Here is a 110,584-nt window from a genome sequence, read left to right as displayed (position 1 = left end):
ATAACAGTTGTGTGCTTAATGTCTCTTTTCACATACAACATATTAAAAGTTCAATAACTCTTAAAAAGATTATTCTAGTTAGAATCACAATTTTATCATATTTGGTGAATGAATCAGAAAAGCATTTATTGTTTATTTTAATGAAATTAAATCCAGTCACAAAAGTAAATCCAATTCGCAGTGAATATGATGTCCAGTCACACATTGAATAAAAAAAAATGATGTACATTATTTACAAATAAAACATAAACACACACAAATGAATCCATATTTAACAAATTAAATTGTTTATCATTGGCACGTGGCGTCGCGTCGCTCTACCCGGACATCACGGTGGGAATTCGTCCATCATGCCTACCCACTCATGGTCAACAATGTGGCCTGACCATGGTGGACCCTCCAGGGGCGACTTACCCGCGACTGCCTCGTCTGGGGCGGCAGAGGCGGACCTGATACACAGGCGAAATTGAATCATTTTGAAAAGTTTTCAGGGTGGTTTATGCGAGGTTTATTAGAAAGTTCTTTAAGGTTCCGTCTTCTGTTTTTGAGTTTAGATATGTGTTAAAAAGTTCTTGCTGATATTGGAGTGTTTTTGTCATAGCATCCAGAATTTCATCATTTCTGTCCTTAATCAATGCTTCTTATTTATTGGTAGTTTCCGTAATGGTCTTTTCTAATTTTTGTATTTTTGCGCAACAGCAGCCCTCCACTTTTTCATCTTGCAGAGGTGTATTGGCGCGCCTACGTAAGTTTGGCGGGGCTGGAACACTAGTACACGTAGACAGACTAGTGGATTGACTGGATAAAAGGTATGGCGAGGCCGTGAGTTGACCTCCAGCGTTCCACGTCATGTATGGTAATGCGGATGTATACAATCCAGCGTTATACGGCGAAGTACTTGTAGTAATTGATGTGTCATTTTCTGAGCATATGCTTTCCAGCAAGTTATTTTCATGATGAGAATCGACGTTCTCCGGCGATGGCGATGGCGATATCGGCGTTAGTTCAACTTGAACCTTTACCTTCCGTTTATCTTCTGTGATTGTAGTAGAAGTTAGATTTCCTTGATGGTGTTCCATGTTAAGCTTATCCTCTATGCTGGAAACTATGTCCATACACTCGATGTTTGTTTCACTGGGAGAATTAATTAAATATTTTATTTCTTTTTCAGTAAATTGTGCACTGTTTATTCCAAAATGTTTATTGTGTTGTTCATTGAAGTAATTCCTTCTTTTAATTTTTATGTCAAAACTGGCAGCTACTGCTTGACTTTTATGTCTTTCAGAAAATGAATGTTGAAGAAGTTTCAGTTTTGTTTCAAATTTTACTTTACAAGTTACACAGCAATAAAATCCAAAGAAGTATGGTAAATAAATCAAATAGTGTCTCCTCAACTTTTGTACTGTTCTGAATAATTTTTGACAATTTTTACATTGTTTCATTTCAATAAATCCGACATTATTTTTGTTTTAATTCACAATTTTGTTAAGAAGTTTCTGATAAAGTATACGTATGAGTGCTGTTAGTTAACTGAAGAATGAAAGTCTAATCTTATTCCTTGAATATATACACAAGAGTAAACCTGAAGGTCCATAAAAATATTAGTCATGGTTAATCTTTTATGCATTCTGTTTCTTGACATCAGAAGGAGTCATGGTACTTGAGCAGTAACCTTTGTTCTAGGTTAACCTGATTCCTCGGGTACCTTATGTAATAGGTTATTCCAAGCATTTTTTAATGCACTGTTACAGTTGATAGTAGTTGAATCTTTCTGGAGAAACAATGAACAACCTTTTCCATTAGTGTCATTTCTTCAAGCCCTATAGAATTCTGTCTGTTTTCGATTTCTCACGCCTCTTTTAACAGAACTTCCTAGTATCATCTTCTACCCGTGACTGATTAGTCTTTGGTGTATTGCACTTTTTATTGCTCTGTTGTTTACAGCTACCTAATTGTTGTTTGATAGGTGATGCTGTTCCTTGACCTAATTTCATTTTCATTACAAATGTCCAGTCTGGTATTATATTACTGTTATATGGCTTCAGTCTATCATGATGCACAATTTTTGGTTTCTGCACATTTGACTTGATCTCGAATAATAAGTCCCCAAATTTTCTAGTTATCACTAACGGCCCTTGCCATATTATTGGTTCTAGTTTCTTTGATCGCCCCACTGTTTTAGATTTATCTAAACAGTACACTAAGTCTCCAACTTTATAAGAATTTGTATTTAATCTTGAGTCATAATCCCGTTTTTGTCTTTTAATTGTTGATTTAGTGAATTGTCTTGCTAAAGAATAGCTATTTTCTAGTTTAGCTTTTAAACTTTCCACATATTCAGATTCTTTTTCACAGTTGTGTGATTTCGGGAAACATCCGTATTGAAGTTGAATTGGCAAAGTTACCTCCCTTCCAAACATTAGATAATTTGGACTATAACCTGTTGAACTATGAACACTAGAACGATATGCCGATGTCACAAGAGCTAAGTCTTCGTCCCAGTTGGTTTGATTGTCATCAATATATGTCGTAATCATGTCATATAGGCACGGATTAAACCTTTCAGACATCTCATTTCCAGAAGGATGGTATGAACTAGTTCTCGTTTGATTTATTTCGAGGAGCCTACACATTTCCCTAAATAATTTCGATTGATAATTAGATCCTTGGTCACTGTGAATATCCAAACTAACTCCATATCTACTGAAATATTCATACACAATTTTTCGTGCAACAGTTTCTGCTGTTTGATTTGGAATAGCATAACACTCCACAAATCGTGTAAATTGATCCATCACTACGAGAATAAATCTATTGTTCTGCTGTGTAACAGGAAGTGGACCAATTATATCCGTGCACACTTTGTCTAAAGGAAACGAGACTGAATATTCCTGCAGTCCGTGTCGACCTGGTTTCGTTGGTCTCTTTCTCGCTGCACAAACTGTATAATTGCAAATAAAATCCCTGATATCATCTTTCATTCTGTACCAATAAAAGGATGACTTCACTTTGAAAACTGTCTTATCTATTCCAAGATGAGCTGATAACTTCAAACTGTGACATGATTTCAAAACATCCTTCTTTAGTTATGAAGGTATCACTAAACTGTTCTCTTACTGTCTTATCCTTATATGGGTGTTTTCGAAACAATACACCATTCCTTAAGTGTAATATGTCCCAATTTAGCCACAAATTACGCACTACTGGTGGTTCACCAGCAATACCATCCCTGGTTGGTTTTACACCTTTTTCCAACCAGATGATAATGTAACCCACGTCTGGGTCATTCCTTTGTAATTTCGCGATACTTTCCGGAGAATGGTCAACTAAGAGCGAGGATTTGAACTGGTCACTGACATTGAGGGTAGTATCAATGTCGTAAGATTTCAAATCAAATTGTTCCTCTTCCACCCCTTTCGGAGATACTCCATGTTCACTTCCCTGTTCCCGGTTTCGAATCCTGAGACGAAAAAAAAACTACCAGTAACTTTGTGTAGTGCAATTTTTGTATTACTGATTATTATGGCTAAAAACACAACCAATATATTCCAATAGTAAAGAAATGAACGCACAGCATGAAAACTTGTACTTCCATTATTTATCCTGGAAGCGGAAATGTTCCTGGTAAATAAAGGTATCACATCATCTACCTTTGCAAATTCTGACCACTCATTATGACGCTTTAAGCAGATTTTGCAGCCTTTACACGGTAAATTCTCCAGTATGGAATTCGCGTCATAACAGTCACACTCCTTTGGATCACACGGTATCCTAGATAAGCTATCACAATTCACGTGTTTGGTACCCTTCCGGTGTTCAATTTTAAAATTGAATTGTGCCATAATCTCCATCCATCTCGCCATTTGATCTGTGGGAGATTTGAATGACATAATCCATCGTAACGAAGAATGATCTGTCCTCACTAAGAACTCGCGTCCCAGTAAGTAATGTCTATATTTGTGCATGAAGGTAACCATTCCAAGCAATTCGCGACGAGTAACACAGTATGATCTCTGTGCTTTTGTAAGAGATTTGCTGGCGAAGAATACAGGTTTCTCTATTTCACATCCTGCTTTGTCACAATACTGCATCTGGGACAAGCAACCACCAACCCCAGTATCTATCGCATCAAGATCCAAAATAAACATTCCTTTATCCTTTGGATAAACTAAGATGTCTCCACTTACAAATGCAGACTTTAAATCTTCAAATGACGCCTGTTGCTCCGCATCCCAATGAAATTTCTGACCGGCCCTCATCAGTCCATTCAATGGTGCAGCTCTAGTAGAAAATGACCTGATAAATCTTCTATAATACGAACAAAATTGAACAAAACTTCTAACTTCAGTTAAGTTCTTTGGCACCGGCCAACTTTTAATACATTCAATTTTATCATCATTTGGTTTAACTCCTTCCTTGCAAAACTGTAAATCCAAGAAATATTTAAGAGGTTTGAAACAGTTCACATTTCTCAGGTTTCAGTTTTAATCCAGCGTTCATTAAACGTTGAAACATTTCACGCAAACGTCGTAACTGTTCTGTGAAATCTTTTCCAAAAGTAATAAGGTCATCCAAATATATTAATAAAGACTTCCATTGAATGCCACGGAATAATAATTCCATACAACGCTGAAATGTCGCAGGCGAATTTGACAGTCCCATAGGTAATGTCACATATTCGTAAAGTCCATTTCTACTAGTTCAGAACGCTGTCTTGGCTCTGTCTTTTTCCTCTACCTCTATTTGCCAAAATCCTGAAGCAAGATCACAAGTACTAAAATAAACAGCTCCATCCAAACTGTCCAAACACTGGTCAATTTTGGGTAGCGGGTATGAATCTTTGACTGTAATGGTAATGTTATTTAAAAGTCTATAGTCAATACAAGCACGAGTACCGCCTCCCCGCTTTTTGACAAAACACATTGGGAAAGACCAAGGGCTATTTCTCTCCCGTATAACTCCTGCTTCAAGTTGTTGCTGAATAATCTTTTCTTCCTCGCCTTCAAATGCCTTGGGTACCCGCCGTGGGGGTACTTTAATCGGTCTATGATTTCCAACATTTATGGTATGTTTTACAACACTGGTACGCCCTAAATCACTAGGACCAATTGGAAATATAGGTTTAAATTCATCCAATAGATTCACAAGTAAAATCCTTTAATTATCAGAAAGTTCTGCGCTTGAACGTTAGTACAAATCTTGTAAAGGTTTGCACAACTTGGAAAGAACTTTCTCTATGTCAGAACTGTCACTGCACGCTTGATTTAATCCATGTGAAACATTTTCACTTTGAAGTCGAGAGCTTTCCAAATCACTTTCTTGTAAATCCTCTGCATAACCAAGAGTTGAACCTTCCTTAATGGTGACACTTTCTGGTGATGTATTTATTATCCTAATCGGTATTGGACCACCATTGTTCACTTTTTCGGCATTGAAGACAGTATTTCCAATTAAAAGTCCCTCACTAATGCCTTTATTTGTTAGTGAATTTTTCACAAATTGACCGAATTTTATATCAAATACACCACCATATGATTTAATTCCAGGAATTAAACACTCTGATTCTGCTGGTAAAACAATATCTTTGTTACAGGTTACCCTGACTGCTCTAAGAGGTACATTTTCAATAACAGTGTCATATTTCTTGCCATTTAATTTCAGGCCATGCTTGTTTAAGTTATAATTAAAATTATGCAAGAAATCTAGTCCCAGTAGTCCATCTTCTCTAATATTTGCCACAAAAACGTCCCACTGAAACACGTCTTTACCTATATGAATTTCAACACTAGCAACACCATCTATACTTAAAAGTCCATTATCCGCAACTTCAAGCCTTATGGATGAATCCACGGGTTGTAATTCCGGCCTTAAATTATCAGCAATTTTATTGAAAAGTGCTGTAGAAATTATTGTTGCACAGGCACCTGTGTCAATTACAAAATGACAAGTAATATCACTGAGTAATGTTTTCAGCAAAACGGATGTTCCTAAATTAATCCCTCTGCATTTCACAATTTTATATAGTTGTCGTTCGCTAGGTTGGACCAGTACAGGGCCGTTTGTACCAGTCCTTCCTAGTTTAACTTCTTGTTTCCCAGGTTTCCGCCATTAGTCCGTTTGCAATCGCGTGAAATATGGCCATTTAAGCCACAGTTATAACACACAATATCTTGCGGGGTTCTAGCAAACTCCTTGCGAGGTTGTTGAGAAATAGCCCTCTTATTGGGTTGTTGGTAGGACTGCCGGTTAACAGTCTTAGAAGTTTTCATCTGATTTGCAAGAATATCAATTTTCTTGCAAATTGAAGACTTGATGTCGTTGCCGAAAGCCTGAAGTCTCTCCTCTGTAACATATTCAGCAGAAGCTGGCTTGCTCGATTGCTGCACCTCTCGTACTCGGGCGCTGCCTTTCACTTTATCTTTAAGACTATTGTAGGTCTCAAGAATAGTCCTATCCTCCTCAATGGTCTTTGGATCCTTCATGCCAATATTCAGGGCAGCCTGTTGATCCTGTAAACCCTTAATGAAATAACGAATGTTGATTGTCTCCCTTGTTATTCCATCCGCAGTGGGGTATCCTTTAATCACCAGTCTCCTAATATCAGAGACATATTCCGCTAACTTTTCCTTCGGTTGTAGCTTACGACTTTCCAACTCAGCCAGATAAGAGGAACTGTTACGATGTTCCTTATATCTCGTCTCGAGAGCAAACATCAATTTACTATATGATGCTGTGGTTTCTGATGTCGTCTGGTTGAAGGCAAACTCAGCAGCCTCTCCTCTGAGACTACTTTGAAGACGGAATAAACATTCATCTTCATTCCAAGCGCAAGATTCTTGTAAAGCTCTAAAAGGCTTCACAAAACTTTCCCAGGAAGTCTTCCCATCAAATAAGACTTGTCTTGGCATGGGTATTTCATGCCCCTTCCTCCTTGGAACTCCCCTGTTTTCCCAAACTTCTGCCCTAAACAATTCATTTGCCTTTGACAGAATTCTTATCTCATCATCTTTTTCTGCACTTACTCTATTAATTTCATCTTGATATTTATTTATCACAGAGTTTCTTTCGCGAATGGAATCTTGTAAGTTCCTTTCTCTGGTTTCTTCCGAGATCACCAAGTTCTTTTTTAAGTCAGCAATTTCTTGCCGAAGCATTTCTTCTTCACTATTATCATCGGACATGTTGATTATTTATTATTGATATCGTACTGATATTACACTATCACTATGACACTATTTTACACCAAATGTAAGAGATAATCCAGTTATTTATGGCAAAGCAAACGCTATAATCCCTAGATCCACTTTACTGAATCGTACACTGCTTTCAAATGAGCCATCCGATCCTGGCTTCCAATAGGTGTAAAAAAATAAAAATACACAAACTTATTAAAAACACTATCTGAATAACTTGGTATTGATTTGCACCTTTAAACATAAATTTTATTTTGTGGCGGACACCTCTTGTTAATTTCAGAAAAAGTCACTTTCACTTTGTTATTTTCCATTGATAATTATCAAAATTTAATCAGATTTTGATTGTCCTTCACCACCTTTGGGTGCTACTTTCGTGAGAGCATCTTTAAGTTGACTAATTTCCCTTTTTAAGCCTGTAATTTTATCATTTTTCTGCATAATAATGGACGTAAAACATTTGTAAATTCATCCAATTCTTCCCGAAGATGATCGCACAAGTTTCGAAATTCAAGGCCAATCTGATGTAACGAAGCTTCTCGTTCAGTAAGTTGCTCCATCAATTTTCTGAATTCTAACACAAACGCACGTGTTAAAGTCCATATCCCACCGCTGCCACCAGTGTCGCAAAATTTAGTACTTCGATGGTAGCAATCAAAGTTAAACTTTGCGCAAATTATCTCAACTAAATTTTAATTAAGTCAAGAACCTGTGGTCTTATTTACGGATGCTGCCACCAGTCCATTTGGACAAATTACCATGTAACTTGTACACTTACCGAGCTAGTAGAAATTAAATAAAGTCATTTGTTTCTACAACTACAGTTTATTTACATTATATACACGTATTATTTTAGCATTTTCCAACAAAAGTCAAACATTAGACATTTAAATCACATACGGAATATGTTAAGTTTAGATACATTCCAACAACTCCAGGAAAACATCCCAAAAGCCTCCCTTTCTTCAATATAACTTCAGGTTTATATACTTAAACCCCTACCCGAACTTTCAGGTTAACCTGAATCCTCGGTTAACCTGAATCCTCGGTTAACCTGATAAACAGGTCTGTAACAATTCTTAAACTTTAAGGGTACCTGAAATTGTAATTAATCATAGACCTGAACATTCAATACCGAAGTGTCAGATATCCATTGATAAACAATTATCCCCCATCGATAAGCGATTATCCAGAACTGACCTGATAATGAGAGTTGTAGGTGTACCTGAGTTTACATACATGTTTTATGTAGTAAAATATTGATACCAGTATTAATGAATAATACCTCAAAAGTGAAGAAAATCATTATTGCTATAAAAACAATTTTGATGCAAAATAGTAAAAGAATCACTAATAAAGAAGCAAATGTATGATTTTTAAAAACTGCAACAGTATGCATACATGTAAACTTTGAAACTTTTATTTTCAGAAAATAATGAGTGCATTTAAACGTATGTATTTATCTCAACTATCTACATTTGCGAGTTGATCGAACAGCGCGTTATTACTACGCAATATCATTTTATAAGGATCGCTATATTAAAATTTAAAATTTATCTTGAATACACAAGTATGAGTTTATAGTCAATACATAACGATACTCATTTCGACTTTCACGTTTTGCTGCATTTTTGTAAGTAAGTAAATAAAGTAAGTAATTTTGCTGCATTTTTGCACAATCGACATACGGGCGTGTAGATGTAATCGTTTTAAATTGACCCGTAAACAATTTTGGCACCAATGCTTGTTTATGATTCCCAAAATATGTGATCTACCGGTAATACAGACAGGTAAATTGAATTTAAAAGAACTCCGCAATGCTTTCGTGAGATTCTAGAAGATGTCCCACTATGTTTTCTATTCTCTATTGTATTTTAATGGCTATGACGCATCTACATTCAATTACTCCTAAATAAAAACTATCTTGTATTTTTGTGAGAACCCTACCTGTGAAAATATAAATAGTCCGCTAATTCTCTGATGTAATTGTGGTCTACATCTGTCTGTTGAAACATCTGAACAGGAATATATCATTGTTGTTTCGATAACCAGTTGTAATGTTAGCAATATTTACTCCATAACACGATCAACTTTGACGGAGCTGTTTTCATTATGTTGAACTTAGTGGGGCTTATCTTACGAAAAACAACGATTTTTAAGAATGATGAGAATGACTAATGATCAATAATTTTAAGATTTTTTTTTTAAATAAACATCTTTGAACTTTGATCTTAACAACAAATGTTTGTTATAACGTTATATGCATTTTTATTTGTAGTACATGTATATTCATTTCTCTAAAATACTGTACTTTATTACCAAAATGTTTTTTTAAAAATAACCACATAATTAACCGGCTACTCTATTGTTTTGTTTGAAAGGGGATAAACCCGTAATGCAAATTTCAATTTAACTGTTAATTAAATTTCGATTGAATACACTTCGATCAAACTTGTTTACACATTTTAGGGTGACTTGCTCAAAGCATCAGTTTGCAATACCACCAACACACGTTACTTTTCCTTAGCTCGCAAGTATTGACCTGGCATTGATACCACCAACACACGTTACTTTTCCTTAGCTCGCAAGTATTAACCATCAGTGTGCAATACCACCAACACACGTTACTTTTCCTTAGCTCGCAAGTATTAACCATCAGTGTGCAATACCACCAACACACGTTACTTTTCCTTAGCTCGCAAGTATTAACCATCAGTGTGCAATACCACCAACACACGTTACTTTTCCTTAGCTCGCAAGTATTAACCATCAGTGTGCAATACCACCAACACACGTTACTTTTCCTTAGCTCGCAAGTATTGACCTGGCATTGACCTTTATTCGTGAATATATTAATGTTACGAAACATAAATTGGTGGTCGATTTAAAGCGTCCTCTAGTCTGACGTAAGCTTCTCCATTCTTGAATGCCTATGGGCAGTTAACCATATACATATTAACCATTTATTTAAATTAATCATGCGATACTTAGAAGGGACGACCATTGCATGTGTACGATTGCATAGAACTGCCGCACAATAACCAACTATTGAGAACCAAAGAGCCAAAGTTCTAGATTTGTTGCTTTTTGTTACAAATACAATTTCATTCTAATTTATTTTATTGCATTTTTCAATTACAGACTTGTACCCACTTTTGATATACGTTACATTTATTGCGACTGCTATGTGATCAAATATATATCTTACATAATATATGGTGCCTTAAGTCTGCCGCAATATCTGAAATACGCGTATTTGTTTTTTTTGTTGTTATTGAATACCTTGTTATGTTAATCATTATACAGCATGAGTCATGTTAACTTATGTGCGTCGCATCTTTGGACGTATCTCATTTCGTGAACCGTATATGGTTATTATAAGAGAACTGTTCAGAGATTTTCGTCTTTTTGAAAACTGTCAGTAAATGAATGGAAAAGTTTTGAACGGATGAGCCTGCTCGTGATTTCGAACCAAGTAATAAAAAAGAGTTACACACGTTTTATTATTTTTCTTACTTTCTTTATTGGTAATCAATAAAAGAACGTATATTTCTTAACATTTTCTGAGTAAGATGTTTTGCTTATTTGAATAAAATACATAGGTATATTTTTGTACTCTTTGAATTTTCTTTGAAAATAATCGTTTTGCCAAACTGTGAACCAGTAATATACGCCGTTCTATTCCACCATAAAATTATTTGTGAGCGATTAGGAACAAGACAACGAAATACATGTAATGATAGAGCTATGATGAGCGAATCAATAAACTCAGAAAGTTAAGCTTTATTCATATGCACAACGCCATAATAACGCCCTGCACGGGGAGACACGTACCGGTAAATGACAAGTCTTTGCTACACTTCTGTTTCGCCTTAAAAAACAACAAACTCATGTTTGCAATACCAGACGAGCCGTCTATTGACCGGACACTGTGTAGCCAAGTTCAACATTGAATAAATACATAGCAAGATTTATGCCTACAAACTGTGAACCGACCAGCCAGGAAAAACCAGAGACGATTAACGCTGGTAACATGTGCTCGTTTGCCAATTGTTGGAACACAATACGAATGTCAAGCCTCATTCATGTGTCTGGTTTCATATAAAAGCCAAAACATATACAATCACAACAACAAACAATCCCCCCCCCCCCCCAATAAGCTTCTGGACACTCATACCAAGTTTCAATGAAATCTGCCAAAGCAATTCCAAGATATGGCTTTGGACACACAAAAAAGCATTTTTTTCAAGATACAAAGGGCCATAACTCTGTTATTATCATATGGTGTACAATGCCATTTGGCGTGCATCATCCTATTACCCATATATATACGCATACCAAGTTTCAATAAAATCCGCCAAAGCCCTTCCAAGATATGGCTCCGGACGGACGGTTGGAAGGACGGACGGAATGACGGACGGACGGAAAGACTGACGGACAACGCCAAAACAATATCCCTCCGCCTATGGCGGGATATAAAAACAAAAAACTTTTCTTAGCACATAAAATTAAAATAAAACCGCTCCGCACTGTCCGAAGACGCTTGGTAGAATGAACTCTACACAACATAATCGTATTTTTGAGATCCTCGTGCAAGACAGACCAATAATTTTAAAATGTAAAACAGTCACGTTTCGCGTAAGACAAATATTCCACGCTATACTATCGAAACGCGTGAAATAAAAAGTCGTTTTAAGTATCCATATTTAACATAGGCATGTCGCCAAATAGTGTTACAGCAGAGGATTCGGTTGATGCCAAATCTTTGTTACTGTTATATTAAGTAAAGATCGGAGGAAATACCAGCGTACCTCACTAAGTATACGTGTATGGTCTCATTATATTCGTGCAAAGCGTGCACGAACAAAACCGAATGCGAGTATATGAACACACCAAACGTATAATTTATGCTAATATAGTTCGTGAGGGCCAGGACGATTGTGTCACGCTACATGTATACATTACGTGACCCGTTTACCTACATTAGTGAAGCACTTTCGATATCTGGTTTTAAGGCGTTTTATTTGATATTGATAAACTGGGGTAAACGATTTTTAGATCATTTTATTGCTCAGATAAAATCTACAAACATTTATTGTGCGTTATATATTCTAGTATATTTTATGACTATGACGTCTCTACATCAAATAAAATAAGTTTTATGTGAACGTTAACTCGTATATGTTAGATTTCGACAAGTGGTGATGTAAATTATCCTGCTTTTTTACTTCCGAAATGTTGATGCTATCATGAAATATCAGGCAGAACAACAAAACAGCTTTTCATTTTAGAATCCTGCGTTCGCTTCTAAACTCTCCACGCTCTCCCCCCAGAAGCTATATTAATTCACCATTAACATCAATTCCTCATTAGCTGTTATATGATTTGTCCAGACGTCGAACTCATTTGAAGGAAACATAAATTTTCGTGTGACATTTGCATTTAAACCAGATTATTTTATTGCAGCGATTTTAAAAATGATCGGCAGATTTTGGGCATTTGTTAAAGTTTGAACTAAAATGCCCATTTGTTATAGTGGTAATATAATTTAAAAATATAATTGAAAGGCAATAGTGGTTCCATATAGACTCCAACCAGTGACCTTTCAACTAAAAGACTCTCGCCTTTACCACTCATCAGCCGGTCTTTTACTCTCTTTTTTGTGCGATTGTAACACAGTGTTACGAATACAACCGAAACACTCCAAATAATTCAGTTGTTTCACGTTAGTATCTCTCTCTTTTTCTATACTTTTTTTCGATTTCTGATAATGAATACACTCAAACGAATGGATTTTCCATACTAGGCGATGTCATTGTTGTATTAATAACAATATTTCATTAACATGGCTAACAAGCGGCAAACTGTTCATCATGACCTTTCGTAGAAACAGACCACACACTTGTTCTATACACATTGAAATTGCACGTTAACGTATGAAACCATTTTCGGAATCTCGGTGTTAATGCGTTTGTATTATAGATAAGCAAATTAGATTTGAATGAGTTTGGAGAATGGTCCAACTACGGAATCCGGATAGTGCCATCTATAATCTCGCCCTTCTTTCATCAATGGCGACACTAGAAACACGAAGCGTTACACGATATTTTGCGCGACAGTCGCGGCGACGCACGATATTTTGCGCGCCAGTCGCAGCGACGCACGATATATTTAACAAGATATATCGACCTTGTGTAGGTAGCCCAAAAGGCGACATATCGTGCAATAAATCACGTGCGTCGCCGCGACTGTCGCGCAACATATAGACTTATAGATGGCACTATCCGGATTCCGTATTCAACACTCTGATAGGTGTGGCTTTTTATTTCTATGATTTTGTTTATCAATGTCGTATCTTCTCAATATAAACTGTAAATTTATGTTATCTCGTATTTGTAAGCATTCTCCAAGACATGATGTAAATAACACGTATCATTATTTTCCAAAACGGATGTGGTTATCTCGCACCATCTCTGACTTAACCTAACAGATGAATCATCGCACTATTTCTGGAGGATTCTCGCTGTTGTCTTAATGAGCCGGTTACAGTGTAGTAACATTTACTAAACATTAATTTAGCATTGCATTCACTATGAATTTCCCGTCAGGCATGTCTTTTGCATTAAGTCATTCAAAAGGCATTGGCAGAAAGTTTGTAATGACAAATATGCTTGAAATATGAGTTTTGTCCAAATGTGGCTAATGAAACCCTTGATTAAAACAAAATTGATCATTCTAATTTGCAAGTTGGAGTAACTCATCAAACAAAGTTAAACATCGCACCCTACAAAAAACACACTATGTTTTACATGTTAAATAAGCATTGACGTATTTACATATTATTTAAGGCATACATTCCAATTAACACCTCTACTAGATCCTACCACAACTTGTTGTTGTTCGAGGACTGTTTATTTAAATACTTTAACATGACAGATAAATGAAGAAGGGAAAAAATATTTGTCAGGTACCACACTGACATTAAAATGACATAAAACTGGTCACGATTCTTCTCATTATGTTTGAAAAGGAAGCGTTTGATTAACAGCTGTTTCTATACAGTGTATACAAAACAAAAGTAATACAATTATCTGAATCAAATTTTCCAGTAAATCTTTGTCATACTATAGATAAACATACATGTTTGTAAAACAAATGAAGATCTGGTGAACGCTGTTAAACATAGAACGAACAGGCACTTTTGGATAAATAAAGGGCCACAACTCTGCAGTTGCTCAAGCAATATGGTTGATCATTTTGACTATGACAATACAATTATAATATTAACCTAAAAAATCAACAAATTGGTTTTAGATCAAACAAAAACGGCTCTTCCGACCAATAGGATTATTAAATGCCAGTAACTACATGTATACAGAATTTCTGTTGCGAACCGAACATTGACTATGGCTTAAGTATTGAGCAAAGGCATGACGAAAACAGCTTGACTTTAAGACCGAAAATCGGATAAAATGCAGAATATTCATAGTCCATAGCACGACAACTCTAGGGGCGCGTTGGCTTGCCATTTGGTCCAGATATTATCTTTCATACATTTTCATCAAGCTTCGTGACGATTGGATGCACATTGATGGAAGTAGAGAATGCCATTTACTTATATATTCATTGTCGATAGTCCAATTACCATAACACGATTTTTCGTATCGCGAACTGTCTGGTTATCGATCTTAGAATTGATATGCATATTCGCATGTTATGAAGATTTGTCAATCTAAATTGACTGTATCATGCAGGCTATGTGCATCTTTCGGTTGTTTGTGAACAGACCACTGTGGCGAAACCAACGTTTGATACATGACTGACCTCGTATACTGTATTAAAGGGACCTTTTCGCAGATTTTGGCATGCATTGAAGTTTTTCATTAAATGCTCTATATTGATACATGTAACCATTGGATCTATAAAGCTACAGTAAAAAACAACACAAGAATAACATTGAAGAAAGAAAAAAGTAAGCCTCAACTGGGCTCGACCCACTGACCAATGAAGTAAAAGTGTATCGCGTAGAACACTCGGTCATCTGTGCCTATACAATTATTGATGTATTTTATTCTTTATATAAGTTATCCTCGAAGTATCACAAAATATAACGACAACAATAATACTCACCAAATTTTTAATCGTTTCGCGTTGCAACGCTTATTAATTTTCAGGTTTTGAAATCGTCAAACGATGCATATAATTGATATTTTAGAGCATGCTTAATGTTCAGTGTTACGGTTTCCTCACAAATATAATAGCTACAAACAAATTTTGAGAATGTGAAACTTTTTTTCAATTTAATAGTACTCTTTACACAATTTGTATATATAAAAAACATATACTATCGTTGCCATTCCTAATTGCCAATACAATCTGCATAAACCGAAGCAACCGTCGTTTGAATGTTATTTTAACGCTGTTAAACATAGAGCTAACATTTTTTAGGTAAATAAAGGACCACAACTCTGCAGTTGCTCAAGCAATATGGTCGATCATTTGAATTATGGTAATACAATTATAACATTAACCTCAACCATAATTAAAAAGTTTGTTTTTAGATCAAACAAAGACGGCTCTACCGACACAGAACATTATTAAATGCCAGTTGCAATATACAATATCTGAAGCGAATTGAACATTGACAATGGCTTAAATAATGAGCAAAGGCATGACAAAATCAGATCGACTTTAACACCGAAATCGGACGAAATGAAGAAAATTCAAAGGCCATAGCAAGAGAATACTTGGAGCGAGTTGCTTTGCTATTTGGTCGATATATTATTTTTGCATACATTTTCATCAAGCTTCTCAACGGTTGGATGCACATTGATGGAAGTAGGAAATCTCATTTGCTAATATATCCATTGCCCATAGTTCCATTATCACAACACGATCATTCCTTTCGCGAGTTGTCTGGTATCGAACTTAGAATTGATATGCTTATTCGCATTTTTTTTAAGATTGGTGAAATAAAATGACTGTATCATACAGGCTGTGTACATCTTTCGGTTGTTTGTGAACAGACCACTGTGGGAAAACTCACGTTTGATATGTGAATGGCCTCGTATATTAATAGTACTCTTTTCACAATCACTATTGTTGCCATTCCTAATACAATCTGCATGAGCCGAATCCACCGTATTTTGAATGTTATTTTAACTTGTTGTAGTAATATTCCTCTATGGCATGTACATATATTTCCGTTGCGAACTTGCCATAAACACATATATGCAATTCTGTTAAACACATCTCACGTTGTGTTATCTAATATCATGCAAGAATTTGTGATTAAGATTTTTTTGTTTTGTCCTTTTTTCATTTGCATACCAGTATGTTTAATAAATTATATCAAATCTAAATTAATTTAGGGTTAACAACATTATCTCACTCTTAAAATTCGAATGATTTCCGTTAGTGTAAACACACTTTCATATTTAGTGTGTGTTGCTTGTTAGAAAGATCATTGCACGTGTCTTGGACACTACATTTTCTCTGATTTAACGTACGGCTTATACATTCATAAATGGTTGTTAGTGTGTATCGTATATTCTCAATAATGCAGGTAGGAACATTGTCTATGATGGTTGACATTAAATATGACACAAATCTGCTCATGTAATTTATTTGATTTATTTCGGATCTGTAGTTGTAGTACATTATTATACAAAATTCAATAGTCCATGGTAATACTGAAACATAAACTTTAAAAAAACAATCCAAAGATAATATAATATATGTTTATCTTTTCAGAATAGGCGACTTCATTTTGCAGAAGAACTGGAGAAAGTATTTCATTGTATTGACTTATTTATTGTGTTCGCTTTTTCATTGAAAACTAGTATTCTCAGCAATGTTGTATTTTGTAAAGTTAATCTGAGGCTCCATTCAATTGTGTTTGTAATATCAGGGATTTAAAAACGTGATACATAATCCAAATTGTATACAATGATACAAATTGAAGATTGCAATTTGATAAAATGTGTCTTTTTTTTATTTATCATGTCGACATATTTTATTACATGTTTTATATATTAACAAGGAATTTGTTAATGACACATTAGCGTTTATAGTACAACAGATCTTATAGTTTTAAACGTTGTATAATTTTCTGATATAACTAAATGAGGTGCATTAATCAATAAATAATGATTTTAATAACAATACGTAATAAATCTCCTATCGAAAAACAACAAATATTGTGCTTAAAAGTACAATCGCATGCTGTAAAAATGGAAGCACAATATCCAATGATTATGCATTATTAAACATCACGAGCAATCATTAAACAAGTTAATGAACAGAACAACACACACACACACATTTAAATTACCATACATTTCTTTACTTACATAAACAGAACATGTGCTTTGCATGAGACAATTTCTATAATATAAAATGGACGACCCTAAACATATACGTACCTACACAAACACTTACCTACAACATGTACCTACACATACACGTACCTACATATACACGTACCTACACGTATAGGTACCTACATTGCCTATTCGTCATTTATACACGCACTTAAATGTACAAATAAATTCACACAACTATAACAACTGAACTGTCTACAGCAGCACGACACGACACTTTATGAATGCGATGGATTATGACGCCAGACAATTTTGGTAAAAAATCACTTGTTTGGTAGATATTACCAGTAGAAACATCATAAAGTTCGGAAATTTATAATTTTACACTTTTAATTAGGTTCGTTTTAAAACAATATGGATTATTCAGTTTTGCAATAAATGAAGTATAGAGCCTTATGTCGTCCCATTTATACATGTACATAGTTTATATATTCAATAGCATAGACGTGAATGATTCAATAGTTTTTAATGTTTTACTTATATAAATTTCCATCTAATTTGTTGGTGCAATAATATTTTGGCCTATTTGACAATCAAATCATCCAGTTCGTAGTATCGTTAATCCTGAAAAAAAAAAACACATTTCGTCTGCAGACTACCTACCTGGCACTGATGGCTGATGAATATATGGTAGATCGACGAAGCATGTTTAATGCACAATTCATAACACAAGAAATAAATTCAATATAAGTATTACATAAAGTACCCTTGACGTTTGAAAACGTTTACTTTCCGAAATTGTTATAAAGACATTTGGATCTAGTTAACAACAGTCATTTCAATCTTAAAACAAACTGACCTGCGTTATGCGAAAATAGGCCTCATTTGAGGAGTCTGAGTTGGAGCATATGAAACTACAAAACCTTGCCTAACTTTATATCGGAACTTAGAAGATTGACCAGATTGCGCGTCTTAACACGTCTTAATGCCGAGCTAAGCCTTTATTTGTCAGTCAGCATTCCACTGAAACATGACTGGCATGTATGTGCCCCGACCCGGGATCGAACCCGAGACCTCTGGATTTCAGCAAGCGCCTTATCGACTGAGCTATGGAGGCTATGCTGATAGCATAAGGCATAATACCCATTTTCGCATGACGCGGGTCAACTGATGTAAGTAGACTATGCGGATGTTGTATTTGCATTATTGGTCAATCAAGCTCTCTTCAAAGTATTGGCGTTGATCAAATACTAATTCAAGTTCCCAAGGTGGTAGCCGCAGTTAAAGACGGGGTACCATGGGCACGATTACGGTAAATTTTTATTCAATTGCGTCAGGTAATATCCCCAGTAGATGATGTTGAAGATGGCAAACAGGACCGGAAAGAGAATTCTAGAGCCCACATCGCAATACATGGCGTAGCGCATCCCCATGTTCACCGGCTTCTTCTTCGCTGGCACCTTAGAGACACTTTCGTTGCCAGGCTCGGGGTCTCTACCGTCCTCATATTTCTGAAAGAAGAAACATGCTCATGGTGACAAACAATGTACCGATGTGTAACACAATGCCAATCAGTTTAGTAAATTTGCCATACTAGCTTATATATCGGTCCAACCATATATACTGTTATTTAGATGCTTTATTTACGATGCTATATTCAAAACAAACTACCGGTAGTTTCAACAAACGTAAACAAAAAGACTAGCCGTTCGTGTATGATTTTCTTGCTTTCATAACAATATCTCGACGGGCTACTGTATATTTTGTGGTAGATCTTTCTTCTCTCGTGCTAAAATATGGGGCGTCATATAAAGAATGCAAAACTATTAGTAGTTGACTGAATTAATTGCTGACATATTATTATTCGATGTGACAACAAATACAATGCCTGCATCAAAGTGTTATGTAAATTGAAATGTGTGAAACAGAATATGCGATGAACTTCAAATAATCGCAATTACTCGCTTTTATATTTGTTTATAAATAAAACTATCGGTATGTGCAAATGGTTCAGAACTCACGTTATTTAATGCCGCGCTGTTTGGAATGCTGAAAATGTTTTTCCATTTGAAACCTTTGTTCATATCTTTTCGCATGAGCACATTTGCCACAGCGAACTCGATTAGGGCTAGAAACACAAACATCAAGCACGTGGACATCCATATATCGATAGCCTTCGTGTACGACACATGAGGAAGTGACGCATTCACGCCGGAACTCTGGGTAGTCATGGTGAGCACTGTTAAAACTCCCAGAGAAATTCGTCCCGGTACTGCGTTAACGTTCAACCAAAAGGAAATCCAGGACAACATGACTACCAGGACGCTGGGAATGTACATCTGCACGAGGTAATAACCAATGTTTCGAGCAAGGGTAAACTTCACTTCTAGGCAGCTGTGGTTACCTAAAAAGACAGAGGTCAGTTTCAAACAACATTCCAAGAATAGGAAAAACACCATGTGCATCTTTCATTTGTTTAGCAGCATACCGATCAAGTGGACTTTCTTGATGCGACCTCGCCCCGCTCTTTAGGTAAAATACCTACATGCTGTTTAAAAGAAGGATTTAGATCCTTTTTAAATGTCGTCATCTTATCTATAATCACTGAAAAAATACTTCATGCACAGTTGTTAACTGATTATAACGTTGCTAAATCTGATCAGCGCCTTCGCATGTGTTAATTCAATGCAGCTGACCTCCCAGTTTCATCACAAAACACTTAGGCGTTCTAATTTTTTTGGAAAAATATCTCAAAATATTCTGACAAATCCATGTGATAAATGTGTTATTTCATCACGTATGACGTAGGTTCAGCGAGGTAAACATTTCGTATATCAACTGATCTCATTTCATTCTAATGTTTTTACATAATCGAAAACGAAAATAACATGTTGCCTGGTGGATGTTATCAACGAATTAATTTTATTCTCATCAAAAATATATCATGCAATGTTTATTGATAAAACATAAGTCACATTTTAAATACGTTATACAAAATAATGTTAGAGATGATATAGAAACTATTGTTTGCATTATATTATCTACGTTTGAAATCGGAATTGGAATAAAGCTACTGATAATGTACTATAAACATTTGTAGAAATTGATAGATATTTCTACCGGTTGACGACTACAATCAACTCGTTGATTATTATGTCGTAGTGTGGGTGTTGAAGAAAAGTTGCAGAATAACGATTAAAAGTCCAGAATGTGCAGGTTAAAAACAGAGTTCTTTACAGTTTATATAAAGTGTTTGGCCAATTGAGCTTTGAAGCACTCAATTGACCCTGCAGAAACTATGTCCGGCGGCAGCTTATTCCAATCTCTGATGGTCCTCGGAAAAAATGAGTGGAGTCTGTAGTCATTTTTACATGATGGAATTTGGAATGTTTTTTCATTCATGCCGCGTGTGAGTCTTCTTGGTGGTATTAAACGATGTTCTTTATTGATGGCAACTTTTTCGTTTTCGATTTTGTATAGCATTAAATGTCTGGCTCCCATATAATCGAATTGAGGCCAATTACTTTAGGTGAATTATTTCTCAAAGATTGCTTGAACATTTTTTGCTGCACCCAATCATTTGGGTAAGCACGTTAGTATCAATAGCAACCTTCTCCGGTTCAGAACAATAATGTTAAGTGCACACTGTTTTATTTTGCAGAAAAACAAATAATGTAGAAGGGAACTCAACAATGAAAAACGTATTGAAGCATTTGCATATTGGCTAAAAACGTCATTGTTTGATATTCGTATACAGGGAATTGCAGCTGTTTTCTTTTATACTGCACAACAAAGTGGCATTATGCATTGAAACTGTAAAAACACTTTGTGATAAAATGGTCGGCTTTTAGAACACTAAGTTCATTTTAACCTGATCGAAATGCATTAGCGAAAGTTCCATACAAAATATTTCGTAATAGAATGGAATACAATCTCAAAAGCCAAATAGCGATCAATTAATATGTTTTCATGGAGTAATTCCTTGTTATAATACACCATTTGTTTTCAGAAGCCGCCCCGGGAACCAGACTCTTACTCACAGGTTTTGAAGCTGAAATCTAATTGAGGTAAATGCGTTCTTTGCCGAAAACAATAATTTGTGCAATGGGCAGGCGGGTACACGCTTTATTTAACATGTACAACTTGTCCGGTTCGATATACTTCAACTTTCTCATGTACCAGATACCAATAACACATTACCATTAAAAAGCATGTGCTATTTATATATAAATGCAAACACTGTTGAGTCTGATAATGCGTTTAAAAACATCCGTGTTTACGAGACACACGTAGCCATGATAATGCGTTTAAAAACATCCGTATTTACGAGACATACATGGAGAGTTAATAAGTGTATCCCATCGACTTTCTTAGATTACCCATATGTCTGATTCAGAACTTACAAACGGCTCTCTTAGATCTACTATGGTTTTATCACGCCCACAGTTGGAACAGCCAATTGACATATATAAGACGTGTCGTTTAAATTGATAAATAATGGACAATATACTAAAATCATAAACCCACCATCGTTAAAGACATAAAATGCACCCATACCACGTTTTCGTTGGAATACCATGTTTTTGGAGTACGCCCTTACATATACTCTAAATGCGTACCTAGATCCCCTCTGGGCATAGAGAAGGCGTCCGGTTCCACATGGATGACCTCAAACTGGGGCATGTGGTCGGTGCTCTCATCCAGGAACACGGGGCCGCCATGGGTGCTGTTACTCCACATTAGCTGGATGTTTCCGTCGTTGTACGAGACTGTAATGTACAGAGTTTTGATATATAAGTCACGTCATGCGAAAATGGGTCTAATGCCAGATACATCCGCGCAGTCTGGTCAGGAGCTACCATGCCCTCTATAGAGTAACGCACAGTTTCGTTGTCTCATGAGCGGGCGGGGTAGCTTCTATGACTTTGCGGATGCGCAGGCTGGACTGGCGCTACGCTGGGAAAATATGGTATAATACCTATTTTCGCATGACGTGGGTCACGTACGTACATGTATTTTTAAGTTCCATCTTTCAGCGATGGATTGATAAAAATATACCTCTGTGTTATAGTAGTAATTAGTACGATATTCACCAAAGAAGAAAGAGTTAACGAAAACGATAACATCGCGTGAACGAACAGACTAGAACGAAGTTGAATAATTGATATAATGAAATATGAAAAAACGATCTATCATTTGATAAAATTATTAAGAGTGTTGTTTTTTGTTTGTTTTTCAATAGACATGTCCGCCTAACAACTGCATTTGAAAGTACAATATTCTCCGCAAGTATAGACAAGTGTCGTAAAGTGCTATATATTTCACAATAAAGGCGACCGAAAGCACACTAATGAGGAGCGTCTGTATATATGATTTGTTCAATCAGCAATACGGATTTTTTTTTATCCTAATCAATATCAAGGTCGTTCCTACTTACAGCTCTGCATTTCGATCTTGCAAGTCTGCTTGTCGAATGGGTAATGGCGGAAATCCATTGGGCAACTAAGCGTTATCGACAGTCTAAAATCCAGTATAACTAGTTATATTTTCACGTGGAAAGATATGGTGATATTAATAATATTATAAACTGTAATTGTTGTAATATGATATTAAATTTCATTGTTAGAATTTAGAAACAGGTTTTGAAAAATAAGAAAGGCACATCACTTTATTAACTGAATTCAATAATTATGTGAGCCTTATATAAGGATTAATCTTGTAAAACAAATCCTTCAAAACGTACGTTAACTTACATTAGTCATATAAACGGATACATTACGTTCGGGGTACAACATTAACGCAACATTGATTACACATGTAGAGGTTGAATTCTCCCAAATACCGTACCTTGTCGAGTAAGTAACTTCTCCTCCTTTGTAAATTCGCAACATTTTGTTTGGCATGAGGACGTTGTGGTAGTAGGCCCGTTTCTCGTTCGGGAAGTAGAGGTCCGGTACCCAGAGTTTCTCGAGGTTCTTGGCGTCAATCTCCACGTAGCCCTCCTCCATGTTCTGGATCTGGTACTTGCTGAAGCGGTGGTCATACCAGGTCAGGTGCAGAAGCACCGTCGCCGTGAAATCCTGCAAGACAACACATTGCATATAAACGGTTTACATGTTATAAATTAATCGGTATAATGCACTTGTACATTGTAAGTTATTAATAAATTCATATCACTCGGTTCCCTTCCAGTTTGCATTGTATCAACTTAAGCAGAAAAAGAATTAGCACAACCACCATTTATAAAATATCGTTAAGACACATTTCTGCATAAACGCAACAATCTTGTCTTACCATTACTCCGCAAAGCTTTGATGGCAATTTGACTAATTGTTTTATATATAAAATACCACATAAATAAATAATGTAAAGGAAACGTTATAACGATTGAATATTGGCGGGGAAATCACGCAGTTACACTGGGGTTTTAAATGCTTCAAGAGAAACATCCTGGTAAATATCAAACTATTATTCTATCTGACAGTTTATAAACTTTCTATAAAAAAAGTTACAGCAATTAAGATGTAGTTTACATTCAGTGGTTAGTTCCTAAGTTGTCTTCATCCATTTCTGTACTGTTAAAGGATTAACCATCTTAACACATTCCTCAAACAAAACCTTTTATAATTTAAAACAAAACTAAATAAACTATGATTACTCATCTTACCATGTTCGCCTCGTTGATGGAATCGAAGTTCTCCACGTGCATCTCGCATTTTATCAAGGTTGCATAATCTGTTGCAATAGTAAATTAAATGTTAAGTTCTACCACATAAATTTTCTTTAACAAAAGCAACACACATTTTATTACAAAACTTACGCATAGGTTGAAAGTTTATAAAAACAATAAATTAATAAAGAGATACACTATTTATTATGATAAATATACTAAATAACAATTGGAATCAAAATTTAAAACATAATATGAAGCATATTACATAACAATACATTTATGATACTTATAAACATAAACAGTAAATAACACCAGTGGTTAATTGCAATTGTTTACCACATTGTCATATTTTGAAACAATGCCAACAATTATTATTGAAACCGTTATCATTATTTGATGTTTTGGTGCAATTAACCATGACATTTGCATATTCTGCAACACGTGTAATTAAATTACTACATCATCATGTTATGCATTAATATGCATGTGCTGTTACTCTGGCCATTTTAGAGGTGTATTGAGTTATACTTTTTTATTATAGTTGTGTTTTATTGTACAAGAAGATCTATCAATACATGGGTACTGACAGATCTGTGTTGTAATTTTAACTGATTATTCAATTTCCAGCACGATAATCATGACAATAGTTCACATACCAAATTGCTGTAATAAACAAAATACATTAAAGAAGTCCATTTACTGTACTAATATGTAGAAAAAAATACAAATGTCATTTGTGTTTGCATAAAATGTATTCCGTTATGCTTGATATGTCTTGACTGCCTTTTGTTTTTATATGTAATCTTTTTCATTAGTAAATACTTCATCTATTCATGCTTGGTAAACTCCTTATTTAAAACTCAAATTGACACAGCACGCAGATGACGAAGCATTTAGTCGAATGACCAATTGTCATAATTGTTTACCAACAAATTATAACATGCTCCTGCTTCCGATTGTATTGAACCATAAATCTGCGCTGCGCATATAGATGTTTGCTATATAATCGGGTATTTAACGGTTTTTCCTGACATGCATTACGATGATCTTAAATGTATTCTTGGTGATGCTGTCTTCTGAAATATATCCCGTCTACAAGAAAGTACTAATCTCATAGTGGTATTTATTTCAATTCACCGCGCATCAAAAAGTGTAAACTGTGATGCTCTGTTGAATCTTCAAACATTTCAGGATTAATACCATTACTATTAAATCAAATTTATATTGTCGACTACAAATTTTCTATATGATTTGCAATACAGTGGATTTACATTTATTTAGACATGTATGTTTTGTGAGTAAATCTAGGTTAGGTTCGTCAAGCCTTTTAATCGCTTAGCTTTGACCGTTTTAAGGAGGCGACCCCAGTTATAATATTATTTGTGGTAAACGTTGTGTTGTCTGCATTGTCCTTTAATGAATTGTTAATAAATCACTTGCCTATACATTAAAAATGTACACATAATTTCTTTCCTGTCAATATTTAATTTAATTAATTCTTCCCCGATATAGTCTCTTTTGAAGCAAAAACTGAGTGATACAAATAAAATATACGCCGATGTTAAATGAAATCATTCATGTTTCTTAATTGGTTCTATTTATAGTTTTCGGTATTGATCGTATTTGTTCGCTTACGATTTGATTTGGCGGGAAATTAGCTCCTGCATTGCAAGGTTTCGTGGCGTTATAAAGGTGTATAGAGGCGTTTTTTGTCACTCAAAGGTTTATTGGCAGCAAAGAAAGGTCGTTTGATTTATTTCACTATATCTAATTCAGAAAATGATTTAAAAAATAAAGTTGTGAATGATTTAAATGGCTACTTTGACGACGAATTTGAGGATTTGAAGAGAAGCTTCCCGAAAGAGAAGGACTGGATTGGAGAGAACGTGCGGGAAAAGGTCAGACTATAGTCTAACATTTTGTTTAAATCGGCTGCTAACAGCTCTTGTGTGTTTTCTTACGTAATGACTGTTTAATTGTAAAACGTATTATTATTTTTACTATTACTTACTTTTTTCGTGTTTGTTTTAACTGGTTAGATGTTGACGTCGGTTTAGTACAGCTGATGCAAAATTTCGTCATATGCACACACACACACACATATATATATATATATATATATATATATATATATATATTACTCGTAATACTTTTTATCTACACTCTTTTTTGGTATTACGTTATGGATTTAATGTTTGAGTGATTTGTTTGATTCTTGTTAATGTCCGGGGTGCGTGCGGGGTGCTTTTGATGTTTGTTTGTTATGTTAATTTGCGCAATTAGTTTGATAATGTGTCATTTACACGTTTTTGCTAAAGAATACTTAATTTTATAATACAATAGTAGCTGCTTATTTGTAGATTTCTCCAAAATTAGAGGTTTCGGGAGGTGATGATGGCACCTAGACACCGGTCTTGAGCCATGGGTCCTCATACGTCCCCCTGCCATTAAAAGAAAACATAAAGAAAAAAAATGAGCAGAAGGGTTGCGTATCCCGCTCGCGGTTTTACCTGAATCGTTCATTACTACCGATTATTGTATGGGGTGTACGTGAAGTCATGTACACTTCTCTTGATTGGTGGTGGTGGATGGATCTTGCTAATAGTAGCAGTTTCTTTAAACAAAATTTAATGTTTCCCATTTGTAAATTTATTCTATTTTTAGCAAGTTAACGTGATTGATGGGCGTTGGGGGCGTCCTTTGTGCGCTTTGGGCATCGGCGTGGATCAGTTTATTCAAACCTTAACTCTTGATTTTAGTTTTCGACTTGCCTCTGATTTGTATGAATACATGTATATAAATTTGCACTATTCACTTGCCACACATGTGCATGTTAACTATACATAATGACATGTCCTACATAATTTAATTAGTATCGTTTCAGTTCTTTATACATCTGAACAAGGATGTTACAACGTTTTCAGTCGGCTCGAGGCTAATCAACTGAAGTTATGTGCTCTGCAATTGGGGGAATGCCAAGTTATGTGCTCTGCAATTGGCGGAATGCCAAGTTATGTGCTCTGCATTTGGCGGAATGCCAAGTTATGTGCTCTGCAATTGGCGGAATGCCAAGTTATGTGCTCTGCAATTTGCGGAATGCCAAGTTATGTGCTCTGCAATTGGCGGAATGCCAAGTTATGTGCTCTGCAATCGCCCGATTGCCTAGTTATGTGCTCTGCAATCGGCCGAATGCATAGTTACATGTATGTGCTCTGCAATTGGCAGTATGCCAAGTTATGTGCTCTGCAATCGGCAGAATGCCAAGTTACGTGCGCTGCAATTGGCGGAATGCCGAGTTATGTGCTCTGCAATCGGCCGAATGCCTAGTTATGTGCTCTGCAATTGACCGAATGCATAGTTACATGTATGTGCTCTGCAATTGGCGGAATGCCAAGTTATGTGCTCTGCAATTGGCGGAATGCCAAAGTTATGTGCTCTGCAATTGGCAGAATGCCGAGGTACGTGCTCTGCAGAAGAAGCGCTCATTCTGATGTCGGTTGCTGTAAGAGTATGAGGATAGACCTCTGGCTGTCTAGATGTTTGCAATAGTATTGAATAGAAATAGAATTGCTAAGTATACTTTCTATTTAATTTATTTTAATAACTAAGTTTAAAATTACATTATGTTATATTAATAAAAGAACCTCTCTTTGTTTTACTCGATATTGTGCCAATAACATGCCTTATACCTATCTGTTGTGTTGTTGTTAGTTTTTGTTTTGTGAAGCAATTTAGATTAGGGAATAATTGATTTTCTCACAATGAAATAGTGAGTAATGGTGTTTCTTTGATACCAAGCAGTATACTAAACATAAACACATATATGAACTTATAACATACACGTGTTTCAGATTATAATGAATATATAATATATTAAAGAAAAAACAACCAGGAAGTTGTACATACCATCGTCATAGTCGGGTGGAACATTGTTCTCAAACTTCAGCTCGTTGGTTATGAAGTCCAAGAAATCTTTCCTGAAAAAAGGCATACATAACAATATAAAGAAGTAAAACTCCAGCTGCAAATATGTATTTCTTTTAAATTTAGTTGGTCTACAGTTACAGTCCTGCGTCAAAATATTGACGAAAGTCAGTTTTTATTTTTTATTTTTAACTAAGTGGTCATTTGTAGCACTGGGCATGTAACGTACGCAAAACATTATGTGCTTTATGCTGTTGGTGACCTTAGTGATTCTTGAAAGACTTAATCGTCCATATTGGAATGAATATGCGTTAAACCATCTCCCTCGTATGCCTCTGCCAATTTGTAAACTAATGTTCACCAAAAGGAGAATTTAGTTCGTGTCAATCGCAAAATGAGCTGTAACACATATTGGATAACATAGAAAGAAGCAATCAAATATCCATTTATAATTTCAGCAAGAGATAATCTAAATTCATTTGGCATTGCAGTGAAATGCATCTTGAAAAACTGGCGATGATATAAAGCTTATGGAAAGAACAAATTATACCGTAAGCAAAAGTCATTCATACTGTAACATATCCTGTTTCATTATAAAAAGTATTTGATAACAATTAATTTAGACTTTTAATTAATTTTGAGTCCAAATAGTATAATATTTGTTACCCCGCCTCGAATCATGTCAAACAAAATATATCGTGCCATACAACACACATGTGAACGTAGAGGTATGATACACAATCAGGTTGCTCCCCTATTGTTCTGTAATATCTTAGACTAAGCACAAATAAAACAAAGGCTTGACAAGCCTCGTCCATTTATTTTTTTAAATTTTAAACCTCATCTACTAAATTACACAACGATAGGACAGAATCCTGTTTTATCCTACAGCAAAATGATTTTATAGAACATAATAGGACCCATACTGAAAGATAGGTTTATCCTATACCTATGTTTATCCCTATTGTGTGGAGGAAGGTCATATTATTCGGAATCAACTATAAAGTATTCATTTTTAGTTAAAACGAATCGGATTCAACAAAACAAACAATTTGATACCAAGATTTATTTTATGCTTTCCAGTGGTTTATAGAGAAATATCAGTGAATTAAAACTGCTAATTTCACTGTTTCAAACAGTGACAATTATCAGTAATAATTATCAAGAATTTTCACTGTTTACTGTGAAATGACGTCATTTTTTGACGAAATGACGTCATTATCCCAGCGAAATTCCCCAGTTAAACTCTTTAACAATGTATATAAACTGTGAAAAAAAAGCATAAAATAAAAAGATAATTTGTTGGATTCGGTGGAATATCGATTGTAATTCACTCGTGATCATAGAAAAAATTAAAATCGAGAATCCAAAGAATCCATCAAATATCCTCTATGTAATGTATTTTTAACACAAAATGCAACACGAACAGAAAAAAATATTGCAAATATTAAGCGCGCGTGCTCATGACGTCATTATTAACACGTCAAACGAGGCAAGCCTCGCCATGTAAACCTTTCTTCACTCGTGGGATAAATTTAAAAACACAATCACACTAACATAGTATGCTCTATATTCTCAATGCATTATTCCCGTGACGTCTATTAGTTAGTGTCATCTGTATACAGATGCGTGAGCACACAACCAATTTTTGAGATGTCTACTTACACGGAGACACAGTCCGCAGAAGAATCAAACTATTTATCAACAAGCATAATATATTGCATATTTATATAATGTGATATTTTAACCTGATACCTTTTCCATATATTCATTTCGAATGTTAAAAACAAAGTGCTAATACATGTAACAAAATGCGCATGCTTCTGTTGTCATGAGGTATTATATTTTCACATTTGAATACGTGCATAATTATATACATTTGAAATGGAAACGATTGTTTATTCGTCAAATCTGGTGGATAATTATTTACAATCCATTTCAATAATGCACATAATTAGTTGACAAGCGACACATTTATTTTATATTATAATCAGTGTTTTGTGAGGGTGTGTGAGAATAGTGAAACTTGTTATGTATGATTTACCGTCAACAAATAAAATACAAAACATATAACATTTAATAATTTGAAATTACAATAACTGGTTTTACCTACGATATGCCCCTTAAAAGACTTAATTATAAACATGCGTTAATTATCATGAAATCGATATTTTATCCATTGATGAAATTCTGCAAACATGTCGATGCCTTAACTATACTTGAAATAATATTTTTATTTTTTATTTAAACAAAGTGAAACTCCAGCTGCAAAAGCAGAGAAGTAACCTCTTATTACACCTTATGGTCCTTCATTCATGGCCAATTACACAAATAAATAACCAGTCGAAACACTAAAATTAAAACCTGATTTTGCACTGTGCAGCTGAAAGTATGAAAATATATAGAAAGGTAGTACAGTTTTAGATTTGACATTCATATATGTATATACAAAAATGTTTATTTTGAAGAAACAACATTAACATTGAATAAAAATTTATTCAAAAATAATTGACAGTTACAGGCATGCATGTACAACTACATATATTCGTCCATAATTGTCTTTGACACACCAATAGGCGTCTCGGTCAAAGCGCATTTCCTTTTTAAATCTACATAAGTATAGAAAAAGGAGAGTTGCATCATATATTGATTTCGCTTTTTACATGCTGCTAACCATACAGGCGCCGCTTTTGTATTCTGCAGACTCGGAGCTTATTAAATGAATGTTTTATTACATGCACACAAATCAATTGAAAAACGTCAGGAAACAATCCGCGCTGCACGATGGTATCAGTAGGAAGCGGTTTCCGATATGTTTGAGCAAGATCCCCGAGGGAGCAGTAGTGTGGTAATCTGTTGAACTTGTTTCACAGTTTTTGAAGTTTGAAATACTTAAATTTAATACATTTAGCGATTTACCAAAAAAGCAATGCCACTATAAAGTAAACTTGAACGGATAAAACATGTTGCCGTGTTTTAAGTACATTTGTTCCTTATACCTGATACGTCTCCTAAATAAACAAAAAACACAACGATATAAATTGAAAATACAGATTGTATTTTGGTATCTATCACAGTTTTTGAAGTTTGAAATACTTAAATTAAATACATTTAGTGATTTACCAAAAAAGCAATGCCACTAAAGAGTAAACTTGTATGGATAAAACATGTTGCCGTGTTTTAGGTACATTTGTTCCTTATACCTGATACGTCTCCTAAATAAACAAAAAACACAACGATATAAATTGAAAATACAGCTTGTATTTTGGTATCTATGCGTACGACCAGATGACACATTTATAACGTATGACCATAAACAAATGTGAACAATTCACATTTTCATATAGATTTCATAACTCATACATGAACTAACGCTCATATAAATTACACAAAAAATAACAACATTTTATATTCCTGCAGATAATCATTTTCATGACAAAACTTGTCAGTATTTTATATCCAATAAAATATTAGGAAAATTAACGTGTTCTCTGATTCGTATCGCAAAGCCGAATGGCTATTCCACGAGCATATTAACCCGCCAATACACTGAGCGACCCCTACAGGAGACTTTCTTATGCAAAGGAAAATAATTGTCCTCTAATTCGCTGCGCTCAAACTAGGAAAATTATACATCACGATTTTTAATAATACAACATAGCCTACCGGTATGTGAGATCTTCTACACAACTAAATGTTTATAAAAGGACCATCGTAAGAGAAAAATTGACTACAATACCAATGTTTATACATGAAAAAATCATGCCGTGAACCCAGGCGGCGAGGTAACATGAAAGAAGTTTTAGGAGTTGCAAGTTCCAGCGAGATTATTGCAACTAATCAAGAAGCATTTCTTATATAAGTGAAAACGGGTCCCGACGTTGGTTAATATTCAGAGCGACGTTACAATTCTTAAATGTCATTTCATGTATGCAAATCATTCTGCATATTATTATATTAGTAAAATCTACGTTGAACAGGATTATTAGAGTTTTAAGTAAATTTTATATTTTGGTAATATAAAGAAGTGCAGACCAATGTCTTAACACGCATTCGCCTCCAAAAGATGTGCATTGAGTATTTAAATAGGCCAATTTTAAGTTATATTAATGCAATTATATCATTAAATGTGTATGCATGTGATGTAGTTCGCACTTCTCCAAAATTATATATTTACTTAGAAATCTAGCTGTGTATACAATTTCTGTCATCGGCAGATTCACAGCAGCATTTTTTATACATTAGCATCATAATATCGCTTTTGTTTTAGTTGGATTTTTGCGTGTTAAGCATAAGATCCTTACTTCACGACATTCATTTAAAAAGCGCAGACTTGTCCGTCTTAAGCTGGTTCACGAGCTCTGAATGCACACCCTATGTCAGTAACTCATAACTGCATTTCTTCATTTAGAAATGGATGAACGTTTCAATTTTTTTTTTATTGGAACATCGGCACAATGCCTTTGACTATTTACATACAAGTCAACAAACCATAGTCAAAGTGCATCAGTACATTACAAAAACACATACATAATTATATACATAAATTACTTAAGTAATGTGGACTGTCCATTGATCGAACCTTTAATCCTCTGACGTGTAGCCCAGCTCTCAACTAACTGGGCTATCATCGTCTGTTCCATGTTATAAAAACAATAAGAGCGACAAATGTGTTTACCGATAATATTTATTTTTAAGATTTCTGAATGTTCATTTGAGATTTTATTTGATGGACAATTGATAAAGTTCGATAGCAAAGAACAAAAATCTAAAAATACTACAACGAAAAAATTGTGAGAAAATTTCCAAAATGTGGATGGCTGATAACAAACGTTTTGTTACATGCCATGTTCGTTATTTCAACAAAGGCCATGTGCATATTGTTAAAAAAGAACACATCAAATACTTAAAAAGCTCATCAGTTGCACTGCATACTCTACCTTTTGCGTACAAATCAATGTTCGAGTTAAAAAATACCAAAACCTTTAATATAAATCATGCGGGTCGTTGGCTGCCATGTTACGATACACGTGATAACAGAACAAGATGGTATCCAAGGTGTGGTCCTTTGAAGCTATTGTTTCACTAATGATTTCCTTGCTTGTACCTTACGTTACGTGTATTCCCGAAGATAGCAAAAAAGAAAAATATTTACGTTTCAAATCTATCGCATGAGATAAAATCGTACATTATTCTGGTAAGTGTATGCCTTCTGTGATAAACAAGCCACATCAAAATAAATGTTTGTATTTATTGCTCGCAAATCATGTCACTGCCAGGGTGTTATGACCTCTTATTCGAGCGTGTGAGTGCCAATGTATTAAAAACAAACTCCAATTAATCGAATGTGTGGATATGTTTTGGGTCGATTTTATTGCTACGAATACTTATCCATGGGTTATTAAGGCATGTCGGTATATAATCAGCAAACAATATGTATGGCTTAATGTGTTTGCAACTGAACAACAGAGATAAAGCCCTTATCGAAATAGTAAACTAAATAAGAGCTGCGAAAGTGGGGCTTATGCCATATGCGGGCAGAGTGGCTCCAAACCAGCCTGGTCATCCGCACAGTCTGGTTAGGAGCTACACTGTCCGCTATAAACTCACCCAAGGTTTCATGGTCGCGGTAGTTGACAGTGTAGCTTCCTATCAAACTGTTCGAATAAACGGACCGTTGGGGAGCTTCGATGGTCGCATATGGTATAAGACCCTTTTTCATATAATGCCGGTCATATTGACCTGAGGTAATTATGCTGAAATACGGAATATCCTGTGAAATAAAAAGTCACTCGTTCAAGTGAGATAAAATGTTAGATTAATGGAAAAAAAACAACAACAAAAGTGTAATTGGTTTTGAGGACAGTACCACGTTTGTAACGGCTGCTCAGTACACACACCCAATGGCATTATTTCCAGAGCTCGCACAGAAAAATATTCTGGTTGCACTTAAAACATTTTATATTGACAATAAATAAAATAAGAGTGTTTTTTTTATTTTAATAAGAGTACCGTAATTGTTCGAACTAATGGATAGACAGATATAATGCAATTTTACCTAACAGATTTCTTAAAATGCAATCATTTCGAGCAATAATGAAAGGCGTGGGGTTGTTGCCAGGTGTATGACGTACACAACGATAGACAAGAACAGCAGATAATATAATATGTTTTTCCTAACATAACGCTTGATGCTTTTGGAGCTTGTTCAGACGCGATGTTCAATTATGAAATTTGAAATCTATCGCGTGAGATAAATATGAGCCTACAAAAACGCTGAACACATCCTCGAAGAAGGTACTACCAGCCGGGTCGATTGTGCGGTCGGAACTTGTTAACTTGCAGGAGAAGCTGCATGAACATGAAGAAGCTTTACCACCCGTTTTATCCTTGCCCCCCACCCCTCCCCCCTGAAATCAAAGTGTAGCGGAGATCGCGAAAGAAGATGAGTATTAATTGGCACTTATTCTAGTAACGAGGAAGTTTGCATGATAAGAAATCCTAAGCATATCAAGTCAATGTTATTTATTGCTAGCGAATTATATGTCTTTGAGTCTTGAACGTTTCAGTAAAAACTATTATTCAGGATGAAGTAGGTCCCGTGTGTAGTGTATACAATAATAAAAAATAAAAGAAAACATAATAATAACAATAATATCGCCATCATCATCATCATCATCATCATCATCATCAGATCAGCATCATCATCATCATCATCATCATCATCATATCATCATCATCATCATCATCATCATCATCATCATCATCACATCATCAACATCAAGATGTACTACTACTACTACTACTACTACTACTACTACTACTACTACCTACTACTACTACGACTACTACTACTACTACTACTAACTACTACTACTACTACTTCTACTATTACTACTTCGACTACTACTACGACTACTTCTACTACTACTACTACTACTTCTACTAGTACTACTACTACTACTACTACTACTACTACTACTACTACTTCTACTACTACTACTACTACTACTATACTACTACTACTACTACTACTACTACTACTTACTACTACTACTAACTACCACTGACAGGACTCCACTACAAGACTACTACTACTACTACTACTACTACTACTACTACACTACTACTACTACTACTACTACTACCACTACTACTACTACTACTAACTACTACTACTACTACTACTACTACTACTACTCTACTACTACTACTACTACTACTACTACTACTACTACTACTACTACTACTACTACTACTACTACTACTACTACTACTACTACTACTACTACTACTACTACTACTACTATACTACACTACTAATACTACTACTACACTACTACTACTACTACTACTACTACTACTACTACTACTACTACCTACTACTACTACTACACTACTAATACTACTACTACCACTACTACTACTACTACTACTACTACTAATACTACTACTACTACTACTACTACTACTACTACTACTACCTACTACTACTACTGCTGCTGCTGCTGCTGCTGCTACTACTACTACTACTACTGCTGCTGCTGCTGCTACTACTACTACTACTACTACTACTACTACTACTACTACTACTACTACTACTACTACTACTACTACTACTACTACTACTACTACTACTACTACTACTACTACTACTACTACTACTACTACTACTACTACTACTACTACTACTTCTACAACTACTACTATTACTACTACTGCGACTACTTCTTCTTGTAAAACTTCTACTACTTCAACTAGTAATCCTTCTTTATTACTGCTTATACTACTAATAATAATACTTTATTTGTATAAATTGAACTCCCTGCAACAACTAGCTGAATAAAGTTAAACAATATGTTTATATGTGTTTTGAGATGTGTGTCCCATTACAGTAATGTTTTATTCTTTTACGTAACATTTTCTACACATCATAAATATTATATAATTATACATATACATCTATTTTAAATGGATGATTGGAACTTTACATATTTAGTATATCCAGATGTTACTTTGCATACGGATCTCATTTCGAATGATGCCAATAATGATTACTGTCAGTAGTTCCTATCAGAACTGGAATATTCACCGTTCTTTATTTAATCAGCGGATTAACTACTGACGTTGTTTGAAAGCGCGAAAATATGAGTACAAAATCAACGCAAAAGATAAACATACTAGTAAATGTGAACATATTCAGTGCAATACTGGTGGCAATTATAGTACGCAACGAATAATCCAACCATGTCGATGCCACAAGCAGTGTCGATGAATTATGATTGCAGTTATGACATATGATGCAGTTTAGAAATGATTGATAATGCCACGTTCCGACCAGGTTAATAACGAGATCTATTTTCAAGACTTTCTGATGTTTTTATTACTTATAATTTAAAACATGAAGATAAACGATATGCTCTTAGTTTATTTACAGTAACTTGTTTACAGATTGTCGTATTTTTTGTGTACAAAAACTTATTTGTTGGCTAACAAATCTATAACGTTGTGAATCGTCTTTACTAATAACAATCACATGAAAACAAATCTTTCGGGATTTGAACTGGACGTAAAATATAGTGGGCTACACTGCAGCACGCATGTAGTAGTTTAAAGCCCCTGTTTCACTTCCCTATTTTCGTCTAATCAAATAAATAAATTACCACACTAACTGATAAAATAAAAAAGATAACATAATAAAAACAAGTTCCTTTAACAAGTCACAAAAAGTAAGTAAGATGCTACCGTCATGTTTTTGTGTGTGTTTATTCAGCAAAATATTATTAATAACTCACGTTATCGTGGTAATCGTGTAAAACTACAGTCGTTTTACCAGAAACTAAGGCGACTTTTGGTTGCTGATTTCTGCTAAATCTGTCTGGCGAAAAGAACGACAAATATACCCGCAAGAAGTACAAAAAAGGGTGCCGATATGACAATTTATAACATAGGTTGTCGTTGTTTTTTGTCGTTGTGGTCTGTATATATGTCGTTATTGCGTGTATCGTGGTGGTCAAGTTCCGACCCGCCAACACGAAAGAACGACGCACAAACCGACAAATACGACACTTGTCGTATCAGCCACCCTCAGAACATGATGTATCCCGAACATAAAGCATTGATCGAAGTATAAGCATGTTGGCACGCTCAATCAATTAGTATTAAGTGTCAATATTTACGAGTGGAAACTACAGATAGATCTTTGATAGATCTGCCAGCAGTTGATTCAACGAATTGAGCTACTGAAGCGGATAAGTGCAGTAAAGTTTGCAGTAAAAGTAGATCACTTATGGAGTACCTCTGTTGTGTACAGTTTCAAAAGGCGAAAATGCTCTTGCCTAGTTTTGTCTTAGTTGTAATAACTAACCTTACCATTCACATATGAAAGAAATGTGCATGGCACGAATCTGGCAACGCTGACAAAAGAATCGTTTGAGTATAACACTCGTCTTTGAAGCTGAGAAAATGAACAAACAATTTGCACTTTTTGTAAATCAATATACATGTATTAGATTACTTACATAGAATCTTACATATACAGTTTTCTTCTGAACAAGAGCTGTCACCATAGGATGACTTATGCCACCTATAAACGCTTGAAAGAAGTTATGAGCTTTTTTCGAAACCTAAACGCAGATTTCGAAACCTAAACGCGGACCCTAAGTTCAAGGTCAAAGTCACATGGGTCAAAAATTTGTGGTCGTATGGAAAGGCCTTGTCCAAATACACATGCATACCAAATATGAAGATTATATCTCAAGGGACATAGAAGTTATGAGCATTTTTCGAAACTTAAACGCATATTTCGAAACCTAAACGCGGACCCTAAGTTCAAGGTCACAGGGGTCAATTTTTTGTGCGTATGGAAATGCCTTGTGCATTTACACATGCATACCAAATATGAAGGTTATATCTCAGGGGACATAGAAGTTATGAGCATTTTTCGAAACCTAAACACAGATTTTGAATCCTAAACCCGGACCCTTAGTTCAAGGTCAAGGTCACAGGGGTCAACATTTTTGTGCGGATGGAGAGGCCTTGTCCATAAACATATGAAGGTTATAGCTCAAGGGATATATAAGTTTTGAGCTTTTTTCGTAATCTAAACGCAAAGTGTGACGGACAGACGGACGGACGGACAGTCCGATCACTATATGCCCTCCTTCGGGGGCATAAAAACTACATTTTCATTTAATTAAAAAAATAACACAAACCAAAAACGTACTCACATTCACCACTTGATGTTTTGCCTAAACTAGAAAAAAGAACAAAACACCTATTTAAGATTTAATCTACATTTATATATTTGCTATTATGTCTGGAGTTTCTAGTTTTGGCTGCTTTTTGGACATTAATGGTACAAAATAATCGCCTTAATAATCATTAAACTTTTCTCCGAATATTTATTTGCGAAACGCATTTTTCGAAACCTATAGGACTGAATACGGATGCATATGTCATATTTCTAAGGTGGGCTCCCTTGAGACAAAGAGCGTTTCTGTTCCTGATAGAGGTAGCATGACTTACTACTCTAATTAATCATGCCATGGCATGTTCAGGATAATTTTAGCTTCATCGACCGCTCAAATATAAAATCTTCAAGACATAAATCTATTTTCATCTTAAAAGCTCAATGCTTAGAGGGATGTATATATTTTTGGATCTTTGTAAATAAAACAGATCAACCGTAATGCAACTTCTTTAGAGGTTATATGTGAGATGCAGCGGGCAAATAAATGGAGGCTTAAATGTATGGCGCAACAAAGTTGCCGAAACTTTAACTTCTGCTACAGAAGAAAATATCATGCTCAGTGACCATTTAAATGCTGCTCGACCAGCATTTATTTTTAGATTATGGCATCAGCCAATCAGAATCAGATTACACATAGGCATAAATCTTGTAATGTTGGAGCAATTGATCAACCAAATTTGCCTGTTCCTACAGGCTGAGTTATAGATTTTGAAGCTTAAATATTATTTAACTACGAAACTACGAACAAAACCACAGATTATGAGTTCGTGGCAGTTTTTTTAAAGTTATTGTAAGGTCATTTTCGTTTCCGTAGAGGAAGCTTATGTCGTCCGCTTGTAAGCTCAAATTTGATTGGCTGACGGGTTCAAGGGCTTATTCTAAAAATAAATGTTGGTCGAGCAGGATTTTTCTTCTGCAGCAGAAAAAAATTGTGCTCGGGCAGGAATTTTGCTGGTCGAACAGAATCTAGATAATTTGCTGCTCGAGCAGCATTTTTTCTGCTGCAGCAGAAGTTAAAGTTTCGACCCCTTTGGTGCGCCATACGTTTTTTTTACGTCCTGGGTTGAGCTGTGTCATTGACATTGAGAGGGCGAGACAGACTCCCGACTTTGGCACACCTTCTAAAAGACAAAAACATCTGAGCCAAGTTTCATGAAAATCAATTAGGTCGTAAAAGAGATATTGAGCGAACATACACACAGAGGGTAAAACATATGACATTTATCTGTGACCTTGAAATTGAATGATGTTGATTGATAATTTCATCTTCAAATTGTCTGAATGGGCTAAATATGTTAACCAAGTTTCACGAGAGTCCTTTATAGTGTACACAAACGTGGATTTCACATGAACACGGACGCTCACAACATTTTAGCTTCAATTATGACATCCACCTTAAGTTACAGACTTATGTCTTTTGCATATCATCTCAATGATTAAAAAATATGAGCCGATTGGGATGAAAGTTTGTTTAGACTATATATATAAAATATACTTGAACATTGTCTCAATGTTCAAAAATAAAACAGTAAAGAAGATATGGCGCGGTAATGAAAATGTTACAAGTTGAGCAGACAAAAGGAAGCTGTTAATCCCTTCCTCTCCCACGGGAGCGGGATCCTAAAACATATTAAGCGAAGATTATATCGTTCATTGAATACCCGATTGTGTTGTCATTTTAATGCAAATCGCTATAATAACCATGACAACAGTATTGTGTCATATTTTCTAATTACAGGAAAAATTCGTTGCAAAGGGACACTTATTTCAAACGCATGGTCCAAATAAATATTTCAAACGATGTTAGTGTGTCATAAAATTAACATATTATATTAAAAACACCCACTACAGCCACAAATACATATCTGTTGTATTTTATTTAAATTCTTTTTTTTTCAGATAAAACTTGTCTTTATCACTAAACGTCTAGACAATACTCATTTATAACCAAAAATCTTGACATAACAAGGAAGAAAGATGTTTCCTAAGCACGTTTTATGTATATCTGACTGCATCCTCTAATTGCATAAGACTATCAAAATATCGCCGCTTCAGAATTATATAGGCGCAACACTTTGGAAAGTGATTTTTTATTGCATGGCTTCATACAGCAACGAAATTAAAACAGATCCGGGTAAAAATCTGCGCATTATGAGTATTGCTTAAAGTGGAACTGTTGTTGTTAATATTAAGAGATTTATTTTAATGCAATTGCAACCTATTAACACTGTTGTAGTTAGGGCGTGCGCCAATTTGTTGTTAATATCGCAATATTAAAATCAAAATACGTTTTGTACAGTTTGAAAAACAGTTTCTGTCCGACAAGTGTTCAATTTTACTTTACAGTTCAAAACCTTTAAATATAATTAAATAGTATTTAAATTGCGTATTGAAGTACATAAAGTGGGATTGAACGAACAAAATATATGCTACATACTAAATTGAAGAGTGTGTTTAAATATTGAACATCTATACATTATTTTTTGTAATGAATACAAGATTTAAATGCAAATGAATCTCAGACTTCACTAAAAGGTTCTCGTTTACTTTCATTTAGTAATATATTTTTTAATTATTTCATATGATATGGTTCTAAATTAATACGTCGTCTAAGTTTATAAAGCACATAATTTAAAGGTACACTTTATTTTTATGATGATTTATACCCCAATCAAAGTTCTAATTTCCTCTTAAATTGAACTTATTCATTCCGCAAAATAATATAACGGAACTAAACTTAATAAAATGTCATACTAAAAATACACAAAGAAGAACTGCAAACTAACAATAAAATATGTAAATATGTCTGTGGTTTCTTGTTTCTTTCAGAGTCTGCGACTGTATTGCCAGCGATATAACATGATTGAGTTCTCGCCATTTGACGGTTCACCGCACCAAATTTCAGTCTTGGCACTTCGTCTGGCACTTTCCATCCATATGAATATTATTTGAAATTTCATCTGAGCTGCAACTTATGCACAAAGTTAGCTGAAAAGAGGTGTGGGTGCATTAGAGAAAGGTCATTAAACTCACCGCTAGGCGTACACATCTAAATGAAAAGAAATAGTGAACATACGAGATTAAATTTATGTTGTTTCTTTGAAAGTTTTGGGTTATCTGATTTGCGCCACTTATTTGAAAATCATTTCTGTCATAAAGAAATGGATACACGAATCAGGTGTCAAACGCCTTTGCCAATTGATTATGTAAATCAAAATGTGAAGGGAAGTTTCAATACGAAAATGTTAGTTCGAGAGTGATGATTTTCTTATATTCAAGTTAGAATACTAGCCAACAGCAACGATAGACTTGTATGTAATCAGATCCTCCATATATTGAAATAGTAATTTTCAGCGAAATCAAGTGCACCATATATGTAAGCTTATGTAATCAGCTCCGGTGTATAGATGTTCGAGAATAAGCATACTATAGTTTTATACTTCGAATCAATCATATACGGCACAATGGTGTTTATTTCAGAACGAATTTAAATTGACTGATAATCCCTTATAGATGTATGGTGTGGTTTATTTGTTTAATGCGAAAAAACCCATTTCCAATAACTTTCAGAAAATTATATACATACTAATACAATCAGATGTAACAACCACATCGACCGCAACTGCTACAAAAACGGTATTATCAACTTAACTCCGACTTTTGCCTTTCAATATATGTTTGACAGTTTAATTTAATACTACGTAATATTAAACTATTATCAAACCAGTGTATGTTAAGCATAATACTTAACCCATCTGTCACATGTGTTTGTTGGCTGGAAATAACATTTCCTTTCATATTTACCATATGTTTGTGTAAAAACGATATGTACAAAATGATCTGTAATGTTGATTTGAGGTGTTGTTGTTATCGCTTATTATTTATTCAAGTCGGATCATTTCCGTTATATCTTTTGAAAATTATGGAAATGAGCATCGATAACATTAAACCTCCATGCTCCATGGCTTTGCGCATGAACATAATGTTGTACTTCCTTTAAGCTAGCGTAATTAAGAAGTACAGATAGTTCCGTTAAGAAAGATCTCTGAATACTGCAATTAAATCATGGTTGCCTGCACAAACAGTAAAGACATACATTTTATAAGTAGAGTAAATAATAGTCATTGAAACTGCTTCCCATCAAAATAACATTTCCCCGCACCATTTAATAAACTTGCGACCTATATCTCCAGAAGATACGACGGTAACTATCAATAAATTATGACAGGATATGCATTTTGGAAAGATTAATTATGCTGGATGTAGAGTCATAGATATGTTTGCGAGACGTTGAGATGTTTGTATTATTGATCATTCATTAGGTGTTGATATATGACACCATACATGCTTGCACTGTGGGATCGATGCCAATTTGCGCAAACCACATGCGGGTCGATCATATTATCTCAAAGTCCATTTAATTGAAATATACAAAAAGCCTTTAAATACTTATGATTGTATGGTTTAATTTTCTTTTTTACCGAACAGTTATTGTAAGTTTCAATACTATTATAAGGTCAGAAAGAGATATAAAACCAAAGCAATGTTTATTGGTTATGCAAAACCTATCCGCAAGGCAGCGGAAGACTCTTTAAGGGCGGAGACGTCCTTCTACCCGTACAAATCTCGCAGACCTGCCTACTGTCCACAAAAAGTGTACACATATAAATCAATTAACGAATTGTTGCCTCAAAAAGCATTAATGGATTTACAAAAATATAAAAACATGCAACTTTGTTATATTTGCCAATCGACTCATAAAAGCAATTTCATTTTGCTAACGATTGATCACATTTCATATAAAATGAAACTGTTTCAGAGCTGGGCCTCAAGTTGTGTATGCGTGAATAATTTAATGTATTATATACGATTTTTTTATTATTTATATGTGTTAAATTGTAATAAATGTATATTGATAAAATATGTTACAAAAACACACAATAGGCAAGAAAATGTTTACATCAAAGACGAATTTCATAAAATGCAGCAAACACAAATTAGCGCCCGAGCCGATTGTGACGAACATGTTTTCATAAAATAACCGAAGCATTCGTTTTTAATTAGAATGAACCGTTAAACTAAGTTTAGATTCACATCGTACATGCATGATATACATGCTGACGAATTCGACTCTACAGCCGTTTTCAAAGTTTTTTTTACACATTTATATAAATTCATTTATATTTAACAAAATCGTATAATCTCGCTTTATTCAATGAAAATACAGCTGTTATGTAGGCAAACTATCAAATTAATAGTTAATAAAGCCTAAAAAGTCATAAAAACCAATTGTGTTTATTGTATATTGGTATATGTAAAATAACACGCATTTATAATATAACTTTTTATCAGTATATGTTAACATGGGGTTTGGCTATTGATGTCGAATATAAACGCTTTTAATTGATGGACATTGTTTTAATTACAGGTCTTGAATTGGGGCTTATCTGTTCCTGTATGATAATTGACGACGAAGACCTGATAAGCCACTACCGATTTTTCTACTAATTATTTCACGAGTTTTAAATAGATAGTGGCAAGATACTGAATTGTCAGGATTATCAGAGGTGTTGTGTTTGATACCAGCAACACTTCCGAAGGGAATGAGCCATGTGCAAGATAAATGCCTTATTCCATACCAGTAAAGTGTGTTTTCATAACGCATAGCATTTTTGTTCAGGTAAATACACTATGCGAACGAGAAAACAATGTGCAAAATACTTGTTTAAATTATGTTGTTTGTACAGAAACACAAACAGTTTGAGACAAAATACTATGAGTCCTTTAATTACATAATTTAAGTTTGTGTAAAAGAAAAACAATATTGTTATTTATTGTATTATTTGTTCCAATATTATTTGATTGACTGTTTACTGAAGATATGAAAAATGGATATTTTTCCACGTAACAAACCCGGTTTTTACTGTTCTATTGATCGGAGATTCTTAAGGTCATGTATTCTAAACGACAGGTTTTCTAAAAGTCAGATATGCTAAACGTCATATATTCTAAACTTCAAATAATATTAACTTCATTTATCATTTACCTCAAATAAACAAAATGTATTTAATAATCGATTCAAGGAGCAAATGTTTGTTTAGTCCAAGATGTTTCCCACGTGAAATAATTTTCCATTTAGAATGTTGCGCGTTCGAACCTAAGATATCTATGAACTCAAGCGGAAGACTGATAAAAGAATTTCGGAACGCAAAAAGCCTTTACATAAAAACACATGATCAAACGATCCAAGTAACTCCTCACGCAGTTAATAGCAATATGTAAGTTTGAGTCTGTGTAAATAAAAGTCAATGCTAAACTTAGCTAGCAGGTTGGCAGTTTTTGTCTATAATTCCTATGTGAAATCGCCTTCGTAAATGTGCTTAAAGTTTTGATTTTGAGATAAGCTCGGAGATAAATTCAACAATTCAGCATTGAACAAAGGTGATTGATCGAAACACACGATAAACTGAAACATTGAATAAATCGTCTGAAATGAATCCGTTTTCATCAACGAAATAAATGCATGTATATATGTAGTGCATATCGATACGCATTAAACATAAAACGAAATTAATTATGATGTTCCATCAGGAAGAATAAACATTGTAGGGAGAAACGATTCGCAAGCTGCCTAGTAAGTTTTCAATTCCTTGTTACTGTTACATAGTTTGAAAGAGAGTATGAGAATGTAGTATAGATATTGTTTGTAGTATATAACGCGCAACTTGATTTGCGATTTGCATTCTATGTGTATTCTATGTACCAGTTAACAAAATTTCTTGTACAAATCAACAGGACAGGGTTAATCACTAAAATTTAAGGAACGTTTTACATTTAGGAGCCACGATTTTTGTTGCTTGTCAACATTGCTGTAATTACATCAGTAACTCGTTAAAATTGCATAAATCTGCGCAGAAAGCGTTACTTTAAAAAAAAATTACTTTATTTCATTTTAATATTTTACAATGCGATGTATAGGCAGACACACCTATGTTAGTGCTATAAGTTCAGCGTAACTACATGCCGAGATTTAGGTCAACCGATAAAACGCTTGCATGCAGATGTTAACGAGATTTAAAGCATCTAAACTTATATGTATCCAGTGTTATTTTTTCTTTAACTTTAATGTATGGCATGGTTTACTGAATGATTAGAATAAAATTATTAAATCATACCACTTTATAAATGAGGAAACAAATGTAAAACTATAGAAATGGAGAAGCTTAATGGATGCCATTTTCATTAATTTGAAAAGTATACTTTAATTTGTGCCATTTTCTCTTTACGAAATGTTTAAATACACAATTAGCTTTGCGAATATACTATTTGTGTATAAACTATCGGATTATTTGCAAGTTATCAACAAAATTAATAATATTATACCATTACGCAGTGAAGAAATTACAGATAACAGTTTCGAGGCTGTGTATCTAATAAGATAAATAACGAAAACCGATTCGATCGCTTTGAACGAGGATATTCTGACGCATTCAACAAAAAACGGTCTGCTTACTGCATATATCATCAAGAATGACGACATACGCAGGTGTTAATATAGCATTACGTTGTACATTTTACAGATTATAGTGTTATTCACATATTGAAACAATGACTTCTTGTCAAAGTGTTTTATTGGTTATATAACAACAATGTAACGGGACATACTCACATCTGTTTCATATATGCTTATAAAACAAACAGTGTTGTTACTTGTTTAACAGAGGCAGCAGGCGGTACTGACAACACATTACCTTATCGAAAACATACCGTAATTACTCTATGTTTTCGGACACTTAAACATAATTATTGTTTTTCGTGTTCGAAAACTTAGATACGAAAAATATTCACAAAATACAGGTGTCCGAAATCATAGAGTCGAAAATTGAAGTTTCCGAAAATAGCGTCAATTGTATCAACGACTACCGGTAATAGTATGGCCTTGTAAAATACCATGACGTATAGTATAAATTACAGTTATATATGTTTGCACTGCATTTTCAATAATTTTAAATGCTTAGTTTATTTGACAGAAAGTTACTACAAGGTTGTACTTTGATCAACGAGTTCAAAGATGAGCATGTGATGAACCGATACTCGTTAGAATGAACCTGTAATTAACGCAATAAAAAAGCAAACTATGAATTCTCTGTTTGCTCAATTCCGATAATTGTTGTCTAACACCTTCCATTGTTCGTAAAACTTGCAATAGCGTGCATCACACTTTGAAACGTATAGTATTTGTCACAGTTATTTTACTGAGAAATGGTAGTACCATTGCGGTAGATAATTGAGCTGTTAATTGGCACTACCCCTGGTAATTGTCATTATAATGCTTATTCTATAGGGCGAAACCATTGTTTAATACCGGTTTACAAGGTTATTTACCAAATAACGCAAATGTAATGGACCGTTGCCCTCAGGCATGCACCTGCCATGTTTTATGATGTTAATCTGGTTGTAAAACCCCATGATCGAAGTGTCATTATATATCGAAAACAGGACCAAAATTTGGTAAAATAGCACTGTAAAATATACTGTCCGAAAACTTAGAGGCATTAATTATGGACGAAAACTCGTGTGTCCGAAAATTAAGAGCCACGAAAAATAATTATTTTTCCTTATAAAGGGGTGTCCGAAAACTTAGAGTAATTACGGTATTGTGGTAATGCAATTCTAACGAGTTACTGATGTAATTACAGCAATGTTGACAAGCAACAAAAATCGTGGCTCCTAAATGTAAAACGTTCCTTAAATATATTCAGTGATTAACCCTGTCCTGTTGATTTGTACAAAAATATTGTAAACTGGTAGATAGAATACACATAGAATGCAAATCGCAAATCATGTTGCGCGTTATATAATACAAAGAATATCTATACTACATTCTCATACTCTCTTTCAAACTATGTAACAGTAACAAGGAATTGAAAACTTACTAGGCAGATTGCGAATCGTACACCTTACAATGTTTATTCTTCCTGATTGAACTGCATAATTAATTTCGTCACATGTACTGTGTGTTTTTTTTTTAAATATTTCAGCATTTGTGATTGGCATCATCTTTTTATTTGCTTTAATAAAATGTTCGATGTAAATAAAAACTATATACTCCGGTATATGCACATGGCTTACATCGATATATTCACACATTGACAAGTTTACAATATTGCCAATTCGAAATATGCTATTGCCTTGTTAAGTTGTGGGTAATTGTGGTATAAATCGATAAAATATTTTATTTACTAAAGAGTCTAAATCAATTAAGATTTAATTGTACAATAATATCCCTTTGTCAATCAATTTGGATACTTTTCGCTGTTTTAAACAAATACAAAACTTCTAACTATTTGTTTTGTTTAAATCATGTCAAGCGGCCATCTTGGAATTACGTTCTCTTTGAGTCGTGGATTATGATTGGCTGTTGCATGTAAGCAAATATGTCATGCTGTAAACACACTAATACAATATAAACTGCAGGTTACATTCTTTATTGAATGTAATATGCAAACCAAGTAAGTGTTTTATTGTGTGTGTGTGTTTTTTTATTATAGAATATTAAATAACTCATTTATTTCAAACAATAATCATAAAATTTTATTGAAATACATATGCGTTTTTTTTCTACAACAATACATAATTTAAATGAAAAACAAATTATTTGATCAATAATTAAGAATTAAAACAGCAAAATTATGTTAATAAAGCTAATGCAAAATAAGTCAATAAACATTCATTGCAAAATATCTTCACAATTGATGTTATTGACAAATATGCATAAGTCATTGTTGTGCAACAACTCAATAATTGCTTGTTAGTCACTTACTATTTACACAACAACAAGAACAATTATAAACATAACATACTGATGAAATGAAATTAACTGATCCATAACATTTTAATAAAAATACTACTTAAACAACCTAACAGAATAAGTATCTGTCAATAGATTTAACACTCTCTTTCAGCACAATGCGGACAGAAGAAATCAGATAGCCGGCGCCCTACTCGGATCTGTGAACAAAATCTCAGATGGCACCAATGACCGCATGCTGTGCACTGGGCCCATTTTACGATCACAAGTTCATCACACTGATCAAATCCTGGCGGTGAAAACTTCTTGCATATACAACAGTTGTTAGCTGGATCTTCGTCTTCAATTTCGCTTTCAATGTCAGAGTCCATGATATTTCCTTTGCTTGTGCTTGGTTGGGGTGATTTTTTCAAATTTTTGTTTTGATCTATTTGTTTTTTCTTTTGTGTTTTTTTTCTTCTCTCTGTTGTTGGTATTCTAGCAGCTGAAAGTATGTAGAGTCTTCTGTAATGGCCTTTCCACCCATTTTTTGGTTTCTTCTTTTTGTCCTGTGTCTTATTTGCATTTGCTTTTGGTTTTTCAGGTTTGGCTTTTGGAGCTGTTTCCATTAACTTTTCATCTAGGAGCTCTTTCATGGTCCTAATTGGCAATTCTGGAATGATTTTGGGGAATGATTTAGACGGCACTATCATTTCAGCAGATACTTTTGTCGGATCAAATGGCAATATGCCCGCTTTCAGGAATCCAGACTGGATTGTTGCTGGTGTCATGGATTTTAAGTATGCCTTCCCAGACAAGTCAGCTATGTCATATTTTGTAATGACTCTTCCCTGCTGCTGAGCCATGTATAGATGGCATTCATTGTGGAACATGGACTTGAACGGCCCAAAACATGTAATGTCCAATGGTAGGAGGGCATGAGAACTGTGTGGGGGTAGCACAAACAGTATGACATTATGCTATCTTGCCCAGTTGACTATGTCAATGGAGACATGTGAAGCATGGCCATCATATATGAGCACTATGGGTAGGGAAATGCCACCTGATCCTCGTTGAACAAATTTCAGAAAGTGTTCTTCAAGGTTCTTCATCAATACCTCCCCGTTAACCCATCCAGAATCCGACATGGCATAGTTGGTCCCAACTGCTGAATTATTTAATAGGTCATCGTTTGTCCGTTTTCCCTTGAACACATAGTAAGTGGGTAGTGCTGTTCCGGCCGCATTTACGCACCCTATAATGGTTGTGGTGCCTGTATTCGGAGGGGTGACAGCTTTAGTTTTGCTTGACGAAACTCCTTTGATGACCTTTGATGGTCGATGCTCTGGCTGAATGCCAGTCTCATCCAGATTATATATGAGATGTGGCTTACACTTCAGGGAGTACTTGGTTAGTATAGCATCCAAATCCCTGAAGTAGCTGTCAATATTCTCCTGTGTGACAGCGGCTGCTCTTGTCGACGAAAGGCCCCTTGGTTTAATGACGTTAAGCCTGTGCACCCATCGTTTCAAGAAGGCATAATACCAGTTGTTGCTTAGTTTGGAGTCAGTTAAACGTCTACTCAGTTTCACAGCCAAATCACCTGCAAGAACGTTCAACTGAGAGCGATTAATGCCATACCCAACCTGGGCCAACCCTTTTAGATGGCTAACAAGCAGTTCTTCTTCATCATGGGTGAATAACGCCTGCTAGTAGATGAATACTAATGAATGATGAATTGATGGATCTTACTGAAACCTGATGCACTATAAATGGATTTTGTTGATGGCAATAAATATCAATAGGTCATTAAGCGATGCCGGTTAGTAATAAGCGAACATTGTGTATGGCTGATGTTTGATATGCTTACAGCTACATTGTTTATAAAAACATATCACGTCTTGAATGAGTAAAATCAAGTATGAGTCGCGGCATGCTAAAATATGTATTAAGCCAAATGCATCTATAAATATTTAGCTTGCTACTTTATATAAATATATTATTTTAATTATGCCGATCATGAGTGTTGTGATTAGTTCCTATCAGACCTGGAAAAGTCACCGTTCTGAATTCAATCTGCTTAAATTGTTGGCAAGTTCGAAATACAGAGAACAAAAATATACACGAAACATACACACACCAGTTAATGTGAACATGCAATGTTGGTAATTAAAGTTCTCAGCGAATAATCCAATCATTTCAATGCCAGTAAGCAGTTCCGATGAATTAAGATTGCAGTTACGATATTTGATGCAGTTGAGAAAGATTAATTCTTTCAGGTTTCGACCAGGTTAATACTGAAATCTATTTTCAAGACATTCTGATGTTTGTGTTACTGATAATTAAATACTTTGTGATGCACGAACGAAACACTGTTAGTGTATATAAACGGGACTTGCTCACACAGATTTTTATATGTTTGAAAAATCTCATTTATTATGTTTACTTACACATCTTTTATATTTGGAATAGTCTTTACTAATTGCAATCACAAGAAAAAAGCTTCGGAATCGAACTGGGAAATCTAGAAGCAATGGATAGGGGTCTACACACTAGCACTCATGCTGTAGTCTTAAGTCCCGATTTAAGTTCCTTATTTCCGACTGATCAATGAAATATATACATTAAGAAATCAATTAAAAGGTAAATTTTGTCAAACAAAGACCCTTAAAAACGACACAACTATTATGTTAAATACTAACGGCGGGATATTATATTTATGTACTATTAATGACTCGCGTAATCGTGGTATTCCGCGATTTTTATTTGTTTAATTTGATTTGTATTTTTCAAATTACTATATTTCTTTTAACCAGACACTCTGGTGAGTTATGTTGCTGATTTTTGTCAAATATGGCTGGTATGCACGCGTGTTTGAAGAAGGAAACTACCAGAAAAGAACGACAAATATACCAGCCGGAACGACCGAGAAGCATCGATATAATAATAATTATGACAAATGTTACAAATGTTGCACTCTTTAGCGTTTTGGCGTATATAATTGTCGTTGTGACAGGTTATTGTGTTGGTTATGTACCTGCTAACTCGCCAGCTTCAAAAAACGATATTTATCGAGATATGGGCATGTTGGCACGCACTCAATAAGTATTTAGAGTCAATATACACACAATTTGAATGGACCGAAACTGGTTTATGCGACGCTCGTGACAAATCGTGACATGATAAAAATTATTGCAAAGCGGCGCAAATGAATAAACAAATTGTGCACATTGTTACTCATTATATCGTATTACGTAAAAGAATCACACATACAAATTAAATTTTGTTTTAGAAAATGTTCTATTCGATATGGTAACTCAACAAATAACACTAAACCAAAAACATATGCTCTTATTCTCTACATGTTGTTTTCCTTAGAAGGATAAACATCTACAAAAAATATTTCTGTTTGAATTAACATGTGTACTGTATGCTTGACATTTTACCCTCGGTTTCTCGCTTAATTAAAAATGAAGACACATTAGATATCGCAAAACTAATCTTCCATATTTGTTTACAAAAAAGTTGAATATGAATTCATATTTTCGTGGGTTGGCTCCGATTGAAGCAAGACCATATCTATCTGTTCCTGATTGAGGTAGCATTATTTACTTCTTATATCTATCATGACATATTCCTGTTAATGATAGCTATATCACCTTCTATGACTTAAATCCTCAAGACATATATATATTTTTTCATCTTTAACGTTCAATAAATACCTAGACAACTTTGTTTTCACTGGAGATCAGTCAACGAAAACACCATCCGTTATGAACGTTCTTTAAATAAAAAGAAGATATGGAGAGAACACATCAGTTAGTTGATATCAAACTTGTCTACATATCCCCAAAATCATAATCTCCAGAGGGGGTAATCACGTCATAGTCAAGATGGCGACATACATGCCGAGACAGGTATTTTTCGCCCTTGTCCCTTTTATTCGTATTATTTTTTTAAATAACGCTCACTTTTCAGCCATATCAGCTAAATAGTTAATAGCGTTTATTTCGTACTAATATTTTTCCATATCTTGGCTTTACTCACTACAAAATTTCTTAGCGGGATGACCTAAATACAGCTTCACTAAGAAAATTTGCAGCGAGTTAAGTCGGGATATAAAGCGACGTTTAATACGAAACAAACTTTAATCACTTTTTTACTGATAAGGCTGGAAAGTGAGCGGCATTAAAAAAATAAATACAAATATTAAAAGGTATAAAATGACGAAAAAACCTGCCTCGGCATGGACGTCTATATATTGGATATCACGTGATTGCCCCATGTGATCTCAACAGCACTAGGCAGAACACTAATTGAGAGGCACGGTTCGTAATCACCTGGTTGTATCATCTTTGAGCATAAGGCTTACCGAACAAGGGTCACTTCAAAATTGTGCAAACACGCAAAGCTTTCGAAATCGATGTTTACTGCATCGTAAAATTCAGCCAACTAAACCGAAACTGGTCCGGAAAAAATATGCGCATTTTGAGTATTGCATAAAGTTGAACTGTTGTTATAATTCAGTTGCTATAGTTGTTGTTATGGAGTGTACCATTTTTATATAAAAGGACATTTAAGCAATTAAAAAATATATCATTTACAGTGCCCGGCAAGTTCCTGTAATAGAACTATTCAAATTAACTATACAGTTAAATACTTTTAAAAATTAAAATTCACATGATAGACAAATTAGTGAACTAGTATTTACATATTCAATTTGTAAATGTAAAAAATACGAGTCTATTAAACGGGAAATTAACACATAAGATTTAGAAGGTTCGACCGTTAACACGTATGGCTGTTTAAAGATATTTTAGTTTCAAAGAGTAACTGACATTTAACGTTATGGCTCATTCAAACATCGCACTGATTGAATTTTACTTCTTAAATATATTTATTGCGGGAAATACTCGATGCAATACGGGATACAATAATGAAAATTTACGAATCTGCATCAGCAACGAAGTTTTTTTAATTATTTCATATAACATGGTTCTTAGGTAATACGTTGTCTAAATTTATTATTAACCAGAAGAACATACTATAAATATGTGTAGTTTATGTTCAGGATGATTTACACGCCAACAAAAGTTCTACATTTGGTGCAATGTATGCATTTTTAAAGTAAGATAACGGAAACCAAGTTATAGAAGGTCGTGATTAATGTGAACCAACTAGGAAGAACTATTACAATAACAATAGCATATCTAAAATAAGCAACGGATACGAGTTTGTGGTTTCTTGTTTTCATCAGAGTCAGCAACTATATTGCCATCGACATAACCTGATTGAATTCACGCCGTTTGACGGTTCGAAACACCATTTTTAAGTCTTGGCATTTCGTCTTGGCACTATCCATTCATATGAAATAGGATTTGAAAGAATATCATCCGAGCTGCAGCTTCTGCAAAATTAATTGGAGAGAGCTGTGAGTGTGTAAGAGAATGGTAATCAAACTAATCTCTAAGCATACACATCAAATGGAGAAGAAAAGGTCTTTAAAGTGATTACATCTATACATGTAATTTGCTTGAATTTGTTTTAAGATAGATAGTGGGCCACTTGGTATTAAATAATTTATTATGTAAGGAAATTGAAACGTGAGTCACGTTACACACGTTTTTCCCCCCACTAAATAATATATAGCGGGACATGCAGTTGCACAACTAAAATTGAAGTTCGAAAACGGTGTACTTTCTAATTATCAAGTTGGAAAAAAAACATGGTATACTTATAAGGAAAATACAGTGGTGTTTAAAAACAAAACGTGCCTGTCTCATTACGGTGAATTGGCAGTTTGATGTGATATCCGTTCTACCATGTATCACAATAGCAGTTTCATATTATATGAGTTCCACCATATACCACACTAGCAGTTTGATGTGATATAAGTTCCACGATATACAAGATATCAAGAAGAATATTTGTTACATCATTCGTCACATGTCTCCATGTGCTGTTATTTTTATGCTTTATAGTACGATACAACCTATTAAAATGTGGATTCGATGCTGGAAACGATAACTTATACATGTTTAAGAGACATAGATAACTGGAAACCTCCATGCTCCATGAGCTAGGCGAATGTATCTAGTTTTAAACTGCTTTACAACTAAATAACACATGCCAAAAACCGAAAGAAAAAACAACAACGTTCGACCTATATATACCGAAGATACGGCTAGGACTTTCAATAAATAATGACATGATATGCATTTTTGAAAAATTAATTCTGGTTGATCTTGGATCAAAGATCAGATTGCTAGACGTTATGATGTTTGCTTGGATCATAGATCAGATTGCTAGACGTTATGATGTTTGCTTGGATCATAGATCAGATTGCTAGACGTTATGATGTTTGCTTGGATCATAGATCAGATTGCTAGACGTTATGATGTTTGCTTGGATCATAGATCAGATTGCTAGACGTTATGATGTTTGCTTGGATCATAGATCAGATTGCTAGACGTTATGATGTTTGCTTGGATCATAGATCAGATTGCTAGACGTTATGATGTTTGCTTGGATCATAGATCAGATTGCTAGACGGTATGATGTTTGCTTGGATCATAGATCAGATTGCTAGACGTTATGATGTTTGCTTGGATCATAGATCAGATTGCTAGACGTTATGATGTTTGCTTGGATCATAGATCAGATTGCTAGACGTTATGATGTTTGCTTGGATCATAGATCAGATTGCTAGACGTTATGATGTTTGCTTGGATCATGGATCAGATTGCTAGACGTTATGATGTTTGCTTGGATCATAGATCAGATTGCTAGACGTTATGATGTTTGCTTGGATCATAGATCAGATTGCTAGACGTTATGATGTTTGCTTGGATCATGGATCAGATTGCTAGACGTTATGATGTTTGCTTGGATCATAGATCAGATTGCTAGACGTTATGATGTTTGCTTGGATCATAGATCAGATTGCTAGACGTTATGATGTTTGCATTGGATCATATATCAGATTGCTAGACGTTATGATGTTTGCATTAGTAATCAACTAATAGGTGTTGATATATCACACCATTAATACATGCTTACACAGAGAGATTGATGTCAATTTTGCGAAAACCCCATGTAAGAAGTTATAGTTCCTGTTTGTATCGAACTGTTAAGCAGCAATAATTAATTGATAATGTCGAAAAGAGACGTAAAACCAAAGCAATGTGTCTGTGCATTTGATTTAAACTCACCCATACACAATCACTTGTAAACAACTTTTCAACGCTGTAATAAAGTACATTATAGTATAGTATAGTATAGTATAGTATAGTATAGTATAGATTAGTATAGTAAAGTAAAGTATAGTGTAGTGTAGTGTAGCGCAGCGTAGCATAGCATATCATAGCATAGCATAGCATAGCATAACATAGCATAGCACAGCATAGCATATCATAATCAATTTACCAATAATGCGCATATACATCATATCTATTTGACAACAACTATAGCATATACCATGCCCGCAAGAAGCATTAATGTTAAATTTTGTTTTAATTGCTTAAATGCATTTAAGTTGTGAAGACAATGCCGCTTAAGCCGTAGTTACGCCCCTTTAAATCAATTTACAACAAGCTGTCTCAACAAGCCTGAATGGATTTACAAAACATGTGCATATGTTTAATGTCTGCCAATCGCCAATGAGGTTTGGATTTGAACAGGAATCTAAACGCTTTAAATTTATCAACATTTTTTAAATTACAGGTTTTTCATCAGGGGTTATGTGTATTTTGATAATGCATGATGATTGACGATGAAGGCGTTCAAATTAATAGCCCCAACGGCTTTTGGGTGATCCTACTTATTATTCCAAGAGTTTTGAAGAGATGCTGGTGAAATTGTCAAGATTAGCAAAGGTGTTGTGTTTGATCTGATATGTTTGTTGTAGTAAATACCAGCAACACCCCCGCAGGGAATGGGCCATGTGCAAAAAGTCTTCCTCATTTCATACCACTTAAGTTTTGTTTCATAACGCATAGCGTTCTTGTTGAGGTAACTAAAATTTGCAACTGAGAAATAAATGTGCAAAATACTCCTCTTGTTAATTATTTCGTCTGTAAATCGCAAAAACTAAAACAGTCGACATACTTTAAGTTATGTAATTACATACTAAAAGTTTTGTTAACAGGATTTTAATTTTTTTTTTATTAATTGTTCCAATATTATTTGATTGACTTTTTTTCTGATGCCTCCGAAACACGAATGTTTGCCTCGTTAAAACCCCTATTGCTTTTATGTTCTACATATCAGATATTCTAAACGTCCGGTATTCTAAACGTGAGATTTGTTTACGGCATATATGCTTAACGTCATATATTTAGTACAAACGTCAGATAATATAAACGTCATAAATTCTCTACGTCAAATAAACACAATGTATTTAATCATTGATTCAAACAGCAAAAGTTGGTTTTAGCACCAAATATTTCTCACACCAAATACATTTCAATGAAGCATAATAATCGCTCGAACAAAAGCTATCAATGAAATCTAGCGAACGACTGATTAAAAGAACTGTGGAACGCAAAACGCCTTTTCCTTTACACAAATTATTTAACAATCTTAGTAATTGCTCAAGAGGTTAACAGCAATATCTATTTGTATGTCTGCGTAAATAAAAGTCCATGCTAAACTTAGCCCTCTAGTAGAATACATCTGTCTAGTTCCATATGTGAAAACGCCTTCCTCAATGTTCTTGTACTTTTGATTTGAAATTAGCAAAGCGATGCATAGAACCTAAAGCATGTGCATTTAGCAAACGTGATTGATCCACTCAAACAGTTAATGAATCGTCTGAAATTTATCAGTTTTCATCAACGAAGTAACATACATTTACATATTTAATGTTTATTGGCACATTAACCAATTTTTTAGATTCTAATGGTGAAAACTAAATAAAAATAGTTATCTTGCTTAAAAAGTTTTCTTCTTACATAAAATTTGCCATTTATTTATCTATGCCTTACATCTGATAAAATCTGATAAAATTAACTTCAAGACATTTGAACTTAAAGGCTCCTGGAAAAACACGCTGTTTTATAATACATATGGAGATGAAAACTCAGTAAGTGATACAAGTTGAGCGTAACTATGTTCCGATATTTAGATAAACCGTTGGTACTGGTGCATATGTGAAAGAGATTTCAAGCATTCAAATTTGAATTTATCAATGTTATTTTTCCTGCAGTTTAATGAATGACGTGGTATACAGAACTCTTAAAGTAAAATTATTTAAACATAAAACTTTTAGTAAAGAGGTAAAATCATAAAACAATAAGAATGAGGTAACTAAATGTCATTTTCATTAAACTTTGGCGTTTTTGCTAAAATGTTATATTGGTTTTACAACAAACAAGAAAAAAACGTGTCAGGACATACATTCATCTATGTTATTTATATATTAAGCACACATGTTTGAAGCATGTTAACAGAGGTAACATGCAGTACTTGCAATTCAAAACCATGTAAAAACTCATTGTCCGAGCACGTGGAAATCCATTTAGTATTACACGATTCTATTTACTTCCTGAGAAATTGGATATTGGACCAGTTAATCGCACTGTGGTCCCTATATCTGAAAGTTTCTTATATTCAAATATTATTCCCTCTTTATTTTTAAAATTAATACTAAGCACTCGTATGTAGTATTCACGCGTATATGCAAATCGTTATTTAACTTGCGCATGTATTAAAAACATTTATGTGATGGTTATACTGCATTATTGTTTACTATTTACAATTATGAAAACGATACGTTGATTTCAATACTGCTGGAGAATCAAACCCACCCCACTTAATGTTTGAGTTGAACTGATTGAACTGGCAAATAAAGGTTGTTTAATGTACAGTGTTCAATATTTAAGCTTATTATTGCCAAAGTTTTCGTTATATGCTTTAAAACGTAGGATATATTTAAAAATATACACGTACATGTTTTCAATAGTTCTGATCACACATTGACGGATTAACACTATTTCCGATTTACACATTCAAAAAGCTCTATTGATAAGCATTTCAACACACCGGATATATGAAAATGATAGAACTATTCGTGAAAAAAGTGAAATAATAAATTCAGCTAAACACATAATTAAGTTTTTGTAACGTTAATGAGTGCAATACTTTCAAGCAAATATTTTGTTCTGGTTTAAATTGCTGAATTAACACGAGAGTTGCTTACATAAAAGAAAGTCTGAGGACGGACATATATTTTCAGATGGAATAGGCTGGTGACGTTTAGCATGGTCTTCCATTCCAGAGTTCAAAGGTTCGAATGACAGTGGAAGAAGTCGATTTCAAATATAATTTGATCTTTGTTTTCTCGTTATTATATTTATATAGTTCATTTCCTGTGTCTGTAAAGTTAAGAGAATCATAAGGTTAGAGCAACAAATACAACGTATGTGAGCACGATAACCGCGCACTGTATACACTGTGGTCGGACAACACAAATAGCATCGATGGCATCCTTCTTTTCGACAGTCATATTAATTCTAAATTTGTATTCTTGCCTGGGGGAATGACGAATAGCCTTCGGAAGGTGTCTGGCCAAGATGTCATTAATATGATTCCTGTAATAATATTAATATGGCAGTTCCTGATTGATTCTCAGACTCGCTGTCTTATCATAACCATTTGCCTAAAGAAATAAAATCCAAGAAATTAACGTTACTAGTAAATGCCCGTAAGTATGTGGAAAATAGTAATCCTTGGCTTTTCACATCAAAGCTATGCAATTTGAAACAGAAGTCATTCAATCTGTAACTCCATTGAAGTACCTAATTAGAGCATTTATAAAAAATATATTAATCTTCATATCAACTTTCTTAAGTTTTGGGATTGATGTGTTTCAATATTTATGATAACGTCCACGAAGATCTGCTTTGAATCACTCTTAGAACGGTGCAAAGATGGCATCTAATTCTGGAATGAAGTAATTAAAACCAATGCAATTATTTTTAAGCCGCTGTATGTATGTTTCATTAGCAAATATTTCAAAAGGTCAGTGCATGTAAAGTGTGTGTTATTTTGCATTCCTTAAACATGAGATGTTCCAACAGACAATTAAGGTCAGTTTTTCCAACGACTGTTTGTGGTAGAAAATCAGTATATCATGGGATTTGTATCCATTTGTCAATGAGAAGTTTAATTAACTTGTCGGATGTATGTCTCGTGGTAAACAGAATTTCATTGACCGTGACAAGATATTATATATCATTTTACTGCCTTATGAAGCCGGCGCCACTTGCGATTTTGGATAAATAAATACACCTTTGTTCTGATCATCCATTAAACGTTAATATCAAGGTCGAATAGTACAAAATATCATGTTAAGCAGAAACATTATGGCCAAGTTTTATCAAGGTTGGATGAAAAGTGTGGTATTGAGCTAAGGTTTGATGACACATGACGCACGGCGCATGAAGCCGGACACAGTATAAAGACCGTATTAAATTTACTGACCACAACAGCACACCATGAACTCATAGTGCTCAGGTGAGCTAAAATTGTACACGGAATATTTTGTCTTCATCATGCTGGATGATTGAAACACAATATCCGTTTCTCAATAGTAATGATTCAAATACGCATTTACGTATAACAGTCGATTTGTGCATTTAATTTTAACATACGGTAGGGTAACATGTCCAGTAACACGTTCTACCGAAAAAAATATTTTGTATTTAAATAAACATTTATATTTACAATAATATTCACTATTGTTTGCAGTATTTAGAATACTGAAACGAATAATGCGTTGAAAAAACGTTTAAGGCGATTTGCGGATAAAGGACCATTTGCTTTAACATAACGTTCGGTATAGTAAGATAGGCGATACGCATATAATTAAAAAAAAAACTAACAACTTAAATACGAACCAAGTTTGTAACGGGCACTGCATTTACTTCCTGCGTAAAACTCAATCGACGAGTTTAAAACATATACAAAAACCTTTAAATCAAATCATTTTGGGAGTTACTTCAAATCTTTCTCAATGAGATAAATTGGTACTTATTCTGGATACCATGTGCCTTCTGTGATAAACAACCCAATCATACTAAATGTTTGTATTTATTGCTCGCAAATCATGTCACTGTCAGGGTGTTATGATCAGTTATTCCAGTGTGCATGTGCCAAGATATTTAAAAATACTCCAATAAATTGAATGTGTGCATATGTTTTGTGACATGGGGGGCGAACAACTGACAGGCAGACAAGACTGAGAGTACGACGCACAGACATGCTTACCGACGAAAACACCGACGGACAAAGTGATGTTTAACCCATTTACGCCTAGTTGACTCTCCCATCCTCCAAAATTAGGGATGTCTAGTATACTTATTTCTACCAATGTGGACATATTCAGTCGAACACTGTTGGCTATTATATTAATATACTCACTTAACGACCAATTAACGACCAATTATATTAATATACCCACTTAACGACCAACAGGGCGCAGACATAATGACAATTATGACATATGTTGCCCTTTATGTGGTTCTTGCGGGTATATTTGCCGTTGTTGCATGTTATCGTCTTGGCAATCTTCAAACCCGCCAACAAGCCAACACTGCAGAAAACATATACCGCCAGAATACTAAAAAGGTTGCCAATGCGACCAATATAACATGTGTTGCTCAATTTAACATTCAATCGTATTATAGCGTTATCAAACTTCAAACCCACCAACACGCCATACCGATATGTTAAAATTATGCCACCATCAGAACCAGATATTTGGCGAACAAAATACATTTATTGAGATATAAGCATGTCGGCGTGCCCTGAATTAATTAGAATTAAGCACTCATGTTTACTTGTCAAGACTGTCCATCTTTTCCTGATTGAGGTAATATGATTTGCTTTTCCTATCACGCACGAATATACCATGAAGGTATATTCATGCTAATTTAGCTCCATCATCCGCTCTGAAATACAGCCCTTAAAACATAAAGATCTTTTAATCTTAAATGTTCATTGTTTACCTAGACATAAAACAACTGTGTTATTTGTCTAGGAAACACATAATCCATCATGATTTGTTTAGTATATTAGAGATGAAACGGACACAAAAAATGAATACATAAATATATGGCATTGACCTTGAGTTGGCGTTTGTGACTCACGCCTAATGTATTTTAGCAAAGTTTCATGAAAATCCATGACATAGTAAAAGATATATGAAGCGGACATGGAGGCTCAAACATTTTTTTTTCAGAAATTGACCTAATTAAGCTGGCTAGACTGAATTGTTTTTTTTTAAATATGCTGAATGACCCTAATATTTTAGCCAAATTTAATGAGAATCCAACTCTACCCCATCACACTTTCGAGTCGAGGGATAATAAACATTAACAAAAGATCATATCTTAAGCTGAGTGCACGATGGTGTCCTTTTATTTATTTGCGTTCATAAAAATTATAGCAACAGTGTTATGCCATAAATTTCACCTACATAAGAAAGTCATGGTACGGGACAATATATACCAACTAATACCCAAAGAGATACTTCAAGAGATGCAAGTATGTAATAAAACAACATATAATAAATCCTCTTCTCAACAACACATAGTGTATTTTATTTAAAAAGTGTTAGATCCAAATTGTCAATAAAAAAGTATTAATATCGCTGGGACGAAACATGCATCTTATTTTTATGTCTTTCCGTACCTGTAGGCGATGCGTCGTTATTGTGGAGACGCAATTATTTGGGAATCGATGTTAATTACATTGCTACATGCAGCCAAATTCACTGAAACAGGTCCGGAAAGCAATCTGCACGATTTGAGCAGTGAACGAAATATTTTCGTATGGCCTGTTCATTTAAATGATAACATCTTAAACCTGTTGTTTTCTGGGTTGTGGGTCAGTTTTTTATGTGTAAAAATTGCCATATTTAACATTTTCTTAACACATATTGTACTTTTTCAAAACAGTTTCCTCATACAACTGTTCAATACACTATATAAAACCTTAAAGTATTATTTACACTATTGTTTATTGCGTATTGTCATTCATAAGGTTGTGTTTAATGGAACAATATATAATAAATACTTTTAAGTGAATTGCTGTTAAAATATTAAAGATTCGACATGGAGCACAACTCTTGATATTAAGTACTATATAATATAGTTGAAAGAGAAAGTACATATCTGGTATAATTAATTAATTGCGAATAAAGTGCAGATCAATATTGCATGATCAGATTTCATTTTCAGATATGTATTGCGCCATCGAGTTATTTGCTGTCTTCGTAAAAACTTTTTATGCAAAATGTGTGCAGTAGCTTTAACAAGTTTAAGTTTTTTGAAATGAATTATGCATCTCAGTTTAATTTGACCTATATCAAGTTCAGCTGTTGATAAACCTATGGTATCCAAGAAAACTGTCATGTTAGTTTCAGCCTTACACATTAATCGCACAGAATTTGTTCCTCTAACCTTTATATAACCAAGGCAAATATACCTGCATCAACAATGTAGGTTTGTAGATTATTTGATATAACATGTTTATAAGTTTATACGTTGTATGTAGTTATTAAAAAGAACATACTTAAAAGCTGTATTTTATTTTCAGGATGATTTAAACACCAATAAACGTTCTTAATTTTCTACGTTTTCATGGAACATCTATGTATTTTGTAATGCAAGCTGTTACAAACGTAAATAAATAATGAGGAACTGAACACTTAACAATAAACATGTGTAACAGGTGCGAGTGTTTGTTTTCTTCTGAGTCTGCGACCGTAGTCAATTGATATCACCTGACTGGGGTCATGCGATTTGAAGGTTCACAACGCCGAATTTCCGTCTTGGCACTTTGTCCTGGCACTATCCCCTCATATGAAATATGATTTGAAGTTATATCATCTTATCTTCAACCTCTGCAAAATTAATTGGGGAAAAGCTGCATGTGCGTTAGAGATAAGAGGTAATTTAACTCATCGCCAAGCATACAAATCTAAATTGAAAAGGAGTCAAGATAAGACATTACGTGTAAATTGTTGCTTTGAAAGTTTAGTTTTTATGATATTGCGCCACTTTGATTCTAATACATGTTTATGTAAAAACCAGGAAGTTCTTGTCTCATTTCGGCGCATGAGCAGTTTTGTGTGATATCAGTTCCACCATATTTCAAGAGCAGTGTGGTGTGATATCACTCATACCGTACGTCACGGGAGCAGTTTGCTGTGATATCAGCTCCAATGCTCCAGTATGTATACCTAAATAATATACGTATTCCATGTAATGCAATACGAATAAAATAACTGGAAAAGTACATCTCAAGCAGAATTAGCAGGAGTAATTCTTGTAAATATCCGGTAGTTAAAGCTATGATCAGCCTTGGATCGGTTAATTTTAAGCATTAACCGGTTTTTGACCGTTTTGATGAAAAGTTTAAAGAAAAAACTACAACTTTTGACCTAAATCTCCAGAAGATACGGCTAAGACTTTCAATAAATTATGACAGGATATGCATTTTAGAAAGATTACTTCTGCTTGATCTTGGATCATAGATCAGATTGCAAGACGTTGAGATGTTTGCATTATTGATCATTCATTAGGTGTTGATATATAACACCATTAATGCATGCTTGCACGGAGGGATAGACGGCAAATGCGCACAAACTCCAGGTTGGTTGATCATTTTGTATATAATTTTGTGCAAAGTCTATTATATTGAAATAAAACAAAAAGCATTTAAACACTTGTGAGAATGATGTATATTTCCATTTTTATCGAATAGTTATTTTAAGTAGCAATAATAGATTGATAAGGTCGAAAAGAGATGTAAAACCAAACCAATTTGCCAATGCATGGTCTCATAAGATTTGATCTCTCCCCTATACAAGCAACGTCAACTTTTTAACGCGATAATAGGTGTAGAACAGTATAGTAACGTTATCAACGATGCGAAATCACACCATTTCTACTTAACTACTACTTTAAAATGTTGCGATGCCCACAAGAAGCATCAAGGTTTCATTTTGTTTTAATTAATGAAATGCATTTAAGTTGTGAAAAGACTAAACCGCTTTGGCAACGCCTCTTTGATACAAATAATCATATAAATGTACATTTGTAAACAAATTAATACGTGTAACATATTATTGTCCCAGCAAGCATGCATGGATGAACAACACTTTTGCACTTTTTCTATGTTTTCCAATCGCAGTTAAGATTTGGCTTTCATAAAGAATATTTAAATTACAGGTCTTTCATTGGGGTTAATTATATTTTGCAATGATAATTGACGATGAAGACTTACACATGATTAGCAACAACGGCTAATTGTTGATCCTTTTCATTGTTCTATAAGTTTTAAAGAGATGAGGGTTGCCGGTAAGAGACGAAATTGTCTGGTTAGCATGGATGTTGTATTCGATGTGATATGTTTGTTGTAGTTAATACCAGCAATAACTCCCGCAGGAAATAACCATGGACAGGATTTATGCTTCATTTCATACCAATGAACTTAATTTTTTATAACGTAATGTGTTTTCGTCAAGCTACAAAATTGCATATTACTTTTCTATTATGTCTATGCGTCAGATAAACAAAATATATTGTATAACCGATTTTGTAAATGTTGGTTTACCACCAAATGTTCCTCAAACAAAATAAAGTTCCATAAAGCATAATGCTTGCTCGAACAAAATATATCAATGATTTCAAGCGAAAGACTGATAAAAGGAATAACGAAACGCAAAAGCCTTTACCTTTAAACACATGATTAAAAGATCTAAGTAACTGCTCAAGCGGGTAATAGCAATATCTATTTGTGTGTCTGTGTAAATAAAAGTTCATGCTAAACTTAGCTCTCGGGTGGGATGTTTCTGTCTAGAATTCATATGTGAAAACGCCTTCGTAATGTTCTTGTAGTTTTGATTTGAAATTAGCAAAGTAATGCATTGCATCTAAAACATGAGTATTTAGCAAACGTAGTTGATCCAAACAAATGATTAACTAAAACATTTAATGAATATTCTGAAATTTATCAGTTTTCATCAACGAAGTAACAAACATTTACATATGTAGTGTAAATCAACACACATTAACCATTAAATCTTATTCTGATGTTGAAAACTGCATATAAATAGTTTACGTGCTTCAATAAGTTTCTTAACCGACAAACAATTGCCTTTCATTCATCTATACCTTACATCTGATAAAGTCTGACAAATGAACTTCTCGACATTTGAACTTAAAACCTTCTGCAATATACGAGATGTTTTATAACGCGAAGTTTGTTGAGACGTACCTCATGTAGTGCTCCAAGTACCAAGAAATAGGTGAACCAATGATACTGTTGCAGATGTTAAAGCGACTTTAAGACTTTAAGATTGAATTTATCGAACGATTAAAATAATATTATTTAAACATGACACTTAAGAAATTATATAATATACCTAAAACTACAGAAATGAGGTAATTTAATGTATACCATTATCATTAATTTGAATAATATACTCTAGGTTGTGTCATTCCATTTCTAGAACTATAAAAAATACATATATTCAAGTGCGAGTCTATCATGTTTTATAAACGAATGGAATTTTGACAAGTTATACAATCGATTATTTAATTTATATCAGTACGCAGTGAAACAATTTTGGCCACAAGTTTTAGTTTTTTTCCCTATTTAAAAATGAGCGGAAACCTATTATATCATTGTGTACAAGAATACTCTGACGCACGCAAAAACAAACGTACTGTGAACGCACGTGTTTATCTAGGATAACAGTACACATTTTACAGAAACAGTACTCTTCACATATTGAAACAATGATTTATTATCAACGTGTTAAATTGGTTTTACAACAAAAAACATAACCGAATATTCATACATCTGTTTCATATATGGTTATGAGGCAACAAGTTCTGTTATATAAGAAACACGAGGTATTGACCACACGAGCTAATACAATTCAATTGAGTTCCCGAAATACATAGCAGATGGAGAATCATACGCCCTACAATGTCGGTTCTTTCTGATTGAACTGGCTTGAAGTTTGTTATATGTTATGTCTTTAATAAATCAGCAATTTTGATTGACAAAGTCTTCGTCATTTGCTTTAAAAAAGTTCAATATATTTAAAACTATATTTAAGTATATTTCTTCAAGGGATAAAACATTTGCCAACTTGACAATATTACTGGTTCACACAATTGAAGAATAAGCTACCAATTAGCATTTTGACACACTGGTAATACAAATATAGTATGCAAACTCTATCTAATGAGAAATCATCAATTCAATTTAAACAAATATCAACGCGTTTGTAACATTGAAAGATGGAATAATATCAGATGCTTCTTTTTTAAAAGGCGAATTTAACACGGTAGGTTACAACATGAAATTAAGTCTGCGACCGAACATACATTTACAAATGGCTAGGTATGCGTATTGTTAAGTTGGATTTTCAATTGCAGAGTTAAACACTTGACAGTAGAGGCAGCCATTTTCAATTCTTATTAAATATGTTTGTTTTCTCGTTATTATAATTACATTGCTTATGTCATATGTTTGCAAAAGTTAAGAAAATCAACGACGTACATCAATATGTTCAAAATATGTGAACACGATTACCATACACTGTATGTACACTGTGGTCGGACATTACAATGGCATCGATGGCTTCTTTTTAATAGACAGTCATATTCATTCTTAAGCAGAACGTGAATTTTCCTTTTCACATTGTATCGCCTGTCGTAGAAATTGGAGGACACCTGGCCAATCGATTTCATATAAAATATATATTCAATCATATTATTCTTGCTTGGAGAACCTACAGCCGTTGGGAGCTGTCCGATCAATATTTTATTGATGTGATTGCTGTACTAATCTGAATATGGCAGTTGCTAACTGATGATCAGCCTCGCTGCTTGATCGAAAAACTTGGCCGAGAGCAATCAGATCATAAAATGTACGCTACTGGTAAGTGCACGTTAATATGTGGAAAAAATACTAATCCTTTGCTTTTCACATTACAGCTAATTAGTGTGAAACATATGTCATTCCATGTGCATAACCATTGAAGCCAATAATTAGAACATTAAAGGAAATATATTTATCTTCATATAAGTTTTCTGAAGTTTTTGGATTGATATGTTTCAATAGTAATGATTATGGCCCAGCAATCTGCTTTGGCGCATCAAACTACAGGAACGGTTGCATTTTATTTAATTTTCAAGAAATTAAAATGACATTCTAATCAATGCAAATAATTTTAAAGCTGCTGTATACGTATAATAAGTCATAATTTTAGTGCATTTGCATTGCATGAACACAAAATAAAAGACTTTGAATGAGATTTTAATTTGAAAGTTTGAAAGAAAAAAAACAACACCTCTATGCCACCGTAGATTGTGCATGCCTAAAAACAAAAGATTTTCCAATATACAATGAAGGTCAGTTATTTCGACGCCTTTTGCGGAGCGAATCAGTACATCAATTGGAATTTTAATAAACTTGTCAGACTTATATACCATGGGATACAGCATTGTGTTTTACGTGACAACTCAATATAAATCATCCGAGAAAAACGATGACCGCGTTATGAAGCTGGCACCATTAGACGTTTTGGATGGATAAATACACTTTTGTTCTTATCCAGGATAAATAATGTTATCAAGTACCAACCTTGCAAAATATGATGTCCATCGGCTGTTCTGTTATGAAAATACAACAACATTCGGGCCAAAATGGATCAACATTTAATGATATATGTGGCCTCTAGAGTGGTAACGAGTTTACATTTGACGATACATGACGGTCGGCGCACGACGACGGACACCGGTAAAGACTGGTCACTTTGAACACAATGAGCACATGCACACATTAATTACACTGGTAGTCGTATAGTCATTGACGAATACAGGAGAATATTTTGGTGTCAACCCAATTGTATTACTGAACACCAAAAGGCGTTCGTTGTTTGGTGTTATCTGTTATAAAACCCAAGTGTGTTGCAAATCATGTTATGTAGTAATTATCATCCATATCCAAGCATGATGAAGCGTGCTGATTCGATAATCAGAAAACGATGTTGGTGATGTGGTTTTAATGGTGGTGATGAAAATGGCGGTTGTTGTGTTTATGATGTATATAATGATGGTGATATTGTTATTGTTGTTGTTATTGTTTTTGTTGATGATGATGACGACGACCCGGCGATTATAACTTAGACCTAACTCTTGACGAGACCAGTGATAACAAATTCCAGGATAGTACCAAAAGCTGATAAGCGAAGTATGAATAATTTAGCCGATTCTTAAAGTGATATTATGGGCATTTTTCACTGTTGAATTGAATTAAGAGATCAAAAGAGTTAGTTAAAATGTGGTTACTGACCAATTATCTGCAACTCATCTTGCTACCAGTTGTTTATAAAAATATATTTTATATTCGATATTCTTACATGGCTCACCCAGTCCTCTAAGCCGAAATGATCCGTAAAACAAAATTGTGTCTTTGTGTCAAATGAACGAATCTGCACTAAAACTAAATTTAGGTTCACATCGTGCATGCATGATCAGTTGTCAAACGAAAGTACGGTTGATATTCAAATGCATTATTTTTTTCTTTCCGTGATATTGCTTTAGTATGTTGATGCCACATTCACAAATATAAGTGTATATGAAGTGAAAACACCAAATATAAACAACAGTTGCGATAGACACCTATAAACTGCTAGATGCCCATTATATCACTTTAAAGTTGTATCATTGGTTATTGCGAGATTCTTGTACGATTCGTATTCATTTTGAAAATTGGTAGCGTGTGTGTTTAACGCTTCTGAAACACAATTACAGAAGCATTACCCTTTTTAAGTGAATCGTTTTCGATTCGAATTAAACAACGTTTTTTTTTCGGATAAAACATTGTTTGAAAGACATACATTTCAGCTAAGCTTATTTAGTAATTATTATTATTTAAATGGAAGAATATATCAATACCTATTTAGCAATAGATACTTCACATCTGTTTAAGTTTATCATAAAAATCGCAGTATAAATCGCATTGCGTTCTTGTATTACCCATAACCTGTTTTAGTTGCGTCACAATACATTTAACCATTTAATCTAGTAAGGTTTGCATAGGAACATATGTTTCTAGTTAGAAATCAATGATCAAGAATGTTGGCGCGTTCGAACCATTGATAAATAAGACTAATGATTTCGAGCGGAAGCCTTTCATGAAGATAATCTACATATATCTGCAAACAAAGGAATTTCACACTCTGCCGAGGCTGGTCACACAAGTCCTTTTTGTATGTCTGTATTTTTCAAAATAATTTTAATCACTGCTACATTTATATCATTTTTCATTGTGTCTTACTTTTATTTGAAACACTTTTTCTTTATAAATTATCATATATGTAAATTCTATCAGGCCAAGGACTTAACTCGATGTCACAGCAGACTCAGCGTGGGTGGATGATTTAGACTGAGGTGAAAAGTACGTTCGCGCTACCGGCCCTAAAATGTTTCCATGTTTGACTTTAAACAAAACCTCTTTTATGTGCTGGAATTTAAAAGTCAATGTAAGTATGTAAATTATTGTCTAGCATATTTTACCGTATTACGTCATGTTTGCTAAAGAATGTCGTACATTACAACTTTTCCTATGGGTTTCATATATAAAAAATATGCTATTCAGAGGATCTTCTTGGGCGGAGTTTGGCAATAAAGCTTATTCGGAATGTAATCGAATAACGAGTCGCATATTACAGATTGCGGTGTATGCAACAAAACAAAAGCGAATGAGCCGGAAAGGACGCGGAATGATACCGACGTGTCGACGCTAATCGTGCAGAAATCCTGCAGATAAACTGAAAAACATGTTGACGCTTAACATATCCCGTTTTATTGATAGCAGCGGAAATGTTTTTAAGATACTAAACTACACAATTAATGTATAAGTTTTCATAGATATGTATTTGTCATTTCGGTATTTTCGTAAAGTTTACATGTCAGTTGTTGCTAGTTGTGTGTAAATATAACTCGGTTCAAATAATACAAGATTACATGTTGGGCGAAGTTTATTGTGGTTCTAGAACGGTTAGTAATTGTTAAAATATTCCGCCCACTCTCATTTAAAATCTTTTTTACCGCACCTGGACTGTGATTGTTCGAACAACAAACAATACCAATGTGCTCACATAATCTGTTACTGAAAACATCTTCTTTTATTCTTGTGTTCGTCGTTCGGTTTCATCGGAAACAAATCTGTTTTTATCAACTAGAGATATAAGGAGCATGATTATCTATTTTATCAATCATTGTATGGCAGTTTCTAGTGCAGTTTTAATTATGGTCCGACTTAAGACGCAGAAAATATAACTTGTTAACCAGAGAGAATATCAGAATGGACGCAAGAGCAGTTAACATGTAGTTCATGATCTTGTTGCAGTTTATTGCTGAGAGAAAATAAGAATAACTGTCCGTTCCCTTGGCATGGTTAAAAATGATTCATTCTTAGTTTAATTGAAATTAACAAAAAATAGAATGAAAGCAGATATGTTATGGAGTAATGTACGGTGGTAAAGGGTCACCATGACTCAAACGTGATTCAACATTCATGGATAAGGGCTGCATGATAACTCACTAATATGCAATTGTATTATGTATTATATCTAAATGTTTACAGCAGTGTGGTAATTTCTGGTTAATTTATGAATTGTCAAATATCGTCAAACAATTAAACTAATTAAAATAACGAAAATTATAATAATAGACAATACATCATATATATCGTGTTTTGCGCTGCTTTGATACATATTATTGTAACTTGGCAGCCATTCGTTCGTACACATAATGCACCATTCATTGAACATTAAACAATTACCTTTGGAACTGCTTTCATATAAGTCAGAAAACTGCTCTTTCTTTGTTGTGCACGATATACATTCGTCTGTTTATGTACGATATGTATTTATCTATCCTAAACGATATGCATTCGCCTGTTGTGAACGTTATGTATTCACCTGTTGTGAACATATGCATTCGACGTTTTGTTTACGGTACGCATTCAACGTTTTGTGAACGATATTCATTCATTTGTTATGACAGACGTGCATTCAGCCATTGTGAACGTACTTCATTCACAAGTTATGGACTATATGCAGTCACCTGTTTTGAACGATATGCAGTGCCATCTTGTTAACAATATACACTCATCTGTTGTGAACAATATTCATTCACTTGTTGTGAACGATAAGCGTTCACCTTTCTTTAACGATATGCATTCACCTGTTGTGAACGATATGAATTCGCCTGTCGTGCAAGATATGCATTCACCTGTTGTACACGATATGCATTTGCCTATTGTGCACGATAAGAATGCACCTGTTGTGACCGAAATGCATTTAATTACCTGCTTTGAACGACATGCATTCACTTTCACTTGTTTTGAATGATATGCTTTCACTTGTTTTGAATGATATCACTTTTGACATTATTATTAGCTACGCAAATTAATTTCAGTTACTTGTAATATAAAGGAAAACTTTATTATTTTATAAGCCTTTGCAATACTGAAAGTTAATGAATTTATTTATATCATCTAGTGCTCATTAAAAAAAATAATCGATTAGAGTATATTAAAATAATTTTCTAAATATGATAACTGTTACATTTTTTTTATATCAGTATAAATAATAACTGCTCCGTATTCGATATGGGCTGTTATGTATTGTTATGTATTGTTGTGATATACATGCATAATATATATTATTACATGATAATAAAGTATAAAGATAAATACATCACGTTATTTACATTTATAATTTGTTATTTCACGAAGTGTGTGGAGTTCATACGGTATTTTAGGAAATTTTATCCTTAAACTCAATAGTCCTTTAGAGATTTGGTCATCAGTGCGTTGAGGGGTAAAAGCGCATACTAGACAGACCACAACCATATTAAGTTCTTATCAAAGGCACATCGCCCAAACACAGGTGGCAAAGCGTTCACTACTCTATAATACTATCGGGTAACCACCTATAAACACACAGGTTAATGGACCAGTAAATTGCAATATGGTTCTTTAATGTCAGGTGTTTCGACATAATTATATTCACTAAATATTTCTCATTATTCTCTTTTCTTATTAATCATATACACATATGCTCAAACTATATAAATGAATGCTTGAAGGGTAAATGCATATCTGCCCGATTTATTTGGTATAAAATGCATAATGCTTTATAGTCATCGGTCATGAAAGACTCACTGCCTTTTGGAGCCGTCTGGCCAAGATGTTATTGATATGATTACTGTATTAATCTTGATATGACAGCTTCTGATTGATGGTTCGCAGCCTCAATGTCTGGTCAATTCAAAGAAATCAGATTCAGGAAATCTATGCCATTAGGTATTGCACGCGAATTTTCCACTTATATTCGGGGATTTAGTAATATTTTAATTGAAATCTATTGATTTATCGATCGAGGTGCCCAAGTTGATTATGTAAATCTCCATAACTATTATATTACGTTGAGTAAGTAATTCTTTGCGATATTTCATATTATGATAGTAACATATACTCTGCAATAATTTGATTTACGACACGCTATGAGCTTTATATGGTGAAGTCAAATAAACTATTATGTTCTGTTCTGATATGAAACATCATGCTTTCAAGAATTTTATTTCCGACTAACGTTTTTATATTGGATCGTATTTCTTACGTTAGATTAGTAATAATACCGATAAGACCAGCGTCATGCGGAATAAAAAGAACAACAACATTATTTTATTATATATGTTGGTCACGTTTTATAAGACAAACATATTACAGCTTCCTTTATAAGTGATTAAAACATGTTTACATCATTATCCTTTTCTATTGTAGTGATCGGTGAAAGAAGGTTATTCTGTGCGAGTACACTTTCTTGTAATCAACTAACCAATAAACGATTAAGTTCATCAAAGAAATTAGCCTTTAAATTGTTGAAGATATTATTGGGAATGTGATGAAATAACTTTCCAAAAGTGAATTAAAATTGCATAAAAACTATTTGAGTGTAATCCCACTTTAGAATGTTTGTTTGTGCTCAATATGAAACGCAAGCCCAAGTGTTCCACCGATATATATTAAATATCGCTAGTTTCATTCGAGATATATATACAAAACACATAATCAATTTCGTTTTAAAATACTCACATCCTTGAACTGAATGTGCATTCAATTTTTCAAGAGATTACTTCACTAGGCACGCACGTGCTGTTTTTTTCAGTTAATGTGTAACAAGACCTCAATTAGCTTAGTAAATGCCGCTTTTGATTCTTAAACAGTAAAGTTACTTTTGATTTGTTTTAATGAATACATGTATATCGAAAATAAATTATTTTCTTATTTTTGTATGACTACCGTCAACAATTTTCTAATTTGGTTGAAAAAGTCCGTCAAAGAATGTACATTTGTACATAAATGAATAAACCTTGCCTTTCAAGAGAAGCAATATTTAAACTGATTCCCAAAGTTTAACGTATTAATAATTTATTGGTATGATAATTATGTACATTATAACAATAATAATAATAAAATAATACTAATAATAACATCAACTGTTCACTTAAAATTTAATCGGAAGATCGAAGTTTTTTAAATTGAAATACTATATATTGATATCGTGTGTGTATTTCGGAGTTCATGAGGCGCTTCCGGTTTGATGCTGCATTATGTGTGGATTCGGCTACCTAATTAACTTAATATTAGACTCACGAATGTTGGGCTGAATGTTTTTAATTCATTTCTGCAATTTGTAGTTTGACTCAAAGATGTCCAATGTTCTGAGAAAACCCCACCTTCCCGATATGGAGACCACAATCCAAATTAACATGCTTCCGGGAAAAGGCGTTGAACTCGGTACGCCTAGGTGTGATTAGCGTGAACCAACCACAGCTCTAACCTGACAGCCATAGATTGATAAAACTATGAGGAAAACATAAGTTACTGCTTATGTAATATTGTTTGTGCAACATAAAACGCATATCTGTGTGTGCTTAGGTTTATATAAAAATTAATGTATTCTGGTAGAATAATTTTCTTGTAATAAAAAAGAACCCCGATCGGTACTTTGATTTCCTATGCGGGAAACAATTTACTTGGTTGCATTTTATGTGAAATTCATTAATTGAAGACACATTTCCTTGAAGATGACACAATAACAAATAATAATAAAATCTGAACCAAAAATATCACCCGAACCTTTCGAGATAATTTGCATCTATCGTACATAAAAACTTTAAGCATTGACCGATTTTGGCGAACCTCCTGCAAAATATTATTGTAATTTCCGATCAGAGAGAAAATGCTCTCAATAGTAACAACATTAAAAGCATCGAGTACACCTCAGATTTCCGTTTTGGAAAATTTTCAAAACAATGGCGACGTAATTTCATAGATTAATGAGATGCTGCGTTGTTTTTTCCGCGATATGTCATTATAAAAGTCCAAAATTACATGATTTATATCTGTAAAATTAAAACACACTGCCTTAATTTAAAGCGTCATCACTGTTCACAATCAAGAACACATTGAACTAACACGTGCGAGATGATACATAAACAGTATGTGCAAATATAGTGGTTGAAATAAGCAGAATTTTCTCAAAACATGACTTCTAATTCAATAAGCAAATGAATGTCATCCCCAGTCGAGAACCGACGTCATAACCACAAAGGTTATGATCTGTCATTTATTTCCTCACGTGTGAGTTTAAGAGCTAATTAATTCCGAATAATAACTCCATCGGGCGATGTGGATAAGAGCTGTTATTATAAATGTGTTGATAAAAGGTTTTCAGTATCGCCACTATTTGGGGAAGAAACAAGATAATATAATGCTACAAACAGCGTTGTCCGATTTTATACAGCTTTGCGCTAAAAATAATGGTATTTCATATTTTAAATTTATTATTTAAGTTGGGATATACATGTTATAGCATTAGTTTGTTTAACCTAGTTTTAGTATGTTTGCTTCCACATAAGCTTAATGTCCAGTTAGTTCTACATTAATACACGAAATATGTTGATCTTGATTGGCTTTTGAAAAATGCCCCCTTCAAGCTTCTATGTTTTAACTGTTCGCGATTACAAACATATTCGTAACAAATACGACTGCCTCTAGAAATAGACGGTTCATTAGACATGTTTACATTTAATAAATTAAAAAAGCGAACGAAAGGATGTTGGTTTACAAAACATGTCTTTCTGATACGCTGGAATGTTTCACCTGTTGTTTAGAGATACTTCATAGCTGCATTCTTCTGTCCATAGAACTGTGCAGAGAAGCCTATTTCTAATAAAGTTTTATTTGTGTTTCCCTATGTTTTTTTTCAATAATAAACTGCAAGTCAATAATTTAGTGCACATAAAAAACAGTCTTAAGAAGACAAAACTATACTGTATATTACGTTATAATTTGTATGCGCATAAGGCAAAATCACAGCAGATACTTGCTGATAATGTCTCTCTACGTAATTTGAACAATACGCCTTATCCTACTGGACTTCAAAATTACAACATTGTGTCATTCTCGTCAACAAAATCGTTCAAAAATTGACAAACAAATGATTTGATTGAAATAGGACTATCCCCGTACTTATGAGTTGCATAACATGTATATTGATATGATTTTGTCTTTAAAACACATTAATTCCTATCTACAGCCAGGTTTTCAACAACAGACCATTATCGTTACTCGAACAATACATACACTAGGAGTTCAATTTAAGGATTAAGTACTGGTCTGGTTGCTCGGCAAACATAATTCGGAATCGACGTTGAATGAGTTAATGGCGTCAATATATCACTAATCATTCGAACTCGACGTTGAATTAGTTAATAGCATCAATATGCCACTTTTTATTTGAAATCGACGTTGAAAGTGTTTATGGCGTCAATTTGTCACTAATCATTCGGAATCGACGTTGAATGGAGTTAATGAAGTAAATATGTCACCAGCATTCGGATGTAACGTTGAAGAAAGTAATGGCGTCAACAATGAGCAACATATAATAACATACGTTTCACTTAAACGATAATAGAGAACACAACACTATGGTGAAAGGCAAATGTTGACGCTTATCATGTGTACTCGAGAACATAAGGCTGCGTGACTGTCGGTAATTACGAGCTAGATTTGACACATACCTAACGTACATCCGTAGATACGCGTATGAAAATTATAGTTCAGAACATATATTGGAATAATTTATAGTATTCGACTTTTAAAAAAATGGTTGCAATCCCCAATCAGCATGGAATTGTTTTTTAAATTAAAAAAAAAAATACACATACAACACGTGTGAGCGCAAACATTACTTGCCTTATACACTCTTTTTCTGTGAATATTTCAGTATGTTTCGAAACAATCCAGTTGATACTGGTTCTCAAGCTTGTAAACTAGCCAAAAGCAAACGTACCTAGTTTTGAAGACCCGAAGAATGTGCTTTTCTGGCCTCTGAACAATACCCCCATACCCACTGCATTCGCCGGTTGACAACAACAGTAACCCGAGTATCACTAAGATGTTCATATCCATTGCTGTATTTAACCAGTTTTATACAAAGCGTTAATTTATCTTCAAACCGATGCAGTTCATATATTAATGACTGCTACTTTAAGTGTAACATTTCTTGCACACACACTTCCAGACCTTTCCAGTAAATGTTCATTATGTTACCCGTTGTTCCACTATAATGTACATGGATATTAAGTATTTCAAAATTTTCAATGCTTTGGTCACATTTCAGGTCATGAAGCAATCATTCACATTTAGAGCATTTAGTCCGATGTGAAATGCTGAAATAAAGTCCGCGAAAAAATCCACATTTTGTCTCTACCTATCTTGTAAAAGTTATAATTACATCGTAGTGTGCTCCATTAATATTTTGTTAATACTTGATCTCTCCTCGTGGTTCAATATTTATTGTAGCATACCAGCATGTGCCCAGTAATGTTCATAAATATCTTCCCCTCAAAACACTTTGCAGAACCCAAATGTTCTTGAAATCATTTTTCAAGCCACGCTGGCGTTCATTCTTGACGGATTACCGAAATTTGCCGATATGTTCTTTACACGAAAATAGTATCGGCATCAATCAGGTTAAAACCACGTGGGTGCCTGGCGGATCTATGAGAATGGGATGAATTTCTCCCTGTTAATACGCGCATGTATTGCTATGTTGAATAAAAATGAACGTATATGTATAACACATTCAGTTTCGATCCTCATCCAAATGTATGTGTATTTTTTTCTTTCTTCATTCATGACTATACTATACATGTCTTTATTTTTTGTTTTCGGTTGACTTATACGTAAATGAGAGTTAAAATTAAAACCTGTAAAATTACCGTTGAAGCACTGGAAAATAACACGTGGATACAGTAGATAAAACGGAATTAAATTTGTAAAACGACGCTATGGTTTCAACATCATGTATTAATAATTACCGCAATGCTTGAAAACAAAATGCTTTAGATCCGCACTTTAGGGAAGCCGGACTGATTTATGTGCCTAAAGTGTCGTCCAATAGACCAATGGTATTTTTCGTTCAAATGAAGTCTCTTATGTTAGAATGTTCCGTCTAGGATGCAAGTGTCTGATTAGCCTGTGCGGATACTTTACCCATCTGAGCATTGCTCTGTGAAAAGAGGATATAATGCATGTGCGTAAAGTGTCGTCCCAGATTAGCCTGTGCAGTCCGCACAGGCTATTCAGGGACGACACTTTCCGTCTAAACTGAATTTATGCAAACAAGAGACTTTCTGTAAACGAAAAATATCATAAAAGCGGAAAGTGTCGTCCCAGATTAGCCTGTGCCGAAAGTGTCGTCCCTGATTAGCCTGTGCCAACTGCACAGGCTAATCTGGGACGACACTTTACGCACATGCATTATGCTCCGTATTCCCAGAGCGGGGCTCGTGTTCATGTCTGTATCGGCAATAGCTATATTCATAATAAAAATGGATTGACTTGAAGACACAATTTTCTGATTGCAACGAATTTGAACGTAGTTAACTCGCTATTTTGCTTACACGTGAACATTATTTACATTGTTATTATCTTCATTAAAACGACCATCTTTCTATATTGCATGGAGACCCATCGATTTTTCCACCATAACTTGTGTATATTTTTAACGCCATTTTAAAGCGCTAACCAATGGTGTGGTCCATCGTACATATATGTCGAAACCATAGAAATGATTACTTTGTTAAATGATCAGATAATATTCCCCTGCACAAGTTAAATGGTATATATGTGCATGTTTTTTTTTAGCGAAACGAAGTAAGAGTGCGAATTCCTTTTTCCAAAGACATTTGTGTCACTGCCGCCATCGATAGATTCTCATCTAAATAGTTTCCTTAAACATATTAACCTTGAAGATGTTAAGCAGTTCACCTAAATGAATAATGGTCAAATGTAAAACATTTTGAAATATGTTGTAGGTCATAATGCATGTGCTTGGAATTTTATCTTCGTCATAGATGAGCTTTATTGAATCTATCAGTTCAGCCGCGTTTGTAATAGTCGGAGGATGTTATGATTTCTAAGCGATCCGAAGTGAGATATGGTTTTGCATTAGTACGTAAGATGATCGTTAAAATAACACAACCGTATTACTCAAACATATATAGACGAACTCGTAAATGTAGATATATTTAGGTGACTGGGATCGGTTCTAATTAATGTAATTCAGAAATAAACGACCGTCTAATAATTCAAGATCATGATAAGACTTAGGTATCATAAAATACAGGGCAATTACAATTATAAATGTTTTATTTAATGAATGTTGATATCCTTCAACACACTAATAATCATTAATAACACAACTGAAAATGTATTGTGCCATGACAAACACTACTTTCAGATGCATTTTAGCCCCTTTCTGAGAATTTCCGATGTCATCATTTTTTCGTTTAAAAGAACTCTTTTTTAAACGAAATCCAGTTTAGGCGGAATGTGTCGTCTCTGATTAGCCTGTGCCGAATGTGTCGTCTCTGATTAGCCTGTGCGAACCGCAGAGTCGAATCTGGGAGGACACTTCACGTACATGCAGTAAGCCCCGTTTTCTCAGAGGCGGCTCATTTCGTGTGATTGATAAACGCCGCATGATCCGCACTAACCCGTGTTTTTTATTGTTTAAACAGCTTCTCCTCTGTCTAACGTCCGGTAGCGGTTCTGACCTAGCATCACTTAAGATGCCAATAGCATGTCAACAAACCGTCTTCGCAGGTCTATTTGTTGCTGATTTATGCGAAGGTAAATACATCCCGCTCATTAGCAACGATTGGAGTTGATCGAATGTTTGGTATCATGAGTCACGATGGCTTAGATAGACGCTTTGCTGCAGAAAGTAAACACCGGAGATACACAAAATATTCAACAAACCCTTGTTATTGCAATCACGAAACTACACTGTTTTGAGACAATAATAGATTATAAAACTGCCACTGTATCAGCTAATTATATATGATCTGGGTGATAACTTGAGAAAAAACTAACCGGTCGAAAAACAGGCAGCAAACACTCACACTGACGAATGAAACATATGGTTATAACTCAGAGCATCACCAATGATGGGTCAATAGAACAAGAGATAACTAGCGGTGAAAAGCGATATACACGTTCTCATTTGAATCATCACTGCGGAAAAAAGATAATGCGGGATCTGTATTCACCAACGTATTCTTTAGTCTCAGAAAAAAGTGTATCATTATACGTTGCATTGTACTAAAAGAAATTATATATTGCGTGTAATAGGATCTTAAAAGATCTTATTTCGGGATTTTCCTTTAACACTGAGGTGTACATGACACAACTATTATTCGTTGAATGAATATAATAAATCTGGAAACTCTAAAGAACTTTTATTGACACTCTGTCTGTTCTGTACTATGTCTAAGAATTGGCCACTGGCATTTGACCGAGATCGTGCTTTAAAAGCTTGTCTTGTTTGCTTTGTAACAGTATTTCAAACCCACATAAAATGCCACGATACTTCGGATTTTACAAAAATGAATTATTATTATAAAACTACTACTGATCCTTGTAGCTTCCAACTGAATAATGACTTCAAAATGTACATCATAAACAGTATATGTAAACATCAAATGATCTTACACACATACATCGAATTACAAGTATTTTCTAGCAATTTAGATTGAAATACATTTTTAACAGTGAGAGTGAAAATGTTTACGCAGTAATTATGAGTATAGAATGAACTTCTTTTTCAAGAAAGGACTGTGACATTGGTTCATTACAGTTACAACGTGTAACTCACTGACGTAAGCGTAAGGATAGCATTCGCTATTTCTTTGATGAATAAGTCGGTCTTTGTCAGTCGATCATAGAATGTCTATCCACAAAGAATTGCCTGCTAACATCCAGTGCTTTAAATTGGAAAGATGGATGGCGATGAAGAAAGGTGTCCTGAATTTTAACTCGTCATGGAAGCAAACTAAACTTAGTTATTACACAACTTCGTTGAGTAGAACAATAACCAGTAGATGTTTTACTTTTTTTATGTCAGTAAGTAAAAAGTGTGTAAAAAGAAAAGTTGATAATAGACTAAAATTAACAATATCAGCGGGTATAAATGCTGAATCATGATTCACGTAGGTGTCTACACATTTTGTAAATTTCAAAATGGCAGCCATTTTTGATTTTGGTATTTTACAGTGCTGAAACAAGAATTGTAGTTTGGACAAAACCGTCTGTGTTCTACTTGAGTGTATAACATTTGGAACGCTGATTAAATTTGAATCGAGGCGTATAGCGATATTTTGTCTCGTTACTCTTCTTCGCGTGGCATTCTTAAGGACTATTTTGAGTTCCGTAAATGGTTAAGATCACAATAAATATTACTACGCAATGTTTGATTCCGTTAATTTTTTGTTTTTGCTTTTCTTTTATCAATTAAAGACTACTATTTTGATTGCAGCAGGAATATATTAAATAAAAAAATATTGTAGGATAAACAGAATACTATGTAAGTGTGAGTGTGTACTTAAATTTATCCCACTCGCCCACGAAAGGCTTACAAGGCTCGGAAAGCCTCGCGATGTAAACTTTCTTCACTCGTGGGATGAATTTAACTACACAATCACACTAACATAGTATTCTCTATATCCGTAATTAACGTTTTGTAACTATCATTGTATGTTACAGTGTGGAAAACAATACTTCTTCAAAACAAACGAAATTCAAAATAAAAGGAATATATCTGAAATTCCATCTGGATTGTCATTGTCCGGAATATACTTTCCTCGCGATTTTCGCGATTAATGAAATAACCGTCGCGCGTTGTACATTAACTTCGTCATGTTATTTTGCTAAATGAAGGCTTTGTGATTTGTTTTTGAACGCCTCTTTTGTCAAAATGCCTTACTGCAAATAAAGCATCCGTCATCAATGTGTTTTTTATCATACCACCGCATTGATATCAGCTTGATATAACGTTGCCTGATATTTTTTTTTATATCATGGTCAACAGGTAGTTCGGATATCAGTCATGTGTGGAGGACGGTCATAGTACTCGGAATCATATATAAAATACTCATTTTTATTAAAATTGAATCAGATTTAACAAGACAAACAATTTGATAACAAGATGTAATATCCTTTAAACATAAAATGCAACACAAACAGCAAATAACATTTTTTACAAATATTAAGCGCGCGTGTTCATGACGTCATTATTAACACGTCAAACGACAAAAGTCATAATATTTCCCACTAAAACTGCAGCTTTTTAGCGATTTATTTCATTATTTCTGTAAAATAGGGGACGTAGAGGTATGATAAACAGAAAAACGGGTTACTGCCTGATCTTTTTGTAATATATCAGGCTCGGCACGAATAAAATAACGGCTCGGCAAGCCTCGCCGTTATATTATTCTTAGCCTTGCCTGATATATTACAAAAATATCAGACAGTAACCTGTTATTCTCTATGTAGCAGGCCGACTATTTTTGTGCGAGCCGGAAACTATGCTAATATAAAGATAGATACCTGAGTGAATCGTCCATACGTAGTATTTATAGTACCTGGTGTATTTTCAATTATTTAAGTATCAAGTTTCTTAAGAAAATTTGTGAGTTCCACTGTGTCGCAAAATGGCTAAAAATATGGTAATTATTGTTCGATTTGTTTTAATAAAATATTAAACAATATCAGAGAGGGTAATCACGTGATAGTCAAGATGGCGACGGCCATGCCGAAGCAGGTATTTTTTGCCCTTTTTATACTCTTTATTACTTTAAACATTTTTTAATGCCGCTCACTTTCCAGCCATATCAGCAAGAATGTTATTAGCGTTTGTTTCGTATTAATATTCACTCTCTATCTTGACTACATTGCTGCAAAATTGCTTAGCGGGATGACCTAATTACATCTCAACTAAGAAAACTTGCGGGGATTAAAGTCGAAATAAAAAGCGAATTTTACTACGAAATAAACGCTAATCACCTTTTTACTGATATGGCTGGAAAGTGAGTATCATTAAAAAATAAACACAAGTAACAAAGTATATAAAACGGCGATAAATACCTGTCTCGGCATGGACCTCGCCATATTGACTATCACTTGATTACCCCCTCTGTATATGAATAAGATTAAAACTAACAGATCTTTAGTACAAAACGTATTTAAATCAAGTTGACTTTAAAATGCCTGCATTTCCTGTTTCAAATCGAAAGTTGGAAGTTCGCAAATCAAACATAAGTTGTCCATACCTAGTATATATAGTACCTTGCGTAGTTCCAATCATTTTATCATCGAGTTTTCCGTGAAAGTGTGTGGGTATCAATTGGAGTTAAATAATATTTCACTTATCTTTTTGAATGGCGCTAATATTCTGTTAAGCATAATTTCATGCTTGCATGACATTGATTTGAGTTTTCTTATTTTATATGATCATTATACTAAAATGTATATCATAGAGTTTATCTCATATATGCATTTAAAAAGCTTAAATGATATACTCAATAAATATAAGGTTATTGTTTTGCCTGGAGCATATTTGTATTCATATAATATTATTTTTTATCGTTTGCGCATTTCCAATAAAGCACCACACAACATTTTCTATGAAAGGCCAGTGGCACACAGAACGTTACGTTTAGATTTTAAGAACTTTCACAACTTTCAGAATAAATATCGGGTTCCTTATTCACGTGTTCATTTCAGCTGCAATTAAGTGAAGTTAAAATGGATTGAACAGCTAGACACAAACAACCAAAAAAGCAATAGTTTACGTTTCCGTAGCCTATTGGTAAGCGGATTCGCCTACGAAGCGGGGGGTCGAAGGTTCGAACCCCACCGGACACATTCTGACATGGCCAGATGCCTAAACAGAAGTAAGTTAAATCATTAAAGATAGAGATCGGGAGTAAAGATGTGCATCAGCGAAGGTGTCTCACAAGTCACACTGACTGGCCCTTAATCGCGAGGGAGGACACTTAAATGAATAATAATAAAACAACGCTTCGCTTTAAAATACAGTATCCAATAATGAAATGAAATATATTTATCCATGCAATCATAAATAATTTCACAAATTCATGTTAATATTGCTTCGTGCTTAAAGTTTAGTAGATAGACATTATGATTTTATAAATAACATACACAATATTATTTAAAGGAGCCTATAACGTTTTGATAAATTGACAAAATAAAAAAAAATGTTTCAGATTCGCACATTTTCGTTGTGGTTATGATATTTATGAGGATATAGAAATCTGAACCATGCTCTAAAATATCCACTATATGCATAATTGAACGATAAAAAACAAAGAAAATATAAAGCGTTGCGACGCGAAACGATTGAATACTTTGGAGAGTTCTGTTGTTGTCGTTATATTTTGGGATTCTACGAGGATTGCTTATATCAAGTATAAAATACATCATAAATTGTATCAGCACGGATGGCCGAGTGGTCTTAGCGATTGACATTTACTCCATGGGTCAGTGGTTCGAGCCCCGTTGAGGGTTGCTTTTTTTCTTTCTTTAATTTTATTCTTGTTTTTTTTTTACTTGAGCTTTTTAGATCCAATGTTAACATTTATCACAATAAAGCATTTAATGACAGACTTCAATACATCAAAATCTGTGAAAAGGCCCCTTTAAATAGCAAATCGGTCAAGAATATCTGCTGAAACTACTCCAGTAAATAAAAGCGCAATGAACAGAATGAAGATTCTTTCTGCTATTGGCTTCATCACAACATTTTCGGTGTTTGCATTTCAGTCCAGTTCAGACTTTAAAAACAATCCTCTCAAGGTGAGAATTTCCAGTCAACATACAACATCAGTTCGCTCCACCTTTATGAAATATTAAACCGTTTTACTTATGAAAAAATCGGCAATCAACAGTTATATAATATAATTATATAACTTTCTCGAGTCCATAATTTTTAAGTTATTTGCATGGTGCATAGTTAATGAATAAACGCACTGTATGACGGGATTGATATATATTTAAATTAATCGTTCACCTCATCGTATGAACAGTGTGTCACTCGTATAAGGTATTTGTTGACCAGTTGATGCTAGATCGGGCCAGTCCGTCTGCCTCGTATATGATTGTTTAATGTTAAAGCATCTAAATCAACGTATTAAATTTCATCTATCAATACCAATAACACCCGTTGTTTCAAGCGACAATTATTTCCATCAAAATATCTTTAAAAAGTATTATTGATTTGCCAGTAAATTTAATCGTAACGTTTAACTTAACACTAAGATCATGTTGAAATTTAACTTTTGCAGAGCGAAGATGTAAAGTTAACAAGAACAACTGGGCTTTCCGAAAAAAGGTCAACTGCGATTGTGACCGTCAAAGGAAGTCATTCGGTCATGAAGCAGAGGGAGTGTATAACCAAAAATCAGCTGATGGTGATCAGAATAATTGGTTCTTTTTCGAACATTGATATCGTTTCTGTACAAAATGGTATGTTATTCAAGCCATCCATGCATTTGCATTGACACACGTAATACGTGTACTAGTACTGTGCTAATATGAACAGAATATGCGACAGTAGTAATTTCTGGAACAATTTAAAAATAAACTGCAGTAACATATACAGTAAAGTACGGTCAAATTCGCTGTCTTATAGTGAAAATGATGAAATATAGCAAACAATTAAACTCCAGAAACTGAACAAAAAGAGAAAATCTTGTTCTTATCTTTTACTTTAACGATGATAGACCAATTATAAACTATTCCTTCCCAATTCTAGACCTATATGAGTTCGATGTTTGGTGGTAGGGTAACTAATCAGATATTTTCTACGCTAAACCTGTTTAAAAAAACGTAATGTTCTTTGCCGATGCATCATAATCAGTTACGCAATCATGTGCATATATCGAACAAATACCTCTGAGCTGATAACTAGAGATGAAATTTTCACTTGCGTTGCATGAATTGCAGTTCTTTGTCTATTGCGTGAGTTAATGCATCGAAGAAGGTGTTATTCAATTAAATCGTTGTGTTTTATTTTACCATGTCCGATTCGCCCCACAAGTGCATGAGATAAGATGCATAAATTCATTTATGTTGAGAATTAAAGGATACGCTCAAGATTATGAATAGGGACATTCAGATTAAAGGTACCGTCAACCACGAATGACGAAAATAGAAAAGTTCTAAAATACCGAATTTTTTTCAATAATTAGTTTATATTGATTAAAATATCACTGATTTATTACATTACTCGAAAAAAGTTGTTAAGTTTTCATATTTTCAGTATAGTCGGTAATAAATTTTACTGGATACCGGTACCAGGTAACTACCAGTTTACGCCAGTAGATTGATCATCATCGTCACGTGGTTAATCCAGGAATGCAAATTGTGCATGCGTAGTGAATTGTTAATATTTATATATATAAAATGATCAATCTACTTGCGTTATTTATAGTGTGTATATCATTATGTCACCTATTTGCGCGATGTACTTTCGATTTCACATCGCGAAATTTTATTACCGAATACACTGAAAATATGAACTTTTTTCAAGTAATGTAATGTACCAGTCGTGATTTTTTTTTATCAATATAAACTAATTATTGTAAAAAAATACGGTAGTTTAGAACTTTCCTTTTTTCGTAATTCGTGATTGACGTTACCTTTAAAAGTGAAGGAACTGTCATGGAAATGTCGGCCATGCTGTTTTTTTTTCAAGAGGCTGTCCGATATTTGATAGAAGCCTGTTTAAAAGCTATTAAAACAGAAATACAGTAAGGATGAGAGGTACATACACTGGGTTCTCACCGTGTCGGCGATTTGGGACGATAGTGCGAAGCAGTTCGTGCGAGAAGCATCAATAAAGTACCTTTTTATGATAAATATATTTTGAAATATACTTAACTTATATTAAATATTAGATTTTTCTAATCTTCTCACAAGCTTATTTGATCTATCTTCTAAAATGTTGAATCTCGTTTTGCGGGCCGAAATCCATACTGATAATTTGTCATTGAGCTTGGAACCCGAGGCGACAGCTTTATATTGTCGCTATCATATTCACGACACAGTGAAAGATGCTAATGGGGATGTGATAATTAAGCGATTCGCAGCTGAGGACCTGTATGTGGTGCTAGATAGCCTTTACTCGCTTAACTTAACTAAAATTTTAATAATGTACCGAACGTTATGCAGCTCTGTTTAAACCTGAATTGTACTAACGACCTGAATTGTAATAAACTTTATTACATTGTTACAATTGCGTGAAAACCTGAATTGTAATAACGCCCGAAAGTGTAATAAACTTTTTTCTTGGTTTAATATTGCATCTGATCGCATTTTCAAATACAGATTATTGCAAAATATAATGCATAGATGTATATAAAATGTATCTTAATAGGGCAATCCGACCTATGAATGACAAAAAAGTTGGTCTTATACAACCATAATTGTAATAACGCCAGAAAGTGTAATAAACTTATTTGGTTTAAAATTGCATCTGATCGCATTTAAAAACAAAATTTTTGCAAAATATAGTGTATACATGTATTTAAAATGTTTCTCAAAAAGGTTATATGACTTATGAATGACAAAAACGGTGTTCTCATACAACCTCAATTCTAATAAAGTTATTACATTATTACAATTGCTTGACAACCTTAATTGTAATAATGCACGAAAGTGTTATACACTTATTTCTTGTTTTAAAATTGCATCTGATCGCATCTTCAAACACAGATTATTACAAAATATAATGCATACATGTATTTAAAATCTATATTAATATGGCAATACGACCTATGAATGACTAAAATGTGTTTTCATACAAACTAAAACGGAATAAAGTTATTACATAGTTACAATCACTTGTCGCCCTGAATTTTGATAACCCGAAAGCGTAATAAACTCATTTCTTGGTTTAAAATTGCATCTGAGAACATTTTCAAACACAGATTATTGCAAAATATAATGCATACATGTATATAAAATATATCTTAATAGGGCAATTCGACCTATGAATGAAAAAAAAAGTGTTTTCATACAAAATCAATTGTTATAAAGTTATTACATTATTACAATCGCTTGTCGCCCTGAATTTTGATAACACCCGAAAGAGTAAAACTAACTCATTTCTTGGTTTAAAATTGCATCTGATCGCATTTTCAAACACAGATTATAGCAAATATAATGCATACATGTATATAAAATTTATATTAATATGGCAATACGACCTATGAATGACAACAAATGTGTTTTCATACAAACTAAACTCATATGGAATTTTGATAACACCCGAAAGAGTAAAAATAACTCATTTCTTGGTTTAAAATTGCATCTGATCGCATTTTCAAACACAGATTATAGCAAATATAATGCATACATGTATATAAAATTTATATTAATATGGCAATACGACCTATGAATGACAACAAATGTGTTTTCATACAAACTAAACTCATATAAAATTGCAACTGATCGCATTGATAAACACAGATTATTGCAAAATATAATGCATACATGTATATACAATTTATCTTTATAGGGCAATACGACCTTTGAATGACACAAAGGTGTTATCATACAAACTCAATTGTGATAAAGTTATTACATTATTACAATTGCTTGACAATCTGAATTGTTATAACGCCCGAAAATTTAATAAACATATTTATTGGTTTAAAATTGCATCTGATTGCATTTTCAAACACAAATTATAGCAAAATATAGTGTAAACATGTATATACAATTGTATCTTAAGAAGGTTATACGACCTATGAATGACAAAAAGTTGGTCTCATAAAACCTTAATTGTAATTAAGTTATTACATTATTATAATTGCTTGACAACCTGAATTGTAATAACGCCCGAAAGTGTAATAAACTTATTTCTTGGTTTAAAATTGCATCTGATCGCATTATCAAAAACAAATTATTGCAAAAAATAGAGTAAACGTGAATATAAAAGTGTATCTCAAAAAGGTAATACGACCTATGAATGACAAAAAAGGTGTTCTCATACAACCTCAATTGTTATAAAGTTATTACATTATTACAATTGCTTGACAACCTGAATTCTAATAACGCCCAAAAGTGAAATAAACTTATTTCTTGGTTTAAAATTGCATCTCATCGCATCTTTAAACACAGATTATTACAAAATATAATGCATACATGTATATAAAATCTATATTTATATGGCACTACGACCTATGAATGACAAATGTGTTTTCATACAAACTAAATCGTAATAAAGTTAATAAAGTTATTACATTATTGCAATCGCTTGTGTATACATGTATATAAAATGTTTCTCAAAAAGGTTATACGACTTATGAATGACAAAAACGGTGTTCTCATACAACCTCAATTCTAATAAAGTTATTACATTATTACAATTGCTTGACAACCTTAATTGTAATAATGCACGAAAGTGTAATAAACTCATTTCTTGGTTTAAAATTGCATCTTATCGCATTTTCAACAGCAGATTATTGCAAAATATAATACATACATGTATATTAAATGTGTCTTAATAGGGCAATACGAATAATGAATGACAAAAAATGTGTTCTCATACCACCTCAATTGTGATAAAGTTTTTACATTATTACAATTGCTTGACAACCTGAATTGTAATAATGCACGAAAGTGTAATAAACTTTTTCTTGGTTTAAAATTGCATCTGATCGCATTTTCAAACACAGATTATTGCAAATTATAATTGAATAAATTACCTCCTCTAAGCTCACAAGCATATTAAAAAATACGTATATGGATAAACGTGTTCACTACAAAGCGTGATAATAAACCGCGCGCCCGTGTCACTAGTTCTCTAATTACTAAATAAATAAAGTGCAAACTACCTACAAACATTGCGACACAATACAATCACAGTAAATAGGTTGTCAGCATAAATATACATGTAGGAAATTTGGAACAAAACATAAATAGAGTAATATAACCTGTATCTTGTCGGCCGACTCCGATCCATGGACTTTAGCCACGAGAGGTACCCCCGAGCGGGGCATTGACGACGGGCCGCTTTTACGAGCGTCATTGGCCCTATCGTCCGGGCCATGCCCGGGCTTCATCTAACTGTATTCTACCGGCCTGGTCCGAGCAATGATTCTAAACACGACCTATAGTTACCCCAAAGCAGGGCATAGCCGACGGGCCGCTTCGACGAGCGTCATCGGCCCCTGGGTCTGTGCCCTGAGGGGGCGCCATGGACGTGAGCGGGCTGTCATGTTGCAAATTAAACCTCAGTACAACATCAACAACACATAATGCTAAAACGACGGAAGGGTACTCTTTCCCCAATAAGCAGGTCAATCAGCCTTTTTAACCACTATGGTTTAACCACTATGTATGAGCTTAACACCTCCTTTCAAAACCACTTATCAATAGGGTTAACAGTATCCGGGTTGGCCTTTTTTCTACGATGTACTCAGCAGTCAACAACCGTCGACGTACGCAGGGGCGTGCACACAGACAACTTACTTCCACGCACGAACTCAAAGCACCCCACAGTGCAACCCCTATATGTGTAAATATTGTAGCATTCAAAATTGACCATATATTTTCCATATGTACACTATAAAAATATATTGGGTGTAGCGTGTCGGCTGGGATAGTGGGGCGTACCAAGCCGCCCGCGGCGCTACGGCTCTGTCGACACGACCTTCCCAAGATCACAAAAAAGAAAGGTGATGGTATTTATTTTACTCTTTGTCTTGTAGCCTTTGGAATAACTGATTGCATGCCATTTGTCTAATAACCATTGTATTTGCTACTCCTATTGTACCTATGTGGCCGGCTCTAATGTAATGAACGGTAATGATCATCCAAGTTCACGCGCTTCCCCGGCAAAAATACAATAATACATAGGACTGCTGCCTTTGTCACCATTAATAGTATAAACACAGAAACATGAACATGCGAGCTCTCTCTAATAACAAACTTATACCACCACACGGCCCCGATGGAAAAGAAAGAATGAAGCTCGAACATTGTCTCACCAAGAAGAAAGAATATATCCAGAAATTGCCCCCCCCCCCCCCCCACTATACCTCTAATGAAATAATCATCTTGGTCCAATCACACACACTCAGCCCCTTTGTACTATCATCAAGTACGTGATCTTTCAAAACTCGTCTGACCCTAACAACACATCACAACACCAGACAATACTCGTAAAACAACAGAGAGGCACCATGTCATAATATGATAAGACACAAGGCAGCATAGTAATATTTGTACAAATACTAACATCACGTACTAATCTGTCCTCCGCGAGGGACGTTAAACGGGGTGCAGTGTATCGGTGCTGTACATCAGGCACTTAAAAGAATCAGAAGCGTCTCTGGAATCAATGCGTCTTCTGTTTCCCACTCGAACCCCCACTTATACCTCTCTTGGGGCGGAGAGCAAAAAACCTCACACACAAATCAGAAAACAAGAACAATGCCAATAACGATAATGTCAATCTTTGAGATAACATGACTACGACATAATAATAATAATTATAATAAGAGGGTAAACACTAAAACTAAAAAAAACGTCATCCATACATCATATACTATTATTTCATCACTATAAGACCTATCAATTTATGGCAGTAAATAATAATATTAATTAAGCCTGATGCATGACCTGGATGTTTGGCAGGCGGGTGAGAATGGGCGATGGTGACTCCGGTTGGGATTGTGTGAGACTCCTTGGTAGGCCATGGGCTGATCTGTTGTCGCGCGAAGCGAGAGGGTGGATTAGGGTGCGTTTGTCTCGGGAGGCTTCGGCGGTTGGAGGCTCGGGGCTGGGCCGTATGCGCGTGCGGGCGGCGTGCGGGCGGGGTCTGGCCCGCGCGGCGTGGGAGCCCTTGTTCGGGGACAGCGTAAGCTTCACTCTGGGAACTTTTTTGTCATTCATAGGTCGTATTGTCCTATTAAGATACATTTTATATACATGTATGCATTATATTTTGCAATAATCTGTGTTTGAAAATGCGATCATATGCAATTTTAAACCAAGAAATGAGTTTATTACACTTTCGGGTGTTATCAAAATTCAGGGCGACAAGCGATTGTAATAATGTAATAACTTTATTAAAATTGAGTTTGTATGAAAACACATTTTTGTCATTCATAGGTCGTATTGCCATATTAATATAAATTTTATATATACGTATGCATTATATTTTGCAATAATCTGTGTTTGAAAATGCGATCAGATGCAATTTTAAACCAAGAAATAAGTTTATTTCACTTTTGAACGTTATGACAATTCAGGATGTCAAGCAATTGTAATAATGTAATAACTTTTTAACAATTGAGGTTGTATGAGAACTCATTTTTTGTCATTCATAGGTCGTATCTCCCTATTAAGATACATTTGATATACCACTTTCGGGTGTAAACAAATCTAAGGGCGTCAAGCGATTGTAATAATATAATAACTTTATTACGATTGAGTTTATGAGAAAACCTTTTTTGTCATTCATAGGTCGTATTACCTTTTTGAGATAAACTTTTATATACATGTATACACTATATTTTGCAATAATTTGTGTTTGAAAATGCGATCAGATGCAATTTTAAACCAAGAAAGTTAATTACACACTTTCGGGCGTTATTACAATTCAGGTTGTCACGCAATTGTAATAATGTAATAAAGTTTATTACAATTCAGGTCGTTTTTACAATTCAGGATGTAACACAGCTCTACAAGCTTTTTTTCTTAAGGTGGAACCGTTGACATAACTGTTTTTGAATTTTGTTGCAACGAAAAAACAAAAACAATTGTGCTAAAATATTTGGCAAAAGCAAATGGAGGCGAATAAGTGGAACAAGTATTGACAGGGAATTTGAAAATATGCACCGCGAGGTGTCAACTCCAGAAGTTATGGAAATTATTCTTTACCAATTCAATGAAGATTTTATGGCACTGATGTCAAGTTTTAAGGTAAAAAAACACTACAAACATCCACGCCGACATGAATAATCGGGAAACGTTTACTTCACAAAAGTCCTTTACCGATACGCACAAAGCATTTACAAGAGAGATTTGGAAGAAGTTATCAAGGGCAATGGAGATCAAAATCAAGATCACCGTTGTTAATGTAAAAATGCATATAGAGTCAAAAATAATGAAAGGTTTCCTCAGACCTATAGTCCACCAGATTTCTGGCATCATAAAAAATATAATGTAAATATGCTAAACGGTGTCGATATCAATAAGATACTGATGGTTGGCGGTTTTAGTGAATAAAAAATGCTGCAACAAAAGGTCAAAGAAAAGTTCCCTTTGCACCTGCTGATTGTCCCAGAGAGCGCCGGTCTTTGCGTTTTTAGGGGGCCGTTATAAATGGACACTATCCCGCCATGATCACAGCTCGCGTTTGTTGATTCACATACGACATTAGATCATATGAACACATCGAATCGGCGTTGGATTCACCGAATAAAGTTATTGGCGATCGCGTACCATGCAGGGATCGATTCAGTGTTTACGGCAGAGTAGGGCATGTGTATGAAAAAGATGAAACAGCTGGCGATCGCGTATATGTACCTCGCAACAAGTACCCCACAAGTCTTCTGATCAACGTGTACTCTTCTTCCAAAAGAAATCAACGTTTTGTGGACTCCAAAATAACGAAACATATTGGCGAACTTAAGGTTCCTTTGACCGATTTTACTCCAGGCAACCGCAGGAATTTGGTATTCAGTTTATATTTGGCGATCAGGACTTTGTTGTCGTGGCCATCCACAATGCAATCAGCAAGAAAAAAGAAGCACATATCGATTTTCTGTAGGAAATTGTGGAAATAAAGATGAACAGTTCGTTCGAAATAAAAATGGACTTGAATTCGATTGAATTTTTGTTGGACACAATAATTTTATTGAAAAGAGAAATTAAGGAGCACGTTATCATAGACTATATAAGTGATTAACGCGAATTTATTGTAATTTTATTTGCATTCTTTCATCAACAAAAATCAAAACTAAATTAAGGGTTGTTCGGTTTGTATGTATATTCCGAAGCTTTACCTTGCAAAAAAATGTATAAAAAAGGCAAACACGCAATTCGATTGCCAAATATAATATTAAATAAGAAGAGCAGAGAAAATAATGCTAATGCACTTCATTCATTGTGGCTCTTAATGATTATCATTTAATAGACGATGACATTATCATTTTTATTGACAGATGTTTGCCACATACCTGTGGTTTGCATAACCTGACGATTGGAATCACTTCATAGAACATGATCTTCTTTGAGCTGAATTTTAGATAGTGTTTGGAGAAAACAGTATTCCGTAACCCAAAAAGACCTATCTGATATAACTGCCTAGTATGATAATAAAAAAAGTATACTTTAGAGTTAAAAATATACTTTTAATTATTGACATGTGACTAATACTGAAAAAAACTATATCCCTAAATTAATGGTTGTGAAGATCAAATACAAATAATTATACCCCCGATACACCGACTCCCTTCGAAGTACGTTCTAAAAAATATGACTTCACCGGCTCGAACTGTGTGAGAACGGAGTGATCGTAGTAGCAACGTGTTACGAACTGTCTTCAAACTTTGTGGACGGCCTGGAATGGGGTTGAACGGGAGGGGTTTCAAAACTGAATGGGCGTACTAAGAACGGATAGGTCGTACTAAGGTCGGGTTAGGAACGTGCCAGAACGTAGTGCGATTGGACCAAAATTACCTGTACGATGCCACACAGATCGAGTCCGTTTCTAGTCCGGACAATCCGTTATCAGACAGACCGACCCCGTCCGCACTACGTCTCAAGTACGATCTTGTTTCGTGTAAATAAATATAAACTTAAAGATAAGTTCTTACAACGTTAGCAACACGTTCTATAAGTTCTCAGTAAGTTATCAGTACGTTGTACTCGTTTTAAGGAGTTCGCAGTAGGTTCCAAGTACGTTGTACTCGTTGAATGCAGTTGTTACAACGTTCAACCCGTAAATACAATACGTTCAGACAATGTGCATATAAATAGAAGTCGTTGTCTCAAAATTCATCATTTGTGATATAAGTTGAAACATAGACACTATTGGAGCTGTTTATTTTTTAAATGTTGGCTTTTTATGTTAGAAGCAGAGCAGCAATATAATGTTTTGCTGGACCGAGAAAGAAGGCGGAGACGACACAGAACTTGTTGGGTGAGAAATTGGTGCGTCTGGTCGGCTCAAAGCGTTAAACATAAATGAGAACTGGCAGGAACGTAGTCGGTTTTATAATCGCCGTGCAGAACTTGGCTGCAACTACGTCCTAAACTTAATAAGAACGTAGTAGGACGGAGTGAGAACTGCCTATGAACGAGTTACCACTGCACAACGAATAAAGAAGAACTGCGTACGAACGTGATCGAACTGACTGAGGACGGGCTCGGTCTGACTGGAAACGGTATACCAACGGGGACAATGGGAAAATTGACCAGATTTGAACGGACCCGCAACGGTATTTGACGGAATAGGAACGAGCTGCACGCAGCGCGAACTGTGTATGAACGTCATTCAATCATATTGTAGATTTTTTCTGACCAAAACTACACGTTCAAGCAAGTTCACATCCCATTCTGCATTTTCTTCATGACGTGGTCGAACTGTCTAAGAACGTGCTTGGTGTATGGGCTCCTTTAACAATAGAAAATGTGAAGTTTTTGGAATGTTTTAGAAGATTGCTGTCCAACTTGGATTGCGTTTCTGACAGGAGTCCTTTCATTGCAACTTTAATGTAACAGTTCCTTTCCTAAGACCAATGGAAATCATGAATTATGCATTTATCAATTTTGTTTGTATGTATTTGTTTCCAATTTAAATCCGTAAAAAATCCATAAACGTGTTTCCGCAATGAGATTTCGAAAAAGAAGCATGAAACATGACACTAAAAATAACTTTTGATTGTAAGAAAGAAGCAAACATGACCGTTTGGACTGATGAGACAAGACATAAAAATCACTTTATGTAATGATCATGTAAGTTAAACGCAATTACAATAAATGATTAGTGGTGTTTGTTGTTGGCTGAATTGAATGATATTTTTCTTGACGATTCAATGCCTCGCTTTCATAATACTACTTTTATTGCATACTGCGTACCGGACCTTAGATTACTGCTCAAAGTTTGGTAAAATGGCGATTTTCAAAAGATTGTCATATATTCAAAAAAGAATATATATGCATTATGTTTGAACAAGCAATGTAAACTCCTGACTAAGAGATATCTTAATAGTATCGTTTCATTAATGGATAAGCATCATTCGAAATTGTTTATAATAAAGCGATTAAACGCTTTTCTTCGATTATTTTGACAATTAATGATGTACTCAATTAGCGTTCATAATTCGATATTTCTTTACAAATCCTGCGTGTCGCAGTCGTTGCGCATTAGGTTTTGCTTCCAGAGATCCCGAGTTCGAATATCTAGGAAGGCAGCCTGTTTTATTCAATGGTTTATCATGCCACAAATCTTAGTTAACACTTTTAAAAGCATTATAGATATGTACGTTCATTGGTATTAAAAAACGAAATTCTCTGAACATGCCCCTTTAAACACACCTGAATTCTGCGTAACAAATGGTATGTGGTTACCATCATAATTCAATATTCTTCAGTAATTGTTGTTTTAATATGTCACTAAACAAGTAATAAGTAAAATACTTTTTCAAAATGCAGTAAACCTGTATAGAAATAGCACTGTATGCATTGATACAGTTTGAGGACACATCGGGCACAACAATATAGTACGCAGTATCGAACAACTCACAGTGCTTTCCCTTAAAGTGTTAAGTTTATGTTTTCTAAAGATAAAAGTGCGTTGTGTAAAAACGTCAATATATCTCCTAAAATAGTTGTGTCGGTCTATTATATCTTAACATTTTATAAGTTTTTTCTGTTTAAGGAAACAATTGAAAGTGTTTGGGTGACTTTACGATTGCATCGAAGATGGTATTAAGTAGTGTTTTATGTGAATACCGTATTTAATATGCGAAAAGTGCTTAAATTGATATGTGCATAGTGAAAACGTTTTTTTATAAAATCGAAAGTAGGAATAACCAAAAATGTCATAACAAGTAAAGACAGTCAATTATCATGATAACAGATGTAAACCTGATTCTTGAATATTGCTGAAATGTAAATGGAATATAGATTGTTTTTTAAATCAAAAAGAAATTGCCATTTAGTTAAGAAAGAAATAAGAAAGTTTTCTTCGTGTTTTATTAACTATTGAAAAAGATGGGCCAGTAAGAATGACAGTGGTATATACACACGTCATAGCATCTTTGAGTTTCAGTAGTTGAAACTAGCTCTATTTCTATAACTATTTATGGTAAACATATGTATTAGACAGACGCGATGTTAATTTCTCACAATCAAAAGTAAACGCATACATATATGGAAGGACGACAAATCGTTTATATGTTCCTGTTATTTCATATACAATATCATTATAGATGAAGGCGATCGAAAGAAACAAAACACCTAGTTTACAGACCTAGGAATATGGCTTACATTGTAGATAGTGAAAGAAGCATACTACGTTAATTTACAAAATATATTTGGTTTAGTAATAAAGAGAAGAACAGAAAAGACTTTAAAAGAGAGATAATTGCGTTAAAAAATAAATATAAAAGGTAAATGCGTACTCAGTACTCAAGGCAAAATGTGAAACTTAACGTGTAAAATATTAAGATGTTTGTTATATATATATATATAGTATAATACTTAATAATTTGTACTTCTTCTACATAACGGATCTACAGATGGCCATTAACTTATCACATTAATTACATTTGAAAAAATAACGCTGAATCAATTATATATTTCAAAATTTAAATATTGTTTGTCTTGTTTAAAAGTGTATTCTTAATTTGAGAATTTGCTCATTAATTGTGGCTTGAATAATACGGCTATATTAAAATAAAAACAGGTCTATAAAGATACCCATTCACGTACGGTAAAGCAGCTTCAGGAAGGTTCTTGAAACATGTTTAATTGCTCAGAATATCTTGCCATGTTTGAACCTTGTGGCAATATATACATATATATTTACTGGACCGTCTGTTACTTATGTGTTTTGCTACAAAATAGCACAGATTCAATCGGCACCGGACACACCCGTATCACAGTCAATTAAATTGGATCGAATTCGGTTCTCCTTCAGAAATTTGCGCCGCATCGTATTTGTTTAAGTACCCTTTCTAAGAACCATCGGATTGCTAAGCCCGGATGTATCTGGTAGAACTATAGTTACTTTGGTCATGCTTGGAACATATATATGCACCAAAGCTTGTACTTGACAAGTCCTCTTCATTCTGGTCGTTTTTCGAACACTTAAATATAAAAAATCCTTTATGATGTAGATAATCATATTCCTGACAAGTTTACGCAACATCATGTTTATTTATTTTTTATTCCTTACCACATTTTTATTGATTCGATGTTTGAACTGCCCTGTGAATAAATGTCAACAGTATTCGCCATTTAGTTTTTGCAACAGCAACGGTAATGTAGATGTGGTTACGAAATCTTCAAAATAGTTCTGAAAAAACATGTAAGACGGTTAATATCTGTCATGTAACATTATATACCGGTATTGTACTAAGTATACCTCATTCCCCTTGGGTCAAACTTGGTCAAGACCAACTGTAAGGGGACGAGATGTTTTATATTGACTTGTATAGCGTTATAACCTTAAAAAGTGTTCCCTGAAACCACGAGTTCCAGAGCTCTGATTCTTCCAAGAATATGTTACACAAGTTGACGGCTCTCATACTCTACAAAGATTGTTTACGCCCTTCCTGCGGGATCCAGAATAGTCAAAGCCTATCACAGTATTGCTTTTAAATTAATATGTTTTGATTTGGAACAATCATTATTTTATATATGTTTTTACACGTATGGCAATTAGAAATAATACATGAAGAAAAGAACAAATGCCTTACAAGTACTTATAAGAGCAAACATAGGGAAATAACGATGCTTTTATCTCATTGTACACGAGCATTAACATAGAGTTTATTTGCTCTTTGTAACGAATAAAAGATCGGCATGTCCACTGATAGTAGGTGTTGTATAGTTAAATTGATTTGAAACAAGCAATTACGTTGAATTGATATCCCCCGCCAATATGCTTCTGGACACAAAAGTGTTATTTCTGACACTCAAAAAGGCATTTTTTTCAAGATACAAAGGGCCATAACTCCGTTATTAACAGATGGTGTACAATGTCATTTGGCGTGCATCTTCCTTTTATCCATATATATACTCATACCAAGTTTCAATGAAATCCGCCAAAGCACTTCCAAGATATGGCTCCGGACGGACGGGCGGAAAGACGGACGGACGGACGGACAACGCCAAAACAATATTTATCCGCCTATGGCGGGGGATAATAATCAATGAAACGTAAACGTTTGTGTAGAATTGTATTCAAATCCATACCCAGCCCGACATGAAAATACCCGTCACGAAAAACCATGAACCGACAAAAAATATTTGGTACCCATCGCGTCCCACAAAGACAGCATACAACAAGAATAAAAAGACCCATAGATCCGTTTGCGAGTATGCCATTATATCTATCTATCTATCTATCTATCTATCTATCTATCTATCTATCTATCTATCTATCTATCTATCTATCTATCTATCTATCTATCTATCTATCTATCTATCTATCTATCTATCTATCTATCTATCTATCTATCTATCTATCTATCTATCTATCTATCTTTCTATCTAATATGAGAATAATATTTTTCTATGATCACGAGTGAATTAAAATTGATATTCCACCGAATCCAACAATTTTTTTTTTTCTATTTTATGCTTACAAATGATTATTTTTGTATTTTTACCATTCTTTACAATCTAATTCCCTGTTGGGTGCCCCGAAATGTCATTGCATGTATGTGCAAGGGAAGCTTAACTGTATGTTGTTATAATCATTCAATGCAGAGTAGTCGTCTTTGGTAAAATTGAGTGTCACAATAGGTAAACCAAACATACCTAGAACTAGTTGCGGTTAAACAATGAAAATTATCGATAATTTTCACTGTTAATTTTCTCTGGTTGAAACAGTGAATTTTCAGTTTAATTCACCGATTATTCTCTATAAACCACTGGAAAGAATAAAATAAAATAGCGTTGAACATTACGCTCTTCCTCGATAATTTGGAAAATACGTGCTTAACTAAATTAGCGTTTATAATACGCTAACAATAACAAAATCCCGCGTCGTGCAATGGTTTGGCATTATCTTTTGATTCCAGATATTCCGGGTTCGAATTCAGGGATGGGATTGTTTTATTCACTTGTTTTGTTATTATAATTAGTTTAGACTATTTGCAACTTTAAAGATTTGTTTTGTTTACATATTTTAGGACATTAAAAAAAAATACGAAATGCTGTCCGCAAGTCTCTTTAGCACCCCTGATCATTGTGTAGTTAAAAGAGGGAGGGTGATCTTCATAATTCCTTCATATTTGTAATGTTAAAGTGCTGCTTATATAAGTAAACATTAAAATACTTTTGCAAATGCAGTCAAATTTAGAAGTTGACAATGTTTTTGGATACACTGGGCATACAAAGGAAGTACGCAGCAGTATAAAATAATTCACTGTTTCATCAATTGTTGTGTTCATATTTTGTTTGTACTCTCTAAAAAAACAATCAACTGCATTTATTTTAAGACAAAATTCTCTGCGCACTTGCCATGACTTTATTTTTTAATATTTCTTTTTGCATGTGGTAGGAAAAACACTCTTGTGTACTAAACATGCGCTGTATTGCTTAAAGGTAAGAGACAACATGAGACTTTGACAGTTGGTGGGAAACCCCAATCAACTGTTGAGAAGTCGGTAAACAGATGGCGTAAAAGAGTGACCGTTTATTCGCGTCGAGGTCTTTCTTACATACCACATGACCTATCTTTTGTTTTGTTTAAATCAATTCGACTTTGAATATTCTTAAGAAAACGTATGGGTGTGAGGGTCTCTATTGACTTTATTTTGTGTTAAAGTTTTTGTTTTTATATCGATTTCTAAGGAAATCTTTAAGTATAGTGTGGTTTGAATCACGTTTGTTTTTGGTGTGTGAAGTAATGCAAGGGAGTGCACTATGGACGATCAGCTGCATTATCGAAAATCTCGAACACAGTTGTCGTTCCCGTCGTGCAGCTATTGACATATCGTATCCAAAAATAGATAGCTACGTGAATTTATCGGTCCGTAATAGACTACCGGGTGTATTTCCTAACATTTCATAATCATTTTTTCTGTTTAACAAAACTATTGAAAGTGTTTTGTTTATTTGAATGACTTCACAATGGCAACGAAGCTGGTAATTAAGTTTATTTTCTGTCTGTTCTTATACATAATTTCAATTTAAAAAGTATGTTAAAAGTAAACCGTACTTGGTCAATATGTGCATCATAAAAATCGTATATTTTTCTGAAATCGAAAGTTGGAAGAAAAACAAAAGGTCATGAACATATAATAAATAGGATTTTCATCACAGCAGCCGGGATAATATTTTTTGGGATATTTCATTATGGTAATTTTGTTTTGAAAGTAAAAAGAAATATCCATTAAAAGCAATATGTTAAGAATGGAATCTTCCTTATGTAGAATTCATTATCATGACAGATGAGCCAGTATGGCGGTGTTATATTTTCATATATATTAGGTCATAGCATTTTGACTTATTTTTTGTCTTATTATTTATAAGCTAGATCTCTTTACGAATATATGTTATAGTAAACCTTTTTATCAAATGGAGGCGAAATGTATTTTTCAATACGCATACATGAAATCGAAAGTATACGCATACATAATTCGTATATAGTCACTCCTGTACACACACACTGTACTTGCTGTACTCGATTTCTTAAAGGCATGACTTAAGTCCAATCTGTAACAACAATGAAATGTTTTAGAAAACGACTTTACGTAAATTTTCTTGATATTGAGTATCAAACATCTGTAAAGATAGACGCAAATCGAAAGTAACGCGTAGCATGATATAAATAATCTTTTAGGGTAGGGGTGTCCCGCTGAGATTTCCGAAATGTGACCCATTTTTATACCGGAACTCTGCTAAAGTAGACCCATTTTGATACAAGATTTTTGGAAAAAGCATACCCATTTGTATACATACCATTGAGAAAGTGGACCCATTTCAATACAAGAAGTTTGAAAAACTGGACCCATTTAAATACAAGAATTGGATAAAGTGGACACATTTCATACTAGAATTTTAATCTCTTTCATATCAATACAGTATACTTATTGAATTTGCTGTTATATCTTTCCCGCTACTGAAATTTACTTTTGGATACATATGTATCATACCCATTTTGATACTGATAATTTCAAATCTATATGCATTTATATACACATTTCTGATTTCAATACCCATATCTATACTTAGATGCTCAAAACCATACCCATATCTATAATTATATATAAAAAAACATACCCCATAAAATCGGCACACCCCTATATACCCGTATATAAGAAGTTACTCCCCCCCCCCGGGTTTGAATATATTGCTGATGTAGCGAAAGTAGCTTTAAACGTATATTTTATGTAAGTATGTTACAATAAAAACAAGAAAGGTCTTTTAAGAACGATTAATAGCGTTGAAACAAATAATGAGGTATGAGTTTTTTCCACAAAAATATATGTTGGCCACACATCAGGTAAGTGACTCTCGTACCCCCGATTTCTTATCGCGATAACATAATTCAATTCGGCGTTGCTAATATCAGTTTCCTCGCGATCACAAGGTATACCGGTGGTAAACCTGATAAGTCGTATATTTAAAATTGTATTGGATTGAAACGGTAATGTGATATTGCATACGTGCGTGTAACATAAGGCCAGATCATAACAAGGAATCCCAAAACAGAAGCAATATACGTAAATGCGTAATTTCTGGTATTTATATTTGGCATACTAGTACTCAAGGCTGGATATGAAACTTTGCAAATGAAAGAATAGGATACTCGATCAAAATTGCAATTTTCTATAGTAATTAATTATTGTTTTTTTTTGTATGTTTGATTGCATATACTGATATACACTTGATAAATTTTAGCGTGTTACTTGAAATACATTTTGTGCAGCTTGAGCATCGAAAGTAAAAGTGAAAAAATCGTTGAGCAATCTTTGTACTATAAACATGTGAGATATGTGTGCATTTACCCATTTATGCATAGCGTCTACAAAAAAGGCTTTTGCAACCATCGTAGACCCAGATGAGACGCCGCATGATGCGGCGTCTCATCAGGGTCTTCGCTGTTTGCTTAAAGGTATTTCTGTAAGAAATATTCTAAATATAGAAATAAATATGCTAGACATCCCTAATTTTGGAAATAAATTGATCCAATTTAGAAGGATGGTAGAGTCCACTAGGCATACATGGGTTAAGTAAAGATGAGGTATTGCAAGTGGAATAAAGAAAAATATAAGCACCTTAGTGTTGTCATCTACCCTCAGAATACCAGTCAAAATACTGTCTCTTGTCATAGCTTTTGTTTTAAAACTATTTTCGTAATAACGTTGGAATGAAAATACAAGCTTTGAGCATATTAATTAACGGTGATGTATTAAAGATAGCAAGACAGCTTGAGAAGTTAATACACGTAAAAATAATCTGCTTTACCGTTTGTGAATGGATATTCTCATAGGCATTTTTTAATTTAAAAAGGGCCTCATCATTAAAGACACGACAAAAGAGAAACTAGTAAATTAGGAATAAATATGTAAAATAAACATTTAAAAGTCAACTTAACTTGATTTTTATTGACTTTATGTGCCGTAATATTTCTTAAATTGTGTATAGGAGCCTTGTTTAGAATATGCACTGTCTGCAAAGAAAACTGTTTAATATCAATGGCTATGTATATGTCCTAGTTTTGAAATTTTCATAAGTTACACGCTATTCAAGAGGATTTTTACATTCACCATTGAAGATTGTCTATATATTTTTTATAAAGCAGTTAAATTTTTTAATACATGGATATATATGTATATATATTGTAGAATAAATAAATTATTTATTCTAAAATCATTTATGTGTTGCATGATTGCATCATTCCCGTTGGGAAGTAAAGCGGAATGTACTGGAATCACCACGGACGTCCGTCCGTATGTCGTTCTGTCCGTCAACACAAACTTGGTCGCAAGCTTGTCATTCACTTTCCAACTTGTACCATTCAAACATGCAGGCATTGTCCCGTATAATGCTAGACAACTTGGAAGCTGCATTTCACAAAACGAGTAATTTCCTAAGAAATAACTCTCTTATTGTGAGGTTTAATCACATTATCATTACATACACTACGTTTCGCCAAACGACGCCTTTTCCGTCCACTGTGTAAACATTTGCAAATGGATTCCTCCGGCGTAAAAGGGCACTTAATAGATCTAACCAGGTTAATCACCACATGTTCTTCTTTTTTTATATGATTCTTGTCATAAATCGCATTAAATAGATATTTCATTGAATTAAGGAATGAAAGATCTGCTGGTAGGTTGCCGACCTGTTTACATTATTAATGACTTAATGGCCACAATTTCACATGAAGCACCCTTTGATCCAATTCACAACACGTGCAAATGTGAGAACAAAATGAACAAGTGCGTGGTGGTGTGTGCAATAATATGTGTTAAAACAGTAAATAAATTGTAATGTGTTGTTACAAACTATTAAATATTTCAGATTGGAAACCGTAAGTCTGCTGAAGCAATTCCGGTCAATAAAAGTGCAATGGACAGAAAAGATATAGTTGCAGCAATTGACTTTGGCACGACATTTTCAGGTTGTGCATTCCAGTCTAGAGCAGACTTTGGGAGCAGTCCGCTCAAGGTATTGTTCTATTATAGATATAGGCTTTCGTTGAGAAATAAAAAGTCCCATTAATAATTTGCTGTAGTTGTTAACACTACCAAGGTCCTATTTGTTAATATTGGGCAATCCGTTACTGACGCACCAACACAATTACTAGTTCATTGAAGAATATGCTTTTCAGTTTGCAAGTTATACAAGCCCCAGAGAACTATGTACGACAAATTTACGACAAATTTTGTAGTATATATACATTTTGACCTCCTGCAAGCACACATCTTATTGAGTATTCTAAAGTAAAAAGAATACGTGGCATTTTGAAACAGTATACTGTCATTCTTTAACATTGTGCAAATATTTTAAAATCATATTATTAGATACAAAAAAATAAACATAAAAAACTTAAAATTCTAAGTAATCCGTTTCGTATTTTATATTTACAATGAAGTGTCAAGAATTTTAGTCTTCAATATTATTTCACCGAATCATCGAACGTTCTTTGTAAATATAAAAACGATGTATTGTTATACATGTTGAAACTACTCTTTGGTGTTTTGTTTTTGTAAAAATTTATATGATGAATCAGTGTATTTATATACCCTACAGATCGAGTTGGTCAAATTAGCCGGGTCATCCGGTTTGTCAGAAAAGACATCAACTGCTATTTTGTTCGACAAGCAAAAGAAGTTTGTGGCATTTGGCCATGACGCCGAGGAGTTGTACAACCAAAAGCTTGCAGATGGGAATCAATTCGACTGGTATTTTTATCGACGGTTTAAAATGTTCCTGTACAACAGACTGGTATGTCGAAGAAATGTATAATGTATACAAATCTTTACTGTTTAATACGGAGACGGATTTCACACTGTACTGAATTCTGATCTAGTCTCCTGTATTTGATACAAAATATGCACAAGTGTTTCACTCAAATTATCTTTAGGCATAATAAAATGATATACAATTGCAACTTCACTTTTTAGGTATCGTAAGTTTTTTCTCCTTAGTATCTCATTATGGTACGTTTTTAAGGATTTGGCAAAGAACAACATGATTAAAAGTGTGGGAACTGGAAAAGAAATGTCGGCTATGCTGGTTTTCCAAGAGGCTATCCGCTATCTGAAGGACACAGGCCTTCATGCGATTCAAAAGAAGTATAACAAGGGGATAAATGATATTCACTGGATTCTTACGGTGCCCGCCATATGGGACGATCCTGCAAAGCAGTTCATGAGAGAAGCTGCAATAAACGTAAACAATTCTTCCGTATGAATGTTTCCTTACAACCATCGGATTTGAAATCATAAATTAACAACATTTTTAATGATTTATTGTCAACAGGTAAATGTTTGGAATTAAATTGTACTTCACACTTCGTATAAAAAAGTATTAATTTTAGGCAGGAATTGCGACGGACAATTTGTCCTTGAGTTTGGAACCCGAGGCGGCAGCATTATTCTGTCGATACCTTCCACATGATAGATCCACAGATCTCGACGGAAGTGTTTCAATTAAAAGCTTTCGAATTGGGGATCGTTACCTCGTCCTTGATGTTGGAGGTATTTAGGCAACACGAGCTAGTTGTTTTATCATTTTGGTTTAGATCCACGTTTCTATTAAAACGTCTAATTTGAATTTAACAAGTAAATATAAATTTCATGTATACGACAGACGTACATGAAAATACTGTACATAGTACGATAAACACATGCACATCGTGTATGCTACTTGCTTTAATTTTTACATCGATATTTTGCGTAGGTGGCACAGTCGACATAACAGTTTACGAAGTGTACTGTGATGACCAAACGAAGACAGTTGCGTTGAGAGAGTTGGATAAAGCAAACGGCGGTGAATGGGGAGGAACAAGTGTGGATGGAGAGTTTGAAAGTATGCTCGAAGAGGTGTTAGGTCCTGAGGTTATGGAAATCGTTCGTTCTCAATACAACGAAGATTTTATGTCACTGATGGCCGTATTTGAGGTGAAGAAGCGAAATGTCACGCCAGATTCTATTAGCCGGGAAACATTTGCCTTACCACAGTCTATTACAGATCTTTACAAGCAAATTCAGAAAACAGATCTGGAAGAAGGCATAAAGAGCATTCAGAAATACCGAGGCAAAATATCAGTTAATAAAGATAAAATGAGTATTGAGGCAGAAATGATGAAGGAGTTCCTACGACCCATCGTTGAACAGATATGTGGCATAACGAAGGAGATCGTCAACCAGAAGGAAGACCTCAACATCAACAAAATATTGATGGTTGGAGGATTTAGCGAATCCAAAATGTTACAACAAAAGGTCCGGGAAACATTTTCCACTCAACTGCTGATTGTGCCGGAGAGCGCAGGCCTTTGTGTTTTGAAAGGGGCTGTTATAAACGGCCACAATCCATCCATGATCACAGTACGGGTCTGCAAATACACGTACGGTATAAGGGCGTACGAGCACTTTGAACCGGCGTTGGATCCACGGGAGAAACGCGAAATTATTGGCGATCGCGTGTTATGCAAAGACCGATTTAGCGTTTACGGAAGAGTTGATCAAGCTTTTGAAAAAGGGGAAGCCGTAGGGGATCGCGTGTACGTGCCACGCACAGAAGACGCCACAAGCCTTCAGATCGAAGTTTACACGACTAACGAAAAATACCCACGTTTCGTTAATTCTGAGACCTGTAGAAAGCTGGGACATCTCGAGGTTCCCCTTGGAGATATTGCTCGAGGGCAGCCGCGGGAATTTCGAGTCCAGTTTGTCTTCGGCGATCCGGAGTTGGGCGTCGTCGCTACGCACATTGCAACGGGAAAGAAAATACAAGGAGAGTTTGATTTTCTTTGAACTGTTCATTTGCATCATATGTATTCAATTATGTAACGGATCAATCACTGTGGTAAAATGGTCAAATATTGTATCCAGATAATTATGGGTTGTTTATTGTACTTTTAAAGAAGAATTGCAATTAAGTGTATTATAATTGATATAATAATATTTGAACGAAAATCTTTGTAGAAATGTAGAACTAATAATGGCTACACGAGTGTATGAAAGAAATGCGTGTTGTAAAATGTCGTCAATTTGTTATTGCATAGTTTTATTGTACGTAGATAGGTTATGATTCATTATGACTCTTGTATATGTTTAAAGGTTAAGTACATGTATGTGTATATTTACTTGTATATGTACGGAGAAAAATATAACACAATAAGAAGCACTAATTATGTTCAGTGTTGTTCCAGATCCAGTATAAAATGACACAACCAAAATCTGTATTAAGCAATAACTTGAATTGTATGCTTAGTCCAGTATGCGAATCACAATTTGTATTAATTGTGTTTCTTCAAGACTGATACAGCCAAGATTTATTGTCAGTAATTGAAAATATTGTGATTGTGATTTATTCAACATGTACTTGTTATGCATGTCTGTGATATATTTTATGTTGGCAATATATGAACATGAACTATGACATTATTATTTATCACTATTAGTCCGATATCTCCCGTTGGTTTGTAGATGTTTTAATGTTAATCGGATATCTTTTTTGATTTGCAGATGAACGTTTTTCTAGAATTATATATATATGCTTCTGTTGTCAGCAAGTAATGTCTACATAAAAATTGCAATGTATGGTCTATATGATTATTTTATAATAAATGTATTCGAAATAACGAATATAAGCCAAACCTAAACAGAAGGTTAAATAAAAGTATTTTAATACATATTTATGCAAACGTTATTTGATCGTTATAATAATAATGATAATAATAATAATAATAATAATAATAATAATAATAATAATAATAATAATAATAATAATAATAATGTTTATGTTTTATTTTACGTCAATATGAATAATATGATTAAAGTGAAATACACTTCCTGAAAATAGGAGTAAAATATTCACATGTGTATTTTCTTATGGATCGTATATGTTAGCTGATTATTTAAGACATCTGTTACCTGGTTGTGTCTAATAAAATATAACCGTCTTTTTACAGGACTGTCTGTTATTTATGTGATTTGGTACAAAATAGCAGAGAGTCAATCGGTATCCGGACACACCCGTATTCTCAATTCCATTTAAATTGGCTTGAATTCGGTTTCTCCTTCAGAAATTTGCACCGCATCGTATTTGTTTACACAATCCATTTGAACTTGACAATTTTGTATTACCCTTTCAAAAAACCATCGGATAACTTAGTCCGGATGTATCTGGTAGAACTATAGTTACTTTGATAACGCTTGGCACCAATAATATGCACCAAAGCATAACTTGACATGTCCGCCTTATTTGGTCGTTTTTCGAACAATTTAATAAAAAATCCTATATGCTGTAGATAATCCAATTTTTGACACGTTTACGCAACATGAAGTGTTCAACTTAATTACAAAAGATGTTATTGTATTGAACATAAATTCATGCATGTATATAACAAAGTTAATTATATAATTGTAATACACGTGTCACATCACTGAATGACAGCTCTCAGATGTTTGCATACCGTGAAAAACATTTGATATCGCGAATGAAAAAATATGCTGTTGTTTTTTCATGCAAATCGCTTAGTTTGTCTTTTGTTCTACTTCCTTTCTGTTTTAACTTTATTTAAATAATAATTATGCCGGTTTCTTACTGTAAACTGTTTGTCGATCACCTTTCAACTAATTCTAGATTTGAAAATATACCGAAACAAATGTAGTTCCGTTCAATGACTTATTGTTTTAGATTGTATAAAGGAAAATCAACATATAAAGTTGTTATTAATTATTAACTTTGCAGTTATATAAAAAAGCGACCAATCAATGGGTTAACTACTATTAAAGGACTTTCACTGACTCACAATGAATATATTATTTCGTCTATGAATAATCAGCATTTGAAAGCGACAACATTATAAAGCGATACAAACGCGGAATGATTAAATAATTTCTAATGTTAAAGCTATGTTCGTTAAATTGTGCTTTAACACGTGAATAGGTTATTGAAAGTGCCACGTGCTTTCAAGCACAATCTAGTACAGAGAGCCACGTGGTTAAGGAATCTGTTACGAGTCTCAATAGGACAGACTGTTTTCAGTTTTTACTTTCTTAAATTATATTTTTTTATAACAATAGAGCCTAACATTTCCGATGCTAACAACCAATTTAAGACCATTTACTGACATGCATAACGAGTTATTTTAGTAAATGTAACCTTGATAACACGTTCAAACTGAAATCGTTGCCGATATAGTGTGTTAGTTCTTGTGTCGTGCAATCAATAAAACCTCTTGAAACGGATCTACATATTTTCGAGCGGAACCAAGTCGGAAAAAAAGTGAAAGATAATTTACAAAATATAATGAACTGACATTAGCTGCATTCAGGTAACCCTGGATATTTCCGGAGTAATTCTCTAGGATGATAATTTGGCAATTGATAGGATACAGTATACAAAAGTTGGCTCAATGGCCAGTCTAAGATTGGTAGTTGAGAGATCGAGTTCCACATGCCGCAGCAAGAAAGTGTAGAAAAAATCCCATCAACAACGTCGCATCATCACCGCCAAAAGATACCCACTTCACTTTGCTGTCCCATCAATTTTAATACATTTTAATGGTCTACCGATTGAGCAATCCAATGTTTGTTCATTTCTCATGATTTCAGACTAAATAGGAACATGAGCATGTTATGCCTTGAGAAACATACTTGACATTGTTCAAAAAACGGAAATAAGCTCTTATAATAAGTTAACTCAAAAGGAATAGTAATGACCATTCGAATGTTGACAGAGTGTGCGTTTCAAAATTCCTTGGAGTAACAGTGAACTTGCACATGCTGGTTATAAGTGTCCCATGTGTCCCATGAGAGGTTTTCTAATTGTATGTCTTTAAAACTATGAGTCTCTGTGCAAAATATTATGCTCATGAAATGTTTTTAATAACTTTATGATGAATACATAATACCAGAACGTCGTGTTAAGTTATCACCAACCCCGTTCATGGAAATCATTTAACACATTATAAGAAAATATTTAAAAGGGTTTTATTAAACAACAACAACAAGTTTTAGAGAT

The 110,584-nt window shown here is 34.2% G+C and overlaps 2 protein-coding genes across 6 annotated transcripts; one reads left to right on the top strand and one right to left on the bottom strand.

Moving 5' to 3' along the window:
- Positions 1-16,812: 16,812 nt before the first annotated feature.
- Positions 16,813-77,380, bottom strand: LOC127879661 (glycine receptor subunit alpha-3-like). Its single transcript, XM_052426636.1, has 8 exons — positions 76,611-77,380; positions 28,095-28,165; positions 24,183-24,250; positions 23,363-23,595; positions 22,953-23,035; positions 22,135-22,284; positions 19,537-19,919; positions 16,813-19,026 (listed from the first exon to the last, which is right to left on the bottom strand). Exons 1-8 carry the CDS (start codon positions 76,727-76,729, stop codon positions 18,823-18,825), a joined length of 1,311 nt encoding a protein of 436 aa, XP_052282596.1. The 5' UTR covers positions 76,730-77,380; the 3' UTR covers positions 16,813-18,822.
- Positions 77,381-96,482: 19,102 nt separating this feature from the next.
- LOC127876369 (heat shock 70 kDa protein 12A-like) lies at positions 96,483-107,995 on the top strand. Of its 5 annotated transcripts, XM_052421549.1 has the most exons (7): positions 96,483-96,628; positions 97,135-97,314; positions 104,408-104,554; positions 105,140-105,334; positions 105,563-105,796; positions 105,930-106,089; positions 106,292-107,995. In XM_052421549.1, the coding sequence occupies exons 3-7, from the start codon at positions 104,456-104,458 to the stop codon at positions 107,365-107,367; spliced, it is 1,764 nt and encodes a 587-aa protein (XP_052277509.1). In that variant the 5' UTR covers positions 96,483-96,628; positions 97,135-97,314; positions 104,408-104,455; the 3' UTR covers positions 107,368-107,995. The 5 variants fall into 5 exon arrangements, with proteins under 5 accessions (XP_052277509.1, XP_052277507.1, XP_052277508.1 ...); XM_052421547.1 differs by lacking the exon at positions 97,135-97,314 and having other exon boundaries at positions 96,486-96,628; XM_052421548.1 differs by lacking the exons at positions 96,483-96,628; positions 97,135-97,314 and adding an exon at positions 100,879-101,023 and having other exon boundaries at positions 105,563-105,781.
- The last annotated feature ends 2,589 nt before the right edge of the window (positions 107,996-110,584 follow it).

This window comes from Dreissena polymorpha, chromosome 4 (assembly GCF_020536995.1).
Source record: "Dreissena polymorpha isolate Duluth1 chromosome 4, UMN_Dpol_1.0, whole genome shotgun sequence".
NCBI classification, from domain to species: domain Eukaryota; kingdom Metazoa; phylum Mollusca; class Bivalvia; order Myida; family Dreissenidae; genus Dreissena; species Dreissena polymorpha.
Note: the sequence above shows the minus strand (reverse complement) of the source record. Positions and strands in the feature narration are given on the sequence as shown.

What these genes read in the sequence shown, in the direction of transcription:
- LOC127876369 (XM_052421545.1), top strand. An exon ending in TAAACGTAAACAATTCTTCC is followed by an intron (nt 105,797 to 105,929) that starts GTATGAATGTTT and finishes TATTAATTTTAG; the next exon opens with GCAGGAATTGCGACGGACAA. An exon ending in CCTCGTCCTTGATGTTGGAG is followed by an intron (nt 106,090 to 106,291) that starts GTATTTAGGCAA and finishes TATTTTGCGTAG; the next exon opens with GTGGCACAGTCGACATAACA.
- LOC127879661 (XM_052426636.1), bottom strand. Translation starts at nt 76,729, where the DNA reads ATGGATATGAACATCTTAGTGATACTCGGGTTACTGTTGTTGTCAACC. An exon ending in TCCACCCGACTATGACGATG is followed by an intron (nt 24,251 to 28,094) that starts GTATGTACAACT and finishes CTATTGCAACAG; the next exon opens with ATTATGCAACCTTGATAAAA. An exon ending in GAAGTTACTTACTCGACAAG is followed by an intron (nt 23,036 to 23,362) that starts GTACGGTATTTG and finishes ACTGGATTTTAG; the next exon opens with ACTGTCGATAACGCTTAGTT.